Source organism: Salvelinus alpinus, chromosome 11 (genome assembly GCF_045679555.1).
Source record: "Salvelinus alpinus chromosome 11, SLU_Salpinus.1, whole genome shotgun sequence".
Lineage (NCBI taxonomy): Eukaryota > Metazoa > Chordata > Actinopteri > Salmoniformes > Salmonidae > Salvelinus > Salvelinus alpinus.
Genome location: NC_092096.1, coordinates 48089092 through 48219543, shown reverse-complemented (window position 1 = coordinate 48219543; position 130452 = coordinate 48089092). Strand labels below are relative to the sequence as shown.

Here is a 130452-nt window from a genome sequence, read left to right as displayed (position 1 = left end):
ATATCAGTCTGTCTCTGATGTTTTTCCTGGAGAGAAGTGGCTTCTTTGCTGCCCTTCTTGACACCAGGCCATCCTCCAAAAGTCTTCGCCTCACTGTGCGTGCAGATGCACTCACACCTACCTGCTGCCATTCCTGAGCAAGCTCTGTACTGGTGGTGCCCCGATCCCGCAGCTGAATCAACTTTAGGAGACGGTCCTGGCACTTGCTGAACTTTCTTGGGCGCCCTGAAGCCTTCTTCACAACAATTGAACCGCTCTCCTTGAAGTTCTTGATGATCCGATAAATGGTTGATTTAGGTGCAATCTTACTGGCTGCAATATTCTTGCCTGTGAAGCCCTTTTTGTGCAAAGCAATGATGATGGCACGTGTTTCCTTGCAGGTAACCATGGTTGACAGAGGAAGAACAATGATTCCAAGCACCACCCTCCTTTTGAAGATTCCAGTCTGTTATTCGAACTCAATCAGTATGACAGAGTGATCTCCAGCCTTGTCCTCGTCAACATTCACACCTGTGTTAACATGAGAATCACTGATATGATGTCAGCTGGTTCTTTTGTGGCAGGGCTGAAATGCAGTGGAAATGTTTTTTTGGGATTCAGTTAATTTGCATGGCAAAGAGGGACTTTGCAATTAATTGCAATTCATCTGATCACTCTTCATAACATTCTGGAGTATATGCAACTTGCGATCATACAAACTGAGGCAGCAGACTGTGAAAATTTATATTTGTGTCATTCTCAAAACTTTTGGCCACGACTGTACAGTTCCAGTCCCCGCTGACCACCAGCGTCTCCTCAGGCGCTACCTGTGAGAGTTCCTGTCTAAGACACACAAATAGAACCCCCCCCCTCTCTCCCTGTGTTAGTCATTTATACACATTTATAAAGACAAAACCCATGTTGTTAATTTCTGCTTTTACAACAAGCAGCCTACCCCTACACATCCTTTGAGGAGCACATTTTTACAGACAGACCGGTACAAAAAGGACTGCCACCCCTGCACTAAAGTTTGTCCCATGGCTCAACACACTTGCCCCTTTCCACCAGCGCCCCCAATCGACTTAATTCACCACATCACTATGCGTCTCCTGCAGAAACAACACCTGTACTTTTTTTTGTTTTACATATTCACCCAACACACTCCTCTTTCCCGCATCTCTGGCACCATTTATATTGAGCGAGCCTACACAAAGAGTCTCCATATGAAGTGGGAGAAAAGCCAGCAAAGAAAGAGACCAATAGGAAAGCTTAAAAACCCCAGTGCCAGAAATAAACTATATATCTCAACAGTGTGTGAAGGTAGACCCTTACGCACTGTTGTGACCCACTTCCTCAACCTAAACCGTTTCCTGTGTGAGATGACACCATGCACCTCATTTTTCATAGCATGTTGTACTGATCTTACAAACTTTCTCAGATCAGAAAAAAAGCCTCAAGATTAACTTTTTTCCTCTTGGTCTCATTCAGGAACCTTGTCAGTTCCCTCAACGTGTACTTTGACCCCTCTGCTTGACTGGCTGTCAGCTACAGACTCCCAAGAGGAGTCTGAAAAAGAATACTCATCGTCCTCTTCCTCAGACTCACTTTCCTCCTCATCTCAATCTCCCATCCTGACCACCTTTCCTTCCTCTCTGGTCAGGGCATCCCCCCCAGCACCAGGCAAAGGTTCATTGGTGCCTTTGACCACACCAGCCTCTCCCCTCCCACCTCCTTTCTTCTCCCCTTTTTCCTTTTGCGCTTGACAACCTCCCCCCTAGTCTCTTACACTTCCCCACTATACTCTCCTTATCCTTTAGCATAACCTGACTAGACCCAGCCTCATCTACACCACCCTCCATAGCATGACTAGGCCCAGCCTCATCTACACCACCATCCAAAACATGACTAGGCCCAGCCTCAGCTACCCCACCATCTCTAGCCTGACTAGACCCAGCCTCAGCTAACCCACCATCCATAGCATGACTAGGCCCAGCCTCAGCTACCCCACCATCTCTAGCCTGACTAGGCCCAGCCTCATCTACACCACCATCCCTGGCATGACTAGGCCCAGCCTCTGCTGTCTGCATCTCATTGCCCCCTGCACGTTGACCTCGATTTCCCCCACTGGCGCTTGTGCCCTCACCTTGTCTACGGCCTTTATGTGGGCACGCAAAGCTCTCAAAACACCGTAGCCTCACTTTAAAGTGCACATTTAGCTGTTGCTCATTGTTATTCAGAAACATAAACACTTGCCTCCGGAACGAAACATCGCGCTTAACAGCATCTGCCTGAAAACCTGCCGACAGTACACGAAAACCGCTAGCAAACTTATCAAAACAACTCAGCTCTTTCCTGATTTGATCATCCGTAATAAACACAGGCAAATTTGCAACTACCACCCTTGTCGAAGAGGTCAAAAGAGGCGGAATTGGCACCAACACATCCCTTACAAATATTCCACTAGCAATTAGCCTACCAACCCAATTTGCTCTTTTCATGAACACAACCACAGCTTTGTTTCTTCTGGAAGCGGAACGTGTAAATTCAGCTCCTACCTGTTCACCGACTGCGGGCAGAACCTCCTCAACTTTAACTCCATTCTCAGGAACACACCTGAATCCATGCGGTATCGACAGCATCTCCTCCGCGCTAGGCTGAGAAGCCATCGCGCACACCACACCTTCAAAACCCCAGGAAACTAACTCTGTCTTCTTCCACCCTAACTCTGAATAAACATGTGGATACGCTAAAACAAATAGTACATTAACCTTCCACCATAGAAAATAAAAATGGAAAGAAAAGACGAAGGACAAAATCAAGAAAAGTAGAGAGAGAGAGAGAAAGAAAGAGAGAGAAGGAGAGAGCGAGAGAGAGATGTGACACTGCAAGACAGGGGAGGTAGAGACAGAGATGCACTTTCTCCTTTACTGTGATAAATATTCCTCACAAAGAGATTCATTATTCACAGAAATGACTACATTTATTCCAAATGTTTACTTATTAAACCCAGAAGAAAAACTAAAAATACTTATGGGCGAAGGAGCAATGGCTCCTCTTGCAGCCAAATATGTATTTGCCTGCCATAGCCTGAGGGACACTGAATGATAACATCTGCATAGTATGCAGTAACTTACTTATTATTACTATTATTGTTATTACTATTATTATTGTTGTTTATCATTCCAAATAGTAGTGGTATGGGTGGTAATGGTAATGATAGCAGTTTAGTGATGGTGGTGGTAGTAGTAGTGGTAATGATGATAGTAGTTGTAGTACTGATGAAATGGTGAAGATGACCGTTATTTAGTTATAAGTTAGTTATAGTTTCATTTTCCATATTTAGATTTTTATTACATGACATTCTACTATTGACTGTTACCATTTTATTGTTTATAATTTTATTACAATGTATATTGTATACATTGTTGCTTTGGCAATATTGACACAATGTTTTTCATGCCAATAAAGCAGCTTGAATTTGAGAGAGAGAGAGAGAGAGAGAGAGAGAGAGAGAGAGAGAGAGAGAGAGAGAACACGGACGCATGCACACACACCTATTGTACTAAAAGTTTACTTGTTCAATGAATAGGAATATTTATATATATAACAGATAAATGTTAGCTGTTATCCTGTTTATCTCACTCTTAACAACTTATTAGTTGGTAGTTACTGTATTTCTGACTACTATTCTTTCTTCTTGAAACATGAAATCACTATCAGTTAGCATGTGGAACATTCAGGGCCTAAACTCATCAACCTTTGGACTGAAGAGTTTAGCACTGGAGTTCAACAAAAATCTTAGATGTTGACGTCATCACTCTGCAGGAGACATTGTGCAAGGCTGACATTGTCACTCACTGTCCCACAGGCTACAGAGAGTTAATTGTGCCGTCACAGAAACACAGCTCTATCAATAGAGGCATTGACAGCACCACCAACAAAAACGGAAGGGATCTGTTACAGCTCTGTAGAAGCCTGGGTCTGTACTTTGTCAATGGTAGGTTACGGGGGGACCTTTTGGGGAGATTCACCTACTGCTCACCTCTTGGCCACAGTACAGTAGACTATATGACATTGACCCTTTCTCTCTCAGCTCATTCACTGTCAAGCCACTAACACCTCTGTCCGATCACAGCCAAATGATGTAGTTCCTCAAAAGAACAGACATGGAAACAACCACACATTCACAGCCCAGTAAGCTGTACAACATCAGAAATGGATAAAGGTGGGCCCAAAACAGCACAGAAGAATACCAGAAAGCAACCTGGAACCAAAATATCCTAACACTCTAAGATAACTTTCTGGATAGCACATTCACTCACAGTAGTGAGTCTAGTAGTAAAAACCATAAACTATATATTCAGGCAAACGGCAAAAGAAGCACAATTGAAATTGATAAAAAACAAAACAAAAAAGACCACAGATGACAACTGGTTTGATGCCAATTGTAAAATTATAAGGAAAGAACTTAGAATACTATCCAAACAAAAGCACAGAGACCCAAATAATGGTGAATTAAGCCTTCATTACTGTGAGACTTTAAAACTCTATAAACGTACACTCAGAACCAAAAAAGCACAGTACAACAGCAAGCAGCTGACACTAATTGAGGAGTCCATAAACACAAACAACTTCTGGCAAAATTGGAAGAAAAAAATAATAATCGAAACGAGAGGAATTAGCGATACAGAATGGTGACATATGGACAACCCATTTTAAAACACTCTACAACACCGTTCAAATTGACTCAAACGCATAACAACGCCAAATTCATGAGAAATTGAATGGATTAGAAAAAGCTATAAAGGACAATCAACATCCATTGGACTCCCCAATTACTGACCAGGAGCTCTATAAGAAACTTCAGCCCTGTCACGATTAAAGGTCCCGTCTTTGATTAAAGACAGACCAAGGCGCAGCGTGTGTAGAGTTCCACATCTTTATTTCGGTGAAACTTCAAAACAAAACAATAAACCAACAACGAAACGTGAAAGTAGTGGTGCACATGCACAAACACAAAACAATATCCCACAAACACAGGTGGGAAAAATGGCTACCTAAATATGATCCCCAATTAGAGGCAACGATTACCAGCTGCTTCTAATTGGGAACCATACAAAACACCAACATAGAAATATTGAACTAGAACACCCCCTAGTCACTCCCTGACCTACTACAATTTGAGGGCCTGTCACGCCCTGACCATAGAGAGCCCTTGGTTCTCTATGGTCAGGGCGTGACAGGCCCTCAAATTTAAAAAAGCATGCGACCTGATGGCATCCTAAATGAGATGCTCAAACTCACTAATGCAAAATTTCAATTGGCTATATTGAAACTGTTTAATTTGATCCTGAGTGTAGGTTATTTCCCTGACATCTGGAATCAAGGACTCATAACCCCAATCTTTAAGAATGGAGACAAATTTGACCCTAACAATTATAGAGGCATTTGTGTGAACAGTAACCTGGGGAAGGTTTTCTGTAGTATTATAAATGTAAGAGTTCTAAACTTCCTTAATAAGCACAATGTCTTGAATAAAAGCCAAATTGGATTCATACCAAAACATCGCACAACTGATCATATTTACACCCTGATAGATAAACATGTCCACCAAAATAATACCAAAATATACGCTTGCTCTATCGACTTCCAAAAAGCATTTGATTCTATTTGGAATACAGGACTGTTCTACAAAGTTATTGAAAGTGGTGTAGGGGGTAAAACATACGACATAATTAAATCAATGTATACTGGCAATACGTGCAGCATTAAAATTGGCAAGAAAATAACAGAAATCTTTAACCAGGGGCCGAGCCTTCGCTAGGGTTACAATCTGAGCCCTGCACTCTTCAATATTTACATCAACGAATTGACCACTATTCTAGAAAAATCCTCAGTCCCTGGTGTTAGTCTCCACAATTCAGAGGTTAAATGCCTACTCTTCGCAGATGACCTATGCCTGCTGTCACCCACAGCACATGGCCTACAGCAGAGCCTGGACCTGCTAGAGCAGTACTGCCAGACCTGGGCCCTGGCAGTAAACCCTAAAAATACTAAAATAATGATTTTCCAGAGAAGATCCAGATCTCAGGGAATTAGACCAAAGTTCTCAATTGGTAAAACATATATAGAGTACTGCACGCACTACAATTACTTAGGTGTAACGCCTTTCTTCTTCTTCTGACGAGGAGTAAGAGATATCGGACCAATGTGCAGCGTGGTAAGTGTCCATTTTAATATATAAAACTGAACACTACAAAAATACAAAATAACAAAGTGAATGAACAAACGAAAATCGAAACAGTCCCGTATGGTGCAAACACAGACACAGGAATCAACCACCCACAAAACACAAAGGAAAACAGGCTACCTAAATATGGCTCCCAATCAGAGACAACGACTGACATAGAAATAGAACAACAGAACAAAACATAGAAAAACAACATAGAATGCCCACCCCAACTCACGCTCTGACCAAACTAAAATAAAGACATAAAAAAGGAACTAAGGTCAGAACGTGACAGTACCCCCCCCCCCCCCCCAAAGGTGCGGACTCCAGCCGCAAAACCTGAACCTATAGGGGAGGGTCTGGGTGGGCATTTACCGCGGTGGCGGCTCTGGAGCGGGACGAGAACCCCACTCCACCATAGTCTCGGCCCACTTCTGTGACACCTTAGGAGCGGCGACCCTCGCCACCGACCCCGGATTGGAGACCCTAGTAGAGGGCGCCTCTGGACTGACGGGCGCCTCTGGACTGGAGGGAGACTCTGGACTGGAGGGAGATTCTGGACTGGAGGGCGGCTCAGGCGGCTCAGGACAGACGGGCGGCTCAGGCGGCTCAGGACAGACGGGCGGCTCAGGCGGCTCAGTACAGACGGGCGGCTCAGGCGGTTCAGGACAGACGGGCGGCTCAGGCGGCTCAGGACAGACGGGCGGCTCAGGCGGCTCAGGACAGACGGGCGGCTCAGGCGGTTCAGGACAGATGGGCGGCTCAGGCGGCTCAGGACAGACGGGCGGCTCAGGCGGCTCAGGACAGACGGGCGGCTCAGGCGGCTCAGGACAGACGGGCGGCTCAGGCGGCTCAGGACAGACGGGCGGCTCTGGCGGCTCAGGACAGACGGGCGGCTCTGGAGGGTCCGGACTGGAGGGAGGCTCTGGAGCATCCGGACTGGAGTAACACACAGGATACTTGGTTCTTAGAACAGGCACAGTACTCACCAGGCTGGAGAGATCTACTGGAGGCCTGGTCCTTGGAGGAGGCACAGGATAGACCGGTCCGTGGAGGCGCACTGGAGGTCTCGAACTAAGGGCCTGAACAACCCGTCCTGGCTGGATGTTGATTTTAGCCCGGCACTTGCGGGGCGCAGGAACAGGACGCACTGGGCTGTGCAGACCCACGGGAGACACAGTGCGTAGGGCTGGTGCCATATCACACGGACAGAGGAGACGCACTGGAGACCAGATGCGCTGAGCCGGCTTCATTACTCCTGGCTCGATGCCCACTCTAGCACGGCCGATACGAGGAGCTGCAATGTAGCGCACCGGGCTACGTATGCACACTGGGGACACCGTGCGCTTCACCGCATAACACGGTGCCTGCCCGGTCACTCTCTCTCCACGGTAAGCACGGGGAGTTGGCTCAGGTCTCCTACCTGTCTTAGCCACTCTCCCCGTGTGCCACCCCCCAAGAAATTTTGGGGGCTGCCTCTCGTCCCAGCCGCGCTGCCGTGCTGCCTCCTCATACCACCGCTGCTCAGCTTTCGCTGCCTCCAGCTCTGCCTTGGGACGGCGATATTCCCCAGCCTGTGCCCAGGGTCCTTCTCCGTCCAGAATCTCCTCCCATGTCCATGAGTCCAGAGATTTCTGCTGCTGCCCGATACCACGCTGCTTGGTCCTTTTTTGGTGAGCGGTTCTGTAACGACGGAGGGGCAGGTATCGGGTCGAGAGCCAGACCCGCCTCGCTGCGGTGGCGGTCAGCACTTTTCTTCTGCCGCCCCTCGGCCCATTTAAGGTACCCGTGGGCGGCCTCCCAGGTCTCCCTTGAGCGTCTCACCCAATCGTCCACCACAGGAGACTCGGTCTCGCTCTGATGCCATGGTACCAGAACCGGCTGATAGCCCAACACGCACTGGAAGGGCGATAGGTTCGTAGAGGAGTGGCGGAGTGAGTTCTGGGCCATCTCTGTCCAGGGGATATACTTCGCCCACTCCCCTGGCCGGTCCTGGCATTACGGCCGCAGGAACCTACCCACATCCTGGTTTACTCTCTCCACCTGCCCATTACTCTCGGGGTGAAAACCCGAGGTAAGGCTGACCGAGACCCCCAAACGTTCCATGAACGCCTTCCACACCCTGGACGTGAACTGGGGACCCCGATCAGAAACAATGTCCTCAGGCACCCCGTAGTGCCGGAAGATGTGAGTAAACAGGGCCTCCGCAGTCTGTAGGGCCGTAGGGAGACCGGGCAAAGGGAGGAGACGACAGGACTTGGAAAACCGATCCACAACGACCAGGATCGTGGTGTTGCCCTGTGACGGAGGCAGATCGGTCAGGAAGTCAACCGACAGGTGTGACCAAGGCCGCTGTGGAACGGGAAGGGGTTGTAACTTCCCTCTGGGCAGGTGCCTAGGAGCCTTGCACTGAGCACACATCGAGCAGGAGACATAAATCCTCATTGATGCTGAATTCATCCTCCACCTTATCTGTTTGAGGATCTGTTCCGCACAGCAAAGTTCATGTCTGACACTCTACAGTCCCCTGATCTTTTGATCGAGACTACATCCGCCGCCGACAGAGATGGCCGCCTCGCTTCGCGTTCTCAGAAAACTATGCAGTATTTAGTTTTTTTAATGTATTATTTCTTACATTGTTACCCCAGGAAATCTGAAGTTTTATCACATACAGCTGGGAGGAACAATTGGATATAAGAGCAATGTCAACTTACCAACATTACGACCAGGAATACGACTTTCCCGAAGCGGATCCTCTGTTTGCCCCACCACCCAGGACAATGGATCAGATCGCAGCCGGTGACCCAAAACATCGGCGCCGCAGAAGAAGCGGTCTTCTGGTCAGGCTCCGTAGACGGGTACATCGCGCACCGATCCCGAGTTTACTACTCGCCAACGTCCAGTCTCTTGACAACAAGGTAGACGAAATCCGAACAAGGGTTGCCTTCCAGAGAGACATCAGAGATTGTAACGTTCTTTGTTTCACGGAAACGTGGCTCACTCAAGACACGCTATCGGAGTCGGTACAGCCACCTGGTTTCTTCACGCATCGCGCCGACAGAAACAAACATCTCTCTGGTAAGGAGAAGGGCGGGGGGGTATACATTATAATTAACGAGATGTGGTGTGATCATAACAACATAAAAAAACTCAAGTCCTTTTGCTCACCTGACCTAGAATTTCTTACAATCAAATGTCGACCGCATTATCTACCAAGACAATTATCTTAGGTTATAATCACAGCCGTATATATCCCCCCAAGCAGACACATCGATGGCCCTGAATGAACTTCATTGGACTCTATGTAAACTGGAAACCACATATCCTGAGGCTGCATTCATTGTAGCTGGGGATTTTAACAAGGCTAATCTGAAAACAAGACTCCCTAAATTTTATATCGAATGCGCTACCCGGGCGGAAAAAATCCTGGACCATTGTTACTCTAACTTCCGCGACGCAAACAAAGCCCTGTCCCGCCCTCCTTTCAGAAAATCTGACCACGATTCCATTTTGTTGCTCCCAGCCTATAGACAGAAACTAAAACAGGAAACGCCCATACTCAGGTCTGTTCAACGCTGGTCCGACCAATCTGATTCCACGCTTCAAGATTGCTTCGATCACGTGGACTGGGATATGTTCCGCATAGCGTCGGACAACAACATTGATGAATACGATGATTCGGTGAGCGAATTTATTAGCAAGTGCATCGGTGATGTTGTACCCACAGCAACTATTAAAACCTTCCCTAACCAGAAACCGTGGATTGATGGCAGCATTCGTGCAAAACTGAAAGCGCGAACCACTGCTTTTAATCAGGGCAAGGCAACCGGTAACATGACCGAATACAAACAGTGTAGCTATTCCCTCCGCAAGGCAATCAAACAAGCTAAGCGTCAGTATAGAGACAAAGTAGAGTTGCAATTCAACAGACACGAGAGGTATGTGGCAGGGTCTACAGTAAATCACGGACTACAAAAAGAAAACCAGCCCCGTCGCGGACCACGATGTCCTGCTCCCAGACAAACTAAACAACTTCTTTACTCGCTTTGAAGTCAATACAGTGCCAACGACACGGCCTTCTACCAAAACCTGCGGGCTCTCCTTCACTGCAGCCAACGTGAGTAAAGCATTTAAACGTGTTAACCCTCGCAAGGCTGCTGGCCCAGACGGCATCCCTAGCCGCGTCCTCAGAGCATGCGCAGACCAGCTGGCTGGTGTGTTTACGGACATATTCAATCAATCCTTATCCCAGTTTGCTGTTCCCATATGCTTCAAGAGGGCCACCATTGTTCCTGTTCCCAAGAAAGCTAAGGTAACTGAGCTAAATGACTATCGACCCGTAGCACTCACCTCCGTCATTATGAAGTGCTTTGAGAGACTAGTCAAGGATCATATCACCTCCACCCTACCTGACACCCTTGACCCACTCCAATTTGCTTACCGCCCCAATAGGTCCACAGACGACACAATCGCAATCACACTGCACACTGCCCTAACCCACCTGGACAAGAGGAATACCTATGTAAGAATGCTTTTCATCGACTACAGCTCAGCATTTAACACCATAGTACCCTTCAAACTCATCATTAAGTTGATGATGATTAAGCTCAAGACCCTGGGTCTCGACCCCGCCCTGTGCAACTGGGTCTTGGACTTCCTGACGGGCCGCCCTCAGGTGGTGAGGTTAGGAAACAACATCTCCAACCCGCTGATCCTCAACACTGGGGCCTCACAAGGGTGCGTTCTCAGCCCTCTCCTGTACTCCCTGTTCACCCATGACTGCGTGGCCATGCACGCCTCCAACTCAATCATCAAGTTTGCAGACGACACTACAGTGGTAGGCTTGATTACCAACAACGACGAGACGGCCTACACGGAGGAGCTGAGGGCCCTCAGAGTGTGGTGTCAGGAAAATAACCTCACACTCAACGTCAACAAAACAAAGGAGATGATCGTGGACTTCAGAAAACAGCAGAGAGTGCACCCCCCTATCCACATCGACGGGACAGTAGTGGAGAAGGTGGAAAGTTTTAAGTTCCTCGGCGTACACATCACGGACAAACAGAAATGGTCCACCCACACAGATAGCGTGGTGAAGAAGGAGCAACAGTGCCTCTTCAACCTCAGGAGGCTGAAGAAATTCGGCTTGTCACCAAAAACACTCACAAACTTTTACAGATGCACAATCGAGAGCATCCTGTTGGGCTGTATCACCGCCTGGTACGGCAACTGCTCCGCCCACAACCGTAAGGCTCTCCAGAGGGTAGTGAGGTCTGCACAACGCATCACCGGAGGCAAACTACCTGCTCTCCAGGACACCTACACCACCCGATGTCACAGGAAGGCCAAAAAGATCATCAAGGACAACAACCACCCGAGCCACTGCCTGTTCACCCCGCTATCATCCAGAAGGCGAGGTCAGTACAGGTGCATCAAAGCTGGGATCGAGAGACTGAATAACAGCTTTTATCTCAAGTCCATCACTGTTAAACAGCCATCAATCAATCAATCAAGTTTATTTTATATAGCCCTTCGTACATCAGCTAATATCTCGAAGTGCTGTACAGAAACCCAGCCTAAAACCCCAAACAGCAAGCAATGCAGGTGTAGAAGCACGGTGGCTAGGAAAAACTCCCTAGAAAGGCCAAAACCTAGGAAGAAACCTAGAGAGGAACCAGGCTATGAGGGGTGGCCAGTCCTCTTCTGGCTGTGCCGGGTGGAGATTATAACAGAACATGGCCAAGATGTTCAAAATGTTCATAAATGACAAGCATGGTCAAATAATAATCAGGAATAAATGTCAGTTGGCTTTTCATAGCCGATAATTAAGAGTTGAAAACAGCAGGTCTGGGACAGGTAGGGGTTCCATAACCGCAGGCAGAACAGTTGAAACTGGGACAGCAGCAAGGCCAGGTGTACTGGGGACAGCAAGGAGTCATCATGCCCGGTAGTCCTGACGTATGGTCCTAGGGCTCAGTTCCTCCGAGAGAGAGAAAGAAAGAGAGAAGGAGAGAATTAGAGAGAGCCAAGATGTTCAAAATGTTCATAAATGACAAGCATGGTGAAATAATAATCAGGAATAAATGTCAGTTGGCTTTTCATAGCCGATCATTAAGAGTTGAAAACAGCAGGTCTGGGACAGGTAGGGGTTCCATAACTGCAGGCAGAACAGTTGAAACTGGAACAGCAGCAAGGCCAGGTGGACTGGGGACAGCAAGGAGTCATCATGCCCAGTAGTCCTGACGTATGGTCCTAGGGCTCAGGTCCTCCGAGAGAGAGAAAGAAAGAGAGAAGGAGAGAATTAGAGAGAGCATACTTAAATTCACACAGGACACTGGATAAGACAGGAGAAGTACTCCAGATATAACCAACTGGCCCTAGCCCCCCGACACAAACTACTGCAGCATAAATACTGGAGGCTGAGACAGGAGGGGTCAGGAGACACTGTGGCCCCATCCGATGATACCCCCGGACAGGGCCAAACAGGAAGGATATAACCCCACCCACTTTGCCAAAGCACAGCCCCCGCACTACTAGAGGGATATCTTCAACCACCAACTTACAATCCTGAGACAAGGCCGAGTATAGCCCACAAAGATCTCCACCACAGCACTAACCAAGGGGGGGGCGCCAACCCAGACAGGAAGATCACGTCAGTAACTCAACCCACTCAAGTGACGCACCCCTCCCTAGGGACGGCATGAAAGAGCACCAGTAAGCCAGTGACTCAGCCACTGTAATAGGGTTAGAGGTAAAGAATCCCAGTGGAGGGGAACCGGCCAGGCAGAGACAGCAAGGGCGGTTCGTTGCTCCAGAGCCTTTCCGTTCACCTTCACACTCCTGGGCCAGACTACACTCAATCATATGACCTACTGAAGAGATAAGTCTTCAGTAAAGACTTAAAGGTTGAGACCGAGTCTGTGTCTCTCACATGGGTAGGCAGACCATTCCATAAAAATTGAGATCTATAGGAGAAAGCCCTGCCTCCAGCTGTTTCCTTAGAAATTCTAGGGACAATTAGGAGGCCTGCGTCTTGTGACCGTAGCGTACGTGTAGGTATGTACGGCAGGACCAGCTCGGAAAGATAGGTAGGAGCAAGCCCATGTAACGCTTTATAGGTTAACAGTAAAACCTTGAAATCAGCCCTTGCCTTAACAGGAAGCCAGTGTAGGGAAGCTAGCACTGGAGTAATATGATCAAATTTCTTGGTTCTAGTCAGGATTCTAGCAGCCGTATTTAGCACTAACTGAAGTTTATTTAGTGCTTTATCCGGGTAGCCGGAAAGTAGAGCATTGCAGTAGTCTAACCTAGAAGTAACAAATGCATGAATTAATTTTTCTGCATCATTTTTGGACAGAAAATTTCTGATTTTTTTCAATGTTACGTAGATGGAAAAAAGCTGTCCTTGAAACAGTCTTGATATGTTCGTCAAAAGAGAGATCAGGGTCAAGAGTAACGCCGAGGTCCTTCACAGTTTTATTTGAGACGACTTTACAACCATCAAGATTAATTGTCAGATTTAACAGAAGATCTCTTTGTTTCTTGGGACCTAGAACAAGCATCTCTGCTTTGTCCGAGTTTAACTTCTTCAGGCTGCAATCCCGACATCGGGATTAATATGACAACAGCCACTGCAAGTGCAGGGCGCGAAATTCAAAATCTATTTTTGTAAAATATTTAACTTTCACACATTAACAAGTCCAATACAGCATTTGAAAGATAAACATCTTGTCAATCCAGCCAACATGTCCGATTTTTTAAAATGTTTTACAGAGAAAACACCACATATATTTATGTTTTTCACAGCACAAGTAGGATGAAGTAGCATGCACAAGCCAACCTAACTAACCTAAAACCAACCTAAATAACCTAGAAAAAACTACCTCAGATGACAGTCCTATAACATGTTACACAATAAATCTATGTTTTGTTCAAAAAAAATGCATATTTTAGCTATAAATCAGTTTTACATTACTGCTACCATCTTAGCCACCATCATAGCTACAGTCAGAAATCGCACGGCAGTAGCCAGAGAAAACAGACACCAACGTCAACTACTAATTTCACATCAGAAAAGATTTCAGAGAAATATATGGTGGATAGCTAATGAAAGAGAAAGATCTTGTGAATACAGACAATATTTCAGATTCTTTAAATGTTTTACAGCGAAAACACCACATATATTCATGTTAGCTCACCACCAAATACAAAAAGAGAGACAGATATTTTTCACAGCACCGGTAGCATGCAGCTAGCATGCAGCTAGCATGCAAAGCCAACCTAACTAACCTAGAACTAACCTAAATAACCTAGAAAAAACTCCCTCAGATGACAGTCCTATAACATGTTACACAATAAATCTATGTTTTGTTCGAAAAAGTTGAATATTTTAGCTATAAATCAGTTTTACATTACTGCTACCATCTTAGCCACCATCATAGCTACAGTCAGAAATCGCACGGCAGTAGCCAGAGAAAACAGACACCAACGTCAACTACTAATTTCACATCAGAAAAGATTTCAGAAAAATATATGGTGGATAGCTAATGAAAGAGAAAGATCTTGTGAATACAGACAATATTTCCGATTTCTGAAGTGTTTTACAGCGAAAACACAATATATCGTTATATTAGCTTACTACAATAGCTAACACACAGCAGCATTGATTCTAGTCAAACGCTAGCGATAGCACAGTTCGACAGATATATGAAAAAGCATCCCAAATTGGGTCCTTATCTTTGTTGATTTTCCATCAGAATGTTCTCCAAAGGGTCCTTTGTTCAGAACCGTGTTCATTTGGACCTAGAACGAACGATGTCCCTGTTGAATTAGCATGGCACACTGGCCATGCCGTGCTAACCTCTCCGTCTTGACAAAATTCTTGCGTCGCATCACGTCTAAAGTCCAGAATAAATTTCAATAATATAATTAAAGTATATTCAAAAAACATACTTTAGGATGAGATTGTGACATGTATCAAAGAAAATCGAAGCTGGAGGTCATATTCACCTATAACGAGTGTTTTCCAGGAGCGCAGTCAAGTTCCTACTTCGCGCCCAGAAAAAAATATAAAGTGCGCACTTATCACTCAAAGAGGTTCCTTTCAGTCCCTGACAGAGATAATCAAGTCATTTTTTCTCTCACTTCCGCATGACAACCAGGGGAAGATGTGTGACGTGTTTGTACAGTCCTAAGTGCCAAGGCCTTTTATAGAGAGTATCTTGAAGAGAGACATAGCTTCTTGGAAATGTCACTTTTTACAGAAAATGGGCTGTAAAAAGAGTTATGTTTCACTTAGAGAAATAATTAAACCTGTTTTAGAAACTAGAAGGTGTTTTCTATCCAAAGGTAATAAATAATATGCATATTGTACGAGCAAGAATTGAGTACGAGGCCGTTTGAAATGGCCACCTCTTTCCACTGCTTATACTTACTGCTGATTTTTGAGCCATAAGAGGTTAAAAGTAGAACGTTTTCAGCCATCCACTTCCTTATGTCTGAAACACAGGCTTCTAGCGAGGGCAATTTTGGGGCTTCACCATGTTTCATTGAAATGTACAGCTGTGTGTCATCCGCATAGCAGTGAAAGTTAACATTATGTTTTCGAATAACATCCCCAAGAGGTAAAATATATAGTGAAAACAATAGTGGTCCTAAAACGGAACCTTGAGGAACACCGAAATGTACAGTTGATTTGTCAGAGGACAAACCATTCACAGAGACAAACTGATATCTTTCCGACAGATAAGATCTAAACCAGGCCAGAACTTGTCCGTGTAGACCAATTTGGGTTTCCAGTCTCTCCAAAAGAATGTGGTGATCGATGGTGTCAAAGGCAGCACTAAGGTCTAGTAGCACAAGGACAGATGCAGAGCCTCGGTCTGACGCCATTAAAAGGTAATTTACCACCTTCACAAGTGCAGTCTCAGTGCTATGATGGGGTCTAAAACCAGACTGAAGCATTTCGTATACATTGTTTGTCTTCAGGAAGGCAGTGAGTTGCTGTGCAACAGCTTTTTCTAACATTTTTGAGAGGAATGGAAGATTCGATATAGGCCGATAGTTTTTTATATTTTCCGGGTCAAGGTTTGGCTTTTTCAAGAGAGGCTTTATTACTGCCACTTTTAGTGAGTTTGGTACACATCCGGTGGATAGAGAGCCGTTTATTATGTTCAACATAGGAGGGCCAAGCACAGGAAGCAGCTCTTTCAGTAGTTTAGTAGGAATAGGATCCAGTATGCAGCTTGAAGGTTTAGAGGCCATGATTATTTTCATCATTGTGTCAAGAGATATAGTACTAAAACACTTAAGTGTCTCTCCCGATCCCAGGCCCTGGCAGAGCTGTGCAGATCCAGGACAGCTAAGCCCTGGAGGAATACGCAGATTTAAAGAGGAGTCCGTAATTTGCTTTCTAATGATCATGATCTTTTCCTCAAAGAGGTTCATGAATATATTACTGCTGAAGTGAAAGCCATCCTCTCTTGGGGAATGCTGCTTTTTAGTTAGCTTTGCAACAGTATCAAAAAGAAATTTTGGATTGTTCTTATTTTCCTCAATTAAGTTGGAAAAGTAGGATGATCGAGCAGCAGTGAGGGCTCTTCGATACTGCACGGTACTGTCTTTCCAAGCTAGTCGGAAGACTTCCAGTTTGGTGTGGCGCCATTTCCGTTCCAATTTTCTGGAAGCTTGCTTCAGAGCTCGGGTATTTTCTGTATACCAGGGAGCTAGTTTCTTATGACAAATGTTTTTCGTTTTTAGGGGTGCAACTGCATCTAGGGTATTGCGCAAGGTTAAATTGAGTTCCTCAGTTAGGTGGTTAACTGATTTTTGTCCTCTGACGTCCTTGGGTAGGCAGAAGGAGTCTGGAAGGGCATCAAGGAATTTTTGTGTTGTCTGAGAATTTATAGCACGACTTTTGATGCTCCTTGGTTGGAGTCTGAGCAGATTATTTGTTGCGATTTCAAACGTAATAAAATGGTGGTCCGATAGTCCAGGATTATGAGGAAAAACATTAAGATCTACAACATTTATTCCATGGGACAAAACTAGGTCCAGAGTATGACTGTGGCAGTGAGTAGGTCCAGAGACATGTTGGACAAAACCCACTGAGTCGATGATGGCTCCGAAAGCCTTTTGGAGTGGGTCTGTGGACTTTTCCATATGAATATTAAAATCACCAAAAATTTGAATATTATCTGCTATGACTACAAGGTCCGATAGGAATTCAGGGAACTCAGAGAGGAACGCTGTATATGGCCCGGGAGGCCTGTAAACAGTAGCTATAAAAAATGATTGAGTAGGCTGCATAGATTTCATGACTAGAAGCTCAAAAGACGAAAACGTCATTTTTTTTTTTGTAAATTGAAATTTGCTATCGTAAATGTTAGCAACACCTCCGCCTTTGCGGGATGCACGGGGGATATGGTCACTAGTGTAACCAGGAGGTGAGGCCTCATTTAACACAGTAAATTCATCAGGCTTAAGCCATGTTTCAGCCATCACTAACATTGAGTGGCTGCTGCCAACATACTGACTCAATTTCTAGCCACTTTAATAATTAAAAATTTGATGTAATAAATGTATCACTAGTCACTTTAAACTACGCCACTTTATATAATGTTTACATACCCTACATTACTCATCTCAAATATATATACTGTACTCTATACCATCTACTGCATCTTGCCTATGACGTTCGACCATCACTCATCCATATATATTTTTATGTACATATTCTTCTTCATTCCTTTACACTTGTAGTTGTTATGAAATTGTTAGATTACTTGTTAGATATTACTGCGTGGTTGGAACTAGAAGCACAAGCATTTCACTACACTAGCATTAACATCTGCTAACTATGTGTATGTGACAAATAACATTTGATTTGATTTGACTGCCACTGACCTCGCACACTCGGTCATCACGAGCATAAATTAACTCAGAACGTCCTTGTTCTAACCTGTCATTGACCGACTGGTGACGCTTTCCCACATAAGCAGGTGCAGTTCTCATGGGAACGTCAGCCCTCAACCCCTTGCATGCCACATTCCTTCAAAAGGAGAGCCCTGTGCCCATGGCACAGCACAATGGAATCAGAGAGGACAATCTGCTGTCTGAGGTGCACCAAGTTTGCCGGCTCTTGGAAAGAAAAACAGAACAGAGCGAAACAGTTAGCAGCACACTGGAGTTCCTGTCCATGCTTAAACCTTACCAAGACTCCTTCGTGGACATCTATAAACTTTTACACATATCTGTCACATTGCCAGTAACCTCCGCGTCATGTGGCCTCCCGGGTGGCGCAGTGGTCTAGGGCACTGCATCGCAGTTCTAGCTGCGCCACCAGAGTCTCTGGGTTCGCTCCCAGGCTCTGTCGCAGCCGGCCGCGACCGGGAGGTCCGTGGGGCGACGCACAATTGGCATAGCGTCGTCCGGGTTAGGGAGGGTTTGGCCGGTAGGGATATCCTTGTCTCATCGCGCTCCAGCGACTCCTGTGGCGGGCCGGGCGCAGTGCGCGCTAACCAAGGGGGCCAGGTACACGGTGTTTCCTCCGACACATTGGTGCGGCTGGCCTCCGGGTTGGAGGCGCGCTGTGTTAAGAAGCAGTGCGGCTTGGTTGGGTTGTGCTTCGGAGGACGCATGGCTTTCGACCTTCGTCTCTCCCGAGCCCGTACGGGAGTTGTAGCGATGAGACAAGATAGTAATTACTAGCGATTGGATACCACGAAAATTGGGGAGAAAATGGGATAAAAAGAAAAAGAAAAAAAAGAAATAAAAAAGAAAAAAAAACTTTTACCGCACGCGGCGTGTAAAAACCTACCTGAGAAACAGAATGGCAAACCCTCAACTCAGCAACCTTGCCTGCCTGTCCAAATACGCAGAAAGAACCAAGGCCTGGATGTCCAGAAAATTATAGAGTAATTTGCACTGAGCCACAACAACAGACGCATCGTCCTTCTATAAAACAACACTTGGTGAGTAACTGAAAGGCCTTTTATTTATTGACATTTATTTATTGACAGAGCGCGCCTGTCTGGTGGTGGGAACATGATTCAATCGTGCTGATCTGGATCTGGATGGAACAAGAAGTCGCATGCATATTGTCAGCCAGTCGGCCTACAATTATTTTTGCAATAGAAATATAATGGCTAAGATTGTGATGATAGCCAGCTCGTTTTACACCATGTGTGCACGGTTGACAGGCCTAGGGTAAATGCACTTCTCGTCGTGGCTGCACTGTGGATATTATTCCTTTCATTTCTGATGTTGTGATAAGACATTTCATCATTAACATTATAACCAATGCACAGCAGGATGCATGTATATCGTCGGCCTACAAGTTATTTTGTTTGCAATAGAAATATAATCACTAAGACTGTGATGATAGCCAGTTCGTTTTACAAGTGTGTGCACAGTTAAGAGGCATAGGCTAAATGCATTGCACTTCTCGTTGTGGCGGCACTTTGGATATTATTAATTTCATTTATGACGTTGTGATAGCCATTTAATACGAAACATTATTACCAATGCACAGTTGTCTGATTATGCAAATGGTATAAATGCACTTCTTGTTGTTGTCGCATTTTGGATGTATTGTGTTGTTATTGCTGAAAGACTTCAGCACCGGACAGCCCGGTGCCCGGCCAGGGGACATCTGGGTTATGGCCATGCCAGTTCCTGGGACAACAAGGGAATGGCCATTTCATCCCTCTGTGCCAGAGAGAGCTTAGGGGGTTCTGCAAACAAAACCTGAGCACACATAGGATCACACAGTTCTGCCCTATACCACTCAGTATAAAACTCTACAGTCCGCTCCCGTATCTCCCCCACCACAGAGGTCCCCCGCCCATCAGACAGCCGTAGACAATGCATACCCTTGGCTTCACTGCTCTGTCTTTCCAAACCAAAGAAGAAGGAGCTGGAAGCATCCATCTCCTTGAGCATGGATAACCTAGCTCTTACAAGTCCTCCCTTTGCTTTAACCTGGAAAAACCTGCCCAGGTCCTTATGTAATCCAGCTAAATTAGTCCCACCATCTCTACCTCCATCTCACTAATGCTAAGCTCGAGTTCCCCCAATACTCTCTTAGCCTCTGAGGATGAGAGAGCTGTATACTGTTGACAGAAAAGCAGAATTTGGACTTTCCCCACATCCCACCATTGACTCAGAGACTCATACTCCTCTCTTCGCTGCCCCCACCTTTCCCAAAAAGTCTGGAAAACTGAGCAAAAGGTGGCATCTTGTAAGAGCTTTACATTAAACTTCGAATAGGATGCCTGCTGAGGCCCTGGTGAAATAGACAGCCGAGCCATGGTTATGTGATGATGTTAGCGCCGAATAGCCTATTAGTCTAATCGATCAAGTCAGGCTGCACTCACTCTAGCCCCAAAGACCTTCACCCATGTATACTGTCTTGTGTCGGGATGTCTAGTTCTCCAAACATCCACTAGGTCGAACTGATTAATGATGTCCCTTCACACCCCGAGTGAGGCTAAATGTGGCTCCTCCCCATTCTGTCTTTCGTAAAATCCATTGTATAGTTCCAGTCCTCGCCGACCATCAGCGTCTCCTCAGGCTCTACCTGTGAGAGTTCCTGTCTAAGACACCCAAATAGAAGCCCCCTCTCTCTCCCTGTGTTAGGCGCATACACATTTATAAAGACAAAACCCTTGTTGATAATTTCTGCTTTTACTACAAGCAGTCTACCCCTACACACCTCCTTCAAGGAGCACATTTTTACAGACAGACCGGTACAAAAAGGACACCACACCTTCCAAACCCCAGGAAACTCAAACACTGTCCTCTTCCTCCTTTAACTTTGAAAAAAAACTGTGGATATCGCTAAGCTAACAGTGTGTTAACCCTCCACCATAGAAAAGATAAATTGAACAACCAGAGAAGAGAGAGAGATGATTGAGACAGAGCGAGAGAGAGAGGGATGATTGGGACAGAGGGAGAGAGAGAGAGAGGGGGGGGGGGTGGATAGAGACAAGGAGAGAAAGAAAGAGGGATATGATAGAGAGGGAGAAAAAGATGGTTCCCCGACTTCCTAGTTCATTACTATTCCTTGATTAGTTTAATCACGGAATAATTACACATCGAGAATTGATTTGATAATATAACAGTCTTCACATTAATGATAGTCCAACATTACAACATATTGGAGCCCCTGTGCAAGGAATCTAAGATATAATGAGGCATTCATTTTTGATTCAGCCTATATACAATTGGAAAGCAGATTGCATTATGCACCTAGATTTTGTTATACACCATGGGAATTGTAGACAGGACTTGTTGACGTGTGTTTTGCCATTTCAACAATACATGGAGGTTTCCTCCGTGTTGTTTCTCTGACATAGTCAGTGTAGGGTTAGATTACATTTCTAGTGCCAGGACACGATCCAGCTAATTATCGAAATTTGACAAAAAGACATGTTGGGCCAAACGTGCTATTTCTGTCTCCCGTGTTTCAGAAGCGGGTAGACTCTGTAATTATTAATCTCTCGAGCGAGGACATAGGGCCAGCCGATTGAAATATGAGGAGATATTAGCTTGACCAAGCGATAATTATCTCTGTCTCTCACGTTTTCAGTAGCGTGAGTAGAACATGGTATATTTATTTGTTTACCGCGCGTTTCGGTAGTACATTGCGAAAAATAACGGCGAAAAGGTTTGAATGTAAGACGTTACTAGTAAAACCGTTCCCTTGTTTAAGGGGATGCTATGTTATGCTTGAAAGTGTACAGAGTACGATTAGCTTGCACGAGATGCTAAAGCTAAAAAAGGGAGAGCAGCCATTTTGTATTTCCCCTTTGTTCACACGGCAACAACGTGCATCTTGGGCGACGGAAGTCGCCCCTCTGTACTTCCGTTTGATTTCAGCTTTCTGTGATCAGTGACCCAGGAGATGAAGAATCAACAGTAATTAAAAAATATATATATATATTTCTATGTGACACCCAACGTGGTCTCACATTTATGACAAGTGGTTACTCTTCTGATATCCAGCCAATCTCAACTGATTGGATATTGTTGTCTCATTCAATTTAACTAAGAGGTCAAATTGCCAGACGTACCTTTTTCAAATGGACATTTTGAATAATATGCAAATTGATTGGTTTCTACAAATGAGACAATTTAAACTTATCCACATTAACCATGTTGCAGCTACGCTTTCAGGTTAATTAAAGTTGAATTCCCAAATACCCTATACAGGTTTGATTTATCATTAACATTGATTAATCAGTAAAATTTGCTTTTGCAAAGCTCATTCAGGACTAACCAGTACTGAAGGAAGTCCCGCCTCTTCAGCCTTCTGGATAAGTGACCCTGGTAGTGAATGTACCCTAAACATTTGAACTAGTGGTTACACCTTTGATAAATCAAGACAATTTCAATTGATTGGATATCATTGTCACATTTAATTTAATAAGTTAAATTGTCGAACATACCTTTTCAGGTTCTTTCAATTAAATGAGACATTTTTAACTTTCTCATATTAACCTAGATTAACCAACTTCTCAGGTTAATTAAAATTGAATTCCCAGTTGCCTATACAGGTATGATTAATCATTATCGTTGATTAATCAAGTCAATTTGTTTTTGCAAATTCATTCACGTCCAACTCCCACATTACTGATAGAGTACTGATGGTTCATTAACGTCTATAAATAGATTATCGTATTCCAAAACCAAACTTTGGAAAAATAGGAACAATTATTTTCCTCCTCTCAAATGTTCAAATAATGTGCAAGCTATCAGAGGGAGTGGTCCTGACTCCCCCGCTAATTAGTGAACCCTCATCCATAAAAGGATTGATCTCTGACCTCAGCATCCATACCAACCCTAACTATGTTATTAGCGGAAAAACAGTAGAAATCGTGACAAATGCTTTCAAAAATCAACCTTCGGGCGCAGGCCTTGTAAAGGTTCTCTCCAGTTTAGCCCTGATGTCTTGCCATCCAAGATTGGCATCGTTCCAATACCACAGTGCACAGCTGAAGCACAGGCGGGACACGGTAGACATAAAGGGACATGTGGAGAGAACCGGGAAACCAATGGCAAAAGCAGAAAAGGGAAAAATTCTGCTAGCTATGGAACTGCGTTTGAAAACGGAACAATTTAATGTAATTGCAAATACTTATGACGGAGGAGTACAAACTCTTCAACAAAATCGTCTTCCACAGGAACAAAATCGCATTCTACAGAAACAACTTGATTTAGCCAAAACTAAATACGTTGATGTCTACGGAGAACTAGATAAATCTGAGTGCACAACTTGATAACATGCATGCAGTTTTGTTGAACGTTACTCAAAGTAACAATGTTCTACTCCAAATGCTGCAGACCACAGACAATCAGTTAATTAACACAATGACTAAGTTGGATGACAGGTCAGCAGAATTCATTGAAGTCGCTGACCAAATGAATGATGAGATAACTCAGGTGATGAAGATGGAAATATTGATTTCTAAGCAAGCGGAGGAAATCTCATCACTGAATCTCTCGCTCCATACTCAAGACCTCTATCTGCAAATAATGACAGATAAGTTTGAGACCGAAAGGAGCAAGTGCGACACTCATTTGTCCAAAATCGGTACACGAAGCTCTGAAGTGGACTCTGCAATGCATAAGAATACCACCCTTGGGTACAATCTGGTGGAAATCCAGAACGGTCACGCGCTACAGCGTGACTACCCAACCAAGCAACCAGAGCCCGGTACTTAAAGGAGTGAAGACGATAGAATGTTTCAGACTTTGCCTCCCTCATGTGTGTCCCTCAGTCTTCTCCTCTTGGCCTTTTGGACCCAATTTACCCACAGGATGATGCCAACCCTCTCCGCCCGCTTGGTGCGGAACGTTTGGTGCCCACGTTGGCTTGCCTATCTTACTACTCAGAGAGCTTGCAAGCACAGCTTTTGAGGCATCAAAATCTCGTAATGCTAAAAGCCCTGACCACTCGGTTTTGAAGTTTGACCAGGAGCACCCACTCCAGTTAGAGGGTGCATTATCAGGTATTGAAGTGTTGAGAGATGACGCACAACAACCGTTTCTCCCAAGAAACCACGAATCCAATAATCCCCGCAGTTGAAATAACTGTAAAGTTTGTCGCCATCGAAATGACTACCGCTACAATCGACCTATTCACTACATTCCTGCACCCAACCCCCACAAAGTGTCAGAGCACAAGGGTAACAAAGGGTTAAAGGACAATCAAAATGTAGACCAATGTTGTCTAGAAGTTCCACTAGGTGAAGAACTAAAGCGAGAACATTTTGAAAAAAGGGTACAAGGACTAAACTGGGAATTGCCGGACACCAGGTCCGCAGGAATGAACAAACTTAACAAAGGAAATTAAAAATCGAATTTCTCCCGCTCTCACTCGAGACCCTATCCAGGGCCCACTCGATCAAGAAACAAGCCCACAGGCTTTGTCTATAGACTCTGATACAAAGGTTGCGAAGAAAAAGGTCAAAAGCTTGGCTAAAGCCAAGCCAACTCAAAATCCGAAAAGTCAATCATCTTTCACCTTGAACAGAAATGGCACATCACATCGTTGCGAACGACCACTCCACTTGTAGGGAATATGTCCACTAAACGCGACTCTAAACGGCCATACATGGAAACAGTCCTGGAGGACTGCTTAACTTGTCACGCGCTAATTGATTCGGGCGCAACAATATTGCTCATCTCTCAAACATTGTTTGATGAACTCAAAAGGGTTTTGAAGCCAACTAAACGTTGGTTAAAAGTGGAACGATGCAACACTGCACTTCGAGGTTTCACTCAGACTACCTCACCTCTCACATTGAGAATCATGCTGAAACTACACTTCCAGGACATATCGCTCATTCACCCTGTGTATGTAACCAGTCTCGAATCGGAACCCCTGCTACTCAGAGCAGACTTGATGGATCGGTTACTCCTGAGACTACGTGCAAGACTGTATGAGGCAGCCAGAGCAGAAAACAAATCTAGTTGTTAAACTCCTATATGAGAACAGTGAAGAGCAGACAGGCCCCTAGATGGGGTTAATCTTAGAACATATCTAAGAAATTACAGTATTCCAGTGGACTTCCACCTCCAGAAAAAATGGGGAAAATAACCATGCCTTGCCATGTATAGTTTCAACTACAATGCAACTAGTAAAATCCTCTAATCATGTGTTCCAGGAGGATAACATTTCAGAATAAATCGGTAGGATAACTGGTCCCCTTGAGTACCAGTACCAATGCCAGCACAGTCAGTCCAGCAACAATCAATAAGAGGGTTAGAGACCTCACAAGCCAAATTGCTATTGATAACAGCGATAGAGGAGTTAGTAGTCACTCAGATTGCAACACGTGTAAGGGAATCTCCAGAACACTCTTCTGATGGTTAACACACATGCCACTAATAAATAGAACCCTCCATTCAGGTGGAAAGTTATTAAAAGTCATGAACTGTGATCACACTGCGTACAACTGTTTCAGTGTTTATAGAGTACTTCCGTCGTGAGTTTAGCTCATCCATGAATAACATAGCTATGAAATAGACTCCTTCGTAGTAAAACTACTACAGGTCCCCTTAACACATGTCTTGAGGTTGACATCAATTCTTACTGACCTACAGTCATTGATATGGAAATTATCTGATGACGTCAGACTCATTCTGAACAGGTTGCAGCCTCCCCGGATACTTGGTTTCTTTACCTTGGTATGTGCGCTTGTGTAAGCACAAACACACACGAAACGGAACATTTAATGAGGAGTTATGCTCGGATCACTTAAGGGTCCAAACAAAATACCAGCCTTAGTAAAGTTGAAAATTTACTCTGAGGCCTTTGACTCTACAGCTACAGTACTCACCAGTTTCTCCACAGAGGTCCATAGGTCATCCCTGTAGACTGCCCGAAACTGGTGCCTTACAGCTGTAAATTTATCATTGAGTTATCAACTTAGAAACGCCCTAGATATGACACTAGATAATGCCATGATAGGGACATTTTGCCAAGACTTTGGACGTATATAGAAAACAGTCCAATTAGATGATTAAGGTGTGATAACTATATTTTGTATATCTTTTGTTTATGCTTTCATTCCTTTTCATTTCATTTCCTCTAACACTTAGGAAGTGATAGAGCCATAAACAAGTTCCCCATATAACCATCACTTAGTGCCACAACGCCGCTCATCTGGGAAGAAATGCAACTATGTATTTCATGAGTGTGTGTGCGTTGTTAACATCTGCCTAAGTTACTGCCTAGATCCACCAGCCTGAATGACCAGGCGACGGGTCCGGCACGGCGATCTCAATCCAGACATCCGCTGCCCATCCTTGTGGCGGCCTGCTCCATTTGCAGAAAGCCTACCAGGGTAAACCACCAGGGGGGGAACTGCTACGCTGATCCACAAACATGTTGCAACTTGCAGGATCAAGTATAAAACCCACTTCCGACAAAATTTACATTAGACCAGAGAGCATGGAGCGGTAGCTACATGTTGAAATAGTTGGCAATTTAAATAAAGACCAGTTAGGTGCAGGACCAGCTGAATACGTTACAAATGGTTGAGAAATCTACCACTCTATAGACCAAGCAGACAAAGGCATGAGCCGGAGGTTGTAAAATGGTTTAAACTACAACTCTACCAAAGGACAAGACCAGAGAACGTGGGGATCATCCCCATGCTGAAATGGTTAAGAAATCTACAAACTAAAGACCAAATATTCAGTCTGCAGGTGTTTAAGTACTTTAGTCTGGTAAACGTAACCGATCGAACGACCGAATGGTACTCTAAAAGATCCATTCTGGAGAACATTTCCTTATCAAGTGACCAGGGGTACGTCTGATGTATCCATTACAAAAGACACTATCCAGACCCCACTGAGAAAACTACAACCACGCAAGACTTTGATCACTGGTGGACAAACCAAAGACTTTCTGTCGACTGACTATCCAGCAGACGGACCGGCGATCACGGAGGGACAACAAAGGCATACACTCGTAAATATGTCAATTGCAATTTATTTTCTAATGAGCGGCTGTTCATGTGCAAAGGGTTAGCATTTCCATGAGTGTAGTTATCAACTATATATCTGTGTTGTTTCTCTGACATTCCCGCTCTTGAGCTGTCCCCACCCCTTTCCTTTGTCTACCAAGCCATTATATTGGTTTCATCCACTAGGGACTTTTTAGTGTATCATTATCAAGTGAGTAACCAATGTAGAACCTATCCTGTGTGTGTTTATGTCATTCTGTGTGATTATTTAGTTAGTTAGTAAATTTGTATTTTGTATATCACTGATTCATAATTTATGCTAGGGTTCGTGCAGATATCCAAGGGTTTGCGACATGCATAATATAACTGATGAGGTAATAATACATTAATAAATGACTGTAATCGATAAGATATGAAAATATCTGAAGAGAGTTAAATTCGGGAAATTGTAACTCTTTAAACAACATTTCCCGTGGTGCCCCGACTTCCTAGTTAATAACTATTCTTTGATTAGTGATAGATCAGTATTGTTGAAACATTGGACTATCTTTGTCTCTCTCCTTCTTTCTCTCACACAAACACACTGTCTAAATTGCTCTCAATTGGAGCATAGGGTAATTTCAGAGTCGATTCAGGCAGTCATCATCATCATCATTACCAGTCTTTTTACGACTGATAATCTTATCTCAACACACCATGTCACACACACACAGAGATTGTGCTCTCTTAACTGTGTCTCTGCCGGGCCAATCAAATGATAATACAATTGTTAGATCGGTCTCAAAAGCCCACTGAGTAAAGCAGAGGGAATTAGATGATACTGCCAGACATAGGCCTTCATGAGACAAACAATTGTTCACACATGCATGCAGATAGACATTCACTCCTTCTGTCTCTTCACACTCTTTTTCACACACGCACGCACATTCACATCTGCTGACGTCTAGTTCCTGCTTCTGTCAGCAGTAAGAGGCAATAGAGGAAGTATGCATTCCAAATGGTACCCTATTCTCTATTTAGTGCACTACTTAAGACCAGGGACCATATGGAATCAAATGACATTTGGGATGCAACCTAAGTGAATTTGGATAACAGTTACTTTGGTTTTTCTTTATTTTTACTATTTTCTACATTGTATAATAATAGTGAAGACATCAAAACTATGAAATGTGGAATAATGTAGTAAACCCAAAAAGTGTTAAACAAATCAAAATATATTTTATATTTGAGATTCTTCAAAGTAGCCACCCTTTGCCTTGATGACAGCTTTGCACACTCTTGGCATTCTCTCAACCAGCTGCACCTGGAATTCTTTTCCAACAGTATTGAAGGAGTTCCAACATATGCTGAGCACTTGTTGGCTGCTTTTCCTTAACTCTGCGGTCCAACTCATCCCAAACGATCTCAAGTGGGTTGAGGTCTGGTGATTGTGGAGACCAGGTCATCTGATGCAGCACTCCATCACTCTCCTTCTTGGTCAAATAGCCCTTACACAGCCTGGAGGTGTGTTGCGTCATTGTCCTATTGAAAAACAAACGATAGTCCCATTAAGCGCAAACCAGATGTGATGGTGTATTGCTGCAGAATACTGTGGTAGCCATGCTGGTTAAGTGTGCTCTGAAATCTAAGTTAATCACTGACAGTGTCACCACCAAAGCTCCCCCACACCATCACACCTCCTCCTCCATGCTTCACGGTGGGAACCACACATGCGAAGATCATCCGTACTCTGCGTCTCACAAAGACACGCCGGTTGGAACCAAAAATCTCAAATTTGGACTCATCAGACCAAAGGACAGGTCGTGTTTCTTGGCCCAAGGAAGTCTTCTTCGTATTGGTGTCCTTTAGTAGTGGTTCCTTTGCAGCAATTCGACCATGAAGGCCTGATTCATGCAGTCTCCTCTGAACAGTTGATGTTGAGATGTGTCTGTTACTTGAACTCTGTGAAGAATTTATTTGGGCTGCAATTTCTGAGATTGGTAACTCTAATGAATTTATCCTCTGCGGCAGAGGTAACTCTGGGTCTTGCTTTCCTGTGGCGGTCCTCATGAGAGCCAGTTTCATCATAGCGCTTTATGTTTTTTGCGACTGCACTTGAAGAAACTTTCAAAGTTCTTGCAATTTTCTGGATTGACTGACCTTCATGTCATAAAATAATGATTGACTGTCACTTCTCTTTGCTTATTTGAGCTGTTCTTGCCATAATATGTACTTGGTCTTTTACCAAATAGGGCTATCTTCTATATACCACCCCTACCTTGTCACAGCACAACTGATTGACTCAAATGCATTAAGATAGAACGAAATGACACAAATTCACTTTGAACAAGGTACATCTGTTAATTGGAATGCATTCCAGGTGACTGCCTCAGGAAGCTGGTTGAGAGAATGCCAAGAGCGTGCAAATCTGTCATCAAGGCAAAGGGTGGCTATTTGAAGAATCCCAAATAGAAAATATATTTTTATTTTTTGGTTACTACATGATTCCATATGTGTTATGTCTTCACTATTATTCTACAACATAGACAATAGTAACAATAAAGAAAACCCCTTTAATGAGTAGGTGTGTCCAAACTCTCTCCATATCTCTCTCTAGGCCTCTGTAATATGCATAACTGAGTGTGAGTGTGTGTGTGAGTGTGAGTGTGAGTGTGAGTGTGAGTGTGAGTGTGAGTGTGTGTGTGTGTGTGTGTGTGTGTGTGTGTGTGTGTGTGTGTGTGTGTGTGTGTGTGTGTGTGTGTGTGTGTGGAATCAGATGTCCAAACCCTTAAGTTAAGTTCAGGCTTTAAATCCCAATGGTTAAGTTAATTAAGGTTTGGGGGTTGGGTTAAAACAATAACAACTCCACGCTTGAACGCACAACCCTTGGGGCCAGAGCTCATGGTTTACGCCCATCCACAACACCCTAGCCAACCCAGAGCCTACTTGATGGTAATAGCGCTCACCGTTGCCCCTAGTGACTGGTTTTAACATTATCCTCTGACATCCTGCTTACCTGGATGGAGGTCTAATTCGCAGTGGATCTTGAGCGACTTGGCCGATTCTAATACCCAGAGTGCTTTGCAGGAAAGATGAATGAAGGAGTCCGCTTCAAAAGGACTGGGCGAAGTCATCAATGAACAGCTAGACACACACACACACACCTCATCTGTGTTCCTATTACGCGCTGTGATTCACACATTCATAAAAACGTGTGTGTGTGTGTGTGTCTGCGTGTTTTGTGCTTTCCCAGTATGTTGTAAGCTACTACAATCAAGCTTATTGCACTATTTCATACACAATAGCCACTGCAGAGGCACTGCACAAACGCCGAAAAGGCGTGAATCAGGTAGAGAGAGAGCGAATGAGAACTCACCATGGGAGTGGTGCGGAGGAGGGGAGTGGAGGATAGGGGGATGACAGAGAGCGCGTGGGCCGGGGAATTTCCTGCACAAAAGGTGTGATTGTGTAATTGTGTCCCATGAGAGAGAGAGAGCAAGAGAGAAATATGAGTGCATATACTGTAGTTATAGCCTCCCTCACACCTTGACAAGTAACTCAACTTACTACTCACATTTACTATTCACAAGGGCAATTAACTTAAATCTTCTGAAACTGAAGTTCAACACTTGATCTGAATGATCTCAATTGGGCTAGGATGAAAGGAAACGAGATGCAGGCGTCGACCTTGTGTTTGTGTGTGAGTGTGTGCGTGCGCGCGTTCACGTGCGTGGGCACCGAACACAGAGATCCTCTTCTACCTATCTAAACATGGATTCGTGTTGTTTATGGAAACTGGAGAAACCGGATTTCATTATCAATATTCAGTCCATGATTCACAGAACCCATCGACACAGCGTGACCTTAGTGAGCTTCTGACGTCACCAAGGGAGAATCGTCGTCAACGTGTCCATGCAGAGAGTGGTGCGCATAGTAGGCTATGCACGGCTGGAGGAGAGCGGCAAGTGGCAGAGGTGGTTACACTGCTTACAGCGTTGAAGCAATGCTAACGAAAGGATAGCGTCAGATGACTGCACCGCGCTCCTCAAGTACTACTCTACAGAAAGGAAATCTAGATTTTTATTTCTTATATCCAGCGGCGTAAAAGACGAAAAAGGACATAAAGAACTAGTAATTGTATTTATTTTTTTCTTCTTCTCTGTCTCTCTGTCTTTGTGGCGTTGTCTCTCCTCTCCCCTTCCCCATCTCTCTTCTCCATCATCTCTCTCTCTCTCTCTCTCTCTCTCTTTCTCTCCCTTGCTCAACAGTCACGGACTGCGCTGGGGGGAAAGGCAATGCAGTTGAATGAAACTGGGGTATTGTTCGTGGTGGGAGATGCGCATATGGAATGATGCTATGTCTTTAGCGTACAGATGCATATGTTGTTTATTAATAAATAGTTTGTTGACAATAAAAAAACAATGACAGAAAACAAAAGATTTATAAATAGAAACCATCAAATGGAAATTGCATTGCGGGTTTTGTGACCTTCTCAGTCCTTTGCAGTGTGTCGGTGTGTACTGTATGGGTGTGCATGTGCGTGTGTATCCCTATGTGCGCGTGCGTGTGCTTAGTAGACAGGGAGGGAGTGAGGGAAAGGAGGGAGGGTTAGAGAGGAGAGGATACATTTGTGAATGGAGCTTGCTGGCTGTGCGCGCGCTGGCAGAGTTAAAATTAGCTCTGTGTTTTTTTTTGTCTGTGCAGCGTGTCAGTCAGACTAGAATCAAAACGATCTCGCAGATTTTAAACGTTTTTTTCTAAAAATAGAATAAATCACTGCAAGGTGATAGCTCCAAGCCTAATACGAAGGCTGACTTTCTGTCCCATTTTTCTGGTAAGAATATCATATATGGATGTATTTTTTTCTATTCCATTTGGACATGTTTTATATGTCGCTGCTGCTGCAATGGGGATTATATTTAGCTAATACTGTTTTTTTAGGTTACTAGTGTTTTTGTTATTTCTGTTCCATTCAAGGAGGAACAAAAGGAAAACAATTTCATGGTAAATCAATGCGGTATGTAGAAAAGCCATATAAGGATGCATGTTTAAACTACCAGGCAACATCTTGTGTTGTGCAATGTATGTGTAAGTGTCTCCAGTATCTATGTACTGAATAACGTATATCTATGCATTAAATATGATCTGTATGTTTGCAACATGAAGGTGGTATTACAAGGAAACATGCATTTAGTGTTGTAATGTGTGTTAAATGTGTTACAGTAGGCTATATACACTCACTTGCCAGTTTATTAGGTATACCCATCTAGTACCGGGTCGGACCCCCCTTTGCCTCCAGAACATTCTGTATTCTTGGGGCATTCTACAATGTGTTGGAATGTTGGTCCATGCTGATGCGATGGCATCACGCAGTTGATTCAGATTGGACACCGGTACATTCATGCTGCAAACAGCCCATTCCAGCTCATCCAAAATATGTTCTATTAGGTTGAGGTCTGGGGACTGCACGACCCACTCAAGTAAACTGAACTTGGCATTGTTTTTCCACTCCTCAATTGTCCAGTATTGTTGATTGCCCACTGGAGCTGCTTCTTCTTGGTTTTGGCCGATAGGAGTGGAACCCGGTGTGGTCGTCTGCTGCAATAGCCCATCCGTGACAAGGTTCGACGAGTTGCCGTTCTGCACTTCACTGTTGTACTGTGCCATTATTTGTCTGTTTGTGGTCTGCCTGTTAGAGTGCAAGATTCTTGCCATTCTCCTTCAACCTCTGTCATCAGCCCATAGGACTTTTTTTGTTTGTTGCACCATTCTCTGTAAAAAGCCAAGGAGGGTGGCCATTTATGAGACACTGGATCCGGAGCGCCTGGCACCGACGATCATACCATGCTCAAAGTCGCATAGGTCACTTGTTTTGCTCATTCTAAAGTTCAATCGAACAGTAACTGAATGCCTCGATGCCTGTCTGCCTGCTTTATTTAACAAGCCACGGCCACTTTACTCACTGTCTGCAGGAGCGATCCATTTTCGTGAACAGGGTGGTGTACCTACTAGACTGTCCAGTGAGTGTATATAGGCTGTGTGTAGCACATATCGCTATGTATATAAACATATAGGATCTGTATATAGGGTATATTATGGTGGTTTTACAAAGAAGCATGCATATTGTGCTTTGTTGCAATGTCTGTTTATGTGTCACTAGCAGTAGGCTATATAGACAGTATAAATTGGCTGTAGGCTATGTAGAGCATATCATATTAATCTATACATATTGTGTTGTGTAATGTGTTATTAGCAGTAGTCTACACAGTGCCTTCAGAAAGTATTCATACCCCTTGACTTATTCCACATTGTGTTGGGTTACAGCCTGAATTCAAAATGAATTAAATTGACAATACCCCATAATGACAAAGTGAAAACATGTTTTTAGAAATGTTTGTTTTAGATGCATGTCAGCAAAGACACTACACAACACAATACATTCATTGCACTATAAAGGCGACAAGCAGTGCCCACAAACATTTAGGGCCCACATAAAGCTGTCCCAACAGCAGAGCTTTCTATTCAGCACAATGGAGTGAATCCTTACCACCGCTACACCTGGCTATCAGCGGAGCCTTGTCTGGCAGCGAAACAATTAATTCAGTCTCGTTTACTGCTTTAAAAAAAAAAAACAGCTGGTATGGCTGACTTGCTTAAACAAATGTGGTTTCTACTGACAAGTGAGATGTACAAACTATGGCATGAGGGAACGATGAGCAGATAAGAAGCGTTCCATAATTTCGATTAAGACATTAACGAGCGAGCTACAGTAAGATGGACCTAGTCAATATAACTATGTGTTCAGCACTTTTGAAATATACAGCGACAGAATGCAGAACATGGGCTGCTCTTACAGTATTTTCCCTGTACACCAAGTCAGAACCGTAGGATAAATAAAGGGGGCATATAAACAGACAATGAAACCTCTTACAATATTAGATGATGACATTTCTCAAAAACAGGTTATAGGCTACATGTGCAGCACCACCGAGTCAGAACAGTAACATTAGGCGAAAATAAGAGGTGAAAATAGACCAACATATTAGGGTGAGGAACATGGGCTACTAACAGCTTACTACACAACATATACTTAGTATTACATTTTAGCTACAGTATACATATCTCCCTTGCATATTACATAATTTATGCAGCAGCATACAAGACATTTTTGGACTCACCTTGGCTTGTGATGTGCTCACTGAATGTGGCGCGGCGGTCTATTGTGGGCAGATTTTGGCATCAAATTTTGGCATCAAAGTCTGGCACTCTCTGGTATTATGGTGGGAACTCGAAGAGAAAAAAAACACACAGCCACTCCATTGAATAGCAGGCTACTGGTTTCTTTGCAATACTTGCCGTTAGCCACTTCCAAAGGACTCATTATTGAATTTGCAAATGTCCAACTTCTTGTGAAATCTTTGTGTCCAATGGCCAATGAGCACCGATACGGTTTATCTATAATTTCTCTTCATTATTTCACTTCATATGACAAGGATTAAAAAGGATTTCCCAGTAGATTGTCGACTTGATTCGCCCGACTAGCATCACTACTCTGGACGGTTCTGACTTAGAATATGTGGACAACTATAAATACCTAGGTGACTGGCTAGACTGTAAACTCTCTTTCCAAACTCATATTAAGCATCTAAAATCCAAAGTTAAATCTAGAATTGGCTTCCTATTTGGTAACAAAGCATCCTTCACTCATGCTGCCAAACATACCCTCGTAAAACGGACTATCCTACCGATCCTTGACTTCGGCAAAGTCATTTACAAATTAGCCTCCAACTCTCTACTCAGCAAATTGGATGCAGTCTATCACAGTGCCATCCGTTTTGTAACCAAAGCCCCATATACTACCCACCACTGCGACCTGTATGCTCTCGTTGGTTGGTCCTCACTACATATTCGTCGCCAAACCCACTGGCTCCAGGTCATCTATAAGTCTTTGCTAGGTATAGCTCCGCCTTATCTCAGCTCACTGGTCACCATAGCAACACCCACCCGTAGCACGTGCTCCAGCAGGTATATTTCATTGGTCATCCCTAAAGCCAACACCTAATTTGGCCGCCTTTCCTTCTAGTTCTCTGCTGCCAATGACTGGAACGAATTGCAAAAATCACTGAAGTTAGAGACTTATATCTTCCTCACTAACTTTAAGCATCAGCTGTCAGAGCAGCTTACCGATCGCTGCAGCTGTACCCAGCCCATCTGTAAATAGACCATCCAACCAACTACCTACCTCATCCCCATATTTGTTTGAGTTTTTCTGCTCTTTTCCACACCAGTATTTCTACTTGCACATCCTCACCTGCACATATATCACTCCAGTGTAAATTGCTAGATTGTAATTACTTCGCCAATATTGGCCTATTTATTGCCTTACCTCCTTACTTCATTTGCACATACTGTATATTGTATATTGTACTGTACAATTTTTCTATTGTGTTATTGACTGTACGTTTGTTTATCCCATGTGTAACTCTGTGTTGTTTTTTTTGCCGCACTGCTTTGCTTTATCTCGGCCAGGTCACAGTTGTAAATGAGAACTTGTTCTCAACTGGCCTACTTGGTTAAATAAAGATTAAATAAAAAATATATAGATTTTTTTTTAAATTATGATTCTGATGTTGCCATGATCAGTCCAATCAAAGCTACTGTACATGTAACGTGATTTGACATCATCTTATCTGTGGCTAATGACCTTGAGCCTTTTTGGAAGGGCACTTGTAATATAACTCTATGGCAGGGCCCAACTGGCTGATATTTTGGATGTCTACCCTTACTAAGGACTTAAACTTGGCAATGACGTAGTGTCCCCATGAGTGACAGAACACTTAGCCAATCACTGCGCAATGCTTCTATATTTTGCTGGCTCGCCCCACCACCACAGAAAGCACTGAGCTAGGCTGAAACACCTGTAATTTGGAGCTGCCTTACTCAATAAAACAAAAAAGAGACCATGTATGTATGCGGCTTTATTAACTCAATGATATATATATATTTTTTACATTGTTTGCAAACTGATAAGTGACACGTATTAATGCCAAAATAACACGCAGAACAAGCAATCCCCCCCCCAAAAAAATATTTGTATTTTATTTTAGCTAAAAATGTGGGGCTATGCCCAACCTGCCCTGAATGACGGGCCGCTGCTGTACATACGTACTCACACGCCTGAGTCAATGCTTTGTACAACCACCTTTGGCATCGATAAAAAAAAAGAAGTTTATCTTTTTTATGTCACCTTTATTTAACCAGGTATGCTAGTTGAGAACAAGTTCTGATTTACAACTGCGACCTGGCCAAGATAAACAAAGCAGTGCGACACAAACAACAACACAGAGTTACACATGGAATAAACAAACATACAGTCAATAACACAATAGGAACAAAGTATATACACCGTGTGTGCAAATGAGGTAGGATAAGGGAGGTAAGGCAATAAATAGGCCATAGTGGCGAAATAATTACAATATAGAAATTAAACACTGGAGTGATAGATGTGCAGAAGATGAATGTGCAAGTAGAGATACTGGGGTGCAAAGGAGCAAAATAAATAAATAACAGTATGGGGATGAGGTAATTGGATGGGCTATTTACAGATGGGCTACGTACAGGTGCAGTGATCTGTGAACTGCTCTGACAGCTGGTGCATAAAGTTAGTGAGGGAGATAGAAGTCTCCAGCTTCAGTGATTTTTGCAGTTTGTTCCAGTCATTGGCAGCAGAGAACTGGAAGGAAAGGCGGCCAAAGGGGGAATTGGCTTTGAGGCTGACCAGTGAAATATACCTGCTGGAGCGCGTGCTACGGGTGGGTGCTGCTATGGTGACCAGTGAGCTGAGAAGGTGGGTTTTACCTAGAAAAGACTCATAGATGACCTAAAGCCAGTGGGTTTGGCAACGAATATGAAGCGAGGGCCAACCAACGAGAGCATACAGGTCGCAGTGGTGGGTAGTATTTGGGGCTTTGGTGAAATAACAGATGGCACTGTGATAGACTGCATCCAACTTGCTGAGTAGAGTGTTGGAGGCTAATTTGTAAATGACATCGCCGAAGTCAAGGATCAGTAGGATAGTCAGTTTTACGAGGGTATGTTTGGCAGCATGAGTGAAGGATGCTTTGTTGTGAAATAGGAAGCCGATTCTAGATTTAATTTTGGATTGGAGATGCTTAATGTGAGTATAGAAGGAGAGTTTCCAGTCTAACCAGACACCTAGGTATTTGTAGTTGTCCACATATTCTAAGTCAGAACCGTCCAGAGTAGTGATGGTGGGCGGGCGGGTAGCGATCGGTTGAAGAGCATGCATTTCATTTTACTTGCATTTAAGAGCAGTTGGAGGCCACGGAAGGAGAATTGTATGGCATTGAAGCTCGTCTGGAGGTTAACACAATGTCCAAAGAAGGGCCAGAAGTATACAGAATGGTGTTGTCTGCGTAGAGGTGGATCAGAGAATCACCAGCAGCAAGAGCGACATCATTAATGTATACAGAGAAGAGAGTTGGCCCGAGAATTGAACCCTGTGGCACCCCCATAGAGAGTGCCAGAGGTCCGGACAACAGGCCCTCCGATTTGACTCACTGAACTCTGTCTGAGAAGTAGTTGGTGAACCAGGCGAGGCAGTCATTTGAGAAACCAAGGCTGGTGAGTCTGCCGATAAGAATGTGGTGATTGACAGAGTCGAAAGCCTTGGCCAGGTCGATGAATACAGCTGCACAGTATTGTCTCTTATCAATGTCAGTTATGATATCATTTAGGACCTTGAGGGTGGCTGAGGTGCACCCATGACTAGCTCAGAAACCAGATTGCATAGCGGTGACGGTACGGTGGGCTTCGAAGTGGTCGGTGATCTGTTTGTTAACTTGGCTTTCGAATACCTTAGAAAGGCAGGGTAGGATAGATATAGGTCTGTAGCAGTTTGGGTCTAGAGTGTCTCCCCCTTTGAAGAGGGGGATGACCGCGGCAGCTTTCCAATATTTGGGGATCTCAGACGATATGAAAGAGAGGTTGAACAGGCAAGTAATAGGGGTTGCAACAATTTCGGTTGATCGTTTTAGAAAGAGAGGGTCCAGATTGTCTAGCCCGGCTGATGTGTAGGGGTCCAGATGTTGCAGCTCTTTCAGAACATCAGCTATCTGGATTTGGGTGAAGGAGAAATGGGGGAGGCTTGGGCAAGTTGCTGTGCGGGGTGCAGGGCTGTTGACCGGGGTAGGGGTAACCAGGTGGAAAGCATGGCCAGCCGTAGAGAAATGCTTCTTGAAATTCTTAATTATTGTGGATTTATCGGCGTTGACAGTGTTTCCTAGCCTCAGTGCAGTGGGCAGCTGGGAGGAGGTGCTCTTATTCTCCATGGACTTTACAGTGTCCCAGAACTTTTTGGAGTTTGTGTTACAGGATGCAAATTTCTGTTTGACAAAGCTAGCCTTTGCTTTCCTAACTGCCTGTGTATATTGGTTCCTAACTTCCCTGAAAAGTTGAATATTGCGGGGGCTATTTGATGCTAACGCAGTATGCCACAGAATGTTTTTGTGCTGGTCAAGGGCAGTCAGGTCTGGAGTGAAGCAAGGGCTATATCTGTTCATGGTTCTACATTTTTTGAATGGGGTATTCTTATTTAAGATGGTGATGAAAGCACTTTTAAAGAATAACCAGGTATCCTCTACTGACGAAATGAGGTCAATATCCTTCCAGGATACCCGGACCAGGTCGAATAGAAAGACCTGCTCGCTGAAGTGTTTTAGGGAGCGTTTGACAGTGATGAGGGGTGGTCGTTTGACTGCAGACCCATTACGAACGCAGGCAATGAGACAGTGATCGCTGAGATCCTGGTTGAAGACAGCAGAGGTGTATTTGGAGGGCAGGTTGGTTAGGATGATATCTATGAGGGTGCCCGTGTTTACGGATTTGGGGTTGTACCTGGTAGGTTCATTGATCATTTGTGTGAGATTGAGGGCATCAAGCTTAGATTGTAGGATGGCCAGGGTGTTAAGCATGTCCCAGTTTAGTGACGATGAGAGAGATATTGTCTCTAGAAACATAATTTAAACCAGGTGAGGTCACCGAATGTGTGGGAGGTGGAACTAAAGGGTTAGCTAAGGAATATTGAGCAGGGCTAGAGGCTCTACAGTGAAATAAGACAATAATCACTCACCAAAACAGCAATGGACAAGGCATATTGACATTAGGGAGAGGCATGCGTAGCCGAGTGATCATAGGGATCCAGTGAGTAGCTAGGCGGGCTGGAGACACGGAGATTCAGACAGCTAGCGGGCTGGGGATAGCAAGCTAGCAGAGGGGCCTTAGAAGGTCGTCGCAACGGAAGAAGTCTGTTGTAGCCCCCTCGTGCAGTTACATCAGCAGACCAGTTATGATGGATCAGCAGGGCTCCGTGTTGTAAAAGGGTCCAGGCCAATTGGCAAAATAGGTATAGTGGCCCAAGAAATTGGCCAATGGGCTTCTTCAGCTAACAGTCCGATATGCTCCAGACAGCTAGCGGGTCGCGGCTAGCAGGCTATCAGATGGGCATTAAGGGGACGTCGCGACGGAGGAGCCTGTTGAAATAGCCCCTCGGGCAGATTACATTGGTAGTCCAGTCGTGATGGATCGGCGGGGCTCCTTATCGGCAGTAAAAAGGGTCCAGGCCAATTGGCAAAATAGGTATTGTAGCCCAAGGAGTGGCTGATGGACCTCTAATTGGTGCTTTTAGGACAGAGACGTTAGGACAGAGACGTTAGCCAGGAGTGGCCACTCGGATAGCAGCTAGCTAGCTGCGATGATCCAGGTGAAAAAGTTCAGAGCTTGCGGTAGGAGTCCGGAGATATGGAGAAAAATAAGTCCGATATGCTCTGGTTTGAATCGCGCTATGCAGACTGGCAAGAGTTGTCGGGGCTGAAGGTTAGCTGATGGCCGCCAGCAGTGGCTAGCTGACTACTAGCTAGTAGCTAGTTAGCTGGCTAGCTTCTGTTGGGAGTTCCGGTTCTAAAGTAAAGAAAATAGCAGATCCAAACCACATTGGGTGAGGCGACTTGCAGGAGAGTGTGTTGAAGTTGAGGTCAAGAAAAATAAAAAAAATATATGCAAAGAAAAAAGATATAGAAAGATATATACACGGGACACGACAACAGGAATACAAAGACATCTGACTGCTACGCCATCTTGGGAAAAAAAGATGATTACTGCTGTGAGTCTTTCTAGGTACATATCTAAGAGCTTTCCACACCTGGATTGGGCAACATTTGCCTATTATTATTTTCAAAATTCTTCAAGTTCTGTCAAATTTGTTGTTGATCATTGCTAGACAACCATTTTCAGGTCTTGCCATACATTTTCAAGAAAATGTAAGTAAAAAATGTAACTCGGATACCCAGGAACATTCACTGTCTTCTTGGTAAGCAACTCCAGTGTACATTTAGCCTTGTGTTTTAGGTTATTGACCTGCTAAAAGCTGAAATCCTCTCACAGTGTCTGGTGGAAAGCAGACTGAACCAGGTTTTCCTCTGGGATTTTGCCTGTGCTTAGCTCCAATCCATACATTTTTTTATCTTGAAAAACTCCCCAGTCCTTAACGATTACAAGCATATCCATAACATGATTCAGCTACCACTATGCTTGAAAATATGGAGAGTGGTACTCAGTAAAATGTTGTATTGGATTTGTCCCAAACATAACACTTTGTATTGAGGACAAAAAGTTGATTGCTTTGCCACATTTTTTGCAGTATTACTTTAGTGCCTTGTTGCAAACAGGATGTGTGTTTTGAAATATTTTGGGTGAATAAGTTGGGTGAATTTTGACAGAGCTGGTGTAACTGAGTCAGGTTTGTAGACCTCCTTGCTCGCACATGCTTTTTCAGTTCTGCCAACACATTTTCTATAGGATTGAGGTCAGGGCTTTGTGATGGCCACTCCAATACCATGCCTTTGTTGTCCTTAAGCCATTTTCCCACAACTTTGGAAGTATGATTGGGGTCATTGTCCATTTGGAAGACCCATTTGTGACCAAGCTTTAACTTCCTGACTGATGTCTTGAGACGTTGCATCAATATATCCACATAATTTTCCTACCTCATGATGCCATCTATTTTGTGAAGTGCACCAGTCCCTCCGGCAGCAAAGCACCCCCACAACATGATGCTGCCACCCCCGTGCTTCACGGTTGGGATGGTGTTCTTCGGCTTGCAAGCATCCCCCATTTTCCTCCAAACATAACGATGGTCATTATGGCCAAACAGTTCTATTTTTGTTTCATTAGACCCGAGGGCATTTCTCCAAAATGTACGATCTTTGTCCCCATGTGCAGTTGCAAACCGTAGTCTGGCTTTTAAATGGCGGTTTTGGAGCAGTGGCTTCTTCCTTGCTGAGCAGCCATTCAGGTTATGTCGATATAGGACTCGTTTTACTGTGAATATAGATACTTTTGTACCTGTTTCCTCCAGCATCTTCACAAGGTCCTTTGCTGTTGTTCTGGGATTGATTTGCACTTTTCGCACCAAAGTACATTCATCTCTAGGAGACAGAACGTGTCTCCTTCTTGAGCGGTATGACGGCTGCGTGGTCCCATGGTGTTTATATTTGCGTACTATTGTTTGTACAGATGAATGTGGTACCTTCAGGCATTTCAAAATTGCTCCCAAGGATGAATCAGACTTGTGGAGGTCTACAATTTTTTTTCTGAGGGCTTAGTTGGTTTCTTTTGATTTTCATATGATGTCATGCAAAGAGGCACTGAATTTGAAGGTAGGCCTTGAAATACATCCACAGGTACACCTCCAATTGACTCAAATGATGTCAATTAGCCTATCAGAAGCTTATAAAGCCATGACATAATTGTCTGGAATTTTCCAAGCTGTTTAAAGGCACAGTCAACTTAGTGTATGTAAACTTCTGACCCACTGGAATTGTGATACAGTGAATTATAAGTGAAATAATCTGTCTGTATACAATTGTTGGAAAAATTACTTGTGTCATGCACAAAGTAGATGTCCTAACCGAGTTTGTTAACAAGAAATTTGTGGAGTGGTTGAAAAACGAGTTTTAACGACTCCAACCTAAGTGTATGTAAACTTCTGAGTTCAACTGTAAATAATGTGCGTGAAATGCTAGATAGTGTATGGGATGTAAACAGAGAGCTCTATTTTCTTGGGGATCTGAATATTGACTGGTTTTCATCAAGTTGTCCACTCAAGAGAACGCTTCTCACTGTGATCAGCGCCTGTAATCTGGTTCAGGTTATTAATCAACCTACCAGGGTGTTTACAAACACAACAGGAACAAGATCATCCACATGTATTGATGACATTTTGACTAATACTGTAGAGCTCTGTTCTAAAGCTGTATCCATATGCATTGGATGCAGTGATCACAATATAGAGGCTACTGTATATCTAGGAGAACGAAGGTTCCAGAAGCTGGGCCTAAAATAGTGTATAAGAGATCATACAAACGTTTTTGCTGTGACTCTTATGTGGGTGATATAAAACATATTTTCCGGTTTGATGTGATTAATAATCCAACCTGCTGCACTTGATAAATTCATGAAATTGCTTCTTCCTATTATAGATAAACATGCACCTGTTAAGAAACTGTCTGTCAGAAGTGTTAACGCTCCACAGATTGATGGAATTGAAAAATTGAATGGTTGAAAGAGATGGGGCCAAATTCGTGGCTAATAAGTCTGGCTGCTGACTGCAAATTGAGCAATTATGTGACTAAACTTAAGAATTTTTGGGGGTTATATTTTAAATGAAATTATGTACTGTATGCTGATGATTCAACCAAATACATGTCAGCAACCACAGCTAATGAATTCACTGAAACCCTTAACAAGGAGTTGTAGTCAGTTTTGGAAAAGGTGGCCAGTAATAAACTGATCCTAATCATCTCTATAAAAGCAAGAGCATTGTATTTGGAACAAATTATTCCCCAAGCTCTTGACCTCAGCTGAATCTGGTGATGAACGGTGTGGCTGTTGAACAAGTTGAGGAGACTAAATTACTTGGTGTTACATTAGATTGTAAACTGTCATTGTCAAAACAAATATTGTGCATTCAGAAAGTATTCAGACCCCTTCACTTTTTCCACATTTTGCAACGTTAAAGCCGCATTCTAAAATGTATTAAATGGTTTATTTTCCTCATCAGTCTACACACAATACCCCATAATGACAAAGCAAAAACAGTTTTTTAGAAATTTATTAAAAATAAAAAACAGAAATGTCACATTTACATAAGTATTCAGACCCTTTGGTATGAGACTCAAAATTGAGCTCAGGTGCATCCTGTTTCCATTGAGATGTTTCTACAACTTGATTGGAGTCTACTTGTGGTAAATTCAATTGATTGGACATGATTTGGAAAGGCACACACCTGTCTCTATAAGGTCCCACAGTTGACAGTGCATGTCAGAGCAAAAACCAAGCCAAGAGGTCGAAGGAATTGTCCGAAGAGCTCCTAGACAGGATTGTGCCGAGGCACAGATCTGGGGAAGGGTACCAAAAAATCTCTGCAGCATTGAAGGTCCCTAAGAACACAGTGGCTTCGATCATTCTTAAATGAAAGAAGTTTGGAACCACCAAGACTCTTCCTAGAGCTGGCCGCCCAGCCAAACTGAGCAATCGGTTCACCTTCCAACAGGACAACAACCTTAAGCACACAACATCTGCTCTTTCCATGACATAGACTGAACAGGTGAAAGCTTTGATCCCTTTTTAATCACCTTTTAAATCCACTTCAAATCAGTGTAGATGAAGGGGAGGAGACAGGTTAAAGAATACTTTGTAAGCCTTGAGACAATTGAGACATGGTTTGTGTGGCAAGACAAAAAGATTGAAGTGCCTTTGAAAGAGGTATGGTAGTAGGAACACTGTTTGTGTGTGTGGGGGGGGGGGGGGGGGCAATTCACTATTAGGAAGGTGTTCCTAATATTTGTTTTACTCAGTATATATATTATTTGAGTCATGCGCTTTTGTTTCCAATATTGATTGGATGGATGGATGATCTCTTTGTTTTTATTTGAGAAGTGACTTTATTCCTCTTTAGTAATGGACACCTCTGACTCACTCACTCTCTCCCTCTCCTCCTCAATCTGAATCCCTTAATCCTCTTCCCCCTCATCCATCCCCCCTCTCTCCCACCTGGACTCCTCTCTCCCTCTCCTCTCCCTCTGTAGAATAATGTACTACAGTAACCATTATACTCTGTATTCTCTATCTGGTTGTATCTTATTAAAGATGTTCCTGAATCTTACACTATGGTGTCCCGTCTCCTTATTAATACAGCCTGCTCTCTCCCTTCTTCTTCTTCTTCTTCTTCACCTCCCTTCTTCCCTTCATCCAGTTATGATCCTCTCCCTAGCTGCAGCCATGAGCAGTGGTGGCCTTCCCCAGAACACTACTTCCTCTGCAACCTTTGATCCCTCATCCCTGGACCCCTGGCTTGACCCTTACCCTGACCTCCCTGGGGTCAACTCCTCCTCCGCAGTCCCCGTCCGCACCTCCACATCTGACCTTGACCTACGACCTCTGACCTCACCCCAGGTTAGTCATGATGTCATCAGGTTTTGTGAACATAAACGTACTGGTTGATGTTATAGCTTTTAAAAAATGTTGCTGACTCTGTTAAGTAACTTTGGGTATTTTGAAAACGTATTACTATTATTGTTGTCATAAACAGGATGTCAGCCCATGGGACGTGGCATTATGTGTCACAGGAACCCTCATCTCCTGTGAGAATGCTCTGGTCATTGCTGTCCTGTTCTACACGCCGACCCTTCGAGCTCCTATGTTCATCCTGATTGGTTCGCTGGCGTTCGCCGACCTCCTGGCGGGTCTCGGACTCATCCTAAACTTTGTCTTCATCTATCTGGTCAAGGGAGAGGTCGTGACCTTGGTTTCCACGGGGATACTTATCGTGGCGTTCTCCGCGTCCATTTTGAATATCCTGGCGATCACTGTGGACAGGTATGGTGACATTGTATTTCTTTTTATGTTGTATTTCTGATTACTATAATTGCAGCGATGCAACTATGTACTGGAATTCTGAGTGTATCAGTTCTCACTAAGATGAAAACATGGACCGGACTAAAGTAATCAGTTATCAGTATGAGTTAAACATGTTTTGGAATAGTGAGTGTGCCAGTGAAAACATGGACTGGACTGACAGTAATGTTCACTCCATTACAGGTACCTGTCGCTGTACAACGCGTTGACCTATCACACCGAACGGACTGTCCTCTTCACGTACCTGGTAATAGGGCTCATCTGGTTGGTGGGTCTGATCCTTGGAGTCCTCCCTGCCCTCGGGTGGAACTGTCTAGACGACGAAACGACTTGTAGCGTATGCCGACCAGTCACGAAATCCAACGCCGTTGCACTCGCAGTCTTCTTCCTATTGGTCTTTGCAGTCATGATGCAACTCTACCTACAGATCTGTAGGATTGCGTTCCGACATGCTCAGCAAATCGCAGTCCAACATCAATTCATCGCTATTTCCACGACCAAAGGAGTCCAGACACTCTCTGTGATTCTCTGCGCTTTCGCTATGTGTTGGTTGCCATTCGCAATGTATTCTATAGTGGCGGACTCGAGTTATCCTATAATATATACATACGCCACTGTGCTGCCGGCGGCGTGTAATTCTGTTATAAATCCAATTATATACGCTTTCAGGAACCCAGATATACAGAAGGGGTTGTGGTTGGCGTGCTGTGGGTGTGTCCCGTCAAATTTGAGTCTCAGACCAAGGGCGAGGACCTCCAGTGATGTATAGGGAACCTGAACATACAGAAAGCTTGATTAACTGGCTCAGAGCGTGTGGAGGACGTTGCCAGGCCAGGCCAACGGGGAGATGGGAATGTCGAGCCCTGGAGAAGGGTTTCTGGCTGCGACCCCTCCAATCTCTCCCTCCCACCATACATCCAGTGATGTAGAGGTAGGGGTGTTTGGGTCGTCAGAGGAAGGGGATCCCCTCTCCTCCCCCCTTTCTCTAGGGGTGTGTTGACGTCAAGGCAAGATGGCACCCCTCCACGAACCTCTGACGATGTATAGGTTTGGGGTGTGGTGAGGTCAAGGTTCAAAGGTGACTAACAAGGCAAGGTCGACCCCCTCTTAGGACCTCCAACCTCCAACAATGTATAGGTTTGGGGTACGGTGACGTCAGAACAGGGTGGCGAGGAGAAATGTGACCCAATCCACACCTCGCCTGCCTAGGCCTGAGACCAGTGTTGGGTGGCGGGTGTGGCTCCCCCTAGTCATACGTTGAGGAGGCATGGACTGGACTGAGAAGGTCTGGGATGCATTACCCTGGGCCTAGCCCTACCCAAGCCCACTGGATAGAGATGGTAGTAGTGGACTGTGACTGTGTGTGGGGCTAAGGTGAAACACTTATAGGCCTCTACAATGCTTCTAGCTCAGAAGGTGAGCATGAGTAGTAGAGAGCCTAGTAGGAGTTGGTTGGAAGGTGATAAGGAGTCTTCATAAACACATGATGAGCTAACTCACTTATGAGTAAACTAGCCGACCATTGTAATGTGTGTTAGGTTAGGGTACTACAACCTTGAGGTTTTCAGTGAGGTGTCATTTGAGAGATTCTTTAAAGCTAGACTCCTTAGTTGCTACATCCATTTTTGGACTTACAAATACTGACATATACCCATTGGTTATTGAAGAATATAACTTATAAATGCCTCATGAGCATGTATCAACTGTCATACATTGTCATTGTTTTATTTAAGGATTCTAGCTTTAAACTATCCTGCTTAAACTGTCATGCCCCAAGGATCGTGTTGCAAATGATGACTATAACCGGCATTAGAACACCAAGAACAATTGTTAGAACCAAGTCACAAGGCTACACAAACAAACAAACAAACAAAGCCAATATGAAGCCTGATTCATGTTTAACCTTAAAGAAAAAACATAAATTTTTAGAAAAGCCCAAACTTTTAAAACATTCCCTTGTTTCCCACAAAACAAACCATTAAACAAACCTACATTCAGGAGGTATACAAATAGTATAACAGTACTAGAATTTCTAGAAATCTAAATTTTTGATGGTTATCATCATGGCGAGAAATGCATCTAAAACATTCTAAACCTGTTTCAGCACCATGGACTTCACCTAGCATATCAAGCCACTATCCCCAAGCACCGAGAGCTCATTTCAGCACCATGGATAGCGACCAGGGAGCCAACGCTCATAGTCCCTAATATCCACTGATGTAAGGTCAGTTTTGTGTTTTCCCATATATTGGTTAAAGTTAGAATTCAGGAAGTGTAATCTGATCCTCGATCCCTGTCTAAGCCAAGGGAAATTCTACCCTTCGGAGCCATCTATTCAGACCGTTGTTTTCACACAGCTCATATGTTGTAGGGTTTAATAATGCATTATAAAACAGCCCTGGCGTTGAGAGAAAGAGGGAGCACAGGCCCATGATTTTTAGATTAACAGGATCTTCCCAGGCAGACAGAGAGAGAGAGATGACAATATGTGTGTGTCACAGCCGACAGCTCGTGTTCGCAGAAGCTTTGGTCGGATTCCGTAATGACGTGATGGCTTCTACCATTCTAAATGTTGCGAAGGGTTCTAAATGATAGCAGATGTAGATGACCGTTGGAGGTATCTGTTTATCTGTCCTATCTATCAGTTAGCTTATTAGAATAGTGTGACATGCAATCATAACAATTCATATACATCTGAATTAAATGTATTTTTTGATATCATTAATGGAGTTCAATTTGAATTTAAACTAGGCCTATTGAAAACTTAGTCTATGTAGGTTTAAAAGCCTTGATTCAGCCAGACAAGTTAAACAATAATGATTGATCAACATCCATCTGTCAACCGACAATGTAAACAGTATATTGATTATCCATCATGTCAGATGAACAGACATCGATCCAAATCCGATAGGGTGTCTATCAATAAGATGGCGATGCATGGACGACACAGCACTAGACAACAACAGAACACCAGAACGTTTCCTGAAACACAAAACCAACATTCCGTTACATAGGCTCTAGGTTCCATATTCATTAAGTTTTTGGCCTATATACCCCTCATTTCCCCTCTCCATATCTAAGTCTCTACGCAAGTTTCAAATCACGTGCTCCCTCTCGGCTCTGCGTCTCTGGATGTCTGCAATAGAGGGAAGCTGACGTGTCATAGCCAGCCCCGGGAAGGCTCAATGGCTCAGCGGGTTAATAACGACCAAGATACACTATACAAGCTGTAACTCGTCTAGCCACGCTACCTTCACCCTGATGTGGGAGCTAACAAGCTAGCAAGCATGCTCGGTAGTGCTAGGTATCAACAGCCATTGTCACCCAATCCAGTAGGGGCTGGAAGTTACAGTGAGCTGGAAGCGGGGTCACTCACGCCGCAATGTGGCGGAGGATTTGTATAAAGTTTAGCTTTCCCCATCTTTAGTCCCGCCATGTGCTCAACAGTCCCCCGTTCACTCTTCTTCTCTTCACTCTCCTTGCATTGAAAATGAATGGGAAGCCATTGTTACACCGCACGGTGCTGTCTCTAGTGTATCCAGGTCATACGGTTTTGATAGGTGAGCCGCCAGGCGCGACGTGGTAGGGTAATGTGACCCGTGTTCACACATCGATAGTTTCACACACACAGATTATACTGAGGTTAGTTTCTCATGAAAGGTTAGCTTGTAGTTGTAGGCTAACCCGCTGATATACATAGGCCCTTAGTGATGGTGATAGTGGTGTGGTAAGATTGTAGGTTAGTAGTATTGTGTCATAATACCTTGAAATGGCTTCCTTTCATTGTCTCCTTTCCTACACAACCTCGGATAGGTGGCTAGTAAGGAGAGGAGACGAGGAGAGGAAGCGAATTAAGACTGTTAAGATGTAGCCCAAACTGTAAAGAAACCAGATGTCCTTTTCCCTCCATTACTTCTGATACTGAAGCTTGCTACATTAAGGTGAAGAGACGAGGAGAGGAAGCAAATTAATACTATTAGGATGTAGCCCCTAAATCCAAATTAAACAGAAATCGAGATGACACTTTCTTAAAAATCTTTCTGATGAGCAAACATGTTTGTTTGTCATCTCACAACTACGATTTTGCAACTGTATCCACTGTACTGTAAAAACAACAACAATTGTAAAAGACTACTGTGGCCTGTGAGATGTGCCAGCCATCGGGTCTATCTATAGGTCAATGGAGAGCTGGCTGTCTTATGAGGGTAAGAGTTTAGCCTATAGAGCATGGTTTTTAAAAATGACTAAATGAAGGCAAATTGTACAAAAATATTTGTATATTGTCAATGAGTCACCGTCACTATTCGAGGGGAATTACACGATTCAACGCTTTCACTGAAAAGAAAACGTATCAAAAACAAATAGCAAAAAATATAACAAACAACTCTCAAAATGGCACACATACAGGACTAGAGAACTTCTTTATAAAATGATCATGGGATTTTTCTACATTGTAAAGTGGTGTTATTTATATTGTTTTTCTATTCAGCGGGATTGACGACCAAAAACAATCACATGCTTTCGTGGTTAGCCTGTGTCCCAAATGGCACCCGATTCCTTATATAGTGCACTTTTGACCAGAGCTGTATGGGCCCTCCAAAAGTAGTGCACTGCTAGCTACAATCGAGAGAGTGTTAACTGGACCTAATGGCAGAGAGAATCCATTCAAATCAAATTCTCACTACCTTAAACTTTCAACAATCAAAAATAGACATAAATACTGGTTAGCATATATCAACAGAAAAACATAATTTTTGACCACCATATGACTGATTATAAATCGAGATATGTATTACCTGCTTGTGTCAGCCTTTAAATGCACAAGACAACAGATGTATATTAGGGTCTGCCGTGTACTCCTCTCTCTTTGGGGTGTATTAACTACGAACTAAACAGAACCAAACGGAAGCAGAAACAAACGGGGAGGGACCAACTTGAATTTGTTTTTGTCGCAAGACATTTTACGTTTGAAGTAAAACATTTCAGTTGCAAATAATTTTGCTACCGTTTCTGACTAATGAACACACCCCAGGTCACTCTCTGATGGAAACGTGCGTAACCACTGGTGAACACGCAAAACTCTGTGTTCTTATGTGAGGTGCGTTCTCCGATGTAATTGAATCCCATCTGTGAATATACCACTCTGTCATGCCCGTAGAACGGGGGTGGGACTACCTAGCACCGTGTGTGTGTGTGTGTCTGTCACCCCCTGGTTTATATTGCCAATACTGTATTTGTTACATGTGATGTAACAAAAAACAGACACTGTAAACAGGAGATGGTCATGCTCCTGGAGGCTTTCCTGGAGGGCTGCAGCAAACCTGCGGCCTGTTCATTTGGGCTCGCAACGGAAGACATTATAAAACCCCTTGCAAAAGAAAATTTCTTGTTGGAAAAGTCCAGGTAGTTCCATCTAGTTTCAGTCCATTTTCTTCCATTTGGTGCCTAATGATCAAGACCCAGTTGATTCTCATGCTTGACTTTAAATTAGTGTCTTGATTTACACATGGGAAACCATGTGTGAGCACTTTATAGCCAATCAGTGACGCTAATTTGTTAATTGGTCAATTGGTCAATTAACTGAGGGATGAAAACTACAGCAGACACTGTGGCCCTCCAGGATAAAAGCTTCTCTCTCTTATGCATAAACACATCAAGATGGGCCATACATACTGCTGTAGGCATACCTTTACAATCAAATCAAATTGTATTAGTCACATGCGCCGAATACAACAGGTGTAGTAGACCTTACTGTGAAATGCTTACTTACGAGCCCCTAACCAACAATGCAGTTTAAAAAATACAGATACAAATAAGAAGTAAAAGTAAAAAGTAATTAAAGAGGAGCAGTAAAATAAGAAGAGCGAGACTATATACAGGGGGGTACCGGTACAGAGTAAATGTGCGGGGGCACCGGTAGTTAATATAGGTAGAGTTATTAAAATGACTATGCATAGATAATAACAGAGAACAGCAACAGTGTAAAAGAGGGTGCAAATAGTCTGGGTAGCCATTTGATTAGATGTTCAGGAGTCTTGGGGGTAGAAGCTGTTTAGAAGCCTCTTGGACCTAGACTTGGCGCTCCGGTACCGCTTGCTGTGCGGTAGCAGAGAGGACAGTCTATGACTAGGGTGGCTGGAGTCTTTGACAATTTTTAGGGCCTTCCTCTGACACCGCCTGGTATAGAGATCCTGGATGGCAGGAAGCTTGGCCCCATGGATGTACTGGGCCGTTCGCACTACCCTCTGTAGTGCCTTTCGGTCGGAGGCCGAGCAGTTGCCGTATCAGGCAGTGATGTAACCATTCAGGATACTCTCAATGGTGCAGCTGTAGAACCTGTTGAGGATCTGAGGACCCTTGCCAAATGTTTTCAGTCTCCTGAGGGGGAATAGGTTTTGTCGTGCCCTCTTCACAACTGTCTTGGTGTTATTGGACCATGTTAGTTTGTTGTTGATGTGGACACCAAGGAACTTGAAGCTCTCAAACTGCTCCACTGCAGCCCCGTCGATGAGAATGGGAGTGTGCTCGGTCCTCTTTTTCCTGTAGTCCACAATCATCTCCTTTTTCTTGATCACGTTGAGGGAGAGGTTGTTGTCCTGGCACCACACAGCCAGGTCTCTGACCTCCTCCCTATAGACTGTCTCGTCGTTGTCGGTGATCAGGCCTACCATTGTTGTGTCATCGGCAAACTTAATGATGGTGTTGGAGTTGTGCCTGGCCGTGCAGACATGAGTGAAATAGATTATATTAATTATATTTCTATAGGCTCAACACAATCTCTTCAGGAGGGAAAAGGAGTGTGGTTATTTTTCTTATGCAATGCTGTACAGAAACTTATATTTTTATATTCGTCGTCAGGGCATGAGTTTAAAAAAAACATGGTTGTTACAGTGTGTGCGACTTGTGTGTGTGTGCGTGTGTTCGTATTATCAATGGTCAAAATAATTTTCTTGAAACAATGTGTGTTGAATTATGCTAAAAAGTGCCATATTTCTTACCTATTACTGGTGTCTTATTTTGGTTGATGTATTACATGTATTGATCATGTATGTGTTTGTCTCATGTATTTCAAGGTAAATGCATTCACGAGCTATGAAAAAACACGACAGCCTATCACGAGCTATGAAATAACATGATAGCCTATCACCAGCCATGAAAAAAACATTACAGCCTATCACGTTTGATCTTGTGTAGAGATGATATATAAAGGACAAGAGCACTAAAACCAAACTGATCTAGGATCAGCTACCCCCCTGTCTCCCCGCCAACAAAAACATAAACCATAGGAGGGAAGACACAAAACTGATCAGCTTACCCCACCCCAATCGCTACCTAACCATAGGAGAAGAGAGCACTGAAAAATTACCTTGAAAATATGAGCTAAATATGAGTTAAGAAAAACTGCAATCGAGGACCTTTGTGGCAGCAAAAATTGACAAGAGTATATTTATCTGTGCTCTGTGAATAACAATGTGGAATATAGGAGGAACCTAAACTCACATGCAATATTCACCAGAGTAGAGCAGACACATTAACATGCCATTCTGAGAGCACATTGCCAAAAAAGACACATCAATATCACTCTAAATAGGCCTAATTAAGATTCAATACAATCTTTATTGACCCATTATACAGAGAACAGAAAAAGCAAGATGGACTTACATAAAAAGAAGAAGAAAACAGGGCGGGGAGGCAGCAATGAACGTCACACTGTCTATCTGGTTACAGGTGACGTCATTGCTGAGAAGAGAAGAGAGGAAAAGGTCATTTCAAAGACACTTTCTGCCTGCTTCCCAAATTGAACCCTAATCCCTATATAGTGCACTACATTTGATCAGGACCCACATAGGGCTCTAGTCAAAAGTAGTGCACTACATAGGAAATAGGGTGCCAACGTAGTGCACTATATAGGGAATAGGGGCCAAAGTAGTGCACTACCTAGGGAATAAGGTGCCATGTCAGACTGTGCTACTCTCTCTGTAACATTTCACAAATCCTACCCAGAAATAAATCTGTCTCCAAACTATAAATAGCAAGCTGAAAGCGATGTTTACCCCCTGAGCAACTTGAAAATCCTCTCATTGCTCCATTAGACAAGAAGCGTCTCTCTCTCTGTCTCTGTCTCTCTCTCCCCCCCCCTCTCTCTCCTCCTCTCCCCTTCATGCCTAGCCCTCCTGCCTTTCTCCTCCTCCTCTCTCCTTCCTTCTTTCTCTCTGACAGATCTGAGAATAATGTAAAGCTGGATTCTGTTTCGAATGCTTTTGCTGCTTTACAAAAGAACCCCACTAAACCTAAGCCACCTGCACTTATGAGAAAATGTGTGTGTGTGTGTGTGTGTGTGTGTGTGTGTGTGTGTGTGTGAAGCGCTTTCAGCACTTGGAGAAGCGTTATAAATCCCATTCATGAAAACGTTAGAACATTTTAAAATGTAATGTTGGGCTATTTTCTCTCCCTGTCACCCCTTTCACTAAGATATTGTCTATAGCAGTACCTGAGAGCTAAACTTCACTGGGACCATATATGGCCTTCACAGATTAAACAGTGTTGGTGCATTATCGTTGCATTATCGTTGTTTCTTGGGGTGAATCCTAACTTCCACAAGTTTTCACTTAGTCATGCATTGATGTCAACCGGTGACTAAGTGAAAATGCAACTTATGTAAGTGGAAGTTAGGATTTGTCCCTCATAGACTAAGGAAGTCAGGCCCTGAGCAAAGGATGTGATTGGTTGATGATACTGTGATGTAACAGAGCTAACATCTTGTTGTTGTTCTTACTGGCTATGTCCCAAATGACTCCCTATCTCCAATAGAGAGCAATAGTAAAATGGCGTCTTTTTGTAGGCACTAACTCCGCGAGGGACAAAGCCTACGGGTAAATTAATGGAGTTAAATGCTGAAAATGTGGTTTGTGGTAAACACAGGCTTTGATCTTATACCTTTGGTCTATGAGATGATCATTTTCATCAGCTAACGTCACTTTTTGTGAATTTTGAAGCATTTATGTAACAAAAAAAGCACATAAAGCACATAAAGGCTTCAAAATTCATAAAGGTCAGAAGTTAACTGACTGATATTATCTCATAGAATGAAACATATAAAATCTCCTAAGCCTGTGTTAACCTTCGACCTTATTTTCGGCGTTTATCCAAAACCGCTATTCATTTTCCCTTTAGCAATGGCTGAACTAAACAGAGGCAACTCATTTCTGGGTTTTAGGACTACAAGCTGGCGAGCTCTATAAAGTGCACTACTTTTTAACAAAAGTATTAGACTATTTGGGGAATAGGGTGTCATTTGTGACACAGGCCGAATCATGTTTTTATTTTCTTCTTTGTATTGCGAAATATCAATGTGATGACAAAGTACAATGCACTTCATAGTTGTCTTCCAAATGGAACCCTATTCCCTATATACTGCACTACTTTTGACCAGAGCCTTATGGGCCCTGGTCAAAAGTAGTGCACTACATAGGTAATAAGGTGCCATTTGGGATGCACATTATGAGCGAGACAAGTTACACATTGCACTATAAGTGTTGAATGTATAATAATACTAATATTGCCGACAAATGATTTATTTTTCCTATTGCAAATAAATTCAAGAAATCGAAAAGAAAAGAAAAAAAACAAGTGAGAGTAATTTGCCAAATAAACTGATAAAGATGAAAGAAGCAAAATTATTTTTGTGTGCTTGTTGCGTTGCTCTCTTGCACGTTTCACTGTTTGTTGGGTCGAGTGCGTGTGTGTGCAGATAGTGTAGAATATCTTGTTTGTGTATGTGTGAGATAGAGTATGTGTGTGATATGTGCCTACGTGTCTCTGAGCATGTCCTACGAGTGATGATGATATACATGTGCCTTCAGAAAGTTTTCACACCCCTTGAGTTTTTCCACATTTTGTTGTGTTACAGCCTGAATTTAAAATGGATTAAATTGAGATTTTGTGTTACTGGCCTACACACAATTTCCCATAATGTCAAAGTGGAATAATGTTTTAGAAATGTTTAGAAATTAATTACAAATGAAAAGCTGAAATGTCTTCAGTCAATAAGTATTCAACCCCTTTGTTATGGCAAGCCTAAATACGTTCAGGAGTAAAAATTTGCTTAACAAGTCACATAATAGGTTGCATGGACTCACTCTGTCTGCAATGATAGTGTTTAACATGATTTTTGAATGACTACCTCATCTCTATACCCCACACATACAATTAATTGTCTGTAAGGTCCCTCAGTCGAGCAGTGAATTTCAAACACAGATTCAACCACAAAGACCAGGGAGTTTTCCAATTCCTCGCAAAGAAGGGCACCGATTGGTAAAAAAAAAGCAGACACTGAATATCCCTTTGAGCATGGTGAAGTTATTAATTACACTTTAGATGGTGTATCAATACACCCAGTCACTACAAACATACGGGCGTCCTTCCTAACTCAGTTGCCGGAGAGGAAGGAAACCGCTGAAGGATTTCATCATAAGGCCAATGGTGACTTTAAAACAGTTACAGAGTTTAATGGCTGTGATAGGAGAGGACGGATCAACAACATTGTAGTTACTAAACAATAATAACCTACATGACAGAGTGAAAAGAAGGAAGCCTGTACAAAATATTCCAAAACATGCATCCTGTTTGCTAAGGCACTAAAGTAAAACTTCTAAAAATGTGTTAAAGAAAGGAACTCTCTGTCCTTAGTAGGGCTGTGGCGGTCATGCCATTTTGTCAGCCGGTGATTGTCAAGCAAATAACTGCCGGTCGCACGGTAATTGACCGTTTATTAACATAAACACATTTAGCATTTCCTGGCTTGCACGTATAGCCTACAAGCCACTGATGCAGCCTTTTGGAACATCTACATATTAAAAAGTCTAATAAATCCATCCAATATAGACTACACCATCACAATGAACCCATTATTTATAAACATGAAATGAAGAAAAATGTGTCTATTTAAGAAGAACAGAATAGCATACTCTGGGTTGTCCTTATGTTAGGCACTGACCTGGCTATGCCATATGGCTGTGGGCTACACTTGCTCACTTAGCAGACAAGATTTGATTAGAATTCAGTGGCACTATTTTTTAAATTATTTTATAGTATGAAGAATGCAATTGAACATAGCTGAATAAAATAGAAAGGATATTTTCTCCAAATGATTTGAGGGAAAGTCAGAGTAATTAGATGGACAATAGAGTGCGGAGTACCAGGCAGTCAGCACGTTTGGCAGACTACTAATGACCATGAGCAGCATCAGAGCTTGGAGAAGCCTAATTACCGTGACTAAACGGTCACATGGAATTTGACTGCCATCATGACTCGTGACCACCGGTGTCACGGTAATATGGTCACCATAACAGCCCTAGTCCTGAATACAAAGAGTTATGTTTGGGGCAAATCCAACACGACACATCACCGAGTACCGTTCTTCATATTTTCAAGCATGGCGCATCATCTTATGGGTATCCTTGTCATCGGCAAGGACTAGGGAGTTTTTTTTTGCATGAAAAGAAACGGAATAGAGCTAAGGACAACAAAATCCTGTGTGTGTGTGTGTGTGTGTGTGTGTGTGTGTGTGTGTGTGTGTGTGTGTGTGTGTGTGTGTGTGTGTGTGTGTGTGTGTGTGTGTGTGTGTGTGTGTGTGTGTGTGTGTGTGTGTGTGTGTGTGTGTGTGTGTGTGTGTGTGTGTGTATTGAGTATTAAAAGGTCTAGTGATAAAATATAGCAAAACTCTCACTGGTTACATCCCAAACGGCATACTGTTCCCTAGTATATAGGGGACCTGGGAAATGTCCCCACGAGGGAAAATGTTCCTTGTTTTACTATCCTTGTGGGAAATTTGGGGATTTCCGGTACCCACGCCACAGGAAAATGTAAAATAAGCACACACACACACACGTTTGGTTTACTATCCTTTTGGGGACCAAACAGTTAACCCTAACCCTATTCCCATTCAAAATCCTGTTTTTCCTAACCCTTAACCCTAACCATAACCCCTAACACTAACCCTAACTGTAACGCTAACACAAAACCTAACAACCTATGCCTAAAATAGCCTTTTTCCTTGTGGGGACTGGCGAAATGACTTGTGGTCCCCACAAAGATAGTTAAACCAAATAAAAACACACACACACACTAATGTGTGATAGCTAACTACAGAGTGGTGCAGCTCTGTCTCACCACAAATGATGACATAGAAGATTGGGGGAGAGGACCGAGAGAGCCCTGTCGGCGCGAACACCTAAACCAACACACATATACGCACGCACACACACACACACCTCTACCTAGGCTAGGAGCGAGGCGGAGAGAGAGGAGGACATGGGGAGAGAATTCCTATGCTAGCCAGACTCCTTCACTCACATTTGCAGAGGTCTCCTACAGAGAGTAACAGTACCCCCCTGTGACCAGATGAAGGAAGTGCAGGTACAGGCAGGAAGACACTACAGAGCTGGGAAATACTCAAGCAGGCAGGTCCATCCACCCACAGACATAGGCTAAATCCCAAATCCCCCCCTTTCCCTCGCCCCTCCATTTGCACGTTTACTTGCGCCTCCGCCATATTCACAAGTGTCCCAAAACTGAAGGAGTGAAAATGATCCAGGGTGTAGGGGCTAATTAGCAACAAGCTCTCACGGTCTCACTGCAGAATAAGACGATTCATCCTTGTTCTCCAAACATAACATTCAGAAGTTGTGCCAAACCTAGAATTTCCAGCGGCGTGTATTCATGGATGCCAAGGGAAGCCAGGCTTCCCCCAAATGTGTAATAAAAAAATAAAATTAAAAAAGTAATAATTTATATTTCGTCTCTGTATGTTTCATAATTGTCCTTCAATTCACAAGAGGCTGAATGTATCTCACAGGAGAACGCATCTGAGCGAGCGAAACAGCGCCACCTTGTCTCTCGACGTGTAGGCCATCTGACGCTGTCTGGTCCAAACGAGTTTGACATTGTTGCCGCCCGTAGCACTCAAGGCAAGGGAAGCCAGCGAGCATCTGGCCTCTCTTGACAAAAAAAGTATCAAATATTAACCAATCAGCGTTGAGCTAACTGAGTGAGCTCAACTGTGAATGGTCCTGGCACACCCTAATGGTCCTGGCACACCCCAAGCTGGGAAGCCAGCTTGGATTTGGCGTCACTCCTATCAAATTCGATTGAGAGCACACATCATTGACAGAAAAAATAGAATTGTTGCATCTCGTCGTGTTGTCCTCAGGTGGATAGCTAGCTAGCTAGCAAAAAATGTCCCTTTCCTAAATTAGCCATGGATAGAGATATCAAATCAATCAGAAACCCAGCCTAAAACCCCAAACGGCAAGCAATGCAGGTGTAGAAGGACGGTGGCTAGGAAAAATATGATATGGATTTGGACTTGTGGTTTTACTTAATTCTCCGGTACTGGCCAATGTTTATGATAGCGATTCTGATCCGACCATTAATTCATACATTGTTGTGCCCCTGGCCTGACAGGATGGAAGTTAAATATTTAGCTAGACGTAGAAGGCTAATGTTAACTAGCTAACGTTGCCCATGAATGAAAGTTAGGCTAGCGAGCAACCATTTTAGCCAGGTAGCCTAGGACAACAAAAAATAAAAGCGTGTACTGTATGACAGAGTGATAGACCGTTTCATCAACATGAAAGAGAGGAGGATGGCATTGGCGTTTCTCTACAAGTAGGGTGAGTCAACATGTTTTTTTTACTTGCACAAATGCGCGCACACACACACACACAGAAATCAGAACCTTGGACAGCCACATCCTATTTAGGTGACGTTGATTGGACGAAATTGTTTTTGGTATCTTTTAGTTGTCACTGTATTAGACTAAGCAGAGGTGATTTGATGATGATGAAATGTTGAAGTTGAACTGGTGCTGGAATAGTGGAGGCAGTTCCTGTTTTCGGTAACTCTCTGTGGTTCTAAACCAATATTTACGCAAGACTAGTTCTGGGTTAACCGAGATTATTCACCGCCTACGTCTACCTCTCTTTCTCCCTCTCTTCTATTTACATGCATCTACCTCTCCCTCCCGATCTCTCTCACTACCCCCCTGTGGTCATATAAGGGAAGTGCATGTACAGGCAGGGAGACGCCAGAGCTGGGAAATACTGGCTGGGAAATACGCACATCCACCGCCCACGTAATCCGCAAATCCATTCACCTCCACACACTAGCTCTACCTTTGTCCATCTCTCTATATCCCTCCCTCTTTTTCTCTCTCTCTCTCTCGCTCTCTGACAAACCCACAACACATTGGTATTAATTTCACAGCAACTCAGTAAACTCTCTTTTTCTCTCTTGCAGTCGTCGCCCACACTACCAACACTTTCTTTCTTCTCACACTTTCACAGCAGATACCCCGTTCTCTTTCCCTCCTCTCTCCCTGTTCCCCTTTCTCTCACTCCACTTGCTCGAGTGAGTCAGAGAACTAACTCCTCCATCTGTAGCAGGGTGCTGTGTGTGTTTGAGTATGTGTGCATGTGTGTGGAGCGACTCTATATGCTAGATAGCACAGGAGGTGATTATATCACTACCTCTGTACCACGGAGTCACGGGCCACAAACACACACACACACACACACACACACACACACACACACACACACACACACACACACACACACACACACACACACACACACACACACACACACACACACACACACACACACACACACCTTTTGACTCTTCTGCGATCAACTCAATAACCCTGGAAATGAATAATCAGTGACCTCCCTCCTAACCCCTAATCTTAGAATGGACCTGGGTACATCCAGGAATTTAACCCGGAAAGAACCATCGTGACACAGACGGGGTTAATACAATGATGCAGAGACTATTATGACATGACACTAGAGTTAATACAGTGACGCCCGAAGAGGGCCCATAGGAGTCCGGTCAAATGTAGTGCACTATGTAGGGAATAGGGTGCCATTTCGGACACACCCAGTGACATATTTCTCCCTTTTCATGACAAACATTAAGAGGAGACTATAAAATAGAGTGACTCGCTGTTAAAGACGATGTGGACATTTTGGATGATGAAGCCCCTGAACCCTGTTTGAATGATGGAAGGTATGGTGGAAAACTGCAAGATTATGTTTTAATACTGTTTACGCATCAAATAAAAAGTTTCTCTCTCATCTGTGCCTGTGGGACTGAGTTGGGCCTCTGGTGCTTGGCACTGGCAATTGATTTATGATGGCTTGGTGATAAAACCTACAGCCTGCATTCCATTGAACAATTTGTGTCTGTGAAATGCTGGCCTGTCTGCCAGGGCCAGGTGAACCATCCCTCCAGTTTATCTCCCACTTGCAGATGAACACTGGACTTCAGAAATTGTGATGAGGACCCAGTGTCCCATGTTGAATTAGTATCTGTGTGTTAAGGAGTGTGAAATTGAGAAGATAACCCTGTATAAACAAGCAGTAAATGACCTAGAGACAGAAACCTGGCGCAATGTAAAAATCTTGCTGTCTGTTGCTTGACAGCACAAAAAAGGTGGGTTGTTGTTTTAGTGACAGTGTCATATTTCTCACTCTTTGTGATGATGATGTGGCCGTGTTTGATGATGAAGCCACTGAATCCTGTTGTAATGTTGGAAAGACATGCCTGCCAAAAAACATCTATAAATAGGCAGGTTTCCATTGAACCAGGTTTATCCAACAAAAGCAATGTCGCAAAAAAACATTGCTACTGTCACGTTCCTGACCTATTTCTGTTAGTTTGTTGTATGTGTTAGTTGGTCAGGACGTGAGTTTGGGTGGGCATTCTATGTTTTCTGTTTCTATGTTGGTTTAAGGGTTGCCTGGTATGGCTCTTAATTAGAGGCAGGTGTTTTGCGTTTTCCTCTAATTGAGAGTCATATTTAGGTAGGTTGTTTCACAGTGTTCGTTGTGGGTGGTTGTCTCCTGTGTCAGTGTTTGTCGCACCATACGGGACTGTTCGGTTTGTGTTGTACATCGTCATTTTATGTGTAGGCTATTTTCCCTGTTCGTGCGTTCTCGTGTTTAATGTAAGTTCGTCGTTCAGGTCTGTCTACTCCGTTTGTTGTTTTGTTAGTTTATAGTGAAGTTCGTGTTTTCGTCTTGTCTTTAATAAATATTATGTGTTCACAACCCGCTGCGCCTTGGTTCCCTCAATACTCCTCCTTTTCGGTTGAAGAGGAGGAGGACCACCGTTACAGCTACATGTGTAAAGGAAACGTCAGCTGTAAGAGAAATATTCTAAAAGATCAACAAAAGTGGTATCTGTTTGACAGAGGTGAATTTATTATTGCGACAAATGATGGAAACAGTGTTTTAAGATTTTTTTAAATTACGATTTCACATAATTTTGAAGGTAAGCGGAGCATGTGATGTCATCAAGTAACTATAAAGCTCCACTCCACATTTCATTCTAAACGCCTACTGCTGGCTAAATCATCAAGAATGGTCCTGACCAAGTCAAGAATGCCTGCCTTGCTTTGCCTTGCTTTTCTGGATGCAAGTTTCCCCATCCAATTATTTCAGTTCTACAGGAGTGCAAAAAGTTAGGTCTCACTATGACATCGAAAATTGGCTATACCATAAAAATTCACGAAAACAAAAATGTGCTTTTTGGTCTTAATTTAAGGTTAGGCATAAAAATTTGCAGTGTGTTTAAGGTTAGGTTTACAGTCCAATTTTAAGAAGAGAAATTGTAGAAATAGGCAGGTTTATTACTTTGTGGCTGTGGTAGCTAGTGACGACCAGTACCGTGTGGATAGCCTATTTTGGCACAAGATAATTATTAAAGTATGGCAAATAGGCCCATCAGTCTGTTCTTGCATTCTATCCATGCTGGCTTTTGCGGGCTACCTGAGACATGAAACAAGTGGGCGGGCATACAGGCTGTCGTCAATTTATTAAATGCACAATTTATCGAAATGGATAATGGAAACACTTCAACACTAGGTTTTTGCGAAAATAACATTTTTGTTGGTGTTACTTCATTACATCCAGCTGTTTTTAAATCGACACAAGAAAGTTAAATGGAAACGCACCGTAGCAGGCAATTGTCTATTTTCTATCTATTTCTACTGTATGCAAACGTTTAAATGGTCGACAAAAACTCACGGGACAAGTTAATAGAAACATAACTAATGAGTAGACTAAGTTTCAGGAGAGCTCCTTTTCTATTCAAAGAAAGTAGTTACCCACTGGGCACACACTGGTTGAATCTGTTGTTTTCACGTCATTTCAATGAAATAGACGCTGAATTGATGTCTGTGCCCAGTGGGTAAATACAGTCCAAGGCAGTCAAGGCTTGACTTTCGATGGTATTTCACCCATTCTGATGAAGAAGCAGCTTCATTCTTGTGTTTTATTTCTCGTGTGTTTAGTTTTTTAAATCTAACTCTCTCTGGGAAAGATTTGTTGCATGTGAAATTAATACAATTTGATGCAAAAAATATCCTTTTATTGATTGAAATGTATATATATATATACAGTGGGGAGAACAAGTATTTGATACACTGCCGATTTTGCAGGTTTTCCTACTTACAAAGCATGTAGAGGTCTGTAATTTTTATCATAGGTACACTTCAACTGTGAGAGACGGAATCTAAAACAAAAATCCAGAAAATCACATTGTATGATTTTTAAGTAATTAATTTGCATTTTATTGCATGACATAAGTATTTGATCACTTACCAACCAGTAACAATTCCGGCTCTCACAGACCTGTTAGTTTTTCTTTAAGAAGCCCTCCTGTTCTCCACTCATTACCTGTATTAACTGCACCTGTTTGAACTCGTTACCTGTATAAAAGACACCTGTCCACACGCTCAATCAAACAGACTCCAACCTCTCCACAATGGCCAAGACCAGAGAGCTGTGTAAGGACATCAGGGATAAAATTGTAGACCTGCACAAGGCTGGGATGGGCTACAGGACAATAGGCAAGCAGCTTGGTGAGAAGGCAACAACTGTTGGCGCAATTATTAGAAAATGGAAGAAGTTCAGATGACGGTCAATCACCCTCGGTCTGGGGCTCCATGCAAGATATCACCTCGTGGGGCATCAATGATCATGAGGAAGGTGAGGGATCAGCCCAGAACTACACGGCAGGACCTGGTCAATGACCTGAAGAGAGCTGGGACCACAGTCTCAAAGAAAACCATTAGTAACACACTACGCCGTCATGGATTAAAATCCTGCAGCGCACGCAAGGTCCCCCTGCTCAAGCCAGCGCATGTCCAGGCCCGTCTGAAGTTTGCCAATGACCATCTGGATGATCCAGAGGAGGAATGGGAGAAGGTCATGTGGTCTGATGAGACAAAAATATAACTTTTTGGTCTAAACTCCACTCGCTGTGTTTGGAGGAAGAAGAAGGATGAGTACAACCCCAAGAACCCATCCCAAACGTGAAGCATGGAGGTGGAAACATCATTCTTTGGGGCTGCTTTTCTGCAAAGGGGACAGGACGACTGCACCGTATTGAGGGGAGGATGGATGGGGCCATGTATCGCGAGATCTTGGCCAACAACCTCCTTCCCTCAGTAAGAGCATTGAAGATGGGTCGTGGCTGGGTCTTCCAGCATGACAACGACCCGAAACACACAGCCAGGGCAACTAAGGAGTGGCTCCGTAAGAAGCATCTCAAGTTCCTGGAGTGGTCTAGCCAGTCTCCAGACCTGAATCCAATAGAAAATCTTTGGAGGGAGCTGAAATTCCGTATTGCCCAGCGACAGCCCCGAAACCTGAAGGATCTGGAGAAGGTCTGTATGGAGGAGTGGGCCAAAATCCCTGCTGCAGTGTGTGCAAACCTGGTCAAGAACTACAGGAAACGTATGATCTCTGTAATTGCAAACAAAGGTTTCTGTACCAAATATTAAGTTCTGCTTTTCTGATGTATCAAATACTTATGTCATGCAATAAAATGCAAATTAATTACTTAAAAATCATACAATGTGATTTTCTGGATTTTTGTTTTAGATTCCGTCTCTCACAGTTGAAGTGTACCTATGATAAAAATTACAGACCTCTACATGCTTTGTAAGTAGGAAAACCTGCAAAATCGGCAGTGTATCAAATACTTGTTCTCCCCACTGTATATACACACAAACGCATATATATATACACACACACAAAGTTGCAGTCGGAAGTTGAAACTCGTTTTTCAACCATTCCAAAAATCTCTTGTAAACAGACCATAGTTTTGGCAAGTCGGTTAAGACATCTACTTTGTGCATGACAAGTAATTTTTCCAACAATTGTTTACAGATTATTTCACTTCTTCACTGTATCACAATTCCAGTGGGTCCGAAGTTTACATACACACTAGGTTGACTGTGCCTTTAAACAGCTTGGAAAATTCCAGAAAAATTATGTCATGGCTTTAGAAGCTTCTGATAGTCTAATTGACATAATTTGAGTCAATTAGAGGTGTACCTGTGGATGTACTGTATTTCAAGGCCTACCTTCAAACTCAGTGCCTCTTTGCTTGACATCGTGGGAAAATCAAAAGAAACCAGCCAAGACAAAAAATTGTAGACCTCCACAAGTCTGGTTCATCCTTGGGAGCAATTTCGAAATGCCTGAAGGTACCACGTTCATCTGTACAAACAATAGTACGCAAGTATAAACACCATGGGACCTCGCAGCCGTCATACCGCTCAGGAAGGAGACGCGTTCTGTCTCCTAGAGATTTAAGTTTTTTGGTGTGAAAAGTGCAAATCAATCCCAGAACAACAGCAAAGGACCTTTTGAAGATGTGATCTCTATGTCCCCTATCCTCCAGGCCGGCTCGGTCCTCCCCTCCTGCTCCGTGGCTCGACGACTCATTGCGAGCTCACAGAACAGGGCTCCGGGCAGCCGAGCGGAAATGGAGGAAAACTCGCCTCCCTGCGGACCTGGCATCCTTTCACTCCCTCCTCTCTACATTCTCCTCTTCTGTCTCTGCTGCTAAAGCCAATTTCTACCACTCTAAATTCCAAGCATCTGCCTCTAACCCTAGGAAGCTCTTTGCCACCTTCTCCTCCCTCCTGAATCCTCCTCCCCCTCCTCCCCCCTCTCTGCTGATGACTTCGTCAACCATTTTGAAAAGAAGGTCGACGACATCCGATCCTCGTTTGCTAAGTCAAACGACACCGCTGGTTCTGCTCACACTGCCCTACCCTGTGCTTTGACCTCTTTCTCCCCTCTCTCTCCAGATGAAATCTCGCGTCTTGTGACGGCCGGCCGCCCAACAACCTGCCCGCTTGACCCTATCCCCTCCTCTCTTCTCCAGACCATTTCCGGAGACCTTCTCCCTTACCTCACCTCGCTCATCAACTCATCCTTGACCGCTGGCTACGTCCCTTCCGTCTTCAAGAGAGCGAGAGTTGCACCCCTTCTGAAAAAACCTACACTCGATCCCTCCGATGTCAACAACTACAGACCAGTATCCCTTCTTTCTTTTCTCTCCAAAACTCTTGAACGTGCCGTCCTTGGCCAGCTCTCCTGCTATCTCTCTCAGAATGACCTTCTTGATCCAAATCAGTCAGGTTTCAAGACTAGTCATTCAACTGAGACTGCTCTTCTCTGTGTCACGGAGGCGCTCCGCACTGCTAAAGCTAACTCTCTCTCCTCTGCTCTCATCCTTCTAGACCTATCGGCTGCCTTTGATACTGTGAACCATCAGATCCTCCTCTCCACCCTCTCCGAGCTGGGCATCTCCGGCGCGGCCCACGCTTGGATTGCGTCCTACCTGACAGGTCGCTCCTACCAGGTGGCGTGGCGAGAATCTGTCTCCGCACCACGTGCTCTCACCACTGGTGTCCCCCAGGGCTCTGTTCTAGGCCCTCTCCTATTCTCGCTATACACCAAGTCACTTGGCTCTGTCATATCCTCACATGGTCTCTCCTATCATTGCTATGCAGACGACACACAATTAATCTTCTCCTTTCCCCCCTCTGATAACCAGGTGGTGAATCGCATCTCTGCATGTCTGGCAGACATATCAGTGTGGATGACGGATCACCACCTCAAGCTGAACCTCGGCAAGACGGAGCTGCTCTTCCTCCCGGGGAAGGACTGCCCGTTCCATGATCTCGCCATCACGGTTGACAACTCCATTGTGTCCTCCTCCCAGAGTGCTAAGAACCTTGGCGTGATCCTGGACAACACCCTGTCGTTCTCAACTAACATCAAGGCGGTGACCCGTTCCTGTAGGTTCATGCTCTACAACATTCGCAGAGTACGACCCTGCCTCACGCAGGAAGCGGCGCAGGTCCTAATCCAGGCACTTGTCATCTCCCGTCTGGATTACTGCAACTCGCTGTTGGCTGGGCTCCCTGTCTGTGCCATTAAACCCCTACAACTCATCCAGAACGCCGCAGCCCGTCTGGTGTTCAACTTTCCCAAGTTCTCTCACGTCACCCCGCTCCTCCGCTCTCTCCACTGGCTTCCAGTTGAAGCTCGCATCCGCTACAAGACCATGGTGCTTGCCTACGGAGCTGTGAGGGGAACGGCACCTCCGTACCTTCAGGCTCTGATCAGGCCCTACACCCAAACAAGGGCACTGCGTTCATCCACCTCTGGCCTGCTCGCCTCCCTACCTCTGAGGAAGTACAGTTCCCGCTCAGCCCAGTCAAAACTGTTCGCTGCTCTGGCACCCCAATGGTGGAACAAACTCCCTCACGACGCCAGGTCAGCGGAGTCAATCACCACCTTCCGGAGACACCTGAAACCCCACCTCTTTAAGGAATACCTAGGATAGGATAAAGTAATCCTTCTAACCCCCCCCCCCTTAAAAGAGTTAGATGCACTATTGTAAAGTGGTTGTTCCACTGGATATCATAAGGTGAATGCACCAATTTGTAAGTCGCTCTGGATAAGAGTGTCTGCTAAATGACTTAAATGTAAATGTAAATGAAGATGCTGGAGGAAACAGGTACAAAAGTATCTATATCCACAATAAAACGAGTCCTATATCAACATAACCTGAAAGGCTGCTCAGCAAGGAAGAAGCCACTGCTCCAAAACCACGATAAAAAAGCCAGACTACGGTTTGCAACTGCACATGGGGACAAAGATCGTAACCTTTTGAGAAATGTCCTCGGGTCTGATGAAACAAAAATAGAACTGTTTGGCCATAATGACCATTGTTATGTTTGGAGGAAAAAGGGGGAGAATTGGAAGCTGAAGAACACCATCCCTACCGTGAAGCATGGGGGTGGCAGCATCATGTTGTGGGGGTGCTTTGCTGCAGGAGGGGCTGGTGCACTTCACAAAATAGATGGCATCATGAGTTAGGAAAATTATGTGGATATATTGAAGCATCACTTCAAGACATCAGTCAGGAAGTTAAAGCTTGATCGCAAATGGGTCTTCCAAATGGACAATGACCCCAAGCATACTTCCAAAGTTGTGGAAAAATGGCTTAAGGACAACAAAGTCAAGGTATTGGAGTGGCCATCAAAAAGCCCTGACCTCAATCCCATAGAAAATTTGTGGGTAGAACTGAAAAAGCATGTGCGAGCAAGGAGGCCTACTACAAACCTGATTCCGTTACACCAGCTCTGTCAGGAGGAATGGGCAAAAATTCACCCAACTTATTGTGGGAAGCTTGTGGAAGGCTACCCAAAACGTTCGACCCAAGTTAAACAATTTAAAGGCAATGCTACCAAATACTAATTGAGTGTATGTAAACTTCTGACCCACTGGTAATGTGATGAAAGAAATAAAAGCTTAAATAAATCATTCTCTACTATTATTCTGACATTTCACATTCTTAAAATAAAGTGGTGATCCTACCTGACCTAAGACAGGGAATTTTTACTAGGCTTAAATGTCAGAAATTGTGGAAAAACAGAGTTTAAATGTATTTGTCTAAGGTGTATGAAAAAAACTTAAACTGTATAAATACAGTTGAAGTCGGTTAGTTTACATACACCTTAGCCAAATACATTTTTCCTCCAAACAGTTATATTTTTGTTTCATCAGACCCGAGGACATTTCTCCAAAAAGTACAAAAACAAACGTAGTCTGGCTTTTTTATGGCGGTTTTGGAGCAATGGCTTCTTCCTTGCTGAGTGGCCTTTCAGGTTATGTCGATATTGGACTTGTTTTACTGTGGATATAGATACTTTTGTACCCATTTCCCCCAGGATCTTCACAAGGTCCTTTGCTGTTGTTCTGGGATTGATTTGCACTTTTTGCACCAAAGTACGTTAATTTCTAGGAGACGGAAAGCGTCTCCTTCCTGAGCGGTATGACGTCTGCGTGGTCCCATGGTGTTTATACTTGCGTACTATTGTTTGTACAGATCAACGTGGTACCTTCAGGCATTTGGAAATTGCTCCCAAGGATGAATCAGACTTGTGGCGGTCTACAATTTTTTGTCTTGGCTGATTTCTTTTGATTTTCCCATGATGTCAAACAAAGAGGCACCGAGTTTGAAGGTAGGCCTTGAAATCCATCCACAGGTACACCTCCAATTGACTCAAATTATGTCAATTAGCCTATCAGAAGCTTCTAAAGCTTTTCTGGAAATGTCCAAGCTGTTTAAAGGCACAGTCAACTTAGTGTATGTAAACTTCTGACCCATTGGAATTGTGATACAGTGAATTAATCTGTCTGTAAACAATTGTTGGAAAGATTACTTGTGTCATGCACAAAGTAGATGTCCTAACCGACTTGCCAAAACTATAGTTTGTTAACAAGAAATTTGTGGAGTGGTTGAAAAACGAGTTTTAATGACTCCAACATAAGTGTATGTAAACTTCCGACTTCAACTGTGTATGTATACATACATATATATATTTATTAATTTCTTCTTTGTCAGAATGCAGGAAGACTGCTTCCCCCACCACATCCCTCCTCAAATAATTCAATAAGTAGGCTAGACAGTCAGAATTTTCTTCACATTTATTATTAGCTATTAATACATGCATACTTTGCCTACAGTTTGTTTCGTGTAATACAGAAATTCTCTCTCAAGATACCCAAATTCTTTACAAGCAGTTTCTTACCAAAATTCTATACAATTTCATTTAAAACACAGAATGTTAGTTATATACAGCTTTAGAGACACTGAGTTAAATTGACTTGGTTTGAGTTATATTGACTTCGGCTACTAATGCCACCTTATTCTCCATATATGCTAGTGCACTAGTAGTAGTACAAAGTAGTATTTAATCAAAAGTAGTGCACTCCATGGACAATATGGTATAATTTGAGACTGGGCCTTAGCAGTTGTATATTTACCATGTTGGCACTAATAGTTCCAAGACATTCTAGTTTAGAATGCAAATTATAACTTTGTTGCTTCAAAACTACAATATTTGCTGCAATTTTTTTGTAATCACATTCCAGTTGTTCTTATGTACTGTTTATTGAGGATAGAAGTTGTCCATAGTTTAAGATCTAGGATCAGCATAGCCTCCCCAACCCTTACCATTAGGGGCAAACCACAAAACTGACATTACATCAGTGTTTATGATTCAACTTACTCATACTGTATTTATGTTCAGTTGGGATATATTTTAAAGGTGCTATGTCCCTTTTCATTTGCTTCTTATCCCGTGTCACGTTGAAACAACGCAAAATAAAGTATTTTCAATGCGTTTCTTTTCTCAATGTCTTTCTTCCTTCATTTTAAAACCTGTACTTATTAAAAGCCTTATGATCAGGGATCATCCCTGATTATAGTTTGGTTGCAAACTCATTTTGCCCTAGGGGCCACATGAAATCATTTCGGGGGGCACATTTGTCTCGTGGGCCAGGAGTTTGATACCCCTGCACTAAAACCACTGAGCAAATACAGAATTAACAGACAAATAAAGTCTGCAAAGTCTAGTGGTTTGAATTGTTGTTTAAACGTTGTTGAGACGACGTGAGTAACGTTAGATGAGTTAGCTAGGCAGCTGTACAATGCTACTTCATATAGCAAACAAAAAGCTGAGGCTTGAGTGTAGATATAATGAACCTTGTCTAATATTGAGACTGATTATTACACACAATTCATTACCCACAATTCCACATGCCCTGAAAAAATGTGCACTTGAAAATACGTCAACTCACTGCATCATACTGAACTAGTATGTCCGTTCACTCCCATACAGAGTAATTGTTGCTGATACAAACCTATATAGTTTTATTACTATCTTAAAACATTAATTTTAAAACTTGTGTTAAAGTGTAAAGCCATATTTAAAAGCACTGCACACTGGTATTTTATTTTATGAGCTGGGTTTTGTTTTATGAGTTTGTTGTTGTTTACAAGTGGAGAGGAGGTGGGTGGCGTTGAGTTGTTAAGAGGGATCCTATGCAGTTCCACACACTATGGTATCCCAGGGTGCATCACACCCACACTCCTCATGTGTTGCAGTGACAATCCACCGGAACATTGTCTGTCTTCTAGAATTTGCGTTATCGAGGGCAACTATCTGAACTTTCTGATGCTTAGTGTTAGTTGCTATGGGTACATATTTGCATATTTATGTGCCATATAAAATAAATAACTGAATAACTAAATTAAACATGAATGTGTCACCCACATTTTATCTCCCTTCCTCACTTGTGCTCCTATGTATTTACAATGAATCCCTTCCCTCCATTTCGGACCATTTCATTTAGTTTATTTAAGCAAGGGAAGTTGAGTTCTAGCTTTGTGTAGTGTTGTACTGTACAGTTGTGGCCAAAAGTTTTGAGAATGACACAAATATTAATTTTCACAAAGTCTGCTGCCTCAGTGTCTAGATATTTTTGTCAGATGTTACTATTGAATACTGAAGTATAATTACAAGCATTTCATAAGTGTCAAAGGCTTTTATTGACAATTACATGAAGTTGATGCAAAGAGTCAACATTTGCAGTGTTGACCCTTCTTTTTCAAGACCTCTGCAATCCGTCCTGGCATGCTGTCAATTAACTTCCGGGCCACATCCTGACTGATGGCAGCACATTCTTGCATAATCAATGCTTGGAGTTAGTCAGAATTTGTGGGTTTTTGTTTGTCCACCCACCTCTTGAGGATTGACCACAAGTTCTCAAGGGGATTAAGGTCTGGGGAGTTTCCTGGCCATGGACCCAAAATATCGATGTTTTGTTCACCGAGCCACTTAGTTATCACTTTTGCCTTATGGCAAGGTGCTCCATCATGCTGGAAAAGGCATTGTTCGTCACCAAACTGTTCCTGGATGGTTGGGAGAAGTTGCTCTCGGAGGATGTGTTGGTACCATTCTTTATTCATGGCTGTGTTCTTAGGCAAAATTGTGAGTGAGCCCACTCCCTTGGCTGAGAAGAAACCCCACACATGAATAGTTTCAGGATGCTTTACTGTTGGCATGACACAGGACTGATGGTAGCGCTCACCTTGTCTTCTCCGGACAAGCTTTTTTCCGGATGACCCAAACAATCGGAAAGGGGATTCATCAGAGAAAATGACTTTACCCCAGTCCTCAGCAGTCCAATCCCTGTACCTTTTGCAGGATATCAGTCTGTCCCTGATATTTTTTCTGGAGAGAAGTGGCTTCTTTGCTGCCCTTCTTGACACCAGGCCATCCTCCAAAAGTCTTTGCCTCACTGTGCGTGCAGATGCACTCACACCTGCCTGCTGCCATTCCTGAGCAAGCGCTGTACTGGTGGTGCCCCGATCCCGCAGCTGAATCAACCTTAGGAGACGGTCCTGGCGCTTGCTGGACTTTCTTGGGCGCCCTGAAGCCTTCTTCACAACAATTGAACCGCTCTCCTTGAAGTTCTTGATGATCCGATAAATGGTTGATTTAGGTGCAATCTTACTGGCAGCAATATCCTTGCCTGTGAAGCCCTTTTTGTGCAAAGCAATGATGACGGCACATGTTTCCTTGCAGGTAACCATGGTTGACAGAGGAAGAACAATGATTCCAAGCACCACCCTCCTTTTGAAGCTTCCAGTCTGTTATTCGAACTCAATCAGCATGACAGAGTGATCTTCAGCCTTGTCCTCATCAACACTCACACCTGTGTTAACGAGAGAGTCACTGACATGATGTCAGCTGGTACTTTTGTGGCAGGGCTGAAATGCAGTAGAAATGTTTTTTTGGGGATTCAGTTCATTTGCATGGCAAAGAGGGACTTTGCAATTAATTGCAATTCATCTGATCACTCTTCATAACATTCTGGAGTATTTGCAAATTGCCATCATACAAACTGAGGCAAGCAGACTGAAAATGTATATTTGTGTCATTCTCAAAACTTTTGGCCACGACTGCACACTGGTATGTACTGCAGTCCTCTACTATAGCATTGCTTGATTGATTGTGTTATAGTGCTTGAGTAGAAGTCATGCAGTGTGTTTAGCAATACTACTCAAGCAAACAACAATGTGCTAGAGTGGGTGAGTTAGGTAGGTTGGGGGTGGGTCTATCCCTTTAAAGTCTGTGTGTGTGTGGTGGGCAACAGAAATTGAATTCAATCATTTTGAATAAAGTTTTGAACACCCTTTCCTCACAAGCACCTCCACTTGACCCCTAACACTTGTCCCCTTTAACCTATTGACCCCTGACCCATTTCAGTCGGACCACTCTCCGTTGTCCTCCCCGCCGGAGTCGGAATCTGATTCACTGTACTCGACGGCGATGCGACGTGATAGGATGGTGGCCACGTCGTTTCCAACTGGCTCTCTCTTCGCTTCCTGCTCTCTCTGTTCCTGGACCTTCCTCAACTGGATACCTGGAGAGATGGAAGGAGGGAAGGTTTGAAGGAGGGATGGAGGGAGTGAGGGGTTAGATACATAGATACATATGAAGCTCTGTGTGTGTGTAACAGCATTGCTTCCGTTCCTGTCCCTCACTGGGCTTGAACCGGAGATCCTCTGAACACATCGACAGCGTGTCACCCACAGAAGCAGCCTTACCTGTTGCAAAATTCCTGTAACTTTCAGAAAGTTGCTAGGTTTTTCCCCCCTCACAATTCTGTGAATCTTTCAACCAGAATTTCTGGAAAACCCGGGAATTTTGCAACCCTACAGTCCACCAAAGCAATGCTTCTAAGGGGAATGATCTCCTTCTAGGTCTCATCACAAAAGGGAAGATACAAACACACAGCTAACTAGTGTTGTCACGATACCAGAATTTTGACTTCGATACCGATACCAGGTTTAGTATCACGATACTCAATACCATCATGATACTCGATACAGATAAACAGAAACTCAGCTACTGCTCTGTTCAATCGTTGGTAATCTTTTGAGTTCAATATCATTACATTATACAGTTATGTCAATATTTCAGACAGCCATGTACACATTATTTCACCAATTATACAATTCTGCAATCAATCTTACTACATAACGGTAATTTATTTATTTGAATGGTAAATCTCTATTGATAAACTGGGTAAATCAAGGGGCTGCAGATGACAAAATCTGTTTCCCATTCATTTGGGACATATTTTATTGTACTGATCAACAACGTTTTCATAGAGGAAGCAATTTCTTATTTCATAAAAGTGTGCGGTGTCTCTTTTAAGACCCAGTGTTGAGCTTATTTAAGAGGCACATGCACTCAAGTCAGTTGGAGGAAGAGAAATGATGCGAGGGAGGCGATGTGAATGAATAAAGTTTTTTTTTGGTGACAATCAGCTTTGAAATCAGTATAATTTACATTATGGTTTGCATATTATGACAAACAAAGCTAGCAAGGAATGTTAGCCTACAACGCTGGAAGCTACCGGTATCTTCTTGCATTGTAAAGTGTTCTAGCCTTTATAGACATTGTTGTGCGAACAGTAATAAACATTTTCAGCATTTCTACATGCCGTGATGCATTATCCAAGTGTGATAACATTCTGTGCAGCATAAGTGGGGAGCCAACATGATGCAGTCCAGACTCCCAGTGAGTGCAGTGGTTCCTCAAGACAGGCTAGAGCTAGCAATGAGTAAGTGGAGCAGGCACGATGCAGGCACAGTGCTCTGCCGCTATAAAGGACATCGGCTGCGCTGATAGACAGACTTGATCCTCTAAATAAGTATACAACGTGACACATTTGACATAAGTACAGAAAGTAACAGAAATTCTAGTACTGAACCGGTTTTCATGTTCTAGTATCAACAAAGTACCGAAGTTTCAGTATATCGTGCAACACTACCGAAAACTAGCTAGCCATTTCACATACGCTAAATGTACTCATTCACAAGTGGATACATATGTATCCATCCACACACGCACACACATACCCTCTATCGGTCTCACCTCTGCGTATGGCTGCCAGCAGTTCACTGCGAGCATTGCTGATCGGAAGCACACCTAAGCACACACACACACACACACACACACACACACACACACACACACACACACACACACACACACACACACACACACACACACACACACACACACGAAAACAAACTTAAACAAGAAAAAAAAAACACACATACATAAACACATCCCCACACACACCCCCCCCACCCCCCCAAACTTTCTCACCTCTACGTATGGCAGCCAACAGGTCGCTGCGAGCGTCGCTTATCGGAATCATCGGCATCTGGCCCTTCCTGGTGGCAGGAGCTTCTCCAACAATGGCGTGAGCCAGAGACAGGATATGGGAGGGGGGTAGACCAGGTGGGGGAGGAGGAGGGGCAGCGGGAGGGGCACCGGAGGGGGTGTGAGAGGGGGAGGGGACATAGTTGACAGGGGGGGCGGGGGGAGTAGGGGAGGGACTGTAAGGGCGGGACATGACCGCCACGGCCCCGGGGGGAAGAATGGGGGAGGAGGAGGTGGAGTCGAAGGCAGTCTGTGCGGACGGGATGAGGGGGGGCGGGGGGGGAGGGGCAGGGGGGGTGAAGTACTCGGGGATGGCTGATGGCTGGCCGCTAAGGTAGGAGGAGGAGAAAGACAGAAAGAGAGAGAGATAAAAAGAACACAATCAGACACAAATTGGCAACAGTGGGCAAATCTGTTGGCTCGATCAAACCTCTTAAGACTAAAATCAAATGAAATGTTATGTCACATGTCAGTGTCAAAGATATTCATCTAGAATTACAAAGGCTTCGAGATTTAGAATTCCTAGAATCGACATTCACAGTCAATTTAGTGTTCGGTGATTCTATTTCTATGTGGTGTTCTTACCCATATGCCCTGTAGTCCTTGACAGACAGTTGCCGTGGCCCATTGAGTGCTCCCCCCTCAGAGGAGGCGGGGGGTGCGTGGGGGTGCTGAGTGCGCCCCAGAGAGGTGATATGTCGTCCCCCAGCGACTACACCAGAGGGGAGGTTAGGTCGAGGGTACCCACCCCTGTCTAAGGACTGGGTCTGTGGTGTCTGAGTGAGGTGGGGGACACTGTCGATGGGGTGGGGGGCGGAGGGGGGCTGGGAGGGGTGGTTAGGGCTGGACGGGTAGGAGAGCTCACCCATGTCTGATGCCACAGACCTAGGAGAGGAGAGGGAGGGTGAGGGGTCATTTATTTTACCCAGCAGAGGGCAGAAGAGAGCTAGGCTGTGCTTTAGCACACTGAAGACTGGCCAGTCACTGAACAATTCATGACATGTGTACATTACATTCGGAAATATTCAGACCCATGACATTTTCCACATCTTGTTACCTAACAGCCTTATTCAAAAATGTTTTAAATAGTTTCCCCCCCATTAAATCTACACACAATACCCCCATAATAACGAAGTAAAAACAGGTTCAGATATTTTTGCTAATTTATTAAAAATAATTAAGTGAAATATCACATTTACATGAGTACTCAGACCCTTTACTAAGTAATTTGTTGAAGCACCATTGGCAGCGATTACAGACTTCAGTCTTCTTGGGTATGACGATACAAGCTTGGCAAACCTGTATTTGGGGAGCTTCTCCCATTCTTCTCTGCAGATCCTCTCCAGCTTGGTCAGGTTGGATGGGGAGCATCGCTGCACAGCTATTTTCAGGTCTCTCCAGAGATGTTCATCCGGGTTCAAGTCTGGGCTCTGGCTGGGCCTCTAAAGGACATTCAGAGATTTGTCCCGAAGCCACTCCTGCGGTGTCTTAACTGTGTGCTTAGGGTCGTTGTCCTGTTCGAAGATGAACCTTCGCCCCAGTCAGAGGTCCTGAGTGCTGTGGAGCAGGTTTTCATAAAAAATCTCTTTGTACTTTGCTCCATTCATCTTTGCCTCAATCCTGACTAGCCTCCCAGTCCCTGCTGCTGAAAAATATCCCCACATCATGATGCTGCCACCACCTTGCTTCACTGTAGGGATGGTGCCAGGTTTCCTCCAGACGTGATGCTTGGCATTCAGGCCAAAGAGTTCAATGTTGGTTTCATCAGACCAGAAAATCTAGTTTCTCATGGTCTGAGAATCCTTTAGGTGCCTTTTGGCAAACTCTAAGCGGGCTGTCATGTTCCTTTTACTGAGGAGTGGCTTCCGTCTGGCCACTCTACCATAAAGGCCTGATTTGGTGATGTGCTGAAGAGATGGTTGTCCTTCTGGAAGGTTCTCCCATCTCCACAGAGGAATTCCGGAGCTCTGCCAGTGACCATCAGGTTCTTGGTCACCTCCCTGACCAAGGCCCTTCTCACCCAATTGCTCAGTTTGGCCGGGCGGCCAGCTCTAGCAAGAGTCTTGGTGGTTTCCACTTATGGAGGCCACTGTGTTCTTGAGGACCTTGATTGCTGCAGACATTTTTGATATCCTTCCCCAGATCTGTGTCTCGACACAATCCCGTCTCCAAGCTCTACGGACAATTCCTTCGACCTCATGACTTGGTTTTTGCTCTGACATGCACTGCAACTGTGCGACCTTATATAGGCAGGTTTGAGCCTTTCCAAATAATGTCCAATCAAATGAATTTACCACTGGTGGACTCCAAGTTGTAGAAACGTCTCAAGGATGATCAATGGAAACAGGATGCACCTGAGCTCAACGTCGGGTCTGAATACTTATCTAAAGAGGCCAGTTTTATTGCTTCTTTAATCAGAACAGTTTTCAGCTGTGCTAACATAATTACAAAAGGGTTTCCTAAAGATCAATGAGCCTTTTAAAATGATAAACTTGGATTAGCTAACACAACGTGCCACTGGAACACAGGAGTGATGGTTGCTGATAATGGGACTCTGTACGCCTATGTAGCTAGTCCATACAAAAACTGCCGGTTCCAGCTACAATAGTCATTTACAACATTAACAATGTCTACACTGTATTTCTGATCAATTTGATGTTATTTTAAAGTACAATTTGCTTTTCTTTCAAAAACAAGGACAAACTGTCTGTCTGACCCCAAACTGTCTGTCTGTCCCTTATTTAGACTAGTTGAGTATCTGGAGCATCAGCATAGATCTGGTACAACACTGTGTACTACTCCCTTCACAGAACAGCCCAAACTGGCTCTAACCAGAATAGAAAGAGGAGTGGGAGGCCCCGGTGCACAACTGAGCAAGACGACAAGTACATTAGAGTGTCTACTTTGAGAAACAGACGTGTCACAAGTCCTCAACTGGCGGCTTCATTAAATAGGACCTGCAAAACACGTCAACAGTGAAGAGGCGACTCCGGGATGCTGGCCTTCTAGGCAGAGTTGCAAAGAAAAAGCCATGTTGACTGTCCAATAAAAATAAAATATTAAGATGGGCAAAAGAACACAGACAATGGACAGAGGAACTCTGCCTAAAAGGCCAGCATCCCGGAGTCGCCTCTTCACTGTTGACAAGCAACAAAATCCCCAAGAATCACTGTGAAAGAATTGCAGGCCTTGGTGGCGTCTTGGGGTCACCAGGTTATAAAAAGCACCATCAGACGCCACCTCCACAACCACAGGCTCTTTGGAAGGGTTGCCAGAAGAAAGCCCTTTCTGACCTCCAGACACAGAAGCAAGCGCTTGGAGTTTGCCAAACGTCATTTAAATTATGACTGGAAGAAGTCGCTCTCGTCAGATGAGACCAAAATTGAACGTTTTGGTCAGATACAGCATTGTCATGTTTGGCGTCGAAACAGAGATGCATACAAGGAGAGGCACCTCATACCCACGGTGAAATATGGTGGTGGGTCAGTGATGTTTTGGGGCTGTTTTAATTCCAGAGGTCCAGGGGCACTGGTTAAGATTGATGGCATAATGAATTATCGGGCAACAACTATCAGGCAATTTTGGCTGACAATCTGGTTGCTTCTGCCAGAAGGCCGGGACTTGGCCGTAGGTGGACTTTCCAACAAGACAATGACCCAAAACATAACTCAATCTATACAGAAATGGTTCAGTGACAACAAAATCAATGTTCTGCCATGGCCATCTCAGTCGCCGGATCTCAATCCAATAGAAAACCTGTAGGCTGAGTTGAAGAGGGCAGTTGATAAGCGCAAACCGGAGAATGTGAAAGATCTTGAAAGGATCTGTATATAGGAATGGTCCAAAATCACTCCAAATGTGTTCTTTAACCTTGTTAAACATCACAGGAAAAGACTCCACGCTGTTATCCTTGCCAGAGGTGGTTGCACTAAGTACTAAATGATGAGTGCCAATAATTATGAAAACCTCGATTTTGGTGAAATGTATTTTGTATTAAATAATTGTATGATTTTGGTTGGTTCCATTGAAACATGAATAAAGTACATTATTTCTCACATGTTGGTATTTTGAGTTTCTCTCTATAATTATATTGTTTATATTATTTAAAGTATTGTTTGTGCATTGCCAGTCAGGGGTGCCAGTAATTTTGAAGCCCACAGTATATACAGTACCAGTAAAAAGTTTGGTTGGTATACAGAAGATAGCCCTATTTTCTAAAAGACCAAGTCCATATTATGGCAAGAACAGCTCAAAAAAGCAAAAGAGAAATGCGGAAAAAAATCAAGAACTTTGAACGTTTTTCAAGTGCAGTCGCAAAAACCATCAAGCGCTATGATGACACTTGCTCTCATGAGGACCGCCACAGGAAAGGAAGACCCATAAGTTCATTAGAGTTTACGAGCCTCAGAAATTGCAGCCCAAATAAATGCTTCAGAGTTCAAGTAACGGAAACATCTCAACATCACCTGTTCAGAAATGACTGCATGAATCAGGCCTTCATGTAAGAATTGCTACAAAGAAACCACAACTAAAGGAAACCAATAAGAAAAATAGACTTCCTTGGCCCAAGAAACACAAGCAATGGACATTAGACCAATGGCAATCTGTCCTTTGGTCTGATGAGACCAAATTTTCGATTTTTGGTTCCAATCGCCATGTCTTTGTGAGTGACTGGATGATCTCTGCATGTGTGGTTACCACCGTGAAGCATGGAGGAGGAGGTGTGATGGCGTGGGGATCCTTTGATGGTGACATTGTCAGTGATTTATTTAGAATTCAAGGCACACTTAACCAGCATGGCTACCACAGTATTCTGCAGCGATACGCCATCCCATCTGGTTTGCGCTTAGTGGGACTATCATTTGTTTTTCAACAGGACAATGACCCAACACACCTCCAGGCTGTGTAAGGGCAATTTGGCTAAGACGTAGAGGGATGGAGTGCTGCATAAGATGACCTGGCCTCCACAATCACCCACCTTCAAACCAATTGAGATGGTTTGGGATGAGTTGGACCGCAGAGTGAAGGAAAAGCAGCCAACAAGTGCTCAGCATAATTAGGAACTCCTTAAAGACTGTTGGACAAGCATTCCTTATGAGGCTGGTTGAGAGAATTTAGGGTAATGTAGGGAATGTAAACATTATATGCCACTTAATATAATGTTTACATACCCTACATTATTCATCTCATATATACAGTATATATATATATACTGTACTCTATACCATCTACTGCATCTTGCCTATGCCGTTCTGTACCATCACTCATTCATACATTTTTATGTACATATTCTTCATCCCTTTACACTTGTGTGAATAAGGTAGTTGTTGTGAAATTGTTAGGTTAGATTACTCGTTGGTTATTACTGCATTGTCGGAACTAGAAGCACAAGCATTTGGCTACACTCGCATTAACATCTGCTAACCATGTGTATGTGACAAATACAATTGGATTTGATTTGAGAATGCCAAGAGTATGCAAAGCTGTCATCAAGGCAAAGGGTTGCTATTTGAAGAATCTCAAATCTAAAATAAATTTTGATTTGTTTAACACTTTTTTGGTTTCAACATGATTCCATGTGTGTTATATAATAGTTGATGTTTTCACCACTATTCTACAATGTAGAAAAAAATAAAGAAAATGGTGGTGAATGAATAGGTGTGTCCAAACTTTTGACTGGTACTATACAGTTGAAGTCGAAAGTTTACATAAACTGAGTTTAAATGTATTTGGCTAAGGTGTATCACAATTCCTGACATTTAATCCTAGTAAAAATTCCCTGTTTTAAGTCAATTAGAATCACCACTTTATTTTAAGAATGTGAAATGTCAGAATAATAGTAGAGAAAATGATTTATTTCATATTTTATTTATTTCATCATATTCCCAGTGGGTCAGAAGTTTGGTAGCATGGCCTTTAAAATGTTTAGCTTGGGTCAAACGTTTTGAGTAGCCTTCCACAAGCTTCCCACAATAAGTTGGGTGAATTTTGGCCCATTCCTCCTGACAGAGCTGGTGTAACCCAGTCAGGTTTGTAGTAGGCCTCCTTGCTCACATATGCTTTTTCAGTTCTGCCAACAGATTTTCTATGGGATTGAGGTCAGGGCTTTGTGATGGCCACTCCAATACCTTGGACTTTGTTGTCCTTAAGCCATTTTGCCACAACTTTGGAAGTATGCTTGGGGCCATTGTCCATTTGGAAGACCCAAGCTTTAACTTCCTGACTGATGTCTTGAGATGATGCTTCAATATATCCACATAATTTTCCATCCTCATGAATTTTTTCCATCCTCATGAATTTTCCATCCTATTTTGTGAAGTGCACCAGTCCCTCCTGCAGCAAAGCACCCCCACAACATGATGCTGCCACCCCCGTGCTTCAGGGTTGGGATGGTGTTCTTCAGCTTGCAAGCATCCCCCTTTTTCCTCCAAACATAACGATGGTCATTATGGCCAAACAGTTGTATTTTTGTTTCATCAGACCAGAGGACATTTCTCAAAAAGTTACGACCTTTGTCCCCATGTGCAGTTGCAAACCGTAGTCTGGCTTTTTTATGGCAGGTTTGGAGCAGTGGCTTGCTGAGCGGCATTTCAGGTTACGTCGATATAGGACTCGTTTTACTGTGGATATAGATTATTTTGTACCCGTTTCCTCCAGCATCTTCACAAGGTCCTTTGCTGTTGTTCTGGGATTGATTTGCACTTTTAGCACCAAAGTACGTTCATCTCTATGAGAAAGAACGCGTCTCCTTCCTGTACTATTGTTTGTACAGATGAATGTGGTACCTTCAGGCGTTTGGAAATTGCTCCCAAGGATGAACCTGAGTTGTGGAGGTCTACAATTATTTTTCGGAGGTCTTGGCTGATTTCTTTTGATTTTCCCATGATGTCAAACAAAGAGGCACTGAGTTTGAAGGTAGGCCTTGAACTACATCCACAGGTACACCTCCAATTGACTCAAATGATGTCAATTAGCCTTTCAGAAGCTTCTTAAGCCATGACAACATTTTCTGGAATTTTCCAAGTTGTTTAAAGGCACAGTCAACTTAGTGTATGTAAACTTCTAACCCACTGGAATTGTGATACAGCGAATTATAATTGAAATAATCTGTCTGTAAACAATTGTTGGAAAAATTACTTGTGTCATGCACAAACCGACTTGCCAAAACTATAGTTTGTTAACAAGAAATTTGTGGAGTGGTTGAAAAACGAGTTTTAATTACTCCAATATAAGTGTATGTAAACTTCCGACTTCAACTGTAAATTAATTATATATATTATTATATTATATATATATGTTTTGTCATATATAAATGTGCAAACATTTCCAAAAACCTGTGCTTGATTTATCATAATGTGGTATTGTGTGTAGATGGACAAGAAAAGAACATTATGTTATCCATTTTATAATAAGGCTGTAACGTAACAAAATGTGGAAAAATAACAATTAATTGATTCTGGGCTCACCTGTTATCGGGTGATAGCGACCCCTCGGAGGACATTCCGTGATAGGGTGAGGGGGTTAGTCTGGTATCGGGGCGGAACTCCTTGTCATAAGCCATCATATTCCACTCCTGTCTGCGATTACGGGCCTTACGAACCTTCTTCACCTCCCTCCCCGGGTCCTCTACCTGTTTGTGTTGCTCCTGATAGAGTGACGGAGGGGAGTGGAGGAAGGAGAGACAAACAAACAAATACAAAGGGCTACATTTATTATGGATAGTATTCTCTTCACACAGGGGCAAACAGAGAGAGCAAGAGCCATTCCACCATTTTCGCACACCGTCGACCAGCAGAATTCACCCAGTCCCACTATAAGCCAAACTTTTAAGCAATGTTAAGCAATATAAAACATAATCAACACAACATAAAACAGTCCCAAACATAGACGGATGGGTATTAGGGACCAGTTTGGTGGAGGGACAGAGATGGGAGGAGGACACGCAGACGGAGGGGTCTGGGAGCTGGGAGGAGACCGGAACTTAGAGGTGGCGTCTTACGGAGCTGGGCGGAGACATGCACAGGGGACATAGGGAACAGGGATGTAGAAGACATTGAACACGCTGGGACACTGGACAAGGGACAGTGAGACATAGCAGTGGACAGGGGGAAACCAGGGGGACACCCAGAGGACCCAGGAGGAAACAAGGACGGGGGACACGGGAACATAGCTGTGGATGTGGCGGTCTTACGGAGCTGGGTAGTGGGCTGCGAGGTGGAGCCTGTCTGCTGTGGGGTCTACCCTGGTCAGAGTGGGTCGGACAGCTGGTCTGGATGGAGAGACGTGGAGATAGAGAGCTCTAACACATTAGATATACTATGGTTATACAAAATGGGAGAGACAGAGTAGGGGAAAAGAGAGGGGGAGAGGAGGAACGTCTACTGGTGAAAGTCTGGAGGTTTACAGGGGCGATAGTGGCACGGGGGAGTAGAAGCAGAGTGAGGGAGAAGATGGGACAGAAGACAGGAGGGGGACAGAAAGGCGGGATATACAGTGCATTTGGAAATTGTTCAGACCACTTGACTTTTTCCACATTTTGTTATGTTACAGTCTTATTCTAAAATGTATTAAATAGATTTTTTCCCTCATCAATCAACATACAATACCCCATAAAGACATCACAAAAATAGGTTTTCAGACATTTTAGCACATTTATTAAGAATATAAAACTGAAATATAACATTTACATAAGTATTCAGACCCTTCACTCAGTACTTTGGCAGCAATTACAGCCTAGAGACTCTTGGGTATGACGCTACAAGATTGGCACACCTGTATTTGGGAAGCTTCTCCCATTCTTCTCTGCAGATCCTCTCAAGCTCTGTCAGGTTGGATGGGGAGCGTCTTTGCACAGTTATTTTCAGGTCTCCCCAGAGATGTTTGATAGTCAGAGACTTATCCCGAAGCCACTCCTACATTGTCTTGGCTGTGTGCTTAGGGTTGTTGTCCCGTTGGAAGGTGAACCTTCGCCCCCAGTCAGGGGTCCTGAGCACTCTGGGGGAAATTTTCATCAAGGATCTCGCATTACTCTGCTCCATTCATCTTTCCCTCAATCCTGACTAGTTTCCCAGTCCCTACCGCTGAAAAACATCCCCACAGCATGATGCTGCCACCACCATGCTTCACGGTAGGGATTGTGCCAGGTTTCCTCCAGACGTCCCGCTTGGCATTCAGGCCAACAAGTTCAATCTTGGTTTCATCAGACCAAAGAAACTTGTTTCTCATGGTGCCTTTTGGTAAAACTCCAAGCGTGCTGTCATGTACCTTTTACTGAGGAGTGGCTTCCGTCTAGCCACTCTACCATAACGGCCTGATTGGTGGAGTGCTGCAGAGATGGTTGTCCTTCTGGAAGGTAATCCCATCTCCACAGAGGAACTCTGGAGCTGTGTCAGATTGACCATCGGGTTCTTGGTCACCTCCAGCCAGCTCTTAGGAATAGTCTTGGTGGTTCCAAAATTCTTCCATTTAAGAATGATGAAGGCCAATGTGTTCTTGGGGACCTTCAATGCTGGATAATTCTTTGGGTACCCTTCCCCAGATCTGTGCCTCGACACAATCCTGTCTCGGAGCTCTACGGACAATTCCTTCGAACTCACGGCTTGGTTTTAGCTCTGACATGTACTGTCAACTGTGGGACCTTATATAGACAGGCGCTTGCCTTTCAAAATCATGTCCAATCAATTTAATTTACCACAGGTGGACTCCAATCACGTTGTAGAAACTTCTCAAGGATGATCAATGGAAACAGGATGCACCTGAGCTCAATTTCGAGTCTCATAGCAAAGGGTCTGAATTCTTACGTAAATAAGGTATTCCTGTTTTTTGTTGTTAATACATTTGCAAATATTCTAAAAAACTTTTTTCACCTTGTCATTATGGGGAATTGCGTGTAGATTGATGAGGAAAATAAACAATTTAATCAATTTTATTATAAAGCTGTTGTGTGTGTGTGTATATATATATATATTTATTAGAGGTCGACCGATTAATCGGAATGGCCGATTAATTAGGGCCGATTTCAAGTTTTCATAACAATCGGTAATCGGCATTTTTGGACACCGATTATGGCCGATTACATTGCACTCCACAAGGAGACTGCGTGGCAGGCTGACTACCTGGTATGCGAGTGCAGCAAGGAGCCAAGGTAAGGTGCTAGCTAGCATTAAACTTATCTTATAAAAAACAATCAATCTTAACATAATCACTAGTTAACTACACATGGTTGATGATATTACTAATTTATCTAGCGTGTCCTGCGTTGCATATAATCGATGCAGTGCCTGTTAATTTATCATTGAATCACAGCCTACTTCGCCAAATGGGTGATTTAACAAGCGCATTCGCGAAAAAAGCACTGTCGTTGCACCAATGTGTACCTAACCATAAACATCAATGCCTTTCTTAAAATCAATACACAACTATATATTTTTAAACCTGCATATTTAGTTAATATTGCCTGCTCACATTAATTTATTTTAACTAGGGAAATTGTGTCACTTCTCTTGCGTTCTGTGCAACAGAGTCAGGGTATATGCAGCAGTTTGGGCCACCTGGCTCGTTGCGAACTGTGTGAAGACCATTTCTTCCTAACCAAGACAGCCAACTTCGCCAAACGGGGGATGATTTAACAAAAGCGCATTTGCGAAAAAAGCACAATCGTTACACGAATGTACCTAACCATAAACATCAATGCCTTAAAATCAATACACAGAAGTATATATTTTTAAACCTGCATATTTAGTTAAAAGAAATTCATGTTAGCAATATTAACTAGGCAAACTGTGTCACTTCTCTTGCGTTCATTGCACGCAGAGTCAGGGTATATGCAACAGTTTGGGCCGCCTGGCTCGTTGCGAACTAATTTGCCAGAATTTTAGATAATTATGACGTAACATTGAAGGTTGTGCAATGTAACAGAAATATTTAGACTTATGGATGCCACCCGTTAGATAAATTACGGAACGGTTCCGTATTTCACTGAAAGAATAAATGTTTTGTTTTCAAAATTATAGTTTATGGATTTGACCATAATGACCTAAGGATCGTATTTCTATAATTAAGTCTATGATTTGATAGAGCAGTCTGACTGAGCGGTGGTAGGCAGCAGCAAGCTCGTAAGCATTCATTCAAACAGCACTTTCCTGCGTGTGCCAGCAGCTCTTCGCAATGACTTCAAGCCTATCAACTCCTGAGATTAGGCTGGCAATACTAAAGTACCTATTAGAACATCCAATAGTCAAAGGTATATGAAATACATATGGTATAGAGAGAAATAGTCCTATAATAACTACAACCTAAAACTTCTTACCTGGGAATATTGAAGACTCATGTTAAAAGGAACCACCAGCTTTCATATGTTCTCATGTTCTGAGCAAGGAACTTAAACGTTAGCTTTTTTACATGGCACATATTGCACTTTTACTTTCTTCTCCAACACTTTGTTTTTGCATTATTTAAACCAAATTGAACATGTTTCATTATATATTTCAGACTAAATTGATTTTATTGATGTATTATATTAAGTTAAAATAAACGTGTACATTGAGTATTGTTGTAATTGTCATTATTCCAAATATATATATATATTTATAAAAATCGGCCGATTAATCGGTATTGGCTTTGGTCCTCCAATAATCGGTATCGGCATTGAAAAAAATCATAATCGGTCGACCTCTAATATATATATATATATAGACCATGACAGTTTACAATCTAAGGTCACACCAAGTAATTTAGTCTCCTCAACTTGTTCAACAGCAACACCATTCCTCACCCGATTCAGCTGAGGACAAGAGCTTAGGGAATGATTTGTACCAAATACAATGCTCTTAGTTTTAGAGATGTTTAGGAGCAGTTTATTACTGGCCACCTTTTTCAAAACTGATTGATGAGGATATTATTTTTTTTTGTAATGCATTTTACAATAAGGCTGTAACATAACAAAATGTGGAAAAGGTCAAGCGGCCTGAATACTTTCCGAATGCACTTTAGATGTCCGAGAGAGGAATTATAACTGAAGTTGTCTTTAGACAGCAAGAGGGGTTGTGTTTTGTTGATTCCAGCCTACAAACAGAAACTCAAACAACAAGCTCCCGCGCTCAGGTCTGTTCAACGCTGGTCCGACCAATCTGAATCCACGCTTCAAGACTGCTTCGATCACGCGGATTGGAATATGTTCCGCATCGCGTCCAACAACAATATTGACGAATATGCTGATTCGGTGAGCGAGTTCATTAGGAAGTGCATTGACGATGTCGTACCCACAGCAACGATAAAAACATTCCCAAACCAGAAACCGTGGATTGACGGCAGCATTCGCGTGAAACTGAAAGCGCGAACCACTGCTTTTAACCAGGGCAAGGTGACCGGAAGCATGACCGAATACAAACAGTGTAGCTATTCTCTCCGCAAGGCAATCAAACAGGCTAAGTCTCAGTACAGAGACAAAATCGAGTCGCAATTCAACAGCTCAGACACAAGAGGTATGTGGCAGGGTCTACAGTCAATCACGGATTACAAAAAGAAAACCAGCCCCGTCGAGGACCAGGATGTCTTGCTCCCAGACAGGCTAAACAACTTTTTTGCCCGCTTTGAGGACAATACAGTGCCACTGACACGGCCCCCTACCAAAACCTGCGGGCTCTCCTTCACTGCAGCCGAGGTGAGTAAAACATTTAAACGTGTTAACCCTCGCAAGGCTGCAGGCCCAGACGGCATTCCCAGCCGCGTCCTCAGAGCATGCGCAGACCAGCTGGCTGGTGTGTTTACGGACATATTCAATCAATCCTTATCCCAGTCTGCTGTTCCCACATGCTTCAAGAGGGCCACCATTGTTCCTGTTCCCAAGAAAGCTAAGGTAACTGAGCTAAACGACTACCGCCCCGTAGCACTCACTTCCGTCATCATGAAGTGCTTTGAGAGACTAGTCAAGGACCATATCACCTCCACCCTACCGGACACCCTAGACCCACTCCAATTTGCTTACCGACCCAATAGGTCCACAGACGACGCAATCGCAACCACACTGCACACTGCCCTAACCCATCTGGACAAGAGGAATACCCATGTGAGAATGCTGTTCATCGATTACAGCTCAGCATTTAACACCATAGTACCCTCCAAACTCGTCATCAAGCTCGAGACCCTGGGTCTCGACCCCGCCCTGTGCAACTGGGTCCTGGACTTCCTGACGGGCCGCCCCCAGGTGGTGAGGGTAGGTAACAACATCTCCACCCCGCTGATCCTCAACACTGGGGCCCCACAAGGGTGCGTTCTGAGCCCTCTCCTGTACTCCCTGTTCACCCACGACTGCGTGGCCATGCACGCCTCCAACTCAATCATCAAGTTTGCGGATGACACTACAGTGGTAGGCTTGATTACCAACAACGACGAGACGGCCTACAGGGAGGAGGTGAGGGCCCTCGGAGTGTGGTGTCAGGAAAATAACCTCACACTCAACGTCAACAAAACAAAGGAGATGATTGTGGACTTCAGGAAACAGCAGAGGGAGCACCCCCCTATCCACATCGACGGGTCAGTAGTGGAGAAGGTGGAAAGTTTTAAGTTCCTCGGTGTACACATCACGGACAAACTGAATTGGTCCACCCACACAGACAGCGTTGTGAAGAAGGCGCAGCAGCGCCTCTTCAACCTCAGGAGGCTGAAGAAATTCGGCTTGTCACCAAAAGCACTCACAAACTTCTACAGATGCACAATCGAGAGCATCCTGTCGGGCTGTATCACCGCCTGGTACGGCAACTGCTCCGCCCACAACCGTAAGGCTCTCCAGAGGGTAGTGAGGTCTGCAGAACGCATCACCAGGGGCAAACTACCTGCCCTCCAGGACACCTACACCACCCGATGTCACAGGAAGGCCATAAAGATCATCAAGGACAACAACCACCCAAGCCACTGCCTGTTCACCCCGCTATCATCCAGAAGGCGAGGTCAGTACAGGTGCATCAAAGCAGGGACCGAGAGACTGAAAAACAGCTTCTATCTCAAGGCCATCAGACTGTTAAACAGCCACCACTAACATTTAGCGGCCGCTGCCAACATACTGACTCAACTCCAGCCACTTTAAAAATGGGAATTGATGGAAATTATGTAAAAATGTACCACTAGCCACTTTAAGCAATGCCACTTAATACAATGTTTACATACCCTACATTACCCATCTCATATGTATATACTGTACTCTATATCATCTACTGCATCTTGCCATCTTTATGCAATACATGTACCACTAGCCACTTTAAACTATGCCACTTTATGTTTACATACCCTACAGTACTCATCTCATACGTATATACCGTACTCTATACCATCTACTGCATCTGCCATGCCGTTCTGTACCACCACTCATTCATATATCTTTATGTACATATTCTTTATCCCTTTACACTTGTGTGTGTGTGTAAGGTAGTAGTGTGGAATTGTTAGGTTAGATTACTGTTGGTTATTACTGCATTGTCGGAACTAGAAGCACAAGCATTTCGCTACACTCGCATTAACATCTGCTAACCATGTGTATGTGACTAATAAAATTTGATTTGATTTGATTTGTTTCTCAGGGAATGGGAAGTAGAATGGACGTGAGGGTGTGGTTGAGTTCAACACACACACAGTCCGGATTATAACGCAGCAAAGCAAATGGAACGTGAGATAAAGACAGAATGATAAACAGAAGCATGTGGACATGCAAAGAACATAGCAGTGAAGCAGACATTCTCTCTTTCCCCATCCAAACATACAGTATAGTAAAGTTCAGCACACCCTCACACACACTGGAGTGACTCTAGTGACAGAAGTTGACTTGACATGTTTGAACACAATCCCTGTCGGCAACTACCAGAGGCACAGAGCGAAAGAGAGGGAAAGAGGCGGTGACAGAGAAACTAAAGAGACCGAGCACACACGCACCTGCATACTTGCACACACACATATATACACACACCCACCTTCTGTCTTCTCTTCTCCTTCCTCTTGTCCTCCGTGGCCTGCAGCATCTTTTCTTTCCACAGCATGAAGAAGTAGGAGGGGTCTGTGTAGAACTTCAACGCATCCTTCTTATCATCCCTGGAGAGAGGGATGGAGAGAGAGAGAGAGAGAGAAGGGAGGAAGAGAGAGATCGAAATGGGTCAGGTGCATTGCATCTTTTGCATTAGTCATTCACAGTGTTGGGTCAGTGACGTGCCTTTCTCAGCATCAGACTGGGATTTCACAGCAATGGTGAGGATGATCTTACCTGTATGCTTTCAGAGAGGTGGTGGTTTAACTGGCCTACAGGCTGAGTATACTGAGGTACTGACCTATAGAGGCGGAGTATGTTGATAGGTGGAGGTTTGTCACAGTCCTGGTAGTCACTACCACAGGGTTGGGGACAGAGGTCTAACTAACCAATAGGAGATAAGTTGCCTAACGTCAAAATGAGGGGCGGTGTACAAAACAAATTAATCAGCCATTGGGTAATCTCTAACCAATCAGAGAATCAAAGCCAATGATGTTAGGCCAGGCCGGCTCTGGCCCAACCCATAGGTTTCTGGGACCAATTCAAACGGTCGGAATAGGTTTGCATTCTACAAGACGTCGGGGAGGAAAGCAAATCCAGACTCATTGTGGAGAAGAAATGCTGGTGGGTGTGGTGTTTGGCCAGATCGATGTGGATGGGTAGTCAGGCTAGAAGATAAGTATACTAAAAAAGGTACTAACCTATAGGTACTGAGTATGTTGAGAGGTGGAGGTTTGTCACAGCGATGGTACATCTCTACCACAGGGTTGGGGACTGAGGTCCGTGAGACCACCTGTTGGTCCTGGATGGTACTGCTCTTAAACGCTTTACGCATGTTGATGTCCTGCAGAGAGACTGGAGAAGACAGACAGACACACACAAAACCATCAGCACGTTAATGGTGTATATGAATGAATAATATTTTCGTGTCAAATCGCCAATTGGCATCCCATCCCTTAAGGGATTAATTGACACAAACATTACAATAATTCACTATGGTAATTAAATGATCATTCTCCTCTCCGGTGTTCTCTGCATAGTGCACCGCATAAAGAGGGAAGGTAGGGTTAAAAATCAATACATAATAGTAAATTACATCCCTAGAGCAGTAAAATAACATACATACAGAACCAGTCAAAAGTTTGGACACGCCTACTCATTCAAGGGTTTTCTTTATTTTTACTATTTTCTACATTGTAGAATAATAGTGAAGACATCAAAACTATAAAATAACACATATGGAATCATGTAGTAAGCAAAAAAAAGTGATAAACAGATTCTTCAAAGTAGCCAGCCTTAGCCTTGATGTCAGCTTTGCACACCTCTTGGCATTCTCTCAACCAGCTTCACCTGGAATGCTACTCCAACACTCTTGAATGAGTTCCCACATATGCTAAGCACTTGTTGGATGCTTTTCCTTCACACTGCGGTCCAACTCAACCCAAACCATCTCAATTGGGTTGAGGTGGGTGATTGTGGAGACCAGGTCATCTGATGCAGCACTCCATCACTATCCTTCTTGGCCAAATAGCCCTTACACAGCCTGGAGGTGTGTTGGGTCATTGTCCTGTTGAAAAACAAATGATAGTCCCACTAAGCGCAAACCAGATGGGATGGAATATCTCTGCAGAATGTGGCAGCCATGCTGATTAAGTATGTCTTGAATTATTTAAGAAATCACGGACAGTGTCACCAGCAAAGCACACCCACACCATCACCTCCTTCATGCTTCACAGTGTGAACCACACATGCGGAGATCATCCGTTCACCTACTCGGAGTCTCAAAGACACAGAGGTTGGAACAAAAAACTCAAATGTGGACTAATCAGACCACAGGACAAATTTCCACTGGTCTAATGTCCATTGCGCATGTTTCTTGGCCCAAGCAAGTCTCTTCTTCTTATTGGTGTCCTTTAGTTGTGGTTTCTTTGCAGCAATTCGACCATGAAGACCTGATTCACGCAGTCTCCTCTGAACAGTTGATGTTGAGATATGTCTGTTACGTGAACTCTGTGAAGCATTTATTTGGGCTGCAATTTCTGAGTCTGGTAAACTCTCAGGAATGCAAACTGGTGAGGGCCCAAAAAGGTGACACTTATTTTCTTTGCACTGAAACATGAAAAAAAATCCCTGCTAGGGAGAAATGCAGGTTTTAACAAATTAAACAAAGAATATGATCTACATGATCAGTCTCTGTGTGTAAAATAAAAAGTGGTTAATGTGAACCTAACTCACAGCTAAAAAATGTAAAGAAAGCAATTCAATGTTATTTGTTGCCTAGACTTTACTGCAAATGACACTCAGGTCTTGAGGAAAAAAAAACAATACACTAATATTGCAGTTAGCCATGACAGCCTTTATAATAGAATGCTTGTGACCACACACATAAATATTGCACTTGGGGGAAAAAAACATCTTAAAGTAGAAATAGAATGAAACAAACAGGCATTCTATTTTTGCTATATTATAGTGGCCACTATAGACATCGATCAAGTTCACAAAAAAGTATAATCCCACTCTCTCACGTTACTGTCAAGTTCAACACAACAAAAACAATATATTTGGGCTTCACAGCACATTAAACAATTTCTACAAAATGTGCCAGCAAAAGTGAGAAAGCGGGAAAGTGTGTGATGTTCCTTTCACCTCTATTGGCATCCAGCTTAAGCCAGGCCAAGCTCCAGCTACACTTGATCACTCAATACACTTGTTTAACTTCTCTAGGATAGGGGGCAGCATTTTCACTTTGGATGAATAGCGTGCCCAGAGTGAACTGCCTCCTACTCTGTCCCAGATGCTAATATATGCATATTATTATTGCTATTGGATATAAAACACTCTGAAGTTTCTAAAACTGTTTGAATGATGTCTGTGAGTATAAAGGAACTCATATGGCAGGTAAAAACCTGAGAAAAAATCCAAACAGGAAGTGAGAATTCTGAGGCTGGTCGATTTTCAACTCATCGCCTATTGAAATCCCAGTGGGATATGGATCTGTTTGCACGTCCTACGCCTTCCACTAGATGTCAACAGTCTGTAGAACGTTGAATGAACTGTGATGTGGGGCCGGATGGGAGCTGTTTGAGTCAGTGGTCTGGCAGAGAGCCAGTTCCTGGTCATGCGCATTCCACATGATATCGACTTGCGTTCCACTACTTCTATAGACACAAAAGAATTCTCCGGTTGGAACGTTATTGAATATTTATGATAACAACATCCTAAAGATTGATTCTCTACTTAGTTTGACAAGTTTATTCGACCTGTAATATAACTTTTTGAAGTTTTTGTCCAATGTTCGCCTGGATCTGAGCGAGCGTTTGGATATGTGTACTATACGCGCTAACAAAAGTAGCTACTTGGACATAAATAATGGACATTATCGAACAAAACAACAATTTATTGTGGAACTAGGATTCCTGGGAGTGCATTCTGATGAAGATCATCAAAGGTAAGGGAATATTTATGATGTAATTTATGTTGACTCCAACATGGTGGAGAAATGTTGTTTCTATCTGAGCGCCGTCTCCGATTATTGCATGGCTTTCTTTTTCCGTAAAGTTTTTTTGAAATCTGACACAGCGGTTGCATTAAGAACAAGTGTATCTTTAATTCTATGCAAAACATGTATCTTTCATCAAAGTTTATGATGAGTATTTCTGTTATTTGATGTGGCTCTCTGCAATTTCTCCGGATATTTTGGAGGCATTTCTGAACATGGCGCCAATGTAAACTGAGATTTTTGGATATAAATATGAACAATATCGAACAAAAGATACATGTATTGTGTAACATGATGTCCTATGAGTGTCATCTGATGAAGATCATCAAAGGTTAGTGATTAATTTTATCTCTCTTTCTGCTTTTTGTGACTCCTATCTTTGGCTGGGAAAATGGCAGTTTTTCTGTGGCTATGTACTGACCTAACATAATCGTTTGGTGTGCTTTCGCCGTAAATCCTTTCTGAAATCAGACATGTTGGCTGGATTCATAACAAGTGTAGCTTTAATTTGGTGTCTTTCATGTGTGATTTCACGAAAGTTAGATTTTATAGTAATTTATTTGAATTTGGCGCTCTGCATTTTTACTGGCTTTTGGCCAAGTGGACGTTAGCGTCCCACATATCCCAGAGAAGTTAAACAATTTAAAAGGCAATGCTACCAAATACTAATTGAGTCCATGTAAATTTCTGACCCACTGGGAATGTGATGAAAGAAATAAAAGCTGAAATAAATCACTACTATTATTCTGACATTTCACATTCTTAAAATGGACAACGACAAAAGGAACACCTATGTGAGAATGCTATTCATTGACTACAGCTCAGCGTTCAACACCATAGTACCCTCAAAGCTCATCACTAAGCTAAGGATCCTGAAACTAAACACCTCCCTCGGCAACTGGATCCTGGACTTCCTGACGGGCCGCCCCCAGGTGGTGAGGGTAGGTAGCAACACATCTGCCACGCTGATCCTCAACACTGGACAGCAGTGGCTTCTTCCGTGGTGTCGTCCCATGAACGTCCCATGAACACCATTCTTGTTTACTGTTTTACGTATTGTGGACTCGTCAACAGAGATGTTAGCATGTTCCAGAGATTTCTGTAAGTCTTTAGCTGACACTCTAGGATTCTTCTTAACCTCATTGAGCATTCTGCGCTGTGCTCTTGGACACCAAGGAACTTGAAGCTCTCAACCTGCTCCACTACAGTCCCGTCGATGAGAATGGGGGTGTGCTCGGTCCTCCTTTTCCTGTAGTCCACAATCATCTCCTTAGTCTTGGTTACGTTGAGGGATAGGTTGTTATTCTGGCACCACCCGGCCAGGTCTCGGACCTCCTCCCTATAGGCTGTCTCGTTGTTGATCAGGCCTACCACTGTTGTGTCGTCTGCAAACTTAATGGTGTTGGAGTCGTGCCTGGCTATGCAATTGTGGGTGAACAGGGAGTACAGGAGGGGACTGAGCACGCACCTCTGGGGGCTCCAGTGTTCCTTTTGTCCAGGTGGGAAAGGGCAGTGTGGAGTGCAATAGAGTGCAATAATCTGTTTGAGTGGTATGCAAAATGGAGTGGGTCTAGGGTTTCTGGGATAATGGTGTTGATGTGAGCCATTACCAGCCTTTCAAAGCACTTCATGGCTACAGAAATGAGTGCTACAGGTCAGTAGTCATTTAGGCAGGTTACCTTAGTGTTCTTGTGCACAGGGACTATGGTGGTCTGCTTAAAACATGTTGGTATTACAGACACATTCAGGAACATGTTGAAAATGTCAGTGAAAACTCTTGCCAGTTGGTCAGCGCATGCTCTGAGCACACATCCTGGTAATCCGTCTGGCCTTACGGCCTTGTAAATGTTGACCTGTTTAAAGGTCCTACATCGGCGACTGAGAAGCGTGATCACACAGTCGTCCGGAACAGCTGATGCTCTCATGCATGCCTCAGTGTTGCTTGCCTCGAAGCGAGCATAGAAGTGATTTAGATCGTCTGGTATGCTCCTGTCACTGGGTAGCTTGTGGCTGTGCTTCCCTTTGTAGTCTGTAATAGTTTGCAAGCCCTGCCACATATGACGAACGTCGGAGCCGGTATAGTATGATTCAATCTTAGCCCTGTATTGCCGCTTTGCCTGTTTGATGGTTCGTCGCAGGGCATAGCAGGATTTCTTATAAGCTTCCAGGTTAGAGTCCCGCACCTTGAAAGCAGTAGCTCTACCCTTTAGCTCAGCGCGAATGTTGCCTGTAATCCATGGCTTCAGTGGGGACGACGTCCTCGATGCATTTATTGATAAAGCCAGTGACTGATGTGGTGTACTCCTCAATGCCATCGGAAGAATCCCGGAACATGTTCCAGTCTGTGATAGCAAAACAGTCCTGTAGTTTAGCATCTGCTTCATCTGACCACATATCAGGAGGATAGAGTTGTGGTCGGATTTACCAAATGGAGGGAGAGGGAGAGCTTTGTACGCATCTCTGTGTGTGGAGTTAGCATGAGCTAGCATGGCTCTTTATTTAGCCATCTTCCATAATAAAACTTATTTGTTCATCGAAAATTGTGAATAACTCACCACAGGTTAATGAGAAATCTGCGATGGTGACACAAGGCGCTGCATGATTTACAACTGTCCCGTTGAAGAGACACACCAATCTTGACAAACCATTTCTGCATGGACCTTGCTTTGTGCATGGGGGCATTGTCATGCTGAAACTGGAAAGGGCCTCCCCAAACTGTTGCCACAAAGTTGGAAGCACAGAATTGTCTATAATGTCATTGATTTCTGTAGCGGTAAGATTTCCCTTCAGTGGAACTAAGGGGCTTAGCCTGAACCATGAAACAGCCAAATACATTATTCCTCCTCCACCAAACTTTACAGTTGGAACTATGCATTCGGGCAGGTAGTATTCTCCTGGCATCTGCCAAACCCAGATTCGTCCGTCGGACTGCCAGATGGTGAAGCGTGATTCATCACTCCAGAGAATGCATTTCCATTGCTCCAGAGTCCAATGGCGGCGAGCTTTACACCACTCCATTGCGCATGGTGATCTTAGGCTTGTGTGCGACTGCTCGGCCATGGAAATCCATTTCATGAAGCTCCCGACAAACAGTTATTGTGCGGATGTTGCTTCCAGAGGCAGTTTGGAACTCGGTAATGAGCCGAGGACAGACGATTTTTACGCGCTCTGTGCTTCAGCACTTGGTAGTCCTGTTCTGTGAGCGTGTGTGGCCTACCATTTTGAGGCTCAGCAGTTGTTGCTTCTAGATGTTTCCACACCACAATAACAGCACTTACAGCTGACCGGGGCAGCTCTAGCAGGGCAGAAATTTGACGAGCTGACATCCTATGACGGTGGAGATTGCAGAGCTGTGTGCTCGATTGTATACACCTGTCAGCAACAGGTGTGGCTGAAATGGCAGAATCCACTCATTTGAAGTGGTGTCTACATACTTTTGTATAGTGTATGTAGCGGTGTAATAATGCTATATGGATGTACCGTTTGATCTTTTTTTAATGTTTGATGTAAGTGCCTTAATGTGTTTGGACCCCTGCCTTGGTAGCAGCTAATGTGAATCCCTAATAAATACAAATACCTCCCTCCCATGTTATCACATGTATTTACATCTGTCAGCGGGACTCAGACACACACGATACACACAGAAACCACACACACACACGAAAGCACAGCACGAGGCTCATCGATTAGTAATCAGCTATTATAGATATTCTCAGGCTATTCTGGAGGAGGAAAGCCACTGACACACACACCAAAATATTCAAGCAGACAAACCACAAAGCCAGAGTCAAAAACCAAATATCCACAGGAACAACAACCACAACCCAAATCATGCACCCATGTACGCATAAACGAACGTACACACGTGCGCACACACACACTTCAAAAAGCACTCACCCCTATCCGTTGAGTCGGACACCTCTACAGGCTAGCAAAAGGTCAGCAGACACACAAACGCACGTGGCTGGTTCGTTTGAAGGTCAGACAGTCGAGAGTTTATAATGCACGCACGCACGCACACAACACACACACACACACAAAAGAGTGCTTAGCCATCGCATTGACAATGCAACTCCCTGTGCGTTGCCAATACAGTGCTTCTATATGTGGCTGAAGAGACAATGCATTCCTATGGGGACTGAAAGAGAGAGATACTACTCTAACAGCACACAGTGTGTAAGGTATGGATGGAATGGCTGAGTAGGAGACAGCAAACTAGAAGAGAGAAGCGGAGAAGAAATACAATACGAAAGGGAAGAAGGACAAAAGAGGGAGAGCCAGAGAGAAGAGGGGAAAACGGGGAACAGAAAGGTGGAGGACACGTGTAGGAGAAAAGAGGAGTGGAGGATATGATAGAGGCAAGGTTATTATTAGTCGTGTAAAACAGTGCTTCTCTCTCAGGTGGTCAGCTCATCCCTTCTGAATCCAGTGTGTGTGTGTGTGTGTGTCTGTGTGTTTGTGTTCATCCCTCCTGAATCTCTGTAAGAAAAGCTGGGTCACTTCACTACTCCACTGCAGCTAAGGCACAGTACGGCTCACACCACTTTAGCAGGCCACATGAAAAAAATACTATAGTATACTGTAGTATTACTATATTTATATACTATAATATTCAATTTGGTGTTTTGAGGAAAGCTTAGTGATGAGCTTGGAGGGCACTATGGTGATCCTCTTATCCAGGTGGGAGAGGGCATTGTGTAGTATAGTATTCTACAGTATACAAAAAAAAATACTATAGTAAGCACTACACGATCAAGGGATACTAAGTATGGAGTATAATATTCTACAGTATACCACAAAATGATGTAGTAAACAGAACACGATTGAGGAATACTACAGTGTGTAGTATAGTATTCCACAGTATATATACTACACAATAACATAGAATTTTATACTAAGTAATTTAGTATTTTATATTAAACTGTAGTATTTTTTATGTGGGACAGCACAATACACACTCAATCAATAGTGTGTAGATCATATGGTGGATGCTCAGTGGGATCCTTGGGACGACCCTGCCCTAAACCCTAACCATAACCCTTACTTAACCGTTTAAAATTTGAACTTCAATGGGGTGACGTCAGAGTAGAGTCGTCACAAGCATCCCACTTAGCATTTACCAATGATATGCACATTCCAAATTCCACCAGAGACAGAGTGGCTTCATTCAATCACACCAGCACTGGGGAAAACCTCACTGCTGCAAAACAGATAGAGAGCCGCATTCACTCAGTGAAGCGGCTGTAGGTGATATGTTGCTGCTGCTATGCTTTATCCCATGTACCAACACACTTTGTCAGGTGACAAACTAAGATGAAAACACACCTTCTTCCACGGTGGAGTCTAGCTGTGTGACTTTGACAGCCAGTATGTCTACTCTCTCCTGTAGGTTGTTCATTCTCATGTAGAAGCTGTTGGCTTCATTGAACAGCTCTCCAAAGATGTCCTCCGCATGACGACCTGCAGGGGGAAGAGACGCATTAGTACACAGGATAACACACACACACCTTAATCAATGGGCAGGGATTCTCTATCGTCTCACTGCAGGGTGCTGTGCTGTGCCGCTGTCTGGCATCCAGCAGAGAACAATACATTATAGTCTGCCTGCTCCACAGTGTGTGTGTACACACCTTATCAAGGGACCGTGCATATACAGTGGGGAGAACAAGTATTTGATACACTGACAATTTTGCAGGTTTTCCTACTTACAAAGCATGTAGAGGTCTGTAATTTTTATCATAGGTACACTTCAACTGTGAGATAAGGAATCTAAAACAAAAATCCAGAAAATCACATTGTATGATTTTTAAGTAATTAATTTGCATTTTATTGCATGACATAAGTATTTGATACATCAGAAAAGCAGAACTGAATATTTGGTACAGAAACCTTAGTTTGCAATTACAGAGATCATACGTTTCCTGTAGTTCTTGACCAGGTTTGCACACACTGCAGCAGGGATTTTGGCCCACTCCTCCATACAGACCTTCTCCAGATCCTTCAGGTTTCGGGGCTGTCGCTGGGCAATACGGACTTTCGGCTCCCTCCAAAGATTTTCTATTGGGTTCAGGTCTGGAGACTGGCTAGGCCACTCCAGGACCTTGAGATGCTTCTTACGGAGCCACTCCTTAGTTGCCCTGGCTGTGTGTTTCGGGTCGTTGTCATGCTGGAAGACCCAGCCACGACCCATCTTCAATGCTCTTACTGAGGGAAGGAGGTTGTTGGTCAAGATCTCGCGATACATGGCCCCATCCATCCTCCCCTCAATACGGTGCAGTCGTCCTGTCCCCTTTGCAGAAAAGCATCCCCAAAGAATGATGTTTCCACCTCCATGCTTCACGGTTGGGATGGTGTTCTTGGGGTTGTACTCATCCTTCTATTCCTCCAAACACGGCGAGTGGAGTTTAGAGCAAAAAGCTCTATTTTTGTCTCATCAGACCACATGACCTTCTCCCATTCCTCCTCTGGATCATCCAGATGGTCATTGGCAAACTTCAGATGGGCCTGGACATGCGCTGGCTTGAGCAGGGGGACCTTGCGTGCGCTGCAGGATTTTAATCCATGACGGCGTAGTGTGTTACTAATGGTTTTCTTTGAGACTGTGGTCCCAGCTCTCTTCAGGTCATTGACCAGGTCCTGCCGTGTAGTTCTGGGCTGATCCCTCACATTCCTCATGATCATTGATGCCCCACGAGGTGAGATCTTGCATGGAGCCCCAGACCGAGGGTGATTGACCGTCATCTTGAACTTCTTCCATTTTCTAATAATTGTGCCAACAGTTGTTGCCTTCTCACCAAGCTGCTTGGCTATTGTCCTGTAGCCCATCCCAGCCTTGTACAGGTCTACAATTTATCCCTGATGTCCTTACACAGCTCTCTGGTCTTGGCCATTGTGGAGAGGTTGGAGTCTGTTTGATTGAGTGTGTGGACAGGTGTCTTTTATACAGGTAACGAGTTCAAACAGGTGCAGTTAATACAGGTAATGAGTGGAGAACAGGAGGGCTTCTTAAAGAAAAACTAACAGGTCTGTGAGAGCCGGAATTCTTACTGGTTGGTAGGTGATCAAATACTTATGTCATGCAATAAAATGCAAATTAATTACTTAAAAATCATACAATGTGATTTTCTGGATTTTTGTTTTAGATTCCGTCTCTCACAGTTGAAGTGTACCTATGATAAAAATGACAGACCTCTACATGCTTTGTAAGTAGGAAAACCTGCAAAATCGGCAGTGTATCAAATACTTGTTCTCCCCACTGTATATATATATATATATATATATATATATATATATATATATATCTCAATATAAATATATAACAATATAAATTAAAACAGCACCTACTGTAACATTGCTGGGTGCTATGTCAGGTTATTGACTACATATAAGGACTTATCATTGTTATAGCACTGATACATAGACATATTGTACCACACATCAATAATGTAGTCTAACACTGAGGGAAGGTGGTTTCAAAGCACACTCAAGTGCACTTCAGTCATTGTCTCTAGGGTGGAGAGGTGGAAGTCGGAGTTGTCTTTTAGTCTAATGAAGCTTCCCTGTCAAAGGAATACCATTAGACCACAATAACAAGGTGTACTTACTTTACTACGCAATGGATTCTACCCTAAAGTGTACACATTAGCAACCACTGGTGTAGAGGCTACTAGCATGACTAACAGACAGTGCGCTTGATTATTCCAATTTATTAAATAAATAATATCTCCTTAGACACAAAGTCCTTGGATATCGCTGCTATCCCATAGAAGCCATAGGGCAAAGCTGGGTGAATGTAGAGCCACAGCCTACTGGTAAGTGTCCATTATTATTATCTGCAGGTGTCTGGGTCAGAAAGTCAAGTTAATCTATTCCCATCTCAACCTCTACAGCAGACCTGATCAGCATACAGGATAATTCTATAGGAGATCAGGATAACACTAGGAGGCACAGACCAGTGAGGAGATGGGTGGATTTCCAATAGGAGCGCGGATCATGGCCTCACATGTTTAAACCATGCTCCTATCTCTCTCTCCTGCCCTTCACTGATGTGTTTGTTTCACACAAATATCAACCCCGCCCCCTGCGCGTACACACACACACACACACACACACACACACACACACACACACACACACACACACACACACACACACACACACACACACACACACACACACACACACACACACACACACACACACACACACACACACACACACTTACTGAGGCTACCAAGCTGTTTGATGATGGCAGCGAGGGTGCTATTGGTAACACACTCCAGTTCACTGGTGACTCCATCAGGTACTGCACCTCGACACAGGTGTCTAGGCTCTATACTGCGTTTTACCAATGGCATGGTGATTCACCTGGGGGAAGAGATGGAGAGAGAGCTGTAAGTAGTGGTAGAGAGAGAGGCAGTAGGAAATACAGGATGACAAAAAAGGAAGAGTAGAAGGAGAGTTAGACAAAAGGAAGAAAGAAGTAGGGAGGGAGAAAAGAAGCACAGGAAAAGGATACATCAAAAGTGAACATCACAGAAGACATGATATTACAAGAAACACAAACACGAATCAACTCAGACAGTCAAATCAGATATCCACAGCGATTAACTAAATACAAACTGACCTCTAATCGGTCTGTAGGCCACAGAGATAACTATATCCACTGACTTAGAGACAGTGACATGATCTGTGATCAGTGTAACTGAACTGGGTGACTGGCTCTGTTAATATTGGGCTGGTGTCAGGCCCCTGGGGACCAGTTGCCTGTCAAGCTGTTTTGAGTCAGTGAGACTGGGATTCGTGCAGGGTCCAATGAGGCGGAATGGTTGGTTCAGTGTTAACTGATAACTGCCACAGCTTGTGCTGCTACTGCTGGGCTGTCTTATCACTGGTGAGAGGACAGAATAAGGAGAGCCCCTGAACGCATAACAAATGGCATCCTGTTCCATATCCATATGGACCCTGGTCAAAAGTAGTGCACTATAAAAGGGAAGAGTATGCCATTTGGGACGCAAACCTATCACGATAGGGGAGCACAATGTCTTTGTGGAAAAAGACGGAAAAACTCTGCTGCGAAGAACGCTCTCTTCTCCTTCTCCTCTCTCTCTTCTGAATTTGGTCCATGGCCTCTTCTGCCCTTGGATTTGAACTGTGGCGGTGTGTGATGTGTCAGACCAGTGTTTGACACACACACACACACACACACACACACACACACACACACACACACACACACACACACACACACACACACACACACACACACACACACACACACACACACACACACACACACACACACACACACACACACACAAAGTATTTATGCCAGTTCTCTATGTGATAGTAATTGTGACGGTGATTATCTTGGAAGTGTGGGAGTGTGTGTGGAATGGCTGACTTCCACAGCACTGACCGGGGAAAACACACAGAGACACACACATCGCCTTCCAACTGAGATGGAAAACCAGGGCACAAATGAAAAGTGATGATGAGCCCTATTTATGTGTGTGTGTGTGTGTTGGTTGTTTGGTTTGTCCCAATTGAGCTCTGCCTGTCATCCTATCAGACCTGTCTGTCCTCTCTCCATCTCACATAGGGTTGCAAAGGGTCGGAAACGTTCCGGTAAATTTCCGGAATTGTTCCATGGGAAGTTAAGCCAGGGAATTGTGCTTAAATTTATCAAAAAAAGTTAGCCTATAAACAGTAAACTTTTTTTTGAGATACACATTAGGCAATTCTAGGTCTTATGGTACATTTTGGTTAAACTTTCCCCAATTCAATGGAATTGCAACCCTCTGCATGCACAGTAAATTCTTACATCACATGTACAGCTGATTCTCAAGATCTTGCACACTATTGAGCCAACACTACTACACTGTCTGAGCCAAGGACTACATGCTTTCTGGTAAGTTTTGATTACAATACTGGGTGGGGTGAATATATTTTATATGACATACATGCTTTTTTGTTAACTAGTAAACAGTAGCCTACAGCAAAGTGTGTTTAAATCATTTCTAACTTGTTAACAATTTCTGCTACCATGTGGATTTTAGCTTGCTTGTGCCTGCTAACTGAGGAGTGTTAATTCATCTGTTTCCATACATGTTTCATTTTAAAACATTTATCTTACAAAAGGAGTTGTTGAATCTAACTGCTTAACTATTTATCTGTACATGGAATTGTATTTGTTTTTTTACAATTTTTTTCTAATCGTTACAGGACAATGCCACGGCACTATCTGATGTGCGGAGACATTTCACTGCAGCTAATGTAGAAGGAAAAGCTGTGTACATTTGCAAATACTGTGCCAAATCATATGTGAAGAATGCAATAAAGATGCCGAATCATCTGGCCAAGTGCATAAAGTTCCCTCAGACTCACAACAAGCAACCTCTGACAAAGGACCCTCTATTTCTATTCGAGGTGAAAATTATGAATCAGACACCTTATCGATAGCAACAGCTCATGGTCCTACTGGAATCAGAAGATTTTTTTGACTCAATGGAGGAACGTAGTCAGAGAAATGCTGGTGAATCTCAGCTGCAAGTTCCCATATCACAGTCTGCCGATATGGAAAGCCTCATTAAGAGGTTCCTCCTGGATGATGTATTTTGGGAGAGAGTGGTAAATTGCCTTGGTGGATACATCTCATGATTGTAATCTATTTTTGAATATTCGATTAGGTTTGTTGACGTCAACCGCATGTTTCAATGGAGAGAGACGCTATACTAGCCTTATACTATGAATAGACAACTCCGATATGAAGTGTTTTTTCCCCTCGATGTCACGTGTCCTACTTATTTCAGTACATTAATACGTGTAACATCAGTTTGCAAACAAAGTCAAAACAAAAAAATATAAATGCAGCAAAAAAAGAAACTCACTGTCAACTGCATTGATTTTTAGCAAACTTAACATCTATAAATATTTGTAAATACATAACAAGGTTCAACAACTGAGACATAAACTGAACAAGTTCCACAGACATGTGACTAACAGAAATTTAATAATGTGTCCCTGAACAAAGGGGGGGTCAAAATCAAAAGTAACAGTCAGTATCTGGTGTGGCCACCAGGTGCATGAAGTACTGCAGTGCATCTCCTCCTCATGGACTGCACCAGATTTGCCAGTTCTTGCTGTGAGATGTTACCCCATGCTTCCACCAAGGCACCTGCAAGTTCCCAGACATTTCTGGGGGTAATGGCCCTAGCCCTCACCCTCCGATCCAACAGGTCCCAGACGTGCTCAATGGGATTGAGATCCGGGCTCTTTGCTGGCAATGGCAGAACACTGACATTCCTGTCTTGCAGGAAATCACGCACAGAACGAGCAGTATGGCTGGTGGCATTGTCATGCTGTGGGGTCATGTCAGGATGAGTCTGCAGGAAGGGTACCACGAGGGAGGAGGATGTCTTCCCTGTAACGCACATCATTGAGATTGCCTTCAATGACAACAAGCTCTGTCCAATGATGCTGTGACACACCGCCTCAGACCATGACGGACCCTCCACCTCCAAATCAATGCCGCTCCAGAGTACAGGCCTCGGTGTAACGCTCATTCCATCGACGATAAACTCGAATCCGACCATCACCCCTGGTGAGACAATACCGCGACCCGTCAGTGAAGAGCACTTTTTTCCAGTCCTGTCTGGTCCAGCGACGGTGGGATTGTGCCCATTGTTGTCAGTGATGTCTGGTGAGGATCTGCCTTACAACAGGTCTACAAGCCCTCAGTCCAGCCTCTCTCAGCCTATTGCAGACAGTCTGAGCACTGATGGAGGGATTGTGCATTCCTGGTGTAACTCGGGCAGTTGTTGTTGCTGGGGCAGTTGGTGTGATGTTCGGATGTATCGATCCTGTGCAGGTGTTGTTACACGTGGTCTGCCACTGCGAGGACGATCAGCTGTCCACCCTGTAGCGCTGTCTTAGGCATCTCACAGTACAGACATTGCAATTTATTGCCCTGGCCACATCTACAGTACTCATGCCTCCTTGCAGCATGCCTAAGGAACATTCACCCAGATGAGCAGGGACCCTGGGCATCATTCTTTTGGTGTTTTTCAGTCAGTAGAAAGGCCTCATTAGTGTCCTAATTTTTCATAACTGTGACCTTAATTGCCTACCGTCTGTAAGCTGTTAGTGTCTTAACGACCGTTCCACAGGTGCATGTTCATTAATTGTTTATGGTTCATTGAACAAGCATGGGAAACAGTGTTTAAACCCTTTACAATGAAGATCTGCGAAGTTATTTGGATTTTTACAAATTATCTTTGAAAGACAGGGTCCTGAAAAAGGGACATTGATTTTTCTGCTGAGTTAATATCCAATGCAAAAAATATCTACATTTAAATGGTATTAATATTAATTCGCATATATTTCAGTTTATTTCCACGCTAAATTTCCACCTATGAATGTTCCCCAAACTGTGCAACCCTAATCTCACTCCATCTTTCTCAACACAGTTGTAATCGAACCTTGCACTCTATTACGCAGACCACCTCAATGTCCCTGACAGTGTGTGTGTGTGTGTGTGTGTATGTATGTATGTATGCACGTACAGTTGAAGTCGGAAGTTTACATCTTAGCCAAATACATTTAAACTCAGTTTTTCACGAATTCAGACATTTAATCCTAGTAAAAATTCCCTGTCTTAGGTCAGTTAGGATCACCACTTTATTTTAAGAAACTGAAATGTCAGAATAATAGAGAGAATGATTTATTTAAGCTTTTATTCCTTTCATCCCATTCCCAGTGGGTCAGAAGTTTACATACACTCAATTAGTATTTGGTAGCAATGCCTTTAAATTGGTTAACTTGGGTCAAACATTTCAGGTAGCCTCCCACAAGCTTCCCACAATAAGTTGGGTGAATTTTGGCCCATTCCTCCTGACAGAGCTGGTGTAACCGAGTCAGGTTTGTAGGCCTCCTTGCTCCCACACACTCTTTCAGTTCTGCCCACAAATTTTCTATGGGATTGAGGTCAGGGCTTTGTGATGGCCACTCCATTTGACTTTGTTGTCCTTAAGCCATTTTGCCACAACTTTGGAAGTATGCTTGGGGTCATTGTCCATTTGGAAGACCCATTTGTGACCAAGCTTCAACTTCCTGACTGTTGTCTTGAGATGTTTCTTCAATATATCCACATAATTTTCCATCCCCATGATGCCATCTATTTTGTGAAGTGCACCAGTCCCTCCTGCAGCAAAGCATCCCCACAACATGATGCTGCCACCCACGTGCTGCACGGTTGGGATGGTGTTCTTCGGGTTGCAAGCCTCCCCCTTTTCCCTCCTAACATAATGATGGTCGTTATGGCCAAACAGTTCAATTTTTGTTTCATCAGACCAGAGGACATTTCTCCAAAAAGTACGATCTTTGTCCCCATGTGCAGTTGCAAACCAAAATCTGGCTTTTTTTATGGAGGTTTTGGAGCAGTGGCTTCTTCCTTGCTGAGCGGCATTTCAGGTTATGTCGACTGTCGATATAGATGCATTTGTACACGTTTCCTACAGCATCTTCACAAGGTCCTTTGCTGTTGTTCTGGGATTGATTTGCACTTTTTGCACCAAAGTACGTTCATCTCAGAACGCGTCTCCTTCCTGAGCGGTATGACGGCTGCGTGGTCCCAAGGTGTTTATACCTGCGTACTATCGTTTGTTTAGATGAACGTGGTACCTTCAGGCATTTGGAAATTGCTCCCAAGGATGAACCAGACTTGTGGAGGTCTACAATTATTTTTCTGAAGTCTTGGCTGAGTTCTTTTGATTTTCCCATGATTTCAAGCAAAGAGGCGCTGAGTTTGAAGGTAGGCCTTGAAATATATACACAGGTACACCTCCAATTGACTCAAATTATGTCAATTAGCCTATCAGGAGCTTCTAAAGCCATGACATCATTCTATGGGATTTTTCAAGCGGTTTAAAGGCACAGTCAACTGAGTGTATGTAAACTTCTGACCAACTGCAATTGTGATACAGTGAATTGTAAGTTAAATAGTCTGTCTGTAAACAATTGATGGAAAAATTACTTGTGTCATGCACAAAGTAGATGTCCTAACCGACTTGCCAAAACTATAGTTTGTTAACAAGAAAATTGTGGAGTGGTTGAAAAACAAGTTTTAATGACTCCAACCTAAGTGTATGTAAACTTCCGACTTCAACTGTAAGCATGCATGCATGCATACATGTATGTATGTAAGCATTAGGCTTTCCCTGTAAACAAAATTCTCAACAAAAAAAACAAGTACAACTGAATAACCAAACACCCCACTACCACCCCCACCCCATACACTTCATATTGCCCTTGAGTGGGTATATCCCCATTAACGAGAGGGTTGTAGCCTGTGTGTGTGTATGAGATAAAGGGATATCTTTACTCGAGCATGAGTAATGCCGCAGGTGTGTGTGTGCCTGGAGTGTGAGTAATGTGTAGAGGCAGTATCGAGGTCACTCAGAAGAGTAGATCACACACACACACACACACACACACACACACACACACACACACACACACACACACACACACACACACACACCCTCTAGTCTAGTCATCCCTTTAACCTTGAGGCCTGCCTGGCTGTCCGTCCACTTTAGGATCCACCCATCAGTCCATCCATTACCATTTATCTCACTTTCTCTCTCTCTGTCTCTCTGTATCCATCTGACAAACTCTCTCCGTATTCTGAGAAAAGGATCGTACGCATTCTCTTTCTCTCTCCCTTTATTCCCCTGCCTCTGCCTCTGTCTCTTTCTCTGTCTTCCCTTACCCCATAAGGGAAGATCGCCATCACCTTTGTCTTGAGACATGTAATGAGCTTTGCACACCTGGATCGTACAATATTTGCCCATTATTATTTTCAAAATTCTTCAAGTTCTGTCAAATTGGTTGCTGATCATTGATAGACAACCATTTTCAAGTCTTGCCATAGATTCTCAAGCAGATTTAAGTCAAAGCGGTAACTCGGCCACTCAGGAACATTCACAGGAACAACTCCAGTGTATATTTGGCCTTGTGTTTAACTTCTTTGGGGTACCCCCCCTTCTTCTCAATTTCCGCCTAAAGACATACCCTAATCTAACTGCCTGTAGCTCAGGCCCAGAAGCAAGGATATGCATATTCTTGGTATCATTTGAAAGGAAACACTCTGAATTTCGTGGAAATGTGAATTTAATGTAGGAGAATATAACACAATAGATCTGGTAGAAGAACATACAAGGAAATAAACATACGTTTTCTGCTTTTTATTGTTGCTGCATCATATTTCAAATGACCAAGAACAGCCAAACATACAGATAGGATGCTGGGGATGATTTGAATGAAGAACATAAGATGGCGACAATAGCTGAGCAAAGTTTTAGACGGATAACTTCAAAAATGAGCGAGCTACAAGACATTGAGCATGAAGTCACCCAGGTGCCCCACACAAATGTACCCAAATGTACCCAAGTGGCCGAATTGGTACAGTGATACATTTTGAAGGAAAGAACTATATACAAAATACATAAATGCTATTCTAACACACCCCCCCCCCCCCAATTTTTTTATATATATATATATATATATATATATATATATATATATAAAAATAAATAAAAAATAATAATAAACAAACAAATAACAAGGGTAACTATTTACACATTTTCTATTTACAATATTGTGAAGACCCTCAGTCCTCTACACAATATTGTGCTGCTGGTGCCATGGCCCATAGCAGTCTCTTTCTGCTGTAAAGCAGAGGGTTACTGAACAGGTGGTGCATGTGATGGGGCATTTCCTGTGACAAAGGGCACAACGACGTCTCCCTACTGTGCCCTTTTTGCCCTGAGGCACATTCATGCCTGCAAAGATGAATCTGGGCAGGTGAACACCACTGGTTCGAGCAGAAGGGACAGAAGGTGCTGCAGTGGACTTGCTGTAGCTAGCAAGCTCCTGGATGAGCAGCTCCCTGAAGGCTAGCTGTGAGATGGGGGGCCGTCCACAGCTCTTGGCCAGTTCCTTCTGGAGGATGAAGGAATTCACCACAGCAATGGCAATGAAATGATAGAAAAATGTCAGGTACCATTTCATGGTCTTGTGGAGAACATTGTAGTATCCTATCAGCGCACCTGACAGGTCCACACCTCCCATGCCCTTGTTGTAGTCCTTCACAGCAGCTGGAATGGGGCCATTTTTTGTGGTCCATGCCCCGGCACCGTTCTTCACACGCCTGACGACGTGATCGCCACTGAAGGACTTGTGGATAGTTGTACACATGACCACCTCTCTGGTCTCCATCCACTTCACAAACAGCAGGCCATCTTCATGAATCCATCGCATGGTACCCCGCTCAGCCCACTTAGGCATGTCGTTCACCTTTGTTTTTGGAAAGCCCACTCTGTTGGTCCGAATGGTGCCACAAGCCCACACATCCCGCTTCCTCAGCTCTGTAAACAGGGTAGGGCTTGTGTAGAAGTTGTCCATAAACAGTTTGTAGCCCTTCCCCAGTAGGTGAAAATCCAATAACTCCATAACGGAATCATAACTCAGTCCATTACCGGTAGCAAAACTGTTTTTCCCCTCATAAACAAAAAAATGGCAAGTGTAGGCACACACAGAATCAGCCAAAACAAACAGTTTGTAACCCCATTTGGTTGGTTTGTTACGCATGTATTGTTTGAGGCTGATTCTGGCCTTTGAGGCTACCATCCTCTCATCTATGGACAGGTTCTGGGCAGGCTGAAAATAGGTCTTGCAGGCCTCAACGATGTTGGGGTAGAGAGGTTTGATTTTGCAGAGCCTATCAAACCTTGGTGTGCCTCTCTTCTTGTCATTCTCCCCATCAACTTCTGGGTCTCTGATGTGAAGCGCCCGTGAGATAGTCAGAAACCTTTTACAAGACATGACAGGCATGGGGAAAGGCAGTTGATAGAGAGCTGACGTTTTCCAGTAGTCCCTTAGAGTTTTCAACTTCACCAGCCCCATGTAAATGACCATTGAAAAGTAGCAGAAAAGGTCTGACATGGAAATGGTCTTCCATGCCTCTTTCTTTCCTGCCTGCTTCTTAGCCCCGTACTTATTGGTGTTCGACACCAGGGAATCAACATCTGACGAGTTGAAAAAGTTAAAGGGGGCTGTACTTTGCAGTCATGTCTAGTTGAGGTCCTGGCTGCCTTTTAGGTCTAAAAACTGGTGGATTTGGTTCCACATCATCTTCTAACACAGAGTGCCAACGACCCTCTGGCCCTCTGTCTGCAGGTTTCTCTCTTCCCCACCTCCGCTTCTTTGTCACTGACTTCACACCTCTAGATGGCCGGGTAGACAGCGGGGGTCCGGCTGGATGAACCAGCTTCAGAGGGAGATGGACACCTAGACATTGGCGGCTCATAATCAGAATCACTGCCACTGTGAAAGATTAAAAAAAATCAGTAACAATACTTCACGTATGAGCACTGTATCAACATGTAAAATAAACAGATATATATAGAGTACAGGGAACATAATCACTACGGTGAAGTGCTGTTCCATTCCATGTTCATGTAAGATAAATGTAAAAAATATATCACACACACAGACACAGTATAGCCTATGTGTACTTTACACATTTCATTACAGATTATATTTTTATATATTGCAAATTAAATTAAATTTTAAAAAAATTCTCAAATGAATAATATTTGATATTATTAATTTCAAACAATGACATTAGCATTAGAATTTACCAATCCAGCATGGCATCCTCGCCATGCAGAAACATGTCTTCCGCCTGGGAGTCAAAACTAGCTTCGCTGAAAGATTCATCTTCCTGAAGCAACTCGGTCTCGCTGTCTCTATCAATTTCCTCTATAATCCTCTATAATAACACTCGTGGCTCCGTCAAGTAGGATTTGCAATGGCGAATGAACCTCTTTTACGCCAGAATTTACGACAAAGGCTGGTCTTCGAACGTATAACCATTACATATTGCCGTTTAAGATGATGACCAATGATCAAGATGATCATTGGTCATTGGGCCAAAATACAGTCAATCAACGATAGACCGGTCCTACCATTGGTGCGCAATGAGGTCATTGATCGGTTTGTTTCGGTCAATAGGTCCCGGGAAAAGAACAATCAAGTATGGTTGTGTTAGTAACAACCAGAGGATTGCAATGAAACCAGCCATGACTGGATAAACGTTTGTTTAGTGTGTGTAATTCCCAACGAACGCTTCGTCCAAAGTTGAATGAGACGGAAATCGCGACGCAAGCGGTTTACAAATGTTTCGTGTTAGGCTATAAAAAATAGATTTTATCAAACAAAACAAGCATTCACTGTGTAGTTAGGACACTTGGCATTGCCACCAGAGGAAAATCTTCAAAGGTAAGCGATTTATTTTATTGTTATTTCTGACTTTCGTGACGCTAATGCTTGGTTGGAAAATGCTAGTAATACTTGTGTGTGCGAGGCGCCGTCCTCAGAAAATTGCATGTTTGCTTTCGCAGTAAAGCCTTTTTGAAATCTGACACAGCGGCTGGATTAATAAGACGTTCATCTTTTAAATGATGTAAGATACATGTATTTACAAGAATGTTTAATATAACGAATGGTGTATTTAGAATGTTAGCTCTCTGCAGTTTCACCGGATGTTGGCCTGGTGGAACGTTAGCGTCTCACCTACCCTAGAGAGGTTAAAGGTTATTGTCCTGCTGAAATGTGAATTCATCTCCTGGTGTCTGGTTGAAAGCAGACTGTACCAGGTTTTCGACTCTCTTAGCCCTATTCCATTTATTTTTTATCCTGGTATGCCTGTAATCATCCCTAATGATTACAGGCATACCAATAACATGATGCAGCCACCACTATGCTTGAACATATGGAGAGTTATACTCAGTAATGGGTTGTATTGGATTTGCCCCAAACACTTTGTATTCAGGACAAGAAGTTAAATTGCTTTTCCACATTTTTTGCAGTAATAATTTGATTACTTTTTGCAAACAGGATGCATGTTTGGGAACATTTGTATTCTGTACGGACTTCCTTCTTTTCACTCTGTCAATTAGGGTTAGTATTGTGGAGTAACTACAATGTTGTTGATCCATCCTCAGTCTTCTATCACAGCCATTAAACTAACTATTTTAAAGTCACCATTGGCCTCATGGTGAAATCCATGAGTGGTTTTATTCCTCTCCAGCCACTGAGTTAGGAAGGACACCTGTATCTTTGTAGTGACTGGGTGTATTGATACACCATCCAAAGTGTAAATAATAACTTTACCATGCTCAAAGGGATATTCAATATACCAGTAGGTGCCCTTCTTTGTGAGGCATTGGAAAACCTCCCAGGTCTTTGTGGTTGAATTGGTGTTTGAAATGCACTGCTCGACTGAAGGACCTCACCGATAATTGTGTTTGGGGTACAGCAATGAGGAAGTTATTCAAAAATCTGGTTAAACACTTATTGCACACAGAGTCCATGCAACTTATGTCACTTGTTAAGCACATTTTAACAGAGAGAGTGTGTGTTAACTGAAGAGTAGAAGGTTTCATCCAGTGTTTTCCCCTTACTGCCACAATGACATGCAGATCATTATGCATGTACTATATATTCATTCCTCCACACTCATCCAGCGAAATCACAGGTAGGCCTTTGTAAATATGAACAAATTAGCCATTCTATGCAGTATTATACACCGAGTATACAAAGCATTAAGGACTCTTGCGCTTTCTATTACATAGACTGACCAGGTGAAAGCTATGATCCCTTATCAATGTCACCTGTTAAATCCACTTTAAATCACTGTTTCCCGGGAGGCCATCATTATAAATAAGAATTTGTTCTTAACTGACTTGCCTAGCTAAATAAAAGGTAATTTTTTGTTTTTTTTTAATTGATGAAGGGAAGAAGACAGGTTAAAGAAGGATTTTTAAGCCTTGAGACATGGATTGTGTATCTTGAGACAAAGTTGAGTACTAACAGGTGACCACAATTATGTGTAGTTGTATTAGAGAATACATCTAAAATGTTTCAACAAGTATATCCCCAAAATAAATTATAGATAAATGGTCGGTGCATGGCTGGTGCATTTTTTGGTTGTTTTGATTTATTGATCAGGGATGCCAACCTCACAGAGGTTGAGGGCTGACCTCTATGCATGGATAGGCCGATGAGGTAAGTTATGACTGGATGTATGTATCCGTTATTTGTTTTTTAGATATGCTTTGATAGTTATTGTGTAATGAACATGGCCTATTTCTCTTTTGTCAGGATATGCGGATGGTGGACATGTCAGAAAATCAACTCAATCAAGGTAAGCCGTCACCCAGCATGTACAAGTGAGAATGTTAATTTCTTCCCATGAGAACAGAGTTCTTAACTGATTCGTTCTATTTTCAGACTGGACATACAACAAAAGCTTGGGTCCAATCTTGTGTCAAACATTAAGCCCTCATGGACAGTAGGGCTTTCTGCTTCAGGTGAGCTAATCATAATTAAAGTACTAGAAAATGGCAGGGTAGATGTAGTATTGTTATTGATGTTGCTGTATATGGCATTTTATTTTTCTGAAGATTTAGGAAGAGCAGCTCAGATCCCCCCCAAAAAGAGAAGACTGTCTGTCTGTAAAGACTTGAAGATAGGCTTGGAGCTCTACAAATCTCCTTTACCAAAAGTTATTTTGTTGCATCTGAAATAGTTATTTTGGTCAATACATTTTGGTTACTTTGATTTGCAGTTCTAGAGTGAGTGATTGGTATCAATAACTAATAAAACATGAAAACAACAATACATTATAAAATGTCTGAAGACAGATGTCTCAAGACATTGGTATTTCCAAGACGTGTCTATAAACCGTCTTAATTTATGTCTTAAGACGACTCAAGAAGTCTCGACACGGCTCATTTTCTCTCACTCTTTCCCTCTCTACACTGCCTCTAAGTTGACTGAGAACCCATTCTCATTTACAGCAACAACCTGGGGAATAGTTACAGGGGAGAGAAAGGGGGATAAATGAGCCATTTGGAAGCTGGGGATGATTAGGTGGCCATGATGGTATGAGGCCAGATTGGGGCTTAATACCCCTACTCTTACGAAGTGACCTTTAGTGACCACAGAGAGTCAGGTCACCCGTTTAACGTCCCATCTGAAAGACAGCACCCTATACAGGGCAATTTCCCCAACCACTGTCCTGGGGCATTGGCATATTTTAGACCAGAGAAAAATAATGCCTCTTACTGGCCCTCCAACACCACTTCCAGCAGCATCTGGTCTCCCATCCAGGGACCAATAAGGACCAACCCTGCTTAGCTTCAGAGGCAAGGCAGCAGTGGGATGCATAGCTTGTGTCGCTACAGTAGTGGTTTTTGTTTAAAGCTACATAGTAGGATAAAGCAGCAGGTCAGTAGAGGCTAGTAAAAAGGAGGAGAGGAGGAGAGCGGTGCCAAGGGGGCTGTTGCTATAGCAACATGCTGAGGAACCTGCTCTAGACGTGTGCAGCAGTGGCACCCAATGCGACATTGCAATAGTGATGGAGCGAGAGAAAAGGGAGAGACCGACAGATTGTCTAATCTACTTCTAGATCTAACGCACTAATACAGTACATAATGCCTATGCCGTGTGCCTTGGCTAGGTTGTGTGACCCAGTGCGTAATTAACAAAACTTGACCAACATATGTCCACTCTTCCTGGAGTCAGCCGTGTGATGATTCTAACCTGGATTACTTCCAGACAGGTGAGTGTGATTGTCATCTGGTCATAAGTTACTGCCCGGGAAGGCGTTCCTTAACTAAATTCCATGGCTGCCCTGGATGGCTCGCTGGCCTAACTAAGCACAATTATCCTTATCTCACTTGACCTACAGACACCGCCACTCTCCAGATGGAAAAAGGTGGAAAGGGGGAGGGTGAGACGAGAGCAGGGTCAACAGGGATGAAGTGGAGTCAGGAGAGGGAGAAGGGTGAGGCCATGAGGGAAAGCAGGGAGGGGGAGGGATGAACAGAAGGCTGACTAAGTGGTATCTCTGTCCCTGCCTGGCCTCCCTGTAGGAATGTGTGTTAAAGTCCCAGAGCTAATGCTATCAACATAATCATCCTTTAACCACCCACTGTGACACCAGTCTGCTACAGTCTAGAGGTCGCTAGGCTAACATTATGGCTAATTAGTTAGCTGTGACACCAGTCTGCTACAGCTAGGTCTTATGGATACACATGGGCTCCCGAGTGGGGCAGTGGTCTATAGCACTGCATCTCAGTGCTAGAGGTGACACTACAGACCCTGGTTCGATTCCAGGCTGAATCACAACCGGCCGTGATTGGGAGTCCCATAGGGTTGGGCCGGGGTAGGCAGTCATCGTAAATAAGAATTTGTTCTTAACATTTATTTAACTAGAAAAGCCAGTTAAATAAAACAGGAAGTAAGACATTAATACTCTGACCTTCTACTGTGAGAGACATTGGCTAGCAGTCTGCTACAGTCTAGAGGTTGCTAGGCTAACACAAGCTTAGCTTCATGCTAAATAGCTAGCTACCCTATATGTATCCAGCTAGCTGCTAATACAGAGAAAGACAGGGCAAAAGTCTGCTAACTATATACTAACCACCCACTAATACACCAGTCTGATACAGTCTAGTTGCTAGGCAAACGTTACAGGTTAATTAGCTAGCTAGCCTCTGCAAATATAGCTATGAACACACACACAGACAGAGAGAGACAGAGACAGAGAGAGCTTTACACTCCCCACTTGCTGAGAGAGACATGGTCTGGCGAACACAGGGGTTGATTAGTCAGACAGCTTAATAGAAATATTTAGATAGGCAGGGTTAAAACATTGAATGAAATAAATCCAAAGATTGTGTCATTACATAAAAATACATTCATATTGAAAATGTATTTCTATCATTTTAATTGCTACCACAAGAAGAGAGAGAGAAGTTGACTACCTTTGAATTTTAACTACCCCGATACCACAGTTTCAAGTAGTCCCCTCCCACTTCTACCCCCATCTCAACTGTTTGATGCGTGTGTTTGTTGACACTCACGGGGAGAGTTCCATTGTAGGGGTCATTATCCTGAGGTGGAATTACGACCGCACTTCAAGCCGCTAATACTAAACCAAAATTATGCAAAATACTATCCCTCCCCCCATTGAGTTCCATGGTACAAGTCATTAAACAGAAATGAAATTACGACTGCACTTCAAGCCGCTAATCCTAAACCCAAATTACTGTATGCACACTACTACCCCCCCCCCCCCTCTTTTTTTGGAAGATGGGCTTGGTGGAGGCGTTGCCATGGTTTCCTTTGAAGTCCTCCAATTTTGGCTTCAAATAAAATGTGAGGGGCAGCAGAGAGGGAGAGAAAGGGAAAGAGGAGGGCGGGAGAGAGAGAGGGGGTAGAATGAGATACAGTACAGAACGAGAGAGAGAGGTAGGTAGAGAAAGAGTGAGCTTGCACAAGGCAAGGAGGGAGGAGAACAAGGCCGTTTCCTGTCGTTGTGTTACGACACAGAGGGAGACATAGGTCAGGTGAGGGATTACCAAACAGTCACTGTAAAAGTACTGTGAATAAAACATGGCCATAGGAACACACTAAAGCATCTGATGTCATCTGTAGGTTCATAACATGGAGAGGAGATGCAGAGGGCTGCCCTGGAAAGCGCACGTATACAAAATAGCCTTTGTCCTCATGTGCATATATACAGTTGAAGTCGGAAGTTTACATACACCTTAGCCAAATACATTTAAACTCAGTTTTTCACAATTCCTGACATTTAATCCTAGTAAAAGTTCCCTGTTTTATGTCAGTTAGGATCACAACTTAATTTTAAGAATGTGAAATGTCAGAATAATAGCAGAGAAGATGATTTATTTAAGCTTTTATTTCTTTCATCACATTCCCAGTGGGTCAGAAGTTTACATACACTCAATTAGTATTTGGTAGCATTGCCTTTAAATTGTTTAACTTGGGTCAAACGTTCCAGGTAGCCTTCCACAAGCTTCCCACAATAAGTTGGGTGAATTTTGGCCCATTCCTCCTGACAGAGCTGTTGTAACCGAGTCAGGTTTGTAGTAGGCCTCCTTGCTCGCACACGCTTTTTCAGTTCTGCCCGCAAATTTTCTATGGGATTGAAGTCAGGGCTTGTGATGGCCACTACAATACCTTGACTTTGGTTGTCCTTAAGCCATATTGCCACAACTTGAGGTATGCTTGGGGTCATTGTCCATTTGGAAGACCCATTTGCGACCAAGCTTTAACTTCCTGACTGATGTCTTGAGATGTTGCTTTAATATATCCACATAATTTTCCTCTTCATGAAGTGCACCAGTCCCTCCTGCAGCAAAGCACCTACAAAACATGATGCTGCCACCCCCGTGCTTCACGGTTGAGATGGTGTTCTTCGGCTTGCAAGCTTCCCCCTTTTCCTCCAAACATAACGATGGTCATTATGGCCAAACAGTTCTATTTTTGTTTCATCAGACCAGAGGACATTTCTCCAAAAAGTACAATCTTTGTCCCCATGTGCAGTTGCAAACCGTAGACTGGCTTTTTTAATGGCGGTTTTGGAGCAGTGGCTTCTTCCTTGCTGAGCGATATAGGACTTGTTTTACTGTGGATATAGATACTTCTGTACCCGTTTCCTCCAGCCTCTTCACAAGGTCCTTTGCTGTTGCTCTGGGATTGATTTGCTATTTTCGCATCAAAGTACATTCATCTCTAGGAGACAGAACGCGTCTCCTTCCTGAGCGGTATGACGTCTGCGTGGTCCGATGGTGTTTATACTTGCATACTATTGTTTGTACAGATGAACGTGGTACCTTCAGGCATTTGGAAATTGCTCCCAATGATGAACCAGACTTGTGAAGGTCTACAATTATTTTTCTGTGGTCTTGGCTGATTTCTTTTGATTTCCCATGATGTCAAGGAAAGAGGCGCTGAGTTTGAAGGTATGCCTTGAAATACATCCACAGGTACACCTCCAATTGACTCAAATTATGTCAATTAGCATATCAGAAGCTTCTAAAGCCATGACATCATTCTATAGAATTTTCCAAGATGTTTAAATGCACAGTCAACTTAGTGTATGTAAACTTCTGACCCACCGCAATTGTGACACAGTCAATTGTTGGAAAAATTGTTGGAAAAGTAGATGTCCTAACCGCCTTGCCAAAACTATAGTTCGTTAACAAGAAATGTGTGGAGTAGTTGAAAAACAAGTTTTCATGACTCCAACCTAAGTGTATGTAAACTTCCAACTTCAACTGTATGGAAAATGTCCCCACAAGGGAGAATTTTCCTTGTTTTACAATCCTTGTGGGGACTTTAGAACACACACACAAGATCTCTCAATACCAGTATACAAGGGAATAGTCACTACAGTCAATAGGTCTAGTGAGAGAAAGATGAACAGAGAGAGTGTGTGTGTGTAACGTGCTATGGTTGTGTGTGCGTAGTTCCCCTCCCTCTGACCCCGACCGTCAGAGACTATTAAATGTGTTGCCCTCAACACAATTGCAACAAGTCATCCATACCCACGTGACACTCTTTCCACTTCACCTAAAAACAGACGCTCTCTGGGACCAGGGCAGAAACTATCCACACACACACATACGCGATGCAAAGAGTTAAACGATATCAGAGAGAGTCAGGCAAACTGAATTTAAGATGTTGTAATGGTTGCCATGTTGGCACCTGATAGAGCCATAGGACATTTTTGAGTTTCTCTCCATAATGATTAAAGTTAAGGTGGGAAAAGGGTCAACTGATCCTAGATCAGCCATATTAGTAATGTGGACTGATGAAGTCATTCTTAGATCATTGTCTAAGGCCAGTTTTTCTCCATAACGGTACAAGTTAAGAATGGCTGTGGATCAGCTTAACAGATGCTAAGCACATATGGATAGAGATAGATGACATGGATCTGAAGCAGATCAATAACTCGATTGCTCATTCCATAATCACTTCATTGACTCCACATTTGAATACTAACACAGCCCTTAGCAACGATCACCCGGGCAATGCACAGCCTGATCGATTACTGTGATGACGCGAGTGTGAATATCGCTGAGTTAGTGTGACTGCCCCCAAGCATCCTTGTGTGTGAGCGTGCGTGTGTGCGTGACGGGAGACTGCATGTGTGTATAATTTTAAACAATAACCTGTCTACTTCACTACAGATCCAGTAATGCTTTCCCCTCCATATAAGGCTTTCTGACCTGGCGTGTTGAACTCTGTACAACTCTGACTCTTTTGTTGTGACATTCTTTGTCAGTCGGGGGATGCAAAGTGCAAGCCAGGCCACTCTATTGAATAGTGGCTTTAGTACAGTGGCTGATACATGATACAATAACACAGCAATCAGCTAGCTACATACCAGCCGTAGTGAGGTACTAATACAATCACTAAGTTGGCCCGTCTCGTTGTATAGTTGCTGAGTACAGTGGCGTCTGAGATGAATGAGTTAATGGATCACGGGTCTGTAGTGAGGTAAAACAGGTTTTTATTTCAATTTGCACCTGTAATACACTGTTACCTAACATGCACAAATACACTACTGCCTAGCAAAACTGTATCATATCGTACAGCAGCTAACGGATTCAACAGGAGAAGAGTAAAATACTCCTCAAAAGAACTGGCCATGTTTCTTGTCAATTGCCAGCACTCTCTTGAAAAAGAGTTTCAAATCTCAACATACTTCCTGGTTAAACAAAGGTAAAGTACTCCCATTGCCTGTGAGGATACAGTAGCCCACCTATCAGTGTGTCTGCAAAAAAACATGAGCTTTCAGGGCCAGAGTTGAGAGTTCTAGGGTGTTCTAGTCAAAAGTACTAAACTATACAGAATTAGCCCTGGTAAAAATGTAGCACACTAAATAGGGAGTAATAGGGTAAAATGTGTACAACTCTAAAGAAACAGATCAGTTACGGAACACAATAAATACCACAGAGAGCACTTCTGGAATTCTCATCAGAGACATTCTTATTTTAACAGACTGTGCCTAAGACCACAACTCACAGGTTAAACATTCTCTCTGCTACTGCTAAGTTCTGCAGGGGTACAACAGAGTGGTCTGTTTACAAACCAATCTACTCAACAATGCACAAAGTTTGGTTAGATACAAGTAGATGATGTAGCCTATGATATTATGCAGTGTATTTACCTGACTCACTGTTGAGAGAAATTAGGGGTGTGTGAAATGCTAAAATGTGGTGTCCTAATACAAGATTACTAGAGTATGCAAAATAGTTACAGATAGAAAGAGCAAGAGGGAGAGCGAGAGAGCATCAGTAGGCAGTCTGATAGGAACATTGCTGATGGATGAGAAAAAAAAGAAAAAAAAAGACTGTCCAACTGACCTCACCTGATCTCCATCCCAGAAATATTGGATCACACACACACGTTTTTCCTATCCTCGTGGGGACCTAAAATGTATTTCCATTCAAAATCCAATTTTCCCTATCCCCTAACCCTAATCTTAACAAGTAAACCTAGCGCAAACCTAAACGTAACTCCTAACCCTTAACCTAACCTCCAACTTTAAAATAGCTGTTGTCCTCATGGGGGCGTGGGAAATGTCCCCACAAGAGAGAATTGTCCATGTTTTACTATCCTTGTGGAGACTTTTGGGGGATTTTAGGTTCCCACGAGGATAGAAGAACAAGAACACACACACACTCACTCTAATTCCCTCTTTTCTGTCCGTATCAGTGTGTTGATTGGCTTCTTTAGAACTGTAGTAGGCCTAACAACACTATAAAACACACAAGCTGTCTATATCTGAACTGCCATCTTTCCTCAGTCACAGGCTGCAATGAGTTTGCATTAGAACTGGCTTGGTATTTTACTCTACTGCTAAATGAACTTGCATAAAATATCACAAATAAGACAGAATGACTGCCACTCAACTAGGGTTGCAAAGGGTCAGAAAGTGTTCGGTGAATTTATGAAAAATTTCCATGGGAAGTTAAGCCCAGGATTTTTGCTCAAAACTCATTAAAAAAAAAGTTTGCTTATAACACTGAACCTTGTTTGTGGGATACACATACACAAGGCAATTCTAGATATTGTGGCATATTTTGGTTAAACTATCCCCAATTCAATGGAATTGCAACCCTCTGAATGCACAGTGCATTCTTCCATCACACGTACAGCTGATTCTCAAGATCTTGCACACTAATGAGATGCTATTGAGCCCACACTACTACACTGTCTGAGCCAAGGACTACATGCTTTCTGGTAAGTTTTGATTACAATACTGGGTGGGGTGATTTTATATGACATACATCATTTTGTTAACTAGTAAATAGTAGCCTACAGCAAAGTGTGTTTAAATAGTTTCTAACTTGTTAACAATTTCTGCAAGTTAGTTTTTGCTAACATGCGGGTTTTAGCTGGCTTGAGCCTGCTAACTGAGGAGTGTTAATTCACCTGTTCACATACATGTTTAATTTTAAAACATGTATCTTACTAAGGAGTTATTTAATCTAACTGCTTAACTATTTATCTGTACATGGAATTGTATTTTTATTTTATTTTTACTCATTGTTTTCCTAATCTTTACAGGAAAATGCCACGGGCACTATCTGATGTGTGGAGACATTTCACTGCAGCTAATGTAGAAGGAAAATCTGTGTACATTTGCAAATACTGTGCCAAATCATATGTGAAGAACGCAACAAAGATGTAGAATCATCTGGCCAAGTGCATAAAGTTCCCTCAGGTTGCTTGTTGTGAGCCACTGACAAAAGTCCCTCTTCTTCTATTCGAGGTGAAAAGTATGAATCAGACACCTTACCAATAGCAACAGCTCAAGGTTTTTTGACGCAATGGAGGAACATAGTCAGAGAAATGCTGATGAATGTATTGCTCGAGCTGTGTATGCAACTGGTTTACCTCTGATGCTCACAGGCAGTGTATAGGAAGAGATTTCTGAATATTCTTCCCCCAGCATACACCCCTCCAACCAGACATGCTTTATCTACTCATTTGCTGGATGCAGAGTTCAACATAGTTCAAGTGAAGGTCAAGCAAATCATAGAGAAAGCAGAGTGTATTGCAATCATCTCTGATGGGTGGTCGAATGTTCGTGGGCAAGGAATAATTAACTACATCATCTCCACCCCTCAACCAGTATTCTACAAGAGCACAGACACAAGGGACAACAGACACACTGGTCTCTATATTGCAGATGAGCTGAAGGCAGTCATCAATGACCGTGGACCACAGAAGGTATTTTCACTGGTGACAGACAACGCTGCGAACACGAAGGCTGCTTGGTCTAAAGTGGAGTCCTACCCTCACATCACACCCATTGGCTGTGCTGCTCATGCATTGAATCTGCTCCTCAAGGACATCATGGCACTGAAAACAATGGAGATTTCCTTGGCTCTCTACAGGAGAGCCAAGGAAATGGTTAGGTATATGAAGGGTCATCAAGTTATAGCAGCAATCTACCTCACCGAGCAAAGTGAGAAGAATAATAGCACCACATTGAAGCTGCCCAGCAGCACCCGTTGGGGTGGTGTTTTCATCATGTTTGACAGTCTCCTGAAGGTGAAGGAGTCTCTCCAAGAAATGGCCATATTAGTCCACCGATATGGACAGCCCCATCAAGAGGATGCTCCTTGATTATGTATTTTGGGAGACAGTGGTAAGTCGCCTGAAACCTATAGAAGTAGCCATTGCACGGATTGAGGGAGACAATGCCATCCTGTCTGATGTTCAGACTCTGCTTGCAGATGTAAGAGAATACATCTGTACTGCCCTGCCCACTTCACTGTTGCTCCAAGCAGAAGAAACTGCAGTTCTGAAACACATCAAAACGCATTTAGACCTCTGCCTGAAGCCCATACACACCACAGCGTACATGTTGGACCCCAAGTATGCTGACAAGAGCATCCTGTCTGCTGCAGAGATCAACAAGGCCTATGGTGTCATCACTACCGTGTCTCGCCACCTTGGCCTGGATGAGGGCAAGGTTCTTGGCAGTCTGGCGAAGTACACTTCTAAGCAAGGGCTTTGGGATGGAGATACAATATGGCAGTTGTGCCAACATATCTCATCAGCCACCTGGTAAAAGGGACTTTGTGGATCTGAGGCTCTTTCCCCCGTTGCCTCCATCATCCTCCAAATCCAACCAACATCAGCCACCTCAGCGCGCTACTGGTCCTTGTTTGGGAACACGCACACAAAAGCAAGCAACAGGCTGACCAATACAAGGGTTGAAAAATTGGTGGACATCCGGGCAAATTTGAGGCTTTTTCAACAAGGTTAGAAAGTGACAGTGGAGATGAGGCCTCAGAGTCTGATGTTCAAGAGGTGGACATTGAGAAGGTCCAGGGAGAAGACATGGAAGCCTGATAACCAAAGCTTTAGTTTCTAGACTGTCTTCCTATCATCTCACAGATGTATGTTGAAAAAGTTTTGGGGAGATGCGACGGATCACTGGGGATCATTCCATATTCCTTTTCTTTTGTTGTTCAGTGAAATCATCCCATGTGAAGTTCAATTCATAACTAAATAATATTATTTTTATTTCTATTGGAAGGATTTAATCATTTGCAATTATGTTTACTTATGATAATGTAGAAGGTTTCTGTCTCCATATGATATGGTAAATATATTCAATGCAAAAAACATCTACATTTAAATGGTATTATTATTAATTTGCATATTTTTCCATTAATTCCAATATATTCCCATGGAAAGTTTCCAACTCTGAATATTCCCCAAAATGTGCAACACTACACCCAACACTACTAAGTTGTTTTCAACTTACAGTAGCTGGGAAACCCAGTCACCAGAACATGGGCCTCTTGACCATATGTGCACCCTGTGCTAACATGTACCCCCTACTGAAAATGCATTGACTTCCACCCCCTTGTAAATGCATTGACTATGAACTTCAGAGTACAATACCTGAGCTGATCCACATAATACTACATTTTACTATAGAATACTACAGTACTTACTATAGAGTTCTGTAGTAAATTACAGTATACTTTACTACACACTGTAGTATCACTCAATCATATGTAGTATAGTATAGAATGTTATAGTATACTGTAGAATACTGAACGAAATACTACAGAAATGTCCGAAAAAAAACTCTACAGTTCGCAAAAATAATGTCACTTATAGTAAATACTACAGTATTTCATTTGCATATGCCCTTCCCATTCCCCTCCCTCATATCCCAATTTGTGGCACCCATAAGTAAGAAACCTACATGCCAAGTATAGAACATATATTGTGTTCTATACAGTTTATAGAAAAAAAGCAATTGCTCTGAACTCTCCATTCATAACCCAGTCCCACCTACCTTCAGGTTATGGAAAATGTACTATTTTCGTAATTCTTTAGGTTTCCTCAAGGTGAAAGCCCCAACTTTATTGTCAAAGACAACACACACAACAACAAAAAACACTACAGAATACCACATTCTGCAAAATCGCTACAGTAATTTATATAATATATACACTACTCTTTTTTTACTACAGTATTTGTACTATAGTAAACTGTAAATACTACAGTATATGTAGTCCACAAAAACACTACATAGTGAATACTACAGTAAAGTCAGCAAAAACAGGGGCAGTTCCTCTTGCTGCTCCGTATGCAAGTACCATGGTGTTGTAGTGGATGCGCGCTTCGACTGGAAACCAGTAGAATGTGCAGAGGATCGCGGTGACATTGGAGAACTTGGGAAGGTTGAACACCGGGCTACAGTGTTCTGGATAAGTTGCAGGGGTTTGATGGCACAAGCCAGCCAACAGTGAGTTGCAGTAGTCCAGACGGGAGATGACAAGTGCCTGGATTAGGAACTGTGCCGCTTCCTGTGTGAGCGAGACACTGCTTTGATTTTTGCAGAGAACGACAGGGTGTTGTCCAGTGTCATGCCAAGGTTCCTTGCACTCAGGGAGGGGGACACTGGAGTTGTCAACCGTGATGGAGAGGTCTTGGAGGGCAGGCCTTCCCCGGGTGAAAGAACAGCTCCGTCTTGTTGAGGTCAAGCTTGAGCTGGTGGGCCGACATCCAAGCTGAGATATCTGCCAGGCACGCAGAGATGCGTGTCGCCACCTGGGTGTCAGAAGGGGGGGAAGGAGAAAAGTAGTTGAGTGTCATCGGAATAGCAATGACAGGAGAGACCATGTGAGGATATGACAGAGCTGAGTGACTTGGTTTATACAGAGAAGAGGACCTCACTAGAACCGAGATCTGGGGGACACCAGTAGTGAGAGTACGTGGTGCAGACACAGATCCTCTCCACAACACCTGGTAGGACTGGCTTGCCAGGTAGGATGCAATCAAAAAGTGTGCAGAGCCTGAGACACCCAGCCCTGAGAAGGTGCAGAGGAAGATTTGATGGTTCATGGTGTCGAATGCAACGGATTGATCTATGGGGGATGAGAACAGAAGAGAGAGTCAGCTTTGGCAGTGTGGAGAGCCTCCGTGACACAGAGAAGAGCAGTCTAGGTTGAGTGACCCGTCTTGAAGCCTGACTGGTTAGGGTCAAGAAGATTGTTCTGAGAGAAATAGCGAGAGAGTTGCTCAGAGACAGGTTTTGGAAAACAAAGAAGAGATACCGGTCTGTCATTTTCAATATCAGAGTGGTGTGTTGGTTTCTTGAGGAGGGGAGCGACTCTGGCAATTCTAAAGTCAGAGGGGATGAGTTGATGAGGGAAGTGAGGAATGGGAGGTCTCCAGAGATGGTCTGGAGAAGGGAGGAGGGGATGGGTTCGAGCGGGAAAGTTGTCGGGCTGCCGGACCTCACTAGTTGCAGAATTTCATCTAGAGAGAGAGGGGAGATATATGTCAAGGCGTAGGATAGTTCTGAGTGAGTGGGACCAGTGGACTCAATAGGCTGAGTGAATGAGGAGTGGATGTCGTCAACTTATTTGACAAAGTCGTCGGCAAAGAGGGGGTGGAGGCTTAAGAAGGTGGAAGAGAGATTCCTAGGGTTAGAGGCAGAAGCTTGAAATTTAGAGTGATATAAAGTGGCTTTACAGGGAATACAGCGGAAGATAAAGTAGAGAGGGAGTGAAAGGATGATAGGTTCTCTGGAAGAGCGTTTCCAATTCACAATCCAACAACAAAAACCCTAGTCATAGCACACCTGAAAAGGGAAGCTATCTATAATAATAAACTTTTGTCATAGCTTTCGAATAGGACCAAGAGTTTTACCTGACCAGGTCATGAGATCTGGGGCCTGGAGTTTTTCATTAAAAGACATGAATTTTGCCACACCATTTTTGAACCTGTTGTTCCACCTCTGCTGAGGTGTCGGACTAGACGATAGTTGCTATCCCTTTGAGCGCTGCGATTGGTTTCCCAAAATTCTGGGGTAGGGCTTAGCAAAGGGTCAATTGTTTAATAACTGTCTTCAACTGTTACAAGGCTAATACTGTAACCAAATATAACCTAGTGAGTACAAGCCATTGAAATAAGCCTTTTCAACATCTTTTGAAACAAAAAGGCATATTTTCAACATCTTGTGCTCATAGTGAAGGATATCCTCTAACAATTCAGATCTTTGAGTCCCAGTTCAAGCGCTCTCTCTGCAGGTTTACAAAATGTCTACCAATTTAATGAGATAATATCAAGCCGTTTTGAAGCCCTTTCACTCACACAAATGACATTATCATGAACCTATAACTACAAAAATCAGGCGTCCTTTCACACTTAATAAGCTTTATCTCCCTAATCTCTTGAAAAGGTTATTCAAGCTGTGCCACAGGAGAAGCCACCAGCAAAACAGTGGTTAAATGTTACAAAGCACTAGTTAGTCTACACAACAATAAAAACATTAATAGAACAAGAAGGTACCCACAAAAACAACATTCTACAACAGAATGTTTGACACATTGTGAAACTTTATTTGGACAGCATGAGATAACAGCAGCAGTGGCCGGTCTGGTAAAGGTTGTTGACAGTCAGTCAGGCTCTACCGAGAATAATCTGTTACACTAAACCCTTGAACCAAGCTGGTGATACACTACTAGTGTAGCCTATGCCCCTACTGGCACCTACTCCCCGAACGAGTACCTGTGCTTGAATAATTATTCAGGGAATACTAATCTAGTCTGTTCTAGACTTCAACCATGGCCACTTGTTTTGGACAGGCGTGCGGGCAGGACCGCAGGCTGTCAAATCCACTGTACTGTAGTAGCCTAAACGAAAGTCAATATCTTAGGATATAGGCCTATATAACGTCAATACTTGTTACCACGCACAATAATACATCAATTCAGAAAGAAATAATCTGAACAGTTCCGTGTCATGAGCTGTAACGGTAAAATAACAATCAATTCAATAGGGAAACAGAACATGTCTGCCAATCAAATTATACTCGGTTTCGGATTCCGATCTGCTTTTTGAAATTCAGTGCATGATGAATCGGCCACAAATGTTAACATTTTCTCACGGATAAATACTTACAGCGCTACTGATACAAGGCAGACAATCTGAATGACACACCCATGCTTACGAATGCATGTCGACAAACGTGCTATTTCACTATTGTTGCTAATTTACCGTTAGACCATTGCTACACCGTCTGCTACCACAAGCAAAGCGGATTTTAAATCACCAGGTTTTAGCCTACCTGCCTGTGCGCCGCTTCAAGTTCTCTTTTCTTATTTTTTATTTTTCACTCCGTCTTTTTCAGCCCTGTCTGCATTTCCACGGGTCCATAACAGTGGTGGCACAGCCGCCCAATTGACTGCTGATGGGAGAAACAGGGGGGAATGGATGGAGGAGAAGAGTGTAGGAAGAAGCCTGTGAAATCAGGAAATCTGGGTCCCCAGCTCGTGCGCCGCATGTGTGGCGTTACCAAGGCAGCGTCGACTCAGCCTGTACTGCGAGCTGCATCAGATTCCAGAGACCTGTTAGTGCGCATGCGTGTCACTGAAAACCAAGATGAGCGGAGACTTGACTGACCGATCGACCCCTTGTTAATAGCCTCGAGCGAGTTAACAGAGATGAGCAAGCGCTCCCTGCTTCTCTCGCGGTTACGTTTTACTGTACCGCGAGGGGCAATAAATATGTTTGTGTTACTCCCTTCCTCTTTAGGCCTATTTACGAGGAATGTAAAGCAAGCCGAATGCTCAAACTACAGCAGGGGAAGGCAACCCTGTTCCTAGAGTACTGCAGGATTTTGTTCAAACTAGGCACGACACCTGACCAACTGAGCTAATTGACCAGTTCAACGATTGCCTAAATTTAACACACCTGGTCTTCCAGGACGGTTAAATAAAAAAATATGAAGTGCTTGCGGCACTCCACGACCAGGGTTGCATACCCCTGCGACTATTTTTTTATTTCACCTTTATTTAACCAGCTAGGCTAGTTGAGAACAAGTTCTCATTTGCAACTGCGACCCGGCCAAGATAAAGCAAAGCAGTTCGACACATACAACAACACAGAGTTACACATGGAATAAACAAACATACAATCAATAATACAGTAGAAAAAATATATATACAGCATGTGCAAATGAGGTAGGATAAGAGAGGTAAGGCAAAAAATAGGCCATGGTGACGAAGTAATTACAATATAGCAATTAAACACTGGAATGGTAGAATGTGCAGAAGATGAATGTGCAAGTAGATATACTGGGGTGCAAAGGAGCAGATAAATAATTAAATACAGTATGGGGATGAGGTAGATTGGATGGGCTATTTACAGATGAGCTATGTACAGGTGCAGTGATCTGTGAGGTGCTCTGATAGCTGGTGCTTAAAGCTAGTGAGGGAGTAAGAGTCTCCAGCTTTTGTGATTTTTGCAGTTCGTTCCAGTCATTGGCAGCAGAGAACTGTAAGGAGAAGTGGCCAAAGGAAGAATTGGCTTTGCGGGTGACCAGTGAGATATACCTGCTGGAGCGTGTGCTACGGGTGGGTGCTGCTATGGTGACCAGTGAGCTGAGATAAGGCAGTGCTTTACCTAGCAAAGACTTGTAGTGGTGGGTCGCAGTGGTGGGTACTATATGCGGCTTTGGTGACAAAACGGATGGCACTGTGATAGACTGCATCCAATTTGTTGAGTAGAGTGTTGGAGGCTATTTTGTAAATGACATCGCCGAAGTCGAGGATTGGTAGGATGGTCAGTTTTACGAGGGTATGTTTGGCAGCATGAGTGAAGGATGCTTTGTTGCGAAATAGGATTCTAGATTTAATTTTGAATTGGAGATGTTTAATGTGAGTCTGGAAGGAGAGTTGATAGTCTAACCAGACACCTAGATATTTGTAGTTGTCCACATATTCTAAGTCAGAACCGTCCAACAGGCCCTCCGATTTGACACACTGAACTCAATCAGAGAAGTAGTTGGTGAACCAGGCGAGGCAATCATTTGAGAAACCAAGGCTGTTGAGTCTGCCAATAAGAATGTTGTGATTGACAGATTCGAAAGCCAGGTTGATGAATACGGCTGCTGTCTCTTATCGATGGCGGTTATGATATTGTTTAGGACCTTGAGCGTGGCTGAGGTGCACCCATGACCAGCTCGGAAACCAGATTGCATAGCGGAGAAGGTACGGTGGGATTTAAAATGGTCGGTAATCTGTTTGTTAACTTGGCTTTCTAAGACCTTAGAAAGGCAGGGTAGAATAGATATAGGTCTGTAGCAGTTTTGGTCTAGAGTGTTTCCCCCTTTGAAGAGGGGGATGACCGCGGCAGCTTTCCAATCTTTGGGAATCTCAGACAATACGAAAGAGAGGTTGAACAGGCTAGTAGTAGGGGTTGCAACAATTTCGACAGATCATTTTAGAAAGAGAGGGTTCAGATTGTCTAGCCCGGCTGATTTGTAGGGTTCCAGATTTTGCAGCTCTTTCAGAACATCAGCTATCTGGATTTGGGTGAAGGAGAAGTGCGGGAGGTTTCGGTGAGTTGCTGTGGGGAGCGCAGGGCTGTTGACCAGGGTAGGGGTAACCAGGTGGAAAGCATGGCCAGCTGTAGAAAAATGCTTATTGAAATTATCAATTATAGTGGATTTATCGGTGGTGACAGTGTTTCCTAGCCTCAGTGCAGTGGGCAGCTGGGAGGAGGTGCTCTTATTCTCCATGGACTTTACAGTGTCCCAGAACTTTTTTTAGTTTGTGCCACAGGATGCAATAGCATTGTATTGGATGCTATACCATTGCGTAGCAGACAGCAGCCTATAGTTCCTAAGCAGCCTATAGGTCCTAAGCCTATAAACTTCAGACAGGGTCCGCTCAGAACGAATCAGTTGGATGGGCATTTGATTTCCATAGGGGGGCAAAACCTCATATGTGTGTACACTAATTAATGGGTGTTATAGTGAAGACCATAGGCAGTGTGTGAGTTTCACGTTTGGGGAAGCAATTTATCCTACCATTTCTACCGATCTGCTTGCAC

General features: G+C 43.4%; 2 protein-coding genes across 5 annotated transcripts; one reads left to right on the top strand and one right to left on the bottom strand.

Moving 5' to 3' along the window:
* Positions 1 to 30718: 30718 nt before the first annotated feature.
* On the top strand, positions 30719 to 54833 carry gpr185b (G protein-coupled receptor 185 b). Its single transcript, XM_071333307.1, has 4 exons — positions 30719 to 31293; positions 44495 to 44694; positions 44831 to 45117; positions 45340 to 54833. The coding sequence occupies exons 2-4, from the start codon at positions 44497 to 44499 to the stop codon at positions 45923 to 45925; spliced, it is 1071 nt and encodes a 356-aa protein (XP_071189408.1). The 5' UTR covers positions 30719 to 31293; positions 44495 to 44496; the 3' UTR covers positions 45926 to 54833.
* A 14169-nt stretch (positions 54834 to 69002) lies between these two features.
* LOC139534275 (actin-binding protein WASF3) lies at positions 69003 to 127962 on the bottom strand. 4 transcript variants are annotated; one of them, XM_071333303.1, is made up of 11 exons: positions 127685 to 127962; positions 101354 to 101496; positions 98455 to 98589; positions 90332 to 90485; positions 89581 to 89698; positions 82812 to 82889; positions 82087 to 82265; positions 75206 to 75505; positions 74564 to 74949; positions 74327 to 74380; positions 69003 to 72806 (listed from the first exon to the last, which is right to left on the bottom strand). In XM_071333303.1, exons 2-11 carry the CDS (start codon positions 101484 to 101486, stop codon positions 72646 to 72648), a joined length of 1698 nt encoding a protein of 565 aa, XP_071189404.1. In that variant the 5' UTR covers positions 101487 to 101496; positions 127685 to 127962; the 3' UTR covers positions 69003 to 72645. The 4 variants fall into 4 exon arrangements, with proteins under 4 accessions (XP_071189404.1, XP_071189406.1, XP_071189405.1 ...); XM_071333305.1 differs by lacking the exon at positions 82812 to 82889; XM_071333304.1 differs by lacking the exon at positions 74327 to 74380 and having other exon boundaries at positions 127685 to 127960.
* Between the last annotated feature and the right edge of the window lie 2490 nt (positions 127963 to 130452).

Excerpts from the sequence above, each read along its gene's own strand:
- LOC139534275 (XM_071333303.1), bottom strand. The coding sequence starts at position 101,486 with ATGCCATTGGTAAAACGCAGTATAGAGCCTAGACACCTGTGTCGAGGT. Across the intron at positions 82,266-82,811 it reads GCAGCCCACTACCCAGCTCC|GAGCAACACAAACAGGTAGA; the intron begins GTAAGACCGCCA and ends TCACTCTATCAG. Across the intron at positions 75,506-82,086 it reads TCGCTATCACCCGATAACAG|GTCTGTGGCATCAGACATGG; the intron begins GTGAGCCCAGAA and ends CTCCTCTCCTAG.
- gpr185b (XM_071333307.1), top strand. The coding sequence starts at position 44,497 with ATGATCCTCTCCCTAGCTGCAGCCATGAGCAGTGGTGGCCTTCCCCAG. Across the intron at positions 44,695-44,830 it reads GACCTCTGACCTCACCCCAG|GATGTCAGCCCATGGGACGT; the intron begins GTTAGTCATGAT and ends TGTCATAAACAG. Across the intron at positions 45,118-45,339 it reads CTGGCGATCACTGTGGACAG|GTACCTGTCGCTGTACAACG; the intron begins GTATGGTGACAT and ends ACTCCATTACAG.